This window comes from Leucopleurus acutus (assembly GCF_964270905.1).
Source record: "Leucopleurus acutus genome assembly, chromosome: 21".
NCBI lineage: Eukaryota > Metazoa > Chordata > Mammalia > Artiodactyla > Delphinidae > Leucopleurus > Leucopleurus acutus.
Window position 1 is genome coordinate 25715625 of NC_139163.1, and position 129674 is coordinate 25845298.

The 129674-nt window shown below is 42.1% G+C and overlaps 1 protein-coding gene and 1 pseudogene across 2 annotated transcripts; one reads left to right on the forward strand and one right to left on the reverse strand.

Annotated features, from left to right (window-relative positions):
- Positions 1 to 45350: 45350 nt before the first annotated feature.
- FUT10 (fucosyltransferase 10) lies at positions 45351 to 109202 on the reverse strand. The gene is made up of 4 exons (XM_082863634.1): positions 109015 to 109202; positions 105386 to 105680; positions 54807 to 55642; positions 45351 to 45793 (listed from the first exon to the last, which is right to left on the reverse strand). The coding sequence occupies exons 1-4, from the start codon at positions 109093 to 109095 to the stop codon at positions 45569 to 45571; spliced, it is 1437 nt and encodes a 478-aa protein (XP_082719760.1). The 5' UTR covers positions 109096 to 109202; the 3' UTR covers positions 45351 to 45568.
- Positions 100377 to 102710, forward strand: LOC309977596 (nuclear receptor coactivator 6-like; annotated as a pseudogene). Its single transcript has one exon. The product of its transcript is annotated as a nuclear receptor coactivator 6-like (transcript).
- Positions 109203 to 129674: the final 20472 nt, after the last annotated feature.

Consider the following 129674-nt stretch of genomic DNA (forward strand, 5'->3'; position numbering starts at 1 on the left):
GGTTTCAGTTTTTCACCATTGAGAATGATGTTGGCTGTGGGTTTGTCATATATGGCTTTTTTATGTTGAGGTAAGTTCTCTCTATGCCTACTTTCTGAAGAGTGTTTATCATAAATTGGTGTTGAATTTTGTCAAAAGCTTTTTCTGCATCTACTGAGATTATCATATGGTTTTTATCCTTCAGTTTGTTAATATGGTGTATCGCATTGATTGATTTGTGTATATTGAAGAATCCTTGCATTCCTGGGATAAACCTCACTTGATCATGGTGTATGATCCTTTTAATATGCTGTTGGATGCTGTTTGCTGGTATTTTGTTCAGGATTTTTGCATCTATGTTCATCAGTGATATTGGCCTGTAGTTTTCTTTTTTTGTGACATCTTTGTCTTTTGGTATAAGAGTGATGGGGGCCTCGTAGAATGAGTTTGGGAGTGTTCCTCCCTTGCTATATTTTGGAAGAGTTTGAGAAGGATAGATGTTAGCTCTTCTCTAAATGTCTGATAGAATTCGCCTGTGAAGCCATCTGGTCCTGGGCTTTTGTTTGTTGGAAGACTTTTTTTTTTTTTTTTTTTTTTTTTGCAGTACGCGGGTCTCTCACTGTTGTGGCCTCTCCCGTTGCGGAGCACAGGCTCCGGACGCGCAGGCTCAGCGGCCATGGCTCACGGGCCCAGCCGCTCCGCGGCATGTGGGATCTTCCCGGACCGGGGCACGAACCCGTGTCCCCTGCATCGGCAGGTGGACTCTCAACCACTGTGCCACCAGGGAAGCCAATATCAGACCATTTTAATCACTGTTGCCGAGCTCTGGCTCAGCTTTTGAAAAACCATCTCCTTCCTTCTCCTTTGCCAACAGCCCCACCTGACCAGCATTTGACTCATTTCAAACAAATAGATGGCAAATTTCATTCCATTAAAAAAATTAAAAAAGGAAACAGTCACTTATTGTCCTTAAAGCTTCTGGCTTTGCTGCCTATGAAATCCCATCAGTGTCTAGAATCCATTTTCTTTCCATGCTCCTAGATTATTCCAAATCTTCTCTTATCTACTGAAATCCACAACTCTGCCACCATCCTTACTCCCAGCTGATGACATTACTTCCTACTTCACTCAGAAGTGACCTTCCACAGATTCTCACAGCATATCTCCTGCCTTCCCACCTGTTAGTGGATCAACTTGTCATGTTCCTATTTAAAGACATGCCCTCCACATGGGTACCAGGTCCCATGTCCTCCACCTGCTCCAGAACTTCACTCCTGAATTCTCCTTTCTCTTCTATGTCATCTATTTTTAGTCTCTACTGTATTATTCCCATCAGCATACTAATGTGCAAGTCCTCTCATCTTGGAAAAGAAAAGGAAAAGGAAGGTTGACTCTACTTACCCCACCAACTTATACCTAATTCCTTTGCTCCCCTTGGTAGCAAATCTCTTTGAAAGAGTTACCTATACTTTCTGTCTCTCATTCCTCTCTTCTTATTATCTCTTAAACCCACTCCAGTCAACTCCGTATGAGATACTGAAGCAGTTCTCAACTCAACACCAAGAGGTAGGGCAATGGGGTGAAAGAATGTAAGCTCTGGAGCTGGCCTGGCTGAGTTCGAATCCCCACTCTGCCACAGTTCAATCGTGTGAATTTAGAAAAGTTACTTAATTCCTCCGTTCTTTGGTTTCTTTATTTGTAAAAAGGGAACTATATTAGTATGTACCCCTAAATTTGTTGTGAAGGTTAAAATTAGAAGTTGCATGTAACCTGCTTAGAACAGTGTCTGGAACACACTGCGTCCTCAGTAAGTGCCAGTTACTATTATAATCTAGAGCAGTGCTATCCAAAAGAAACATAATGAGAGCTACATATATCATGTAAAATTTTTAGTTGTCATGCTTAAAAATGGTAAATGGGAATTGGTGAAGTTACTTTTAATAATTTCTTTTATCCCAATACCCAAAATATCATTTCAACATATAATCTATATAAACATCATTAACAAGATATTTTAAGTTCTTGTTTTTGCATCAAGTCATCAAATCCAGTGAGTATTTTACACTGACAGTATATCTCAAATCCAGACTGTGCATATTATTAAGTGCTTAGGAACCACATGTAACCAGTTGATACAACAGAAGAAACCCATGGGGAAGTGCCCCCTCTTTGGCTTGCTAGAACCTAAATTCTAGGTTATAATGCCTTCTTACAATACATGTCATTTGCCTTAAAGCTAAGGTAGAAGTCCCAAGATTCAGTCCACCATCAGTGTCAGAACCAGAAAATTAATGGGGACTTTAGTTTATAAGATCCTACACCTAATCTCCCCAAGTGGACCAGGTTAATCCATCCTTTTGCTAAGACATCATCCATTTCCTCTTTGAATGGGCGCATTGATGCTGGCATTCTGCCATCTGCCATTTTTCCAAAACATTTCTTTCCTTTCATTTGATTCATGTTCTAATTCATGTATTGATTTGTACTTTCTGTCTCTTTCTCTTGCTTTTCTCATCATCATCATTTTCTGGAAATGAGACATGGAATCAGACGACAGCTGGGTAAGGGAGAGGTCGGAAGGAGAGCTAAAGGAATGATTTCCATGATACCAAAGTCAGGAGCTAGATGAAACATCAGTATTGGAAGTATTGCAAGTGGATGTGTGGGGTACCAGAGGGTGAGAGGAGGGATGTAAAAGCCTCCCATTTCTCTCCATCTTCACTGACACTGTTTCATCGGGTCACCCCACATACACACTGGACCAGAGCAATAGCCTCCTGACCAGAGAGTTGGAAACACCACGGTTAAATTTCTATCTCTTTTGTTTAGCTCAGGAATGGAAGTCCTAACCGCTGGAGGCAATGGAATTCCCCATTTCTCATTTCTTAGGGGTCACTGTCCTTCACTACCTGATGTCCAATGCCTTAAAAACCATTGTTTTATATATATTGTCTGGGTGGTTGTTGTTGTTGTTTCTGGTAGGAGGATACATTTTGTTCCTGTTACTCCATCTTGGCTCAAGGCAGAAGTCTGGGATGGTACAAGTGTAACCTTAGTGAATCTGGAGGCTTCCCCCTGCTCTAGGATTTTATCCAGTATCAGCACACCTCCTATAGTGCGGAGACATGGGCTGATGTGAACCTATCGGGTCCTCGACCACTGGTCCATGCAGGTGCTGCTGAGACAGCCTTTGTCTCCGTGACCCTTCAGCTCTGGCAGCTCGTTACTGCTTCTGGGCTGTGTTGGACGTCTAGGAGCCTTTGTGAGTCTCTTTAGCCCCATTACCCCCTAGACGCAGTACCATGTAGCCATGCTCTATCTTTCTGTGATCTGTTCATCTCTCCAGGCCTTTGCTGGAGAGGATGTGCAGGTTTCTCTCCTAGGATCATACTGATTTCTTCGCTCTTATCCTCCCCATCGCTCTTACACCCTCCTTAGCCTTGGAGGAATTGTTTTCTTATCTTGGATGGGAGTGGATTTTGGAGACTGGTTTATAAGTGAATCCTTAAATTCCCCCAAGGGCTGGGGCTTTGGGAACACAGAACACAACCTCTCAAGCCTTTCATGCTTTCTGCCTGTCACATCCTTCCCCGTAGGCCACATAGAGAAAGCTGATTATTTGCCTGAAGAGAGGAGGTAGGAAAAGAGAAAATACCATAATAAAAAAATTATGCCAAAGTGATAACAAATGCTCTTTATTTTGTTGGGACATTTACCTTTTGAACTTACTCCATTTATAGCTATTTTAAAAGTAGCAACGTATTTTTTAGAGAGAGTGCACTGAGCAGAGGCTTAACTTAAAAATTCTTTTTAGTACCACTATATTTGTACGGCAGGTGTAAGCTAGATTGAGGATATATAATAACTTGGCTGTGTTCGACAGTAATGTTCAACATGGCGTACAAAGCTGTTGTTTTTAGCATCCTGAATAAAGATGTTTTCCCTTCTTAGACTCCAGTCTTCCCTGCCACATCCACCCAAGTTAACCTTGATACGTTATTGATGTATCCTCCATATTGTTTCTATACATCATTTTTAACCAATAAAAAGTTTAAAATATTTAAGATGCATCATCTCATCACTGGATTCTGATGTATTTAGCACGGTCTGGCTTCCAGCCTCTGTAATCCTTCTTTCCTACATGGCTATGGCCACAGGACCCCAAGAAAGCCAGACGCTGGTCTCTAGGATGAATTCTGGCCTCAAAATAGGTGAAATTATGATTTTTGTGCCCCCATTGTGAGACGAATTTCCAAGTGGCTTCTAGGTTGCCCCTAGCCTTTGTTTTTTTTTTTTGATATTGAGCTATATAAGCTCAATATCAAAATTTGTATACTTTGGAAATGAATCCCTTGTTGTTCCCATCATTTGCAAATGTAATGCTCTTGAAAAAATGAGTTATTATAATCGTTGTTTTTGTGATGGCCCTAAGAGGCAAATATTTAGTGACTGAATACGAGGGTGGTAATATCTCTTCATTACCTCCCTGTTAGAATATCCATGCGATGCCTTATTCTATGATTCAGTGGCTTCTCCTTTAAGCAGATTCCTTGTTAGCCTTAAAGACACAATTCTCTCTGAACAATGTCTGTTTGGTCTTCGAGGTGCCCTGTTTTGGGGATTGAGTCCTGCTACTGGAAATTTTCCCCGCATCCAGTGAAACATCACACCAGAGTCAGACTGTGGCCTGCTGAACCATCTGGCAGGAGATATTCCAACAGTGGTACTCCTCCTGGGCAAGTGGGATATCCAGATGCCACCTCTTTAGCATGTGCTCCACATTTTCAGAAGGGTTCACGCTGAAAGTTAAAGGACATGATAAAGTAAGCTAGTTCAGAGAAGGAATATATAAGCCAGGGAACGGTCTCATACATCCAGCTCTTCTGGGTTGAGAATTTAATATGTACCAGACACTGTATTGGGTGTTGGGTGTACAGAGATGAAATAGATGTGAATGAAATAGACATGGTGCCTACACTTTGTGGAGCTCACTCTGGTGTGGGTGTGGGGAACAGGGGCAGGTGAGCTCATAAGTAGGTAAACAAATGCATAAATCCATAATTATAAAATGAGAACATCCAACAAAAGGAAACAAGCAGCCAGCGATCATAAAGAACAATGAGTAAGGATCAGAGAAGGCCTGCTTTAATCAGTAATATTTAAGATGCAACTTCAAGGAGAAGAAAGATATTAAAATTCATTCCCAACAGAGAAGATGACAGAACAATGGCTCTAAGGCAGTGATAATCGCAGCAATGGGTTCAATCCCTGGTCGGGGAACCAAGATCCTGCATGTTGTGTGGCGTGGCCAAATAAATAAATAAAAGAAGTGAGAAACATTAAGAGATGAGCCCTAAGGTTGTCCCAGCTGACTGCCTTGAGAGCGCTTCCAGGCTGCAGCTTGAGGAGGGGGGACCCAGGAGAAGCCCAGTCGATTCCCTGAGTTGAAGAGACAAATCTGAGTGACTGGAGTGACCGAGACAGCTAGAGTTTGTTAATCTACAATTTAAATCTAGCAGAAATATCTTTCACAAAATGAAGATGAAAGAAAGACTTTTTCTGACTTATAAAAGCTGAAAAAGTGTATCACCAAAGGGAAATGATACCAGATGGAAACAAGGATCTACAGCAAGTGAGGAAGAGCACAGGAAATGGTAAGCACTTGAGTAAATATGTAAGTCTTTTCTCTTCTTAATTAATCTCTTTAAAATATACCTGACTATTCAAACGAAAATAATAGCAATGTATTTTGGGGTTCATAGCATCTGTGTAAGTAAAATGCATGGTAACAATAGCATAAAAGCTAGGAAGAGAGAAAAGAAAGGTTCTTATGCCATAAGTGAAGTCATGGTATATCGCTTGAACATAGACTGTGAAAAGATAAAGACGCAAACTATAAACCTTAAATAAATGACTAAATAAATAACAAAACAACACAAAGTTATAGCTAATAAGCCAACAAAGGAGACAAATGGAATCGTAAGGATTACTCAATGCAAAAGAAGTCAGGAAAGAGAGGGCTAAGTTCCACCAGGAGACCTGGGTTCCAGCCCCAGCTCTGTCTCTGGCTGATAGTAGGAACTTAGTTTCTCTCTGGATCCCAGTTTTCCTCTCTGTAGAGTTAGGTGTTTGGACTAGAGTCTAGTCTAGTCACTAGGTGATCTACAAGGCTCCGTCGAGCCCTAACATTCTAGAGCATATGCTCTTTTTGTCAGAATGTCACCTGAGATCTTAGACATGAGGGCTGGTTGAAGAGGCAAGAGAAACTCTAGCAGAACTTCCTTCTGGAAGGATGACTGGACTGGGAGTCAGGACACCTGAAATCAGTTCTACTCTTCTGCTTCCCATTCAACACCTGCAGACCTAGATTTCAGAATCCTCCTCAGTGAAGTGAGCTGACTGATGAATTCTCAGGTCCTGTCTCCTCCAACATTTCAATTTCTGATTCTAAGTATCATCCTCTATTGTGCCCAGGCTCTTAGTCAGTACCCAGGAGAAATAAATAAAAATATGTCTCATGATCTCTGATCACAGTTTGAAATTAGACAGTAAGTCCCCTACACATGAACCTTCAAATTGTGAACTTTCAAAGATGCGAATGTGCGTTCACATGTCCAATCACGCAAGTTAGTTCACGTGTCTGGCGTACACTGTCACACGCGTGCATCCTCTACAGGTGGTTATGCTTTTGTGTACTTTACTGTACAGTACTGTATAGAGTACAGTATCTTTATTTCAAGCCCAGGATGTCCGGAAGCAAGCGTAAAAGCAGCAGTGATGTAGCTGGTACTGCTAAGAAGCACCAGGAATTGGAGGCTCAGAGAAAGGACAAAGAGAGACAAGAGGAAGAAGAAGTAACTGAAGAACTGAAGAGATGCATGATGCAGGAAACGGCAGGGGATTTTCTTTATTTGAGGAGGCACTGTTAGATTTTGAGGCACAGGAACCAAACGAATGTAGAACGGTACACAAAGGTTGCAGCAGCCGTTCAGAATGCAACCCAGTGCTACCGCATCATCTATGATGAGAAAAAAAGAGCTACTACTCTGACATCACTGGATTGTTTTTTCAAGAGGGCAGATAGGCTTGAATCCAGCAAGGAGCCAGAACCTGTGCCATCAGCGTCAGGCGTGAGTGAAATTGCAGCCTGCCCTCCATCACCTATTGCTGACGATCCTTCAGCTCTACCGTCTCCCACCTGCTCTCCCTCCTCCAGTCAGGAACTCTTCCTGCCTGTTCACTTGATGCCAGCCCCTGTATACCAGTTGTTGTACTGTACTACTGTAGTTTTCAAGGTACTGTAAGATTAAATGTGTTTTATTTTTTCTGTTTTTTTATGTATTATTTGTGTGAAAAGTATTATAAACCTATTACAGTACATATAGCCGACTGTGTTAGTTGGGTACCTAGGCTAACATTGTTGGACTTAATGAACATGCTCTCAGAACAGAACTCATTCGTATGGAGGGGATTTACTGTATTATCCTTTAGATGATTATGGATACAAAAAAAATTTTCAGCCAAGTCCTGGTTACAAATAAAGCCAACCAGCTACTTGGCAGAGGAAAACCGAAGTACATGGTCATCCAAGGCAATGCTTCCTTCTTTAAGTCACCATGGTTTCAAGCAATTCTACTACTGAGGGAAGTCTTCAAGACCCAATTCTCCTGCTTAATTACCAATCCCCACTCTGCATATGATTTATCCTTTTATCTTTAATGCCTTTTCTATGCCTGAGTGGATTAAAAATAGGAAGGGATGGGAGGGTTTTATTCCAAAACTATAATTCTGTGACCACTTGAGAAACACTGCTTTCATGTGGATCTGTTGACTGGGTTCATGACTTGAACTGAGTTCTATTTCTGACAAATAGAGCCTTAGAATTCTAGAGTTTGATGACCCCTAATAGATCCCTGATGTATTGCTAACATGCAGAGAAAAAAAATCACAATATGCAGCATTGTTTGGGTCCCCGTAGAAGACTGGTCATGTGGCCAATCACAAGATACCTGTTATGGGTTGAATTGTGTCCACCCCCCCCCCTGCCGCGAAAAGAGGTTGATATCTAACCCCCAGAACCTGTGAATGTGACTGAATTTGGAAATAGGGTCTCTGCAGATGACCAAGTAAAGATGAGGTCATTAGGCTGAACCCAAATCCAATGTAATTGATGTCCTTATAAAAAGAGGAAATTTGGACAGACGTGCGCCCAGGGAGAGCACCACGTGAAGATGAGGGCAGAGATGAGGGTGACGTATTACAGGCCAAAGAACAGCAAAGATTTCCAGCAAAGCTTGCAGGAGCAGGGAGAGAGTCATGGGACAGATTCTCCTGTTCCATGAGGAAATCAACCCTGCAACATCTTGATCTTAAGCTTCTAGCCTCCAGAACTGTGGAACAATAAATTTTTGTTATTTAAGCCACCCAGTTTATGGTACTTTGTTACTGCAGTCCTAGCAAGCTAATGGAATAGCCAAATGTGTTAAGAAAGCATTTTGGTAAAAGAAGACATAGGATGAAATCTGGAAGAACAACAACAAAATCTGAAGCAAGAATAAAAAGCAACAAAACACTGGAGGAAACACAAAGAATAAAGATTTGAAAAAGAATAAACAAATACATAAATAAAAGCAGCCTCCCCCCAACCCCCATCATTTCTTTCTTTGTTACAATAATCAAGGCTGTTGAGACTTTACTGAGTTTGAAGGTAACTGAAAAGGTTTACTATAAGAGAAGGGGGTCGGGCTTCCCTGGTGGCGCAGTGGTTAAGAGTCCGCCTGCCGATGCAGGGGACACGGGTTCGTGCCCCGGTCCGGGAGGATCCCACATGCCGCAGAGCAGCTGGGCCCGTGAGCCATGGCTGCTGAGCCTGCGCGTCCGGAGCCTGTGCTCCGCAACAGGAGAGGCCACAACGGTGAGAGGCCCGCATACAGAAAAAAAAAAATCTCTCCTGGCGCCAAAGACCACCCAAACTAAGAAAGCTCGTGACAGCTCCTTTTCCACCCTGATTGTTAGCTCCTCCGCAATGGAAAACCTTTATGTTTCATCTTAGACTTCATTTTGTTCAGTTTGCGGCAACAGCTCAGAGCCATACCTTATATCAAATCCTCAGAAAGCGATTCTATCCTTTCTCTTCATCTCCCTGAAGTTTCATAAAATTACTGGTCTAGAGACAATCATCTGATACAACCTCCACCTGATGAGACATTCACACTCTTCCATGGTCAGAGTCATCTGTGCTTCTAGCATCCAGGCAGTGAAACACGTGTACCACCCTCCTCCATATCTCACTATTTCTGCTGCTGGTGTCTCTTCATTCATTCATTCATCCATTAACATCTGCTGTTAATTAATATCTACTGAGAACCTACTCTGTTTCAGGTACAATTCTAGGCTCTGGGAATACAGTGGGAGGAAAAGGCACAATGAACGCCCTTGTGAGTGTAATTTCTAACAGGTGAAGATCATAAATAAATAAAGGAATAAAGCATGCCCAGCATTGATAAAGACTACTGAGGAGATTTAAGTAGGGAGATGGGATGGAGAAAGGGGTCAGGTGGGAGTGCACTTTTAAAAGCGTAGTCAGGGAAAACCAACTTCTGGTTATAAGAGCAAAATGTAACTACCAAGAGTACTTGATTGTACAAACTTTGTATGTTGCTCTGAATGGCAGTAGGTTTTTCCTTCTGATTTTCTAGGAAAGTGTCATCCCCCCGGTGCCCAAGATCCATACCTTTTCTGTCACCTCTTTGGGAAAGCTTCTTTTCCAACCTTAGCCCCTCCCCAGTCATACTCCTCCCCTCTTTTGGGGGCTAATAGTTGCAAGTATTCTGGTGGCTCTGCCCCAGCTGTACTCTCTCTGAATATGGTGCCTAGAACTGATACCCTATTCTGGGTGGGCTCTGACCAACCCAGAATAAAACGGGACCATCACCTCTGACATTCTTTATTCTGTGTACTTTATATCTGATGGTGCAAACACAACTGTGCCCACTTCTTTGGGAGGGAGACGCAAGAGGGAAGAGATATGGGAACATATGTATATGTATAACTGATTCACTTTGTTATAAAGCAGAAACTAACACATCATTGTAAAGCAATTATACTCCAATAAAGATGTTAAAAATAAATACATAAATAACCATATTGCACAGTTGATTCATACAGAACCTAGAATCAGTAAGACTGTGCTTAGAAGTTGTTATGTCTTCTAACTCTTCAGCCCCACTCCACTCTGTGGAGTCTCCTCCCTCTCGATTTATTGGCTTTGGGGAAAATTAAGCTAGTTAGGGCAGTAGCTGTGGCAGTCAGAACACACAGCATGTGATGACCTCTAGGTATCCTCTTCTGCGCATCTAACTCTGCCTGTCTTATCCTGGAGATGTGATTAACACCATCACAATCTGCACAGCTTTACAGTGCTGAGTTATCATCTGCCTATTTTTCCCCCTCTAATGTTTAAAAAGAAATCAGCTGATGGCAGCTTATGTTTCTGTCCTTTGCCTCCCTTGTCAGAGCTGAATCCCACTGTTTCCGCGTGAGAATGGGCTGTGTGCCTGCCCTGCAGCCTCTCCAGCTGAGGGCGGGACCACAGAGAAAATCCATGTTCCCTTCTCACTGCCATGCTCCCCCTTGGGAAGATTAAGCCATGTGGTGTGGAGGCGAAACCTTTTTCACATCCAATCTTTTATTGGTTTTACTGGTGTTCTTTTTCACTCTTTACGTTCCAAAATCAACAGAGAAAAATCCTCAAAAGAGGCACTAAGATACAGTTGATTATCGATGTCATGAGGGTTGAAATCCAATTACTGGCTGTAGAATCTTGGAAAAGCCACTCAACTGTTCTGTGACTCTTTCCCATCTGAAAAATGGACTTAATAATAGTAGCTGTGTCCAAAGCACATTGTAAGCATTAAATGAGGTCACATGTGGAAAGCGCTGGGGCACATGGTGTAAGGGTTAGCGTCCATTTGGAGTTAAAATTAAATACATAAATTCATAGTTCACTCCCAATTATTTGGAAGCAGATTATCTGCTCTGTGTTTTACCTGGGAGGGGAGAAACAGCATGATATAATAGGTCCTGGAATCAGACAGACAAAAAAAATAGTATCTGACCTCAATTGCATGACCTTGGGAACATTATTTAACCTAGGTAAGCCTCAACTTTCTCATCTGCCAAATGGCGATAATAACACCTCCTGCACAGAGGTGAGGGGGTGGATCCTGGTGATTCAAGTGGTCACAGTGCCCCATACAATGCCTGTGGAATTTACAGCTTCAAATGCACAAATGCACAAAACGCGCACCCTTGGTTGCAGAAGCTTGTTCTTTGAGGAAGAGAAATTAATCCCACAAAGAGACCCTAACTCCTGACTTGCCTTTTCTAACAAGGGCCCTTTCCTTTGTCCTGGCCATCCAGGTATCACTGTAACTAGGCACAAAGGCCTCAGTGCCCGCTTTCCCTTCCAGCCCCTGTGAACGTCCCGAAGGCTTCTTTGCCAATAGCCCATCCATTATTCAGAAACTTCTTCCAAATCTGGCATCCATGAAATAAACCCTTCCCAACAACTGTGAGCTTATTGGTTATCCTTTCTGATTTGTTCGTAGGAAGGGCTTTCTATGGACAAGACCAGGAAGAGCAGCAGGCGGGTGGGCACATCAGGCACTGAGACAGGGTTGGCAAGAGTGGGAAGCATGGTATCTCCCAGGCAACTCACTCAGTCATGAAAACAGGTTGCCAAGTAGCCCATGTGACTGGTGTGTGCAGAATTCTTCGACTGCCTCAGAAAAAGAAGAGCATTACACCGGTACCACATCATATTTCTGACTGCATCAGATTTTCTCTAGATGACTTGATGATAATAGTCTGAGGCTATACTTGCAAAATGACAGAGCTGGGATTGCCTTTGGGATCGCTTCTTCCACATGTCTCATTTTACACACGAATAAACTTAGAAGTGAAGTGGCTTGTCCATGGTCACAAAGGTAAGAAATGACACATCTGGTCTAGTGCCCTGGTCTCAACTTTTGATCTACTATACTTTCCACTGCATCACACAATTTCATATTCCTGCTGAACTTTAAATATCTCAACAACAGTGATACAGATATTTTGCTCATTTCTTGACTTTAGCCCTTTAGGATACACTTAAAAGAATGTTTACAGAGCGCTCCTCTGTATGTAACATCAAGGGCAAAATGCTTCAACGAGCTAACCCGGAAGCTAGTCTTGCCCAAGAAATGCTTTCACTATACTGTCATCCTTGAATCCCTCAAAATGAATCTGTGCCCTTGTTCATCTAATTTTCCAAGTAAATATCATCAGTCACCTTGAAGCAGGTCATTTCCTGCTGATAAAAACAGTCTTTGTCAAGGCTGTAAGCAGTCAGGTTTTACCACCTGGTCATTAATCCCTAGAAGTGCCCTATACCCAAATTCTTAATTGCTTAAACAAATGGTTTCCACGGGTGATTAAACATCAGAGCAAATCTGCAGCACTTGCACAGTAGTTTTTTGGGCGACTACTCCCAGGGAACTCGGAATGAGAAGTTGAGAGAACAATGGTGGTCAGAGAGAGGAGGTCTGAAGGTGAGGGGGGACTGTGTTCTCACACCCTTCTCAGATGTCACTCTGAGAGCAGGTGAAACTATGAAATATGGGCATGTAAGACAGGAAGGTCTGGTGGCGAAACACTGGAGTCTCAGCCATGATTTAACAAACTTCTGTTGGGAAGCTTTAAATAAAAGCATACTTAACCAGGATTGGGGGTCACAGTTCTTGGAGAAACGGTCTCATAGCTGTCATGTTATGGCCATATCACTCTTCTATATTGGCTACATTGGCATCTCACTCAACCTCTAAGACATCTTCACATGACTTTGGCTTCTCATAGCAGGGTGGTCTCAGGATAGCTGGACTTCTTACTTGGTCACTGGATTTCCCCAAAGATACTGACGCAGAACATCACTTCTGCTGCATTATATTGTCAAACCAAGTCACTAATACCAGCCCAAAGTCAGGGAGAAGGAAATAGACTCCACTGCTCAATGGGGGAATGGCATACCTGTGCGCAAGGGAAAAAGTTAATGGTGGCCACATTGGAGACAAGCTACTGAGTATTCCTTATTATCTACCAAAAACTCAGAGCTCTCCTAGGGAAATAGCTCTTCTACCACTCTGCCACACCTCAGCCCAAATGGCACTTCCTCCAGGCAGTCTTCCTTGATTCCCCAAGAATATGTTAGAGGCCCCTTCTGAATGTTCACATGCTAAGTGCACATATCATAGCAATTGCCAGTACTCTTTACAAAGATTACTTGTTCACATACTAAGTGCATATATCATAGCAATTGCTAGCACTCTTTACAAAGATTACTTGTTCAACTCTACACCCCCTTGCCTAGCTGCTGCTGAGAACACTGGTCATGTTCACCATTGCCTCCCCACTACCTAACATGGTACATCGTGCATGGTGGACCCTCAGCAAATGTTTAGCCAATCATGGAAGCCTACTGGAGTTATCCTTCGGCTTCAAGAGTCAGGATTGAATCCTTGGTCTTTGTGTCTCTCTTTGCTTGTTTCCCCTTAACTTTTCTTCAGCCATACAAGAGCATCTGTTTTCACATTAACAGCACCATCAAAACCTGTCCTGAACTCGTATTTTTTTTCTGCTGCAGCTCCTGTGGGCTGGAGTGGTGATTATCACGCACAAGAAAGATGCAGGGTCGGGGCGTAAGCTGCTCCAGAAAATGAGTCTGCCATGATCGCCAGCCAGGAGCTTAATAGGGAGCGTGATCTCCAATTTGCTGAGCGTAGCTCGACAAGGAGCCCTGAGGTGGGCTCATGATATGCCATTCCTCAGAGGGTTTCAGCTGCGGCTGTGCTACAGAGAAGGATTGATGACTCTGCTAAGAGATTTGAACACAGTCCTCTTACAAAACAGAAGGGCTGGGGTTGCTGGGCTAATTGGAGTTGCAGGCGTGTGTATGTGCACGTCATACATAATCATGCATGTATCTTATACACGTAAAACAGAAGGGTAGAATATTTGAGGATAAAACAAAAGCCAAAAGGACAAAGGCAACAGGCAGTCTAATCCACTTAATGGGTCAAGGAGCTCGGAGCTGAGCCGCAAATGCATCATTTGATAACAGTAATGAAAAAGACAGCAATCTATATCTACAAATAGCATTACGGCAGATTTGGTTTAGAGGCCAAACTAAGTTGATGTGAAATTTACGAGACTGGCTGTCTCTCGGATATGACTGAGGAGGGAAGGCACACTCAATTCCTTCTTTCTTCCTTTGGCACTCAGTGCGAATTAGATCTTATTTCCAAGGTAGGCTTTCCTGCTATGTGGGACTTTGTTCTCTTTAAATAACAGTTAAGTGTTTTGCCACCCAAGTTTATCTTAATACGGAGGATGCCAATTTTACAAGTGGGTGAGGACTCTGTCCAGCCTCTGTAGGTCTCTTGCACACACACGCCACATACACATGTCCTCGCGTGCACACGCGCACGCGCGTGCACACACACACACACGGTTCAAAGTTGCAGGTGGCTTGAACTGGAATTTGCAGGAAAGCCTGTGTCTGAATCATGACTTAGCAGCTGGTCCTAGAAAATGTCTGAAATGTGTCCTGATGATTTGGACAGTATGTTTTGCGTCTGCAAAACTCATTACAACATTCCTGTGCAAAATGCTGTTGGAAAGGCGCTTCATTTTCAACCAAAGTTCTGATACATCCTCCATGGTAATCACAATACATTGCACTGCAAAATACGCAGGATGCATTAAGCTTTTTTCTCCTTACGATGCCTCAGTCAGTATCAGGTAGCACTTACAAAGGGTAAGGAAGTCTTCCTTCAACACAGCAATGTTCTTACAGTTGTGTGCTGATTGACCTTAACTTTGTGCTGTGCTTGCAAAGAAAGGGGACTCTGACAGATTGTACAGAGCAGAGCATGTACAAGTCAAGTGGTTGAAAGGAAGCAATAAGCTTGTTCCTGCTGCGTGTGAAGTGAGTTTCACCCTAGACTTGCTCCTACTTCAACAGTGACAGCAGACTCAATCAGAAGTTTGGGGAGGGATTTTGAGAAAACAGTTTTTTAAAAAAGTCACCCCTGGATTTAGGTCTTCACCTGTTTTGTGAGAAATTTTATAATAAGGGAAGTCACTTGACTGACTGATTTCACACATCAAACCTAAGCAAATTCTCCCTTGTGAAGGAAATATGAATTCTGCATAAGATGCAACTACAGAGATAAATTCTCTTCCCTCTTTAATTTTCTTAATGCCTTTTGCAGGTCTCTCTCCTTTGGTCAGGGTAGGTAACTACCGTAAAGTAGACTCAGAAATACATAATGATTCAAGAACAATAGACAATGTATTTTTTGCTCACCTAACAGCCCAGCGCAGTTTCAAGTCATCGTGGTTGGTGGTGAGGGTGTGGAATGCTTTGCTTTACGCATCACTCAGAGACCCAGGCTGATGGAGGATTCATCAACTACATATGATGGTCTCCCTGGAGGTCTCCATCCCAGTCAGCTGGAAGGGAAAGGAACATGGAAAAGCCCACGTGAAAGGTTGCATGGAGTATGGCCACATCACTTCTGCTCACACATTCTTCTGGCTAGAAATCTGCCACACCAAGCTGCAAGGGAGGCTGGGTAATGTGCCCAGGAAGGAGAGGATGTGGATTATGGTGAGAGCTGGCCGTCCCTGCCACACTCCTCTCTTCCCTGTTCTTTCAATGGTGGAGTTCCCAGTTTCCCAGGGTCTCTCTCAGTCTTATAATAGGACATGCTCCCCCCAGACACTTTCAGGATGCAACGATTACTATCTATGGAATACTCTCCAGTGTCCAGCCGAAACACACCTCCTAAATTCAAGACTGCAATTTCCAAAACCCTGCTGTACATCTATCTGACGATCAAACGAGCACCTCAAATTCGACACACGTTATACCAAATTTGTTATCTAGCCTCATCTGTAAGATGGAGATGATAACAGTATCTATTCATAAAGTTGTGATGAGGATAAAATGAATTAATATGTGTAAACCACACAGAAAAGTGATGGTACACAGCGGGGGCTCAATAAATGCTGGTCATTATTATTTTTTTCCCCTCCTTCCTTCTTCTCTGGCAAATCTGTTCCCCTTCCCGTGTTTCATAGCCTTCATCACCTACTTAATAGACCAAGTTAGAAGCCCTACTGGACTCCTTTGCAGCTCTTAGCACCATCCAGTGACTCCCACTAACTCTCAGAGCTGCTGCCTCATCTTCATTCTCATTGTCATGCTCTGACTCAGACACTCATTACTTCTCAACTGAACTGTTGCAAAATCCTGCTCAGTGCCCATCTGTTCTCTGCTGTCTTCTCCCTCTAGCTCTTGTTTGCCAGAGTAATATCTTTAAAATGTTCTAAACTGTGTTCTCAAATACTCCAATGGCTTTTTATTGTCAATACATATAAAGTCCACAATTCTTAGAGCTGGAAAAGCGAGTTAAGCCAAGTTGGAACAGCCTTGAATTCTATCCTGGTTTTTCCCTCCCTCCATTAACTTCAGGACAAATCATAATTGGTAAGTGATAGAGGTATGAATAAAATGTTGGCGGGGGGTAGAGGCAGACTAGATGGATTCTGATTGGAGGTGGATGGCTGCTCTGAAGACATGACATCTGAGCTGGAAATGAGAAATTTGAAAGAAGGAAAAAAAGGGTGGGCTTTTTTCCAAATTTGGTTTCACGTGTGTCGAATTCGAGGTGCTCGTTTGATCGTCAGATAGATGTACAGCAGGGTTTTGGAAATTGCAGTCTTGAATTTAGGAGGTGTGTTTCGGCTGGACACTGGAGAGTATTCCATAGATAGTAATCGTTGCATCCTGAAAGTGTCTGTGGAGAGCATGTCCTCCCTTCCTGTTCCAACCATAGCAGATTACTTACGCTCTTTGCTCTCTGTGCCTTTTTGACTCTGATCCTTGTACCGTGAGAGCCCACCATTTTTCCTTCTTTCAAATTTCTCATTTCCAGCTCAGATGTCACGTCTTCAGAGCAACCGTCCACCTCCAATCAGAATCCATTTAGTCTGCCTCCATCCCCCCCCCCAGCATTTTATTCATACCTCTATCACTTATCAATTATGATTTGCCCTAATGTTAATGGAGCCTGTCTCCTCTACTCAACTGAGTCCTTGAGTGTCCCCAAGCAGAGTTAGTCTCGCCACCATGATACTTTAACTTAATGTTCCAATTTTCTCGGCTTACTGGTGTATAAATATGGAACAGGAACTACCTGCAACCGGGCTACGTGGATTCCCTCTTCCTCACTGGGCAGTAGCTCCCTTAACAACGTGGAGCAGACTCCGTTAATTTCCAGTACCTGTTAAATACCAGAAGGGCTCGTGATCTGGTTGAGACCCCTCCTCCTTCTCCTTTCCTAGCCTTACAACCCTCAAGTGTTGAAAAGAGAGAGGAGGCATGGTGGACCAGAATCTCCTTGCGTGGTAAGGGGCTCTCCCCAAACTCACTTTGATAGTCTAGTTCCACCCGCAGCTGGTGGCTGCCAAGTAGGTGGGGTGATGATGTTCTTAGAAAAAGATTAGCTTTAACCAAGCACCCTCCACAACTGAGGGCCTCTCCCAGAAGGATGCCACCATCTCTTGTGCTCACTAGGCAGGCTCACTGCTACTTCTCGGTTAAACCTGGTATTCTTCACAGAGAGCGGCCAGGACTGCTGGAGTCCTCTCCTACACCCTCTAAGGCCGATGAAGAACTTGAATGAGGTGCAAACTGTCCCATCTTCTCCCCAAACACCTTATATTACAACCCATCAAGCCTGCTAGCCTGGCCTCCTGCAATGGGTCCTTCATCCTCAGAAATCTCTAGATCTGAACTCTGCTGGTCCAAGGATGTCCCCAGACTTCAGGGAACTTGTGAGATTCTGAGACCCAAAAGGACAATGTAAGCTCTGCCCTAGAATTCCAGCACGCTCCACCAATAACCCTGAAAGCATTCACAGCGCACGGGAACATCAGAGTGCCCCTGGGAGGCCGACAGCTCAGCACACAGCTAGTCAAGAAGCAAGCTGCCAATCTCCACATACTGAAGTTCCCTCCAGTCTTTAAGAAAAATTCTATTAGAAGCCCTCTTGTTTGGCTTTAGGAATGGGAGGCAATGGTCTCTCACCTGGGGCACTGCGCTGTAAGACGCCCCTGCCCTCCCAACACTCTCGCCTGACAGTGGATGGTGGGGCTGGGGCCAGCACGACTCTGGTCCCTCCCAGTGAGCCCTAAGGAGGCAGCGCCGGCTTGTGTGCTCAGGGGTGTCTTTGGAATGTGGCATACGTGGAACCTTCCTCCAGCTACAATTCTGGGGCAGAGAAAAACCCATTTTGAGGGCTTCCCTGGTGGCGCAGTGGTTAAGAATCCGCCTGCCAATGCAGGGGACACGGGTTCAAGCCCTGGTCCGGGAAGATCCCATGTGCCGTGGAGCAGCTAAGCCCGTGCCTCACAACTACTGAGCCTGTGCTCTAGAACCTGCGAGCCACAGCTACTGAGCCCGTGAGCCACAACTACTGAGCCTGCAAGCCACAACTACTGAGCCCGCGAGCCACAACTACTGAGCCCGCGTGCCTAGAGCCCGTGCTCTGCAACAAAAGAAGCCACCTCAGTGAGAAGCCCGAGCACTGCAACGAAGGGTAGTCCCCACTCGCTGCAACAATAAAAAGCCCGCGCCCAGCAACGAAGACCCAATGCAGCCAAAAAACAAATAAATAAAATTAAAATTTAAAAAAAAGATTTATTTAAAAAACCCATTTTGACACACTGTTAAATGTCTTCTAAGTACATACAGTCCTGTTGGCCTTATCACTGTTTTTTATAACACATTTTCTAAATGCACGTCTCCCCGCAGACACTGGAAACTCTTGAAAAGACTTTATCGTCAACATTTTGTTTCACCAAATGAGCACTTCACAGGTGGTCAATAAATGCCCGATACATTATTTTCTAATCTCCAAAAAAGTTAAAGTACCAGGATCATGAGATGCCAACCTCCTTATTTTTCAGAAGTCGAAACTCAGGTCCCAAAAGATGAGGTCGTTTATCCGAAGGCACACAGCTAGTTGGGACTGCATTTCACATACAAATTTGTACACTTAATGGTATAGCAGAAGCAGAAGCCAGCCAAGCAGATCTGATGACTGGCCTTTGGAGAAAAGAAAGTGGGTAATGGAAAACACTGTACAAATTCCAAAAGGTAATTTTTGCAGATGAGGCACATTTTTCATTCCCTGGTCTGTAAGGTTTGCCAGTGTGCGCCATGACTAATTCCTGCTGGCCCAGCCTAGGAGCCTTGTTTGCAGGGCAGCATGACAGATTTGCTGGTAGAAGCTGGCTTTAATTCATTTCAGGCCAGTCCTGGAAACCAGAGGCTCTGTCATGTCTTCATTGCAACATTAACTCCATTTTTCTTTCTTCACTCCTTCTATTAATCAGCAGAGGCCACTCAAGAGGGCAATCATAACTGCCCGCTGAAGGTGGCAGCGAGAAGTATAAAATAATTCTTCTCACGGACCCTTTTCTTCTTTTCCGGGAAGAGTAGTTGTTTTGTTCTCGGGCAGGCTTCCCAAGAAGGCGCAAGTCCTCCAGTGCCATCTGATGAACTCCCCGGGATTTGGAGTGGCTATAAGAATTCCCTCTAAGCCCCAGTTGTGTCCACACTTAACTCCATCCAGGAAAGCGTGGAGTGGTTGGAACCTGAGATATTATCCAGGGGAGGTTTTTCCCCTGCTTTGTCTACAAACACAAGAAAGCAGCTGACTTATTGAGAAATCTCAGAATAGGGGTGGAGAGGAAGAAAGGTGAAAAGCGAAGCCTGCAGCTGTGGCCAGAGTCCTCCACGTGTGGGTGGATCCACAGGGGCACTCGGGACAGTCTGCAAGGGAGGGCGGTCTCTGGGCACAGACCCTTCGGAGGCAGCAATGCATGAGTCAGCAGCCCCCAGCAGAGGCACCTGTCTGTCTTGTTCATCTTCATGCACTGGGAAAGGCCTCATCTAAATCTACCCAAGTCCAAAGCCATCCTTGGCAGAGAAACAGAAGCCAAACACTTTGTTCACTGGTGCGTCCCTTGCCTCACCATGAACTAATCAGCTCAGCCAGGGCAATGTGGAGCCCCAGCTGGGCACTGTGTGCCGTGTGCCCACACCCAGCTCTGTGAAGGGAAAAGAGCACCCAGTGAATAGCAGAGGGGCACCCACAAGACATGGGGGGCAAGGCAGAGGGTATTCCGCTGAGAAGAGTGCTGGGCAGACGTCTATACATCAGCACAAACCCCTATACACTTTTCAATTTATATTCTTTTTTTTTTTTCTTTTGCGGTACGCGGGCCTCTCACTGCTGTGGTCTCTCCCGTTGCGCAGCACAGGCTCCGGACGCGCAGGCTCAGCGGCCACGGCCCACGGGCCCAGCCGCTCCGCGGCATGTGGGATCCTCCTGGACCGGGGCACGAACCCGCGTCCCCTGCATCGGCAGGCGGACTCTCAACCACTGCACCACCAGGGAAGCCCTCAATTTATATTCTTAAACTCACTCATGAACGCATTACCTAAGATAACTGTGATGTTTCCCTTAACATTTAGGTATTTATGTAAGGCCTAGTGAATCTATTGGACATAATATTAAAATGTATTGTACTCTTCCAGAGACTGTTAGGCTGTGTACACAACACCCAGGAACTGTATAGCCTGCCTACATTCTGTGCTTTTCCAGCAATGTACCGTATGTCAAATTTCTGTGTCAAGTGTCCTATCATTCCCAATCAATTTCTTTCCTTTCCCACCTCTAAGAATCACATGGCACAGTTTTAGAAATACGCAAGTATTTCAGAATGGAAAAGATGGGAAAGGCATATTGCTATCGATACGTCATATTTATCTACGGGAAAAGCTGAAATATAGAACATCTAGAGGGTCTAAGAATAGTAACTGATTATGTTCAAGTATGTTTTCAGAAAGCAAAGCAACAGTAGAATCTTCTTAGACAAAACCTAATTCTCACAGACTCACAACTTAGAGAACGAACTTATGGGTACCAGTGGGGAGGGGTGGGGGGAGGGATAGATTGGGAATATGGGATTGACATGTACACACTGCTATATTTAAAATATACAACCAACAAGGACCTACTGTACAGCACAGGGAACTCTGCTCAACACTCTGTAATAACCTAAATGGGAAAAGAATTTGAAAAAGAATGGATACATTTATATGCCTAACTGAATCACTTGGCTGTACACCTGAAACTAACACAACACTGTTAACTCTACATTTTTTATTTATTAAAAAAAATAAATAATCAAACAACTTCCCATGAGCACTACTTCCCAGGAGGCCCTTAATAAAAGCTTCATAACGATGGCGGAAAAAAAACCAAACTAACTAATTCTCACAAGGTCTATTAAAAGAGAGGCTGATATCTCTCCATAGGATCTGGAAAGTTGGGAGTTCCCTTTTCCTTAATACTTCTCCTTTTTCATTCTGCTGCTGGACCCGTGACCATTACTTCCATGACACAACTTCTTGGTACTGCAAAGGTAACACTAGGCTGATTGCCCCATTCAACACATGAGGTGACCAGGTCCCGTCATTTTCATTTCACTCTAAAGTAAATGCGGGCAGCCAAGAATTGTGAGTGTTTGTCATGGGGTGTTCTTGTAAGGTTTCATACGCTTCTCGTCTGCCATCAGCATAACACTAGACTTTGGTATTTCTTAAAAATGGGTCTTTCCTCTTCAAAGAACATCTTAGCTGCTCTCTGTCCAAAGATTCACTTAAGAAAAAGCATGACCTAAGGGAAAATAAAAGAATGACAATCCCTTTTACCTTCTAAATCTTCTCACCAGCTCTAAAGGGAAGAGATGAGAAGATGCTGGGGTTATTGATTAGAGGAAGCTCTAATCCTTAGGTAGAAGGGCATTGCTCTAAGCAAGGCAAGGATGGAAGAAGGGAGAAGGAACGATAATTCCTTATAATGGTTGCTTCACTCCAAGCACTCCCTTAGTTATGAGGTTGACAAAGATAAATAGAAAAAGATTTCCATCCCTCAGAGAAATCAAACTCATAGGGAAGACAGACATGCATATTAGCTAGAAAAGTGTTTCATGCATAGATGGGGTCCATTCAATGCTTGTTGGCCTGATGATTTACCTATATAAAATTCAAATTCTCATACTGCACCATACCTGGGACAAACTCTGGCTCCACCACCAACAAGCTGTGTGGTATTACACAGGTTACTCAACATCTCTGTGCTATTGTGAACTACTTTGCTCAGTGCCTGGCAAATAAATGTAGTAGTAGTTAATATTAATATTTTTATTGTTACTGCCTGCCTCATCCTTCATCTCTCACTATGCTCCCCCATCATCCCTTCCTTATAACCTACACTCCGGTCATACCAAGCCAGGGGCTGCTTTCTGGACACACCATGCTACTTCACGTTTCTGAGTTTGAGATTTTCGTTCTGTCTCGTCCATCGAGAGTGGGCTTCTCAAACTGGCTGCAAACGCTTGGAGGGAGGCACTATGCTTTTTCACATTCATCATTCCAGCACCTGGCACATTTCCTGGAACAGGGTAGACACTTAACAAATATTTGTTGAATTAACTACGTGTTAAACTAAATCATGTGAATAAAACTGTACACATCAAGGTAGGGAAAAAGTGAGGAATTCTTCATAGGGAATAAATCAGAGAAAGGTTTCCCATAGGAACAGTTTAACTTGCAAGGCTTTGAAGGATAAATTCATCAGGGGCTGGAGGTTTGGTGTGTGTAAGTGTTGCAGTCAGCGTAAGAAAACGCAAGACGTTGCATAGGGTGGGTGCTCTCTAAGCAGGGAGCTGAATGAAGGAAAGAATGGAGACACACGTTTGTTCTCAAAACAACAGCTTTTCTTTTCACGCCAAGAAAAAGCCCAACTTGGATTGTTGGGCTTCATTTTAGTCTCTTCCCTGCATCAATAATATTATTTTTGTAAACTTGTGAGTAATGAGGAAGGAAAAGGTCTTAGACATTTCTCAGACTTTAATAGATAAACCAAATAACAATAAACAATCCTCACTGCTATTCAGTCCCCTCATCTTCCAAGTCTCCTTTGCCCCAGCTCTTTACTCCCCAAAGGCAATGGCAACCTCTTCTCCATTCTCTTCTACATCATCTTCATCTGAGCCTGTGGAGAAGCAGACCTCAGCAACCTGATGTTCGTGGGGAAAGGGAATTTTGCTCCGAGCCACACCTTTATAAAATGTATACAATACAGACCAGTTACTTCCTGTTTATCCGTGGACAGCAAGCAATCCAACAAAAGGCAAATGTGCTACAAGACCTAAACCAAGGCATATCACCACACCTCCCATGAAGGCTGCCTCTAGATACTCTGCTAGGGTTGGGTGGAAAGACATAAAAGGCTAAAGAAAATGAGGAAGGGGCCACACAGAAGATCGGCGAGGACCAAGACCTGTGGCAAGAGGTACTTGGTATGTTTGGGGAAGAGCAGGGAGAACAAGGGAAGCGGGGAGGCACGAGTGGCAGGAGGTGGTGAAAGGAGAAAGATCGAGGACCAGACAGGTACGGTGTTGGTGGCCACGGGAGACTCTTTGGATGCACAAGCAGACATACTCCCATCCTTTATACACAAGTGGTCTACCAGGGAAAAGATACATCTAAGAAACAGTCAAAATCTAAGAAACACTATGAAATGAAAATGCAAGTATTAGAGGGTCATCGGATGAAGGACACTCATGCACCTAAGGGATTTGCAAAAGGCTCCCCAAGTTCTTTAAGGAAAGTATCAGTCAAGCAATAGATGAGTTGGGGTAGCAGGTAGAGCATTCCAGGGAGAGGAAACAGAATGGACCAAGTCTCAGGATAGAGAGAGGTAGAGAGAGCACTTGAGGCTAAACAGTGAGTCTAAGGAGGAGAGAGGCGCTGAGGAGGGAGACCACAGAGCGTGACAGGGCTGGATCTTAGGAGCCCTTGTAAAACATGGCAGAGATTTTGCTCTCTATCCTAAGAGCTACAGGAAGCCACCTGAAGCGTGGAGAAATTTATCAGATGGGAGTTTTAAGAAGGTCACACTGGCAGGTAATTTAGTGTGGCTGAAATACAGAGTGTGGAAGGGAGGTGGCGAGAGATAACACTGGGGAAGTTAGCCGAGGCCAGGTTGTGCAGAAAAAAATCCAGAAAGGTCCTTCTGTCCAAAAATTTTTTAAAAAGAAAGAAAAAGGATAGGCAATCTAACACGCACGAAGGAAAGTATCAGACGTCTCTCTTGGGAAATATTGCTCTCTTGCCCACTAACTTTATTTTCTTGACCAATGAAGCTGAAAGTTATGTTTCCACCTTGTTCTTATCTTAGCTTCACAGTAACTGTCAACGTAAGGGTCATTTACACTAGTGCTTTTCACACTCACTGGAATGTGCATTAGGAGCCCTGGTGACATTAATAAAATGCAGATTCTTGTTCAGTAGGTCTGGGGCAGGGCCTGAGACGCGGCATTTCTAACATGCTCCCAGGTAATGCTTGGGATGCTGGTCCGTGAACCACACTTTGAACAGCAAGCCATATACAGCTCTAGAGCTAAACAGAAGGTATCTGGGGCTTTCTGAACATATATGTAATAGCAGTGTTAAAAACGCAAAACAAGGGCTTCCCTGGTGGCGCAGTGGTTGAGAGTCCGCCTGCCGATGCAGGGGACGCGGGTTCGTGCCCCGGTCTGGGAGGATCCCACATGCTGTGGAGCGGCTGGGCCCATGAGCCATGGCCGCTGGGCCTGCATGTCCGGAGCTTGTGCTCCACAATGGGAGAGGCCACAACAGTGAGAGGCCCCCATACCGAAAAAAAAAAAAAAAAAAAAATGCAAAACAAGTAAGCAAACAGAACCAGCAGATTATGCCTCAGTTACTGTGCTGCCTGCTTTCGGAGAACATGGGTGTGACATGTCTTTCTATAAAGAGACTTGAGGAGATGTTCAGTGTGTAACTTAATTGGAAGCAGCTCAACTCCAACAATACTTCTCTAGGAAGCTCAAAACTGGAGTCCTTCTGACTGTGACCCTACACCACAGTGACACCTGCTGGTGGATTGGTGGATTACATGTTAAGGCTTTGAGAATAATTGAGTCAAGTGAGCAAAACTTTTTCACACACAGCTTTAACGGAAGTGCAACTTCTGGTTGTGAAAGGACCCTTTAAAATAAAATGTCAGAAATACCTTGATAAGGATTAAGGTCTGCACCGTAGTATGCTGATAAAAGTTCAACAACTGGCTCTCCAGGAAAAAAATATGTGAGTAAACACATATATTATAAATTTTACTCATATAAAGGATATGTAGCACATGATTTATCAATAACAATAACAGGTTTTGGTGTCAATTCTGAATAGAAATTTATTCTCACAGAATACTTTCTCTTATTTTGCCAAACTCGTATCGGTTGTTAATCCGTAATTGCAATTCGACAATGTTTTGACAAAAATAGTCTCTGAAAAAATGCTTGTTGAGTATGCAATTTAGCAAAACTCCATTCATGTCACTGATGGCATGAATGTAGTTCTGACATGAACGTTGGTTGGTATTTTTGTTTACGTTAATCAATAAAACAATGAAACAGCACAAACATACGTTAGGACACCACTCATTACTCAAGGACATGAGAACGACTTCTTTGTGAAACTGGACGACAGTTTTGAATACTGGAAGACTACTTCTTCAATTTGGGGACTATTTATAATGTAACAGGTAACGACATGACACAAAAGTTTAATCTGCATTAATAGCACTTCTCCATCATTTTCTTAAGTCTAGTTGATCAACAAAACAGTAACTCTCGACCTGATCTGTGGCATTTTCCAGCTTCCATGTTGTAAATACTCCCACCAAGACCAGTTTCAAGCTCCTGAGGAGGCATCACTGCCTGTGAAGTTGGGAAGATGTGCAGCAGCGCACAACTCTATAGTATTTCTACCACGCAGGTAAAATAGAAGTACATAACCTCAAGGGTACAGGTAATAGAAACCTGTAGCAAAATAATCAAGAAGCAATGAAGTTTTGAGTGTTTTTAACCTTTGTTTTTAAACAGTTTATCTAATTGTAATATTGTATAATTTAATTTTTAATAGTGACTGTTTTTAACAACCAGCTCACAACATTCCTAAAAATTTGACAGCTGGTTCTCATGAGCCAGTAAGAGGCAGCTCTAGCAACACCACTGGGTCTTTGGGATGGGGAAGTTTGAGGATAACATAGAAAAGGATTCAGGGAGCTTGGAGGCTACTCTGGGACTTGAGACCTAAGAAAGGTCTATGCCAGCTCTTAACCAGGTCAAAACAAAATGGCAAATGAAGTCATGGAAATCACAGTGGAATATAGAACTACTCCTGATGTGGGGCAAGAACTAAGACAAGTTGCTCTACTCAACAGTGGACTTTAGCAGGGACATGGAAGGGACAAGGCAGGGGGCTGAGGCAACGACAAGGTTGCCAAAAGGGAAAGAAGGAGGAGAGGGCAGACCCCCGGGGCATAATCTCTTCCAGCAAATAGAAGAGGAGGAAATACTCCCTGATTCATTTTATGAAACAGGTATTACTCTGATACCAAACCAGACAAAGTACAAAAGAAAAAATTACAACTACAGCCAATATCCCTCATGAATGTAAACACAAAATCCCTTAATGAAATATTAGTATAGAGAATTCATAAATATATTTTTTAAATTAAATGTTATGACCAAGTGGAGTATAATCCAGGGATGCAAGAATAGTTCGATATTTTTAAAAAATCAACGTACTCCACCATACTAGCAGGCTAAAAAATATGACATGATCATATCAATCAATGCAGAAAAAGCATTTGATAAATTTCAATACCCATTCATGACTTTTAAATTTTTTTTAAATTCAGAAAAATAGGAAATAAGGTGAACTTCCTCAACTTGATAAAATGCACCTACAAAAAACCTACAGCTAATATTATACTTAATGGTTAAATATTGAATGTTTTCTCCCTGAGATCAGGAACAAACAAGAATATCCACTCTCATAGCTCTTATTCAACATAGTGCTGGAAGTTCTAATCAATGAAATCAGGCATGAAAAGGAAAAAAAAGACATAGAGATCAGAAAGGAAGAGATAAAATTGTCTCTGTTTACAGATGACATAATGATTGTCTACACAGAAAATCCCAAGGAACCCAAAATAAATTCTGGGAACTAATAAGTGAGTTCAGCAAGATAAATATACAAAAATCAATTGTATTTCTCTATAGTAGCAGTGAACATATGGACACCAAAAATTAAAAATACGATACCACTTATAAACAATACATAGGGGTAAATATAACAAAACATGTTCCAGACTCATATGCTATAAACTACACAAAACTGAAGAAAGAAATCAAACATCTTAATAAATGGAGAGAAATGCCATATTGATGGATTAGAAGACTGAACACAATAAAAATGTCCATTTTCTCCAAATTGATACACAGTTTTAATGCAATTCCTAGCAAAATGTCAGCAAGTTTTTAAAAAAATATAGACAAGATTATTCTAAAATTTATATGAAAATGCAAAGGAACTAGAGCTAAAACAATTTTGAAAAAGAGGAATAAAATGGGAAGAATCATTCTACTCATTTCAGGACTTACTATATAGCTACAGTACTAAAGACTGTATAGTACTAGTGGAGGAATAAACACATAGATCAATAAAACAGAACAGAGAATCCAGAAATAAACTCACACAAATATGCCCAACTGGTTTTTGACAAAGGTGCAAAGGAGGAAAGATAGCCTTTGTAACAAATGGCACTGGAGCAACACGATATCCACAGGCAAAAAAAAAAAAAAAAAAAAGAACCTCGAGCTAAGTCTTATACCTTACATAAAAATTAACTTAAAATAGATCACAAACTTAAATATCAAATGTAAAACTAAAAAATTGTTAGGAAAAAACAAGAGAAAATCTTTGAGATCTAGGGTCTAGGCAAAGAATTCTCAGACTTAACACCAAAACACAGATCCTAAAAGGAATTAATTATAATTAAAATTAAAGTCATAAAATGATAAATTCAAAATCAAAAACTTTTTGCTTTGCAAAAGATCCTGTTAAAAGGGTGAAAAGACAAGCTACAGAGTGGGAGAAAATGTTTGCAAACTACTTACCCAACAAAGGACTAGTATCTAGAATATATTTTAAAACTCTCAAAACTCAGCAACAAAAAAGGAAGCAATTCAATTAGAATATGGGCTAAAGACACGAAGAGATATTTCATAGAAAAAGATATAGAGGTGGCAAAGAAAGCCCATGAAAAGATGTTCAACATTATTAGCTATTAGGGGAATGCAAATTAAGACCACCATGAGATATCACTACACCCCTATCAAGATGGTAAAAATTAAAAAGAGTGGGAACACTAAATGCTGGTGAAGATGCAGAAAAACTGGATCACTCGTATGTATTTGATGGGAATGTTACAGCCCCTCTGAAAAAGTTTGCCAATTTCTTTAAAAACTAAATATGCAATTACCATATGACCCAAAAATTGCACTTCGGGGCATTTATCCCAGGGAAATAAAAACTTATTTTCACACAAAAACCTATATCAAATTTAATTTTAAAATATTTAATTGCCTTCTTGAAAGTTGCACAGATGTATAAAAGCAGACACAGGACAAAATCTCTGTCTAGTCCCCTGCCTTGTCACCACCTCTCTGTTCATTATATCTGGAATGGCATGTAAGTTTTGTCTTCATCAGATGGATAATAGATGCTTGCAATTCTGTGATGAAAAGGATTCTAAGGCCTTAGAATTCCAAGGTTGGCAGGAAAAGTTTTCACAATTAATTAGTGTTGTCTGCCATGAATATAACCAGTAAGAATGGCAATATACAAGCTTAATGTTTGCCAGTTGTAAATTGAAATATGTTGCCTCACCAATCATAGAATACTAAAACCAGAATAGGTATTAGCAATAACCAAGTAGATAACTCTTTTATTTTACTGATGTGGAAACCAAAGAAGTAAAATAAGAGAGAGCCAGACCCCAAGTTTATTATCTGACCTCCTCCATTTTACCAAGTCCAGCCTTGCTTCCAGTACTAACTGAGTAGATATTTCAAGTCCATGAGTTTTCTCTTTGTGTGGAAGGGATTTTACTTCTGTGGTTATTTCTCACAAACAGCTTCTTATGCTGGAATTGTCCTAGGAAAAAGGGGAGAGCATTCTAGAAAAGAAAATATCCAACTCCAAAAATTTGAAACAGAATCTCTTTCATATTCATCATCTTGCTAGTCAGGCAAAAGTGTTCAGAGACTATCTGGCCTTATTTTAAGAAGTACAAGTGTTCTTCTCTCATATTTGGGGAAGTGGTAGAGTAGAGAGATGTAAAAATGTGATGCTGGTACCTTCAAGCCCTTTGCCTGTGAAAACCATCACCGCATCATGCTGGGAATTTACAGAGGTCTTTTCAGGCTTCTAGAAATAGCAGGTCCCATCTTCCCTGTTAGTTCCTTTGCCTGCTAATACCAAAGAGATCACTAAACTAAACTCCATGAATAAATGCAATCAAGTTAAGATGTTCAGATTTTGACTTTTATGTTTTAAAAGAGGGAAAGAAGACGGCTACATAAACCCTTTGCCCCAGAGAACAAGCTGTGCTAAGAGATCTGAACTCATTACTGGCTGCTTTGGTTCCATGTGCCCTGAGACCTACAGAAACTGTCTGAAGCCTCGCTACAACCTCCCCAAGTAACTACGTAGTGACGGTTAATGAATATGCAAGAATTTGAGGATCAGGCTGGGGTGAGCAGGCCTGACATTTGATCTTTTGAGTGAAACTCAGGATAACAGCTCTCAGTGTGCTTTCTGAAAGCCTCCCATGGCCCTTCCTGCTGCCAGCCTCCCACCTTATCTGCAGGCACCGAAAGCTTCAAATTACAGCAGCTAATCAGATGAAAGCAGAAATGCATCCTTCTAATGGAGGGAGAGGTTAATGCCCTGACCTTTTTCCTTCACTGGCAGAGGCAAAACAAAAACACAGATGAAGGTTATGTTGCAGAAAAGCAGATGAGCTCCGCTTCAGAGCCCCCAGAGTGGATGTTCCAGCTAAAATCTAAGATGTTTTAGAGACTACAGACACACATCAAAAGGACAGAAAACAACCCAAGATAGCAGTTACCAAATTATCCCGGAGACAATATGCAAATCCCTTACTCAGTAAAAGTGATCAGTAGAATTTACTTCCATACATAGGTAAGTTACTTTGCACCTAAAATTAATTTCATTTATGGCCTGGTTTTATGATATTTTTATATCTTTGACACCCTATATGGACCCCAGGAATAAACAGAGCTGAAAAATAAGAAGCATCGAAATAAAGATTTAATGTGAAATGTGAAATTGTCTAATGCAATAGGGACTCATAATTTAGCCAAAAGAGTATATTTTTCTTGAGTATTCTGTTGCACCAACAGATTTCTTCTGGACTAACATAGTTTGTATTAAAAACATATTTGCCATTGATTCAGGAAAGAATACTCTTCTGACATCAACCTATTTGATCGAAAGAGGTGCAGTTAAAAATGTATGTGGGGTAATTTCATCTTTTTATTAAATTACTCTGGAAAGCAATGTTACCATAGGGTGATTGAGACACTAAAATTCAAAGGAACTTGAGAGTGAGATAAATTGGATTTATATCACTTGAAAGATAAGTCTGAGATCAAGGTTCTGGGTGATTTTCTTCTGACAATCACCATGTGTGGTATATTTTAATGTGTTTTTATACTCCATTTTTGAGGGAGGAAATATTTGAGTGCCTGAAGGAAGTGTCATCCTGATGGCAGGGGGAATAGTGGGGAGTGAAAAGAGGAAAGATGATAGTAATCAGGCAATTACAGAACTTGGTATTTAATACATTTTTAAATAATAGCCTACCACTCAGTGCGAGGGAAAGAAAAAGAGAAAACTCTGTGAGAGGCACTCAAAATGCCTAATAGTGAGCTAAATTTCCTCTCTGGAGTACTCACCTTATTGTTCTGGATAAACTTCTAGATCAATAGAGGCTCATCATGTTCTGTCATCTGAGAGTTTGGTTCACAGTGTCAAACCAACAAACCCATCTCTCTTAATCACCAATAAAAAGCGGAGCCTTGGATTATACACTGCACAAATGACCAACATGGAACAGACATAACATTCAGATGACATGAAGAATATACCAATTCCATGACCAAAAAAGTGCTGCTTGTCCATTTTATTTTGTCAGCTAAGGGATCTCTAAGTACATGCTTTGGAACAATTCTGTTTCTTTTAAAATTATATTGCAGGGTTTCCCTGGTGGCACAGTGGTTGAGAGTCCACCTGCCGATGCAGGGGACACGGGTTCGTGCCCTGGTCCAGGAGGATCCCATGTGCCGCGGAGCCGCTGGGCCCGTGAGTCCTGGCCGCTGGGCCTGCGCGTCCGGAGCCTGTGCTCCGCAACTGGAGAGGCCACAGCAGTGAGAGGCCCGCGTACCGCAAAAAAAAAAAAAAAAAAAAAAAAAAAGTACATTGCAGAATGGTCATGAACTTGGATCTATATCCGGACTCAGCTATTTACTTGCCGTAAATTTGGGTAAGTTATTCGACACACTGAATCTGTTTTCCCATCTGCAAAAATCAGAGTAATACCACTTTCACTCCCTCTGCCTGTGCTCCGCAGAGGGAGAGGCCACAACAGTGAGAGGCCCGCATACCGCAAAAACAACAAAAAAACACCGTCTGACCTTCAAGATACTTAGTCTGCAGGAGACAAACATGTAAACAGATCATTAAAGTGGCTATACAGTAAGTCCTCTTAGAGACATTGCAGGATCAGTTTTTCCCATCTCACTTTTCTCCTCCTGATCTCAGGTGCACACCAGACAAGGATGAGAGGAGGGAACAGGAGACACATCGTATTTTAGCAGGACAATCTATAGGACATGCCTATGGGATTGCAGATGCTACATCGTCCAGAATATCAGGGAAGCCTCCTTCCCTCCACCTGGGGCAGCATCCAGCAGAGGGCTTAGCAGTGCGAGGAGACTCACCTGCAGAGAGAAGCAGACCCTGAGTGGGCAACAAAAAGTAAACGTGCTAAGTCTCAGACCAGTTGAGACAGACCAGACAAGGAGAAGTTAATGAACTGTGGCAGGAGCGACTCCCAAAGCCTACCTCCTCATTGAAACTCTTAAATGAGCTAGAAGGTAGACCCCCAAATCAAAAACTCTTCAATGTTCTTCCTCGTTCCCTGTGGGTATGGGGCTGTGCACACATGTAAGTATGTACACGTGAGCTTATCCTGTCAACTGTCAAGACCATTTGGGGAATGGGTTGTCCTGTTCCCTCCTTCTCTACATTGGAGTATAATCTTGGTGATTACAAAGGAGAAATATACAATGTGTAATGAAGGAAAAGAAGAGAAAATAATAATAGTCTTTGAGGGTACTAGGGAAGGCTTCACTGAGGAAATCATTTGAGCTGAGTCTTGAAGCATAAATAGGGATTCATCAAACTGATATTCCGAGCAGAGGAAATAAAAGTGTATACAAAGATGCAGAGGTCTGAAGAAAGCATGGAGTGTTCAGGCAATGTACAGTTAGTTTGGTACAGCAGAGCACAGGGGCATGCTAATAAACAGGGAAGATGTAAGAGGTGAGCTTAGAAAGTCAGGGAAGGGATGTTTCAGAAGAGTCTTTATCCCAGAGGGAATGTGTCGCTATTAAAGGATATTAAGCTAGGGAGTGTCTGATTTACAAGAGGAAGGTTTTTGTTGAAAGAAAGGTCCCAAAGTGAGCAGACTACAAAGTTGACACCATGTAAATAAACTGGGGAAAGGCTATGCAAAGGTCTTTGAGCTGCAAGTTCGAAGGATGTGGGGCATTACCTTGGAAGAGACCCATGGAGCTCCTGAACTTGGTGGGACTAGACTGTGGTTGGTGAGGTCCTACACAAAACAGTGGCAGAAGGAAGGAACTGATGTGAATACGTTAAAAGAGTAGATTGCTAAATAGGATGGGTTAACATGGAGAGAGAGGATGGTCGGATGTGTAGTTTTAGAGATTTGACAGACCGATCTATGGAGAAAGATCTCAATTTCCATCTCGTTAAGGTCAAGGGGCCTGGGTTGAATCTAACTCAAGTTTCCCAGTGGGTAGTTGAACATAAACTTTGATCATGATTAGAAGCGTGGCTTTGAGGAGAAAAAAATGTTTGATGTCAGAAGACAGATCCCTGATTGTCTAGGGCCAGGAATGGGGGAGTATTGACTAGAAAGGGGAACAAGGGGTCTTACTGGGGTGATATACATGTTCTACGTCTTGACTGTGGCGGACGATACACAGCTGTATACATTTGAAAAAAACTTATTGAACTTGAGATGGGTACACTGTAGTTTATGTGATTATAATGCAGTAAAAGTTCATTTTTTAAGACGTTTTGTCTTAAGTATACGAATGATAGTTGAAAATGCGAAGTGGACAAGATAGATGAGAAAAGTTATGGAGTGAGATAAGAAGAGGACGGAGGCAAGAACTGTGTCACAGGGGTAGGAGAGGAAAACTCGCAAAATCACCAGCTAGTGTTTAGTGTTTAGCCATGAAACAGAATAGTACCATCTTACAGCTCTTTGCAGGGGACTTCCCTGGTGGCCTGGTGGCTAAGACTCCACGCTCCCAATGCAGGGAGCCCAAGTTCGATCCCTGGTCAGGGAACTAGATTCCGCATGCCGCAACTGAAGATCGTACACGCAGCAACGAAGGTCCCACGTGCCACAACTATGACCTGGCGCAGCCAAATAAATATTTAAAAAACAAAAAAGCTCTTTGGGGGCTTATATGTCATCTAGTTCTACTTCATTTTACATATGAAGGAACTGGGATTCGTACTGAGGTAAAATGCTTCGCTCAAGGTCACAAAGGTAGTTAATAGCAAAGGCAACACTAGTTCCAAGCCAGGACCCCTGAGCCTGGGATGGCTCTGGCCTGGACTACTTCATCAGTGGGACTCAAATGTAAAAGGACACCCTACACCACAAAAAAGAGGTCCCACTGGTGTCCCACTGGAGTCGAGCCATATATTTATTTCCTCCTCTTAGTTACTGCTTTCTTGTGCAGAGCTCATCAAAGAGCCACGTGACCCTAAGAGCTTGCAGAAAGCTTCAGAAGACAAACCCACCTTCCGCTATCTGAGGTTTTGGAAGTGAAAGGAATATGGTTAGATCTAGACGTGCACCACCATGACTGAAAACAGAGAAGGCATTTTTTTCATCACACAGATATCTACCTACAAAGCAGGAGTTTTGTTTTTGTTTTTGTTTTCCTGGGATGACACATCTCTGCACATTGCACAGGCACCTTCTGACAAATCAAATAAATGAACATGTCACGAGTCAGTGAAAATTAAGAAAGAGGAGGTGTAGAGAAGGTATTGAACAATTTATCAAGCCAAACACAACCTTTCCGTTTTTATTTTCTTTTATGTTTCTTCAAAAAATGAACTCACATAAGTGCACTTTTGTTTATAATGAGAAAAGAGACCAAATGTTGACTTCCTTGGTGAGTATTGAACAGATGGAGCCAGAAGCATCGAGGGGAGAGGAAATGGAGACAAATACGGTTGCCATGGTTTCTTTGAGATGCAGTAAACGAAGGGACCCAAATGGACAATGAAAGCCCCCACTGGGTAAAACCACGTCACTCCTTTCTTTTTAGGTAATTGCCAAGCTCTCTTGGAAGGACTGAAGTCCATGGGAGATGAGAAAACAGCAATGCTGTCACTCACCCCTGGCTATTCTCAAATCATTTACCCTGGCACCATCCTATCCTCCCATATAACAGACATCAAACAATTAATGACTACCTCAGATTAATCTGTTACCCCAGGGGGCAATGCCCTGCAGAAATATGTGACACATGTAAACACAAGATGTGAGGGAACCTGGGCACTGCCCGAGACCAAGTTCTCTGTTTCATTGTGAAGCAGCAAGTACATATGCGAAGAACAGCATTGTGAAAGATCCGTAAATCCTGGTGACACTTCAGGGTCCCTGTCTTGGTGTCACTTTCCAGTCCTCTCCAAATTAACCCAAATCCACCTCCACTGTATTCCAGGTAATATGTAGATTGGACGAGAGCTTGATATACCTGTATTGCCCAATCACGTCCCCATAATTTGATTATGGGGGTGTTGGAAAAGGAGAGAATGGGAGTAGAGAGGGACCCCTTCTCAACAGCTTTTTTGAGGGTCAGATTGAAGTCCAGCGCCATGAAGACTGTCTCTACGTGATGGAGAACAGGCGAACGTCGGAAACATTCAAACGTTTGGCTGAACTCACGTGTTTTGTCTGGAGGTTCTGATCAGGTTGATACAAGGTCTTTTCCAAGGTCACTGCAGAGGCTGCCAGCGCTGAGATCAGACTGTTTCAACCCCGATTTCTACAGCAGTCCCCGTCCGGTGCCTGCCAAAACGGATTCTTCCCAGTCCACACAAGATTAGGGGTTGTTTTCTCCTTGTTCTCCATGCCCTTCGTGAATGACCCTCTAGCTTGTTACAGACTAGTGCAACATGAGCAGAGAGGTCCTGTGTCGAGGGGAGGAATGTGGCTGTGTTTAGGAAACACTGGTTCTGGGGTGCCGGGTGGTGACACGCCGGGCACCCGAGCCAGCTGCAGACAGAAGGAGGAAGGGGGGCTCACCGTGGCTCAGCTGCATGTCCTCAGAAGCCAAGAAGAGCAATTTTTAGGCTGTTGAAATGTATCTCTCTCGTGAGTCTGTCCCCAAAGCCCAAAGCCTGCAACATCTCATTTCCTCTTTGGGGATTTCCTGAAATCAAAACGGAGATGTTGGCCTCTGTAAAGAAACCTGTAGGAAGACTCTTCTCTGGAACTAGGACCGTGTGTCTCAGCTTCAGTGTACAATTTGGCCTCACCAGCTTGAGGCTCTTTTTCCATCTCCTCTGGAAGTGCATGTCCCACACCTCTCCTTCATTGCCCATACCCTCTGCTCCTGGTCACTGGCACTGCCCCTCAGTTTTTGAAAACGCAAAAGCCTCTTATTATGAAGTTTATTTGGAGGTATTGCTTTTCTAAAAGAGGGGGGCAGAATAGGAATTTGGGGGAACCACATTATCCCCTATAATTGCAAAACTGAAGGAAATTTTGGATAAGCATCAAATTCGAAAGAACACAGCCTTGATGAATGGTATCTTTGTTTCTTAGATCTGGGACCTGTGTGGGGAGGGTGGAAATGGGCATAATAAGTAGGCCATAGGAAATGACATCACACACTCTTTTCTTTCTCCCTTAAAGCTGGTGCTCCATAACCGTGATCATGGTTTACTAGAGTGTCACTTCCAAGATCCAAACATTATTTTTTTCTGAGTTCTTGTTGTTCACACAAATACATCATCATTACTTCACAAGTCCTTTGTGAGCTTTGCTCTGCCAGCTCTCACAATGGGGAAGAAGGACTTGTGTCTACAGAATTGCATGAGCTTCTGCAAACAACAGGCGCAACACTAGCAAACTGAGACCTTCCCAAAGATGGGAGTATGTCTAAGGCCAATGTATGGGCTTTCCCAAGTGTTTCACTTCCCCATATATACAAACCAAATTACTTATAATTCCAATATCACGAGAAAGCTTCTGAAGAAGAAACAGGCTGACTTATAAGCATGACACAAACTCCCCTCCACTAGTACAGAATTTCATACCTATTTTAAAGGCTGTAAGGGTAGTACTAGATTTTTCCGTATCAGTGGGGATAGGGACATGTTTTTTTCAGAGGTGCTGTAAAGAACTGCAGCCACCTCTTTCTCTCCCCACGGGAGAAAACAGAGTGTGGCGGAAAGAATGTGAACAAACAAAACAATCTTGGGTTTGAAATTTGGACCTGTCATTTATGAGTGATATGGTACTGCATAAGCTATGTATATAATTACTGTGTCCTGCTTCCCCATCTTAGGTGAAGTAAAATACAGTTCTTTTAATATGAGCTTCCACATTCCCTATCTCAAAAAGGATTTTTTCTCAAGGGAAGCCTCCTACACTGTTGGTGCAGCCACTATGGAAAACAGTATGGAGGTTCCTCAAAAAACTAAAAACAGAGCTACCATATGATCCAGCACTCCCACTCCTGGGCATATATCTAGAGAAAACCATAATTCGAAAAGATATGTGCACCCCAATGTTCACAGCAGCACTACTCACGATAGCAAGACATGGAAGCAACCTAAACGTCAATCGACAGGTGAATGGATAAAGAAGATGTGGTACATATATACAACGGAATACTACTCAGTCATAAAAAAGAATGAAATAATGCCATTTGCAGCAACAGGGATGGACCTACAGATTATCATACTAAGTGAAGTAAATCAGACAGAGAAAGACAAATACCATATGATACCACTTATATGTGGAATCTCAAATATGACACAAATGAACCTATCTACAAAACAGAAACAGACTCACAGACGTACAGAACCGACTTGTGGTTGCCAAGGAGGAGGGAGTGGGGGAGAGATGGATTGGGAATCTGGGATAAGCAGATGCAAACTATTATATATAGAATGGATAAACAAAAAGGTCCTACTGTATAGCACAGGGAACTATATTCAATATCCTGTGATAAACCATAATGGAAAAGAATATGAAAAAGAATATATATATGTATAACTGAATCACTTTGCTGTACAGCAGAAATTAACACAACATTGCAAACCAACTGTACTTCAATTTAAAAAAAAAGATTATAAAAATTCATTTTCAATGGCATCCCTAGAGTTACTGCAAAAATAAACAAATTATGGAGGGGGCGTCAGAGCAGATGTGTTTCATTTTCTTATTTCTGCTTCATCACCTCCAGGCTAAAGACATACACTGAAGTTGGGATTTTAGACCATGAAAACAGGAAGTAGAAGACATCTGGGATTATACTTTACTACCTAAAGATGTTCATCTAAGTGACCTGCATTCTCTCAGACTAGCAGATAATATTATTTCACTGGTGAAATGAGTCTTCTTATTAATGGTGTGTGAGCTATATACACGATGACTGAATGCGGCTTGTAAGATAAAACTTTTTCAGGTGCTGCAACTAAGTGAATATTGACTTGCCCCAGCCCCTGTACTGAAGGTGAACAGATGGAGTTTAGCCACACAGCAGGACGGCTTGCCCGGTGAGCGCACCGTTGTTATTGCCGTTCCCAAGTCAGTTCTTATTCTTGCCGGAAATCACATGACGTTGACAGGAGAAATGTCTCCTCTTCTGGGGAACAGGAATAAAACAGTGGAGTAAAAAATGAAAAGAACAGAGAAAGGATTTGCTTTCAGACTTCCCAACTCACTCTGAATCTGAACTTTCAGTACTTTTAACCATCTTGTCAATATAGCACATTTAATACACTCTATCAATATAATCCACTTATATCATATCTCATGCTTCAAATAGAGTAGTAGAAATTCAGGAAGTAAATTCCATCTCAAGGGGCTCTTACAGAATAAAGAAACAAAACCTTCCTGGAAGTGGGTCTGTATTTTGCTAAGGCGTTTCCATATTCATTCCCCTACCAGAATTAACACGGAAGCTCTATGGTGGCAGGGGTTTTGTCAGTTTCACTCACTACTATAGCCTCTTGGCCCAGAATAATTCCTGGCACATATTAAGTGCTCAATAAAAAATTATTGAGTAAATTAATAAATTCCAGGCAGCCTGACATTCTGAGTGACCCAAATAATGATAATTTCCTTGATAATATTTTAAAAATAATTTTCTTGTTCTTGAATACATTTTTTCCTTGTTTCCCTAGTGAAAAAAACCAAAGGCTTCTTTTCCTTCATGGAAAGTTCTGATTACCTTTTACCTTACCCCAATTTTCAAGTGATCAATAATTTTAAAAATATCCACTAGAAACTCCATTTTCCCTTATGGAACACTTCAACCAAAAAAACTAATTTAAAACAAATACTCTCTCTCTCTAGTATATAACACTATTTCTTTCTTCCTTCAAATTATAAAAACAAACTAATAAACTAAAAACTCCTGGCCTTTCTCACCTTCTGAGATGGCCCACACTCTATCTGTGCAGTGTGTTTCTCTCTAAATAAATCCACTTCTTACCTAAAAAAATAAAAATAAAAATTCCTTTACACGTCATCACCTCTGTTTCCATTCAATGTCAAAAGTAACATTTGTTAGTCTCATCAGGAAAGTCTCAAGAATCAGGAAGTTGTCAAGTTCGAAGTGGTGGAAATTAGTTTTCCAAAATTTTAATTTTCATTTGAAAGCTGAAATTTTATCATTGGCAACAAAGTCTATTGGTTCTCTTAAAGTGGCAGGCTCACTACATTTCCATGAAGTTGACTGACAAAAACCCATCACTGAACAACCCACAGTTTGCCAGACACTCTTTTGAGCAAAAATGGTTTTCCACGGAAAAGTTTAGCTCACAACTCAAACAATCACACAGTGCTTTTCTTTGAGATTCCCATTGTGCTTTGGTGTGCAGCAGACATGCTTTATATATACGCCCCATTTTGTTACATAGAATATTAAAAAGACATGTACTCAAAGGTCAACGTTTTATAAAATTAGTCATTTTTATTACTTCATCAAGGACATCATTAAGTGGCTTTATTTTTCTGTGAGTGTGACTCATCAGATGAGTCTGCAGTCACGTTTACTCTGTATACATAAGAAGCAATCTATGTGAGGCTCATTCCAAAGGCTCCTGGGATACTGCCCTTGCCTTAAAACCATTAACGGCACCAGCTACCTACACTGACAGTCTCTAAAATCTTTAATTACCTACTCAATCAGTTTTTTTTTTAATTAAGGAGTTTGTGATAGTAAAATTCCAAGTATTCCTAATGGCCTATTGGGGCTGGTTGTATAACCTCCTCTGGTGAGCAAAGCTGGATGATGAAGTCAGTCATGGTTTGCAATGGGAAATAAAATAGGGAACAAATTTTTGACTTAATGTCCACAATTCTCCTGGAGACATTGATCAACGTTCAGTCCTGATTCATTTCAGAAGCTTCAAGAGACAAAGAGCTGAACGGCTCATGTCACTGGCTCCAGGGGGATACCACAGAGCAAGGGTAGTTATCAGGGAAGAAGCCCAGGAAGGTGAAAGGAGGTCTCGGTTGATCATGATAGGTCATACCCTCCTGGGGATACAGTCCACCTCTGACTGACCCCAGGCTTGGCTGTTAAGCCCAATGAGTTGAGAGGACAAAAATCATGGAGGGTCACTCCTGCCCCTTCTCACACCTTGCATCCTGCCCAAGTCCTTAATAATCCCCCTTCCACCAGCACCAACAGGGTCACTAATTTAATGGGTTGGGCCCAGGATATTGATGAGGTCACATTTACTAGTGAGAGAGGTTACTATGACTTAAAAGGGAGCTCTCATGCAACGCACCCCATATTCTTGCATCCACAGCAAGTGGAGAGCAAAGAGGGCTTGTCTCCTAAGAGGTTTTCCCCTCTTTAATTCCTGTTTTGATCCTTGGTTAATGAGTAAGCAGGGTGAGGACCTACAGACTTTCTCTCCTTTCTCTTGGCACATTGAACAGGCTGGTCCTAAGACTGAGAACTGAGAAACAGAAAGGCCATAGAAGATGCTCCTTAGGCTTCAAATCTAAATTATATGTTCAAATCCACCTTTTACCGGAGTTCATTGCACTGGGTTTATTTGGGTTTGCACAGCTACTATAAAGAGGTCGCTGAGTTTCATTATGCTCTTGGAAACTTTGTGTAAAACTCCATCAGAAATCCCATGGAAGGGAGAGACAGTTATAGCACAATTCAAGCTTTCCTCTGTCCCTGGTTTTAATACCATCCGCGTATCACAATGCCCCTCACACCTTTCTCCATTGTCCTGCTTGTATCTGCTACAGTGCCTACCACAATGCCCATCTCATAACAATAAATATGTTTGAAACAACTAAACGAAGAAAAAAAGCGTACCATCCCTGGTCCAATCATTAGTCATTCCCTTTTCCTGAACCAATTTCAACCCGGGTCTTCACAAACAGAAGGGTGATGGCCACAGATAGCTGGAACAACTACAGCTCGCATTTACTGAGAGAAGTATGAACACAAGCTTACTTAATCATCACAACAACCTCACAGGGAGCAAACATGACACATGAACAAGATACAGCTTTAAAAGGTCGAATAACTTGACCAAGGTAATAAAGATGGTACATCAAAGAGTAGGGACTAAAATCAGGTCTTTCTCATTCCAGTCACAGCTCATAATTCTATATTCCCTCTGAGTTCCTAAAGCATTTTCATTTCTGTAATCAAAAGGAAATAAAGATATATGTTGACATTAGAATTACACGGTAAAGATATTATTATCTAAGATATTACCTAACGACAACAACAACAAAAATGGAAACAAAGGAAAGAAATTTCTGAAGGAAGGGCGAAGAAATTCTTTGTAAAATATTCAAGATTGCAAAGGTACTTGAAACATAAACTGACTACCTTTATTTGTGGCCTGTGGGCTTCTATACTGTTTACTTTGAAGATTCTAAGAAAGACATATGTCATTTATGCAGAGTTATACCCTCCTGACTTTAGATAATCAACATTATTCATTGAAAATTAACTTTACACTGGATTCCCCTAAGGAACTGTTGTCTTTAGCAGGAATTATGTGCTACTAATAATTTTTAATGCACAATATTACAATGGGTATTTCAAATTTCAAGTTCAGGTCTGGACTGTGCTTAGATCCTTAAGGTGTTCTATTGATACTGAGCCATTCTCCTACGTGTAATACACAATGTATGACCCTGAAAGAACCATGCTCATTTTTGCCTTTGTCTTTATTTCTGAGAAGTGCATAGAACACTGTATGCATTCAATCTGTTACTAATAATGATAATAACCTCAACCGATATTTTAGTTGCTAGAATCCAGTCCTTAAGAGCAACAAAGAAGCCAGTCAGCATTCAGATTCTGAAACATTATATTTGCTACGTGACCAAAGGTCAAAGTTGCCTCCATTTTCAGGTGAAGAAGTAAAGACTATTAACTAACATTAGTAATCATTTTCTTCAATATTTCTGAAAAGGTTTCTGCCCATCTCGTCATATGCTTTGAAAATCAGTCTTTGAGAAAATCCAAGTAAAGCGTACTGAAGCACTAAACAGAAAGCTGCACTGCAGGAAGTCCTTCACAGTCATGAGCCGTTCCACACAACAGCCTGTGAGGTAGGACACTTGCTGAGTCATATTTCAGAAATGGAGTCACTGAGGTAAAGAGAAAGGTGTCTTATGATGGGGTCAACACAGCTAAAATACACGGAGGGCCTTCCATGGAACTCCAAAAGCAGAGCTCCCGTTTTGCAGATAAGAATCACTCCATGACAGCAATTATCACAGACGAGAGGGCATTATCTTATTAATGAAAACCCTACTGCAAAAGACACATATGTTAAGCAAAAAATAATAATAAAGTCTCAAATCTATGGGCACTCAAAGAGTTCCAAAGAATCCTTGGTTTATTTTCTTGAAATACACCTCATTTTTATTTTTAAATTTTTTACAATTTCTTTATTTTATTTTATTTATTTTTGGCTGCCTTGGGTCTTTGTTGCTGTGCACGGGCTTCCTCTAGTTGCGGCGAGCAGGGGCTACTCTTCATTGCAGTGAGCGGGCTTCTCATTGCGGTGGCTTCTCTTGTTGCGGAGCACGGGCTCTAGGCACATGGGCTTCAGTAGTTGTGGCATGCAGGCACAGTAGTTGTGGTTCGTGGGCTCTGGAGCACAGGTTCAGTAGTTGTGGCCCAAGGGCTTAGTTGCTCCGCAGCATGTGGGACCTTCCCGGACCAGGGCTCGAACCCGTGTCCCCTGCATTGGCAAGCGGATTCTTAATCACTGTGCCACCAGGGAAGGCCTTACACCTCATTTTTAATCCCATGAAATTCCCTCTCCTTTATCCTCTTCCTCCATAAAATTTTTATACCATATTAAATGAGCAATGATTTTATTTCACTAAATTTGCTCAGGGCTACATACTGCATACAGGTTTAGGGGGAATTTGATCGATGGACTCGTGAAGAAGAACCAAGCAGAACCAAAAAAACACATGAAATGTTGGGGTTTAAGACCTACATGCAGGGAATTCCCTGGTGGCGCAGTGGTTAAGAATCCGCCTTCCAATGCAGGGGACATGGGTTCGAGCCCTGGTCCGGGAAGATCCCACATGCTGCAGAGCAACTGAGCCCATGAGCCACAACTACTGAGCCTTCATGCCACAACTACTGAAGCCTGTGCTCCACAACAAGGGAAGCCACCGCAATGAGAAGCCCACACACCACAACGAAGAGTAGCCCCTGCTCGCCACAACTAGAGGAAGTCCACACGCAGCAATGAAGACCCAACGCAGCCAAAAATAAATAAATTAATTAAATAAGTTTTAAAAAAAAAAGACCTACATGCAGCACATAAGCACTGGGGGGTATCTGCTTAAGGCATTGTGAAGGAGAACTGAATCTACTCGATAATGTCTCATCAGAGGCACAAATCATATCCTGGGCTTTTTTTAAGAGTGGGGGAAAAAAGAAAGAGAAGAAAAGAAACAAACAAATGGGTTTCCCTGGTGGCGCAGTGGTTGAGAGTCCGCCTGCCGATGCAGGGGACACGCGTTTGTGTCCCGGTCCGGGAAGATCCCACATGCCGTGGAGCGGCTAGGCCTGTGAGCCGTGGCCACTGAGCCTGCGTGTCCAGAGCCTGTGCTCTGCAACGAGAGAGGCCACAACAGTGAGAGGCCAGCGTATCGCAAAACAAAAAGAAACAAACAAATAAACCCATTTAAAATACAACTTAAAATCTGGGCTTTCCAATCCTTTCCGTTTTGATATTATCAGATAAAAGAGCAGAGAGATAAATAAATTCCTTTCCATCCCCAACACTACCCAATAAGTATGCTTCCTCCTTTAAAGAAGAGTGTGCTTCCCTTGAAAAACACACAGTGGCTCTAACCTAGTTTGTTACTGTCCTAGTAAAAACACATACAAAATGAAGCTTCTTAAATTTTGATAATTAAAGAATGTCACACAGAAAAGAACTTCCAAGACCAGCCCAATCACTTCTTTTTAGGTACAAAAACTAAGGCCCAGGGAGGTTAAGAGATTTGTTTAAAATCATAGTTAGTTAATGGCAGAGCTGGGATGGAGAAGAACCCAGTCAGAGGGGAGAAACAATGTGACCCCTCTTGCTGCTAAAAGAACGTACTGGTTTCAGTCCTTATTTCTCTGGCACAGCCAGAAAGACAGCTACGTAAGGAAGAGATCACCCTTGGCAGGAACAGAAAGGCACTGGCCTGCGATACAAAGGCAGCTGGTGCCGAGAGTATGCTTTCCTCAGTTTCCCCTGATGCCACATCAGGGACATGAGCACCCAAGACTCGTCCTGTCCTCTGGAGCTTACGTCTTTCCACAATAAAGAACATCAAAGCCGTCACACATTGGGTGGCAGCAGGCTTTAGTGTGATCTAGAAGCCACCCCACGCTCACAAGGAAAGAGAACGAGAGCCAGTGTTTTCTCCTTGTCTTCCGAGAAGCTCCAGTAGAAGCTCCAGGTAAGACAGCTGAAACTGCTCTGTGACGGGATCAGAAATGACAGGGAATGCTCCCAAACTGGCAGGGCTGCCCTCCACTGCAGGCTGCGCGTCACCCTAAGACAAGACAAATCCACTTCCACACCACTGGAGTTCCCCAGGGCACTCAGCTTCATGCTCACAGCGATCAAAACGCACAGGCTGTCCAGCCTGAACCACAGGACTCTCTGTGCTATTCTGCTCAGTGGGATAAGGGAACATAAGGAACTACTCACCACTCAAAACACACAAGGAAGAGGCACGTCTTCCCAAGACGTTCGCTCCAGGGAGGAACGGGGGAGGACGCAGGGCAAGGTGGTGATAAGAAAGGCGGGAGAGGTGGCTGCAAGTATGGAAGAGGCAGAGATGTGCTATGTTCTTTAGATTTGGGGAGACAGCAGATCAACCCCACGCAGCCTTCACTACTCACTCACATCCCTGGAAACCAACAGATGGCATCCCTCATTGCCAAGTTCTAACGCATTTCATGTTCCTGCTCAGCGTCGGGACACTGGGCTTGCCAAATACCAATAAACACAGCCAGTGAGGTGAGTGTAAGAACCCACAGCTACACCCGCTGCCCTCCTTGCAAGGACTCTTTCCTTGCAGCAAGGAAAACACTCATTCTACAGGAGGTGAATTTCCACACAAGGCGGCAGGCATGCGGGTCCAGACATGTACACTGAAAGTGACCAGTGTTCATATGAAATATTTCTTTTTTACTATAAAAAACAGAGAAGTGACCCCTAGGGGTAACTCATATCTATTATTCAATAGAGCTCACTATGAGTACTGCACCCATTAATTCTCATCCTAGTGGGTTGTCCACAGAGCAGCTATTATATTCAGATATCAAGGCAACCTAGAAAATAGAACTCTGACACTTTTTGATATTAGTCCTTGAATACTAGGGCCCAAAACTCTTGAGTTGAAAAGTTTTGATTCCTATCAACCAGCCACCTTAGCGCTTGGGCTTCTTTCTTGGATTGTTGGAAGCTCGGTATCCACATCTCTCGCAAAGAGCTCCGACGTGGGGCGAGGGGTGAGAAAGCAAACGCTGTAGGCTCTGGACAGCTCAGGTGGGTAATGTCTGCCTTCCATCGTTTGAGTGGTAAGCCCTGCATTGAGAGAAGGGGCGGGGGGGGGGGAGAATTAAAAACATAAGATAAGTTAACACAAGTCTCATGTTCCCTGAAGCAAGTACCTTCACTCCATAGAGTTCACAAAGTTACACGCTGAACAGTTGAAGGAGAAAGAATCTAACATTGAGAGTATTCTGTGCACTAGATACTTTGCTAGGCGTGTTACATAGCTTGTCTCATTCAGTCCTTCAATCCATTCAACATAAACAGTCTCGTGCCAAAGTACATTCTTATGGAATTTTATTTTTAATATTTATTTATTTATTTGGCTGCGCCAGTTCTTAGTTGCGGCATACGGGCTCTTAGTTGCGGCATGTGGGATCTAGTTCCCTGACTAGGGATCAAACCCAGGCCCCCTGCATTGAGAACGAGGAGTCTTGGCCGCTGGGCCACCAGGGAAGTCCCATTTATGGAATTTTAGAACACAGGGAAAAAGGAAGAGATTCTACAACATTCCTAAGAGGAAAAGACCAATTCTGAGGGTCAGAAGTTAGGATGGTTTTGGATTTCTGGACAGGAACACTGGAAGTTAAAAAGCAGTGGTGAAATTCATTGATGAATATTAACATTAGTTAGTACAACTTTAAGGAGAAGAAGGGTATTTGCATAGCCTCAAAATACCTCCCCCCCAGATATTTATTAATTACTGTGGTGGTTTTAACATATGTCCACAAATTATTTTATATTCCTCCCTCAAGGAGGTGAAGCTTAATTCTCCTCCCTTTGAGGGTGGGCTGGACTTAGTGACTCGCTTCGTGGAAAGAGAAAATTAGCAACTTCACAGAGGAAAAATCTAGCAGACACCACCTTAACCAAGTGATCAAAGTTAGCATCACCAGTAACATGTCATGTTGATATCATTTATCCTCTGAAATGATACGATGAGAAGACCTTTTTCACCTCTGTGGTATTATTCTCCCAAATCCAAAACCCAAGTCTTAACATGAGAAAACATCAGAGAAACCCTACGGAGGGACATTCTACAAAGTATTGACCAGTCCTCTTCAAAAATGTCAAAGTTATTAAAAATAAGGAAAGACTGCACAACTGTCACAGACTTAAAGAGTCTAAGGCGACATGAGGAGTGATTACAGTCTGGTATCCTGGATCTGATCCTGGAACAGACAAAGGATATGAGTGGAGAAGCTGGTGAAATAGGACTGAAGTCTGTAGTTCAGTTCCTAGTAGTATTAACAGTCAATATTAGTTTCTCAGTGTTGACAAATGTGCCATGGTTATGTAAAATGTTAACATTAGAGGAAGCCAGGTGAAGAGAATTCAGGAACTTTGTACTATCTTTGTAACTCTTCTGTCAATCTAAAATCATTTCAAAATTTAAAGTTTTTTTTAATCCAATAACAAAATGCCTTCAAAATTCTGAGAAAAACTGATGACCATTGTAATAGTTTACATTCAGCTAAACTATAGCTTAAATATTAAAATAAAATGAAGACATTTCAGGCAACCCCCATACACCAGGAAGCTATATGAGGATACAATCAACCCACAAAAGAGGGAAAGCTAAGAAAAAAGGAAGAAAACATACAGGAAACACAAGTGTCAACACAACAGAAAAAGACAAGGAGATTCCCAAAATGCTGGGGAAGGGAGATCTCAGGCTGATGTTCTACACAGTGTAGAGGGCAGCCAGACGTATTGATGTATGTCAGAAGGCTCCGGGAGAGATTTACTCAGCAAGATGAAATGAACTGGATGCCTGGTATAGCTGAATGTCTTCAAAGGAGATTTAAACAATCAAGAAGGATTGAATTAGTGATTAAAATTTTAAAATAAACAAGTAAGAAATAAGACAAGTATTAACTAGAAGGAAACCAAAAGCTGTACAAAGGGAAACAAATCATAGTATACTACATTGCTCGTATCTATAATCAGAGAAACACTGAATATCAAAAAATTAGTGTGTAAGAGCATGTTATTTAGAAACATTGAGTAATAACCAAAATAATTAGCTAACTATGGTGATTAGTGGCTGCTTCTAGGGAAGGAGAAAAGGGAAAAGAAGTAGAAGACTTTTTTTAAAACTAACTTTGCAGAACTATTTGATACTTTAACCTATGCACATATACATCTTTTTCAAAAAAAAATTTTTTTTTAATGTGAAGATAGTAGGGTTTCGGGGGTGGAGTCAAGATTGCGGACTAGGAGGATGCGGAATTCACATCCTTGCACAACCAGGGCACCTACCAGGCACCAGTGGGCGACCACGGACACCTAAGGGGACGGGAGGAACCCCCAGCGACCAGGTAGTACATGGAATGTTGGGGGGAATGAGGGGGGAAGAGAAGTGGAGGCGGGACGGTACTGGAGCCCCTGAGGGGTGGCTGGGGGAGGGGAAGGGATCCGACACTGAAGGGGTAAATTGGGGGACCATTGGGAGGGCAGAGGATCAGAAGGGAGCATGGACAGCTCTCCCCCGCCCACTTGGGCCCCCGGGAGCCTGCTGAGATCCTGGGCCTGATCTTCTGCCCACAGGCCTCCTCCAGCCGCATGGGTCCTGAGGGAGTGGGAGGGAGGGAAGGGGGAGCAAAAGTAAAGGCCAGACCTCAGGGACCTGGCACCCCTGGGGGGTGGCTGGGGGAGGGGAGGAGTTCCTACACCCAGCGAGATCCACCCACAGTTAGGGGTCCAGTGGGGACAGGGGAGATGCTGGCGGACACCCCTGAGGTGTGGCGTGGAGGAACAGAAGGGAACGTGGCCAGCGCTTTCCCTGTCCACTTAGGCACCGGGGAGCCTCTTGGGCTACCGGGCCTAATCCTCTGCCCGCAGAGCCTTCCTGCTGCCTGCAGAGCCCAAGCCCCACCAGCCCCCCGCCACCCAGGGCGTTAACTCCAAACTCCGAACTCCACACTTCCGAGGTCCCGCTTTGGATCTGCTGCGTCTCCCCTTCCGCACAGGTCCTAGGCAGGGGCCCCACCCTATGCTTGAATGTTGTCCCGCCCAGGCTCAAATGTCACCACCCTAGACTAGGTCCCACCCCTACCTAACTTCCACCCCTGCCTAAATTCCACCCCCAATAGCCAAGGCTTTTTTTTTCTTTTTTCCTCTTTTAGATTGGGGTTCTGTTTTACCTTGCTGTTGATTCATTTATATTTTTATGTTTTCTAATAAATCTTTTATTTTTCTAATTTTATTTTATTCTTTATACTTTGTTATCGTTCTGCTCCTTTAGGCTTGTTTCCCCCCCTTTTTTTTTTCTTTTTTCTGTTGTGGTTTTGTTTTACCTTGTTGCAGTTGTTTAAATTATATTCTTATTATTCCTAATATATTTTTTATCTTTTAAATTTTATTTTGTTTTTTATTCTTTGTAAATTATACTGCTTTTGACTGTGCCATGCAGCTTGCAAGATCTTGGTTCCCATGCTGGAGGTCAGGCCCGAGCTCCTGTGGTAGGAGCTCTGAGTCCAAACCACTGGACTAACAGAGAACCTCAGACCCCAGGGAATATTAATCAGAGTGAGGCCTCCCGGAGGTGCTCATATCAGCACCAAGACCTGGCTCTATCCAACTGCCTGCAAACTCCAGTGCTGGACGCCTCAGGCCAAACAACCAGCAAGACAGGAATAAAAAAAAAAAAAAGATACAACAAAAAAATATGTTACAGACGAAGAAGCAAGGTAAAAACCTAAAAGACCAAATAAATGAAGACGAAATAGGCCACCTACCTGAAAAAGAAATCAGAGTAATGATAGTAAAGATGATCTAAAATCTCAGAAACAGAATGGAGAAAATACAAGAAACATTTCACAAGGATCTAGAAGAACTAAAGAGCAAACAAACAGTGATGAACAACACAATAACTGAAATTAAAAACACTCTAGAGGAATCAATAACAGGATAAATGAGGCAGAAGAACGGATAAGTGAGCTGGAAGATAAAAAGGTGGAAATAACTGCCAAGGAGCAGAATAAAGAAAAAAGAATGAAAAGAATTGAAGACAGTCTCAGAGAGCTCTGGGACAACACTAAATGCACCAACATTCGAATTATAGGGGTCCCAGAAGGAGAAGAGAAAAAGAAAGTGTCTGAGAAAATATTTGAAGAGATTACAGTTGAAAACGTACTGTTTAAAGAAATTAAAGACCTAAGTAAATGAGCAGGCAGATCACGCTTATTGATTAAATGTCTCTATATTGTTGCCAATCTCCCCAAACTGACCGATAGATTCAACAAAATCCCAATGAAAGTCCCATCAAGCATTTCTGTAGAAACTGACAAAATGAATCTAAAATTTATGTGGAAAAGCAAAAGACCGAAAATAGTGAAAATAATTTTGAAAAAGAACAAAGTTGGAAGATTAACACTACCTCATTTCAAGACTTATTATAAAGCAACAGTACTCAAATATAGGTATACTGATCAGCACAGAAACTGACCCATGCATATATGGCCAATTGAGTTTTTTAAAAAGAAGCCAAGGTAATTCAATCAGGAAAGAATAATCTTTCCAGAAAATGAGGCTGATACAATTGGATATCCAAATAAACAAACCTCAACTCTTACATTATACCACAACACAAAAATGAACTCTAAGTGGATCACAGACCTAAATGTAAAAGTTAAAACAACAAAACTTCTAGAAGAAAACAGAAGCAAATCTTAGAGATCCTGGGTTAGACAAAGATTTTTTTAAACAAGCCACAAAAAGCACAAGCTATAAAAGAAAAAATTTATGAGCTGGACTCATCAAAATTAAAAACTCTACATTTCTGTAGACACTATTAAGAAAATGAAAAGACAACCCACAGACTGGAAGAAAACATTTGTTAATTTTATAATTGACAAATGACTTGTATTCACAGTATATAAAGAATTCTTACAAGTCAAGAATAACAAGTCAAACAACCCAGTTTTTAAAAAGTGAGTAAAAGACTTAAAGAGATATATCACAAAAGAAGATATTGACAGCAAATAAGCCATTAAAAGATATTCAACATCATTAGTTATTAAGAAAATGTAAATTAAACCACAGTGAGATACACTATACACCCAATAGAAAGGCAAAAATTAGAAGAATGACCACACACCAACTGTTAATGAATGAACTCTCATACAATGCTGGCAGGAATGTAAGATGGAGAAACTCTAGAAAATAAATTAGTCGTTTCTCAAAATATTAAACGTACATCTACCATATGACCTAGCCAATCCACTCCTAGGTATTTACGGAAGAGAAGTGAAAGCATATATCCATACAAAGATCTGTACATGAATGTTCACAGCAGCTTTATTTGTAACAGCCAAAAACTGGAAACAGGCGTGTGGATAAGCAAATTTTGGTATATCCAAACTTCAGCAATATAGAGAAATGGACTCTTGATACACACAGAATTGTGGATAAACGTCAACATTATCATGCAGGATGAAAGAAGCCAGACACAAAAGAATGCACACTACATGATTCCATTTATACAAAATTCTAGAAAACTGCCTTGGCTTCTTTGTCAAAAGTGACAAAAAGCAGATGAGTGGTTGCCTGAAGAAGCGGGTGGAAAAGGGATAGATTACAAACAGACATGAGGAAACGTTTAGGGGAGAATAGAAATGTCTGTCATCTTGACTGAAGTGATGGTTTCACAGGCGTTTGCACATGTAATAACTAATCCAACTGTAAACTTTAAATATATGCAGTTTATTGTACATCAATTATACCTCAATAAAGCTAATTGTTTTAAGTTTATCCCAATTCTGTAAAGTTATATTCCTGGTTATTCCATGTTGTCTCCCCTATTATAGCCTCTTTGAGGACAGGATAATGTATCAATAAATGTTCTTTAACTAACATTAACTCCTGGGTTGGTCTCTTCAATACTGAAAGACTTTCCCCTACATAAATCAAGCAAACGACACCGAGAATAAGCCCACTCAGATTCGCTAGGTGTGAGGAACAGATTCAAGATGGCCCCATGATATCCACACCTCCTGGCATTCATGCCCTTATGTTATCCCCTCCCCTCGACTGTGGGTGTTACTTGTCACTTGCCTCTAGCCAATAGAATATGACAAAGGTGAGAGGATGTATGTGATTACATGTATGTGGTTACACTCATGAGACTGTAGCACTGGTCTTGGCATCTCCCCCTCCCTTGCTGGCTTTAAGGAAGCAAGCAGCCATGTGGGGGAAGCACAGGACAGGGAACTGTGGGTGGCCTCTAGGAGCTGAGGGCAACCTAAAGCCTACAGCCAGCAGGAAACTGAAGCCCTCAGTCCTACAACCTCAAGAAACTGCATCTGCCAACAAGCATGTGAGTTTGAAAGCAGACCTGTCCCCAGTTAAGCCTCTAGATGAGAACCCAGCCCTGACTGACACTTTGATTGCAGCCTTACAGAGAACCCAGGTAAGCCATGACCAGAATCCTAACCCACAGAGACTGTGAAATAACAAAAGTTTGTTGTTTTAAGCCGCTAAGTTTGTGGCACTACTGTTTAAACAGCAGTAGATAACTAATATACTAGGTTTGTACGTTTATGACAGGAGGAAGCAGAATAGAGGAAGGGGAAATGCATTGAATATTCTAATAGTGTTTCGTACATCTAAATACCATGACTTAAACTACTATCAATTGTAAGATAAAAAATAACCGAGTTGAGGAGATCAAATTATTTCTTTCAGCTTTTATTTGTCTGAAAGAGAAAAAGTGAAGAAACATTTACATAGCTTACTTTAAGGCATACCATATATATAAGCTGTAACAAATCTTATAAACACAAATGAAAACAGCTGGCCTAATACCCTTTAATTTACTTTCATGGTATGTTTTGTTCTGCTTTTCAATAATGAGCACATTTGCGTTTGAGAATTGTACCAAGTTCTCTGAAATGCAAGCAAAGCCTTCCAGTCACCTCCACTGACCACCTCTCTGGGAGGAATGAGAGCATGCTGGAGGACAGCTTACTTTTTTTCTCCTCAAAGACTCCAGAGAGAAGGGCATTCAACTACACCACCTTCCGGCACTCTGAAATACCACAACCAGAGAGCTGGTTCCGTGGGAAATGCACGAATGTATGTATCCTCCTATATCTTTGAAAAAGCTATTCCCCAATGTCACTATACTCTCTTTTCCAGTCCCCAGTAATCACCCCAATAGGGTTTCTGTGAGATGCGGGAGCAGTTAGGGTTTGTGTGCTTCTTTCAGTTTTCTGTGAATATAATCTCCAACATGGAAAAGGATCGTGAAAATGAGCCCAGGCAAACCTTCATCCTCAGAAGTTCTGTTTTCTGCCTTGATATATTTTCCGAGTCAATCATTGGTATAGCGTGGGCAATTAATGTGGTCTCTACCTTCTCATGTGTTTTTTGCAGTGGCATGTGTATGTGTGTGTGTGTGTGTGTGTGTGTGTGTGTGTGTGTCTTTTGGTTTTTGCTGTAAGGTGGCCCTACAAATTAGGTCATAAAGGAAGTCACTGGAAATCAGGATGCATTCCCTGAGAAGAATGATGTAATATTTAGTGTTCCTGTTGCTGACCAAGACGCTCAGCTTAAAATAAAGATTTTATGAATAAAACTTTGTTATAAGAAACCAGATAAAATAATTTAAATTCTCATCATTATTAAAATTAGGAAAATAATGTTTCACATATTTTAAATTTGTCTAAGCATATACATATTTAGCACATGAAAGCCTCATACAGTATGTATTCAATACATTAAAATAATTCCACACACTATTTAGGTTTATGTTTGCCCTGAAATTTCTATGCTAGCTAAAATAAACATTTAAATATTTAACAAAATTGTCTGCCTTCAGAGAATTTAGATAAAACGTTATGTGTATATGGGAGTCAAGGAAATGATGGGTGACAGCCAAGTAGGGCCATCTCATTTTTTTTTAGATTTCAAAGATAGTTGAAAGTAATCTTTTTCTTTCAACAAGTTTCATTTTAATGAATTCGCTTCTCTATAAAGTGGAACCATTCCTGTCATAAATAATAAAGTAAGCAAATAAACATTAAGAGCATCTAGAGGGCTTCCCTGGCGGTGCAGTGGTTAAGAAACCGCCTGCCAATGCAGGGGACACGGATTCGAGCCCTGGTCTGGGAAGATCCCACATGCCGCGGAGCAACTAAGCCCGTGCGCCACAACTACCAAGCCTGCACTCTAGAGCTCGCGAGCCACAACTACTGAGCCCACGTGCCACAACTACTGAGCCCACGTGTCTAGAGCCCGTGCTCCGCAACAAGAGAAGCCGCCACAATGAGAAGCCCATGCACTGCCACGAAGAGTAGCTCCTGCTCCCTGCAACTAGAGGAAGCCTGCACACAGCAACGAAGACCCAATGTAGCCAAAAAATAAATTAATTAATTTAAAAAAAAAGAGCATCTACAATTTGAAGATGTTACTAAGAACTTTAATTTTAATAATTTAAGAAAAAGAAGTCTTTTAAGGGTTATCTCCAACATTATTTGAATATTCTCTTTATATTAATAAGCATGTGTGTGTACCACACACAGAAAGAGCAACAATCAGGGAGTGACGGGAAGTGAGAGAGAGAGAGACAGAAAGAGACAGAGAGAGAGAGGTTAATTGAGTGTGTATATGAAATGAAAATAAGTTTCAAAATGGCAGTCCATGGGGCATGAGCATAAGGGGTCTGGCATAAACCACAGCCTTGATGGAGAGGTTAGAGGACTGACCATGTGGATGAGATTCAGAACTTTCCATATTTTAAATTTTTTGGCCTTCTCCTTCCCCTGCAGCTTCCTTGTATTACTGCCCAGCACCTGCAGTATATTATCCTCCAGAAGAAACAATAAAGGAGAATTTAAGGCCTTCAGGAAGAGGGACAGGACTGGTAAACTTCATGACAGTCCTCAAAGAATAGAAATGAAATAGTCATCCTTGCCTCAGAGCCTGGCCTCTCTGATAGAAGTGAGGACCAGTGATGGGGCAGCTGCAACAGAATAATGCAGAGCAGCAGAGAACATCAAGACGGCCATCCCAGCACCTCTCTGCCAAACCTGGATTTGCTTACCTTTTCCTGGAGCCTAATGTTATCCCACACCTTGGTGCACACCATACACTCAAATGCGTCGATGTAGTTGTCCTGCTTGATGTCCTGCACCCCCCATTTCCGTTCCCTGAGAGCAGTGAGAAGTCGCTGATTCGAGATCTCACCCTTCAGCTTCCATTCTATGTAGGCCTGGTACAGTCTGTCGTCGTGATCCAGCTGTCTGATGTAACTTGCCAGTTCTCTAGGGTGAGAAAATTCTGATACCAGGATAGCACTTCTATTACTTGGAAGCCAGTCTGCGATGCTGGGTGATCCGTAATACACAGGGACGACCCCCAGTTTCAGAGGTCTCCAGAACTTCTCAGTGATGTAGTCATCGCAAACCGCGTTCTCGAAAGCAAGGATAAACTTATACTGGGCAAGGATCCTATAAAAGTCACCAGCGTCCATAGAGGCTGGACCGTTCAGCTGCTGAGGGAGAGCTTTGTTTCGCAAACACTCGCCGTAAGAATCGACCTCGATGTATGTCATCAGCTCTCGAACGTAGCTGTCTCTGTCTGAGGGTGGGTCACAGTCGGACTGTACGTACACCAGAGGAGCGAGGCTTTTCCGAAGGTGGTTTTTGGACTGCAAGGGGACCAGGTATCGGAGTGACTTCAGGACTTCTGTGCCCTCCAGGTACTGGGTAGTTAGTGGCAGGTGGGAATGCCGGCTGAAGGTGGCCGTGTAGTTGAACAAGGTGATGACTGGCTGGTGAAAGAGCTTATAATTGTTTTTCGGAGACTCTTCGTGAAAAAGGGCCCAGTCGTGATGGGATTTCCGAGGCAGAGGTAAGCTATCTATGTTAAAGTCAGTACCTAGGAGAAGAAAAGACAATGTAGTGTGTCCAAAGAACTCTGGGGTTTAAGTTTGAGTCCACCTGGTAAGATTAGTATACAGAGGAGTTTGAGGCTATAAATAAGTAGCATATTACGGTGTCTGCAAAATGCCTGGCAGTCAGTCATGAAGCTTTCACCCTAGAAACTGCTCAGGGAGAGAATCATCAAGGAAAGGGACCCCCTCTCTCATTTTATGAAAAGGGAAATGGGAGAAGTGTCTATCCTGATTCTAAAGAATTTATTCCACTGCCTCCTGGCTTTTCTTCCAGAGGCATTGCCTAAGAGAGGGAAGGAGAAATGAAGAGATAGAGAGTTCTTAAAAAAGAAAAAGCGGGCTTCCCTGGTGGCGCAGGGGTTGAGAGTCCGCCTGCCGATACAGGGGACATGGGTTCGTGCCCCGGTCCGGGAAGATCCCACATGCAGCGGAGCGGCTAGGCCCGTGAGCCATGCCGCTGAGCCTGCACGTCCGGAGCCTGTGCTCCACAACGGGAGAGGCCACAACAGTGGGAGGCAGGCGTACCGCAAAAAAAAAAAAAAGAGAGAGAGAAAGGAAGCCAAAAAGGGAAAAGCAACCAGCTTGGCAGATTGATTAACTGAAAAAAAGTGAAATCATGCAAAAGTAGCCAGAACAAATATACAGGAAAATAATATTTAAATCCAAAATGATCAATTTCAACAAAGCGCAGCGAATCAACCTTAGTAAAAATGGTAGACAAGAGGCTTTTAAGGACTTAAGAGCTGATAATAGCGCTATGTTACAGACTGCTACAGGATGGCCATGAATTAACAAGCACATCGAGAAATAAAGAAGGCGTAACAGGATTATAGTTATGAGTGATTCCAGCTTCCACAAGATTAATTGGGGAAATCTCTGAAACATGATAATGTGCAGACAGAAATGATGGATATGATAAGCCATTGTTTCCTGACTGTGTGCGTGGAGACCCAATCAGGAAAAAGTTATTTCTATAACTGAGAAAGAAGAATTAAGACAATTATCACAATACGTAATACAGAATTTCTAAGGTGTTCCAGACACTGATGATTTTTTGGCCCTGTGATTTGATTTTTTAAATATAAGAAAATGGCACACACACAAAAATCCATCTCCTAGCATCCACTAGGGAAAAACACACCAAATAAATTCTTCCAGCATAATAAAACATATTCTCTGGTAGGATTCATAAAGATTAATTATTTAATGCCAGTGCACACTCTCTCTAATAAATATATACTCTTTAATGCCAACAGTACATCAGTGAGGAATCAGTTAATCAAGAAAGGTTTGGAGAACAGTATGGAGGTTCCTTAAAAAACGAAAAATAGAACTACCATATGACCCAGCAATCCCACTACTGGGCATATACCCTGAGAAAACCATAATTCAAAAAGAGTCATGTACCACAATGTTCACTGCAGCTCTATTTACAATAGCCAGGACATGGAAGCAACCTGAGTGCCCATCATCGGATGAATGGATAAAGAAGATGTGGTACATATATACAATGGAGTATTACTCAGCAAAGAAACGAAATTGAGATATTTGTAGTGAGGTGGATGGACCTAGAGTCTGTCATACAGAGTGAAGTAAGTCAGAAAGAGAAAAATAAATACCGTATGCTAACACATATATATGGAATCTAAGAATAATAATTAAAAAAAAGGTCATGAAGAACCTAGGGGTAAGACGGGAATAAAGACACAGACCTACTAGAGAATGGACTTGAGGATGTGGGGAGGGGGAAGGGTAAGCTGGGACGAAGTGAGAGAGTGGCATGGACATACATACACTACCAAACGTAAAACCGATAGCTAGTGGGAAGCAGCCACATAGCACAGGGAGATCAGCTCGGTGCTTTGTGACCACCTAGAGGGGTGGGATAGGGAGGGTGGGAGGGAGGGAGACGGAAGAGGGAGGAGATATGGGAACATATGTATATGTATAACTGATTCACTTTGTTATAAAGCAGAAACTAACACACCATTGTAAAGCAATCATACTCCAATAAAGATGTTAAAAAGAAACCAAATAAAATTATGCTGGAAGACATATACTGAGCCCATAGAAACTGCTGAAGAAAGTACATACTACCGTCTTGATAACAGGCTTTCATTTCTCGGTGATCAGGAATGAAAGACTAACATCTAAAAATGGTCACATATTTGTTTACTTGGCATTTGCTACATTGGACCTTTAGCATCAAAAAAGAATTTCATCCACACACCTGAAATGTAATGGCATGCAGAGCTGGATGGTCAGTAATGGTTAATAGCCAAACATGGAGACATGAAAGAGAACTTGAGAGGAAAAGCAATTTATCACATTGAACTAGCTGCTGCTCATAAAGGTTCTAGGCTGGTCAAGTGGCCAACAATGGGAACTGAACCCATAAATTTGAGTTAGAACATAAAGCTTCCACCAAAGGCAGAGCAGAGAATCAAGGCCATCTGCCTGGGACAGGAAGAACCAGAGTCCAACCCATAGGAGTCAGAGGCAGGGATCCAGATGTAAGATTAGAGACTGCAGGGAATACGGTTAAAACTAATGTGGGTCTAGAATTAATGGGGGATCCAGCACAGGTGTCTTGAGACGGCCACACGAGTGGCTGTCTGCCGCTGTTATCTGGCACATGGGTGATTCTTAAGCTGCCTTACCCTGTGGTTGCCACGGCAAAGATCCAAAATGCAGAGCAGAAAGACACAAAGCCTACCTCCAGTGCTTCAGAGAATGGAGAGGGCCTGCCTTTCATCAGTGTTTGGCTACATCAGTGAAGCATTATAAGAGGAACTAAAAATGGCTGTCGAGACCTTTTCAGGGCCAATATCTAGGTCTGTGTGTTGGTAATAGGAATGAGACTTGAAACTGGTACCAGTTATAATGAGCTTTTCGTTCATTGTAACTAGAGGCGAGGCTTCCAGGCTCTTTCAGCCAAGTTGCTCCTGGAACTTTGATGTTGGGAAGAAGGAGAGAAGAGCATAAGGTCCCTCAAATGTGCAATCTGTAGTAGAAAAAAAAGCCTGCAGAATCTAAGCAAGAAACATTTATTTATATTTGTGCCCTAAAAACAAACACAGTTTTTTAAAAATGAGAGCTTGAGGTTCTCATACACCTGAATTCTGTTTCGTTTGTAGGAGTGGGACTATCTTTAATAGTGGGGGAATGCCTCTTTAATAGAGAGGAAAGTTTAAGGGACCTAACTTTCCAGAAACACTTCCCATTATTTGCTACTTTAAAAAGTATTTCCTAGTTACTTCCCTAAGACACACACACACACACACACACACACACACACACACACACACACACACACACACGATCACATTAAAACAGGTTTTTCTTCCAAACTAAAATTCCCTGAGGAAGATTAAAAAACGTATGTCATTTTGCCCAGCAAGCTCCTCTCCTAAACTTAGAGCTTCAGATGGTAAACACTTCAGAATTCTAAAATTAGAACCATAACAGACCTAAAATACTTCTTTGAGGATATCACGACCTAGAATGTGAGTGGTGATATTGAGCAGTTTCTGAAAGGTATCAGATGTGGCTCAGGAACCAGCTGAGTTATCTAGCTCTGACTCCAGGGCAATGCCCACTTAACAAGAGTTGGAACTGGGGTCTTTAAAGAAATGAAAATCAGTTAAACTATGATAAATCCATAAAAATGTGACTAACTTGCGTATGATTGGTTCAGTAGTTTTATACAGCCATCTTCACTGGCTCTTACATTTAACAACTTCAGGTTTAAACTTTCGTTTCTCTGGGTTATTTTGTGTTTACTGAATACTGACAAATTCATTCGTTCCTTTAACAGCTGACAGAGAGATCTTAAGCACTAAAGTGCACTGTAAAGGGAATTGCAACTTGGAGCACAAATGGAATAAAATTAATGCTGGCGAACGATGTCAGATTGCTGACGATGGGGACTGAATCTGAAATGGCAGAGAAGCAGAGGAGCGACCATCCTTTATGATATGTTTATGTGCTCCCTTTCTTCTACAGGGGCATATACTCTTCTTTTACGGTTCCCACACAAACTGGTAGAAGCAGAAGGCAACACATATTATTAACCCCACTCTATGAAGAAAATTGAGTTTGAGTCATGTACCTGGAGTTAAAGATCCCTGGTGGGGGCCGGAGTTTTCAGACTGGCTAATGGTAAAGGACCAGAGAGATCACTGGCCCCACTACAATGCTGGTTCTGTTGAATAACTTACTCTTGGCACTCCCAAGACACTCACGGAAATATTACCCAGCTTAAACCCAGCCCACTTGGGAAGAGGCACACCTTCACTCAGAAAAAAGAAATGCTCCCACACAACGTCCCCCAGAGGTCACCTGTTTCTAAAAAGAACCTCTACTGTAAAATGGTGTTTTCCCATAAAATGTGATCCCACAAAAATACCCCGGTAGAGGAATCTAAAACTTTGGAGGAAAAACAATCTAGGCCAAGGGACTGCCTCATGATATTATCATTTGCATAATTCATTGCTACTTTTAAAGCCATTTCATGTGACTTTCCTTAACCAACCCACACAGCCCCATCAGGTCATCTATTTTCTCTAAGGTTCTGAGGGTTAACTAAAAATGCCACACAGGCACCTCTGCAGACAGCCTGGCTCTAGCCAATTCAGAGGGGCTTTGGCAGGAGTCCTAACTTCCAGACCCATATTCTTCCCTCTTCTCCCATCTTCTCTGTTCATGAGTCCTTTTACTTGCCGCTTAATCAATTCTACGTCATGTAGTCCTGTCTCAAGTATACGTGTTCAACTAGGTATCTGTCCATTCTACCCCTAGGTGTGGAAATTTCTCAAGCCCCCTTATTGAACCCATGCTGAGGGCCAGTCAATAACTTTGTAGTCCCCTTCCTAACAGAGCAGGGCCAGAGGCAGGAGTACAAAGAGAGTCCCGCCCACCATAGGCCTGAACATTTGAAGGCTATAAATCAATCTAACACGCCGCTAAATGTTTTACCCTTCTACCTTTACATACATATAGATTCATGACGCTTTTAAATGTGCAAAGCAATGGTTCACACCAAATGTGGATAACATCTATTCAAAATTAACATCATTCTCTGCCACAAGCCATGATTCTCTTTGGGGCCTGGCATGGGGTGAGAAGAGGAGGGAGAGGATTCTTCCTCACTTGTTGGCTCACCCGCACCTAATCCCTCAAACCTTCCCCTCCATTCGCTCAAGACACCACAGGGGAAACACCCACTTGCTCTCCCTCCTCTGGGTCTTGCCCTGTCTGTCCCCACTGTCCAGCTGCCTCCTGAAGCTCTTCGGTGTGTTGTCTCTAAGGTTTCTCCACCACTGAAACAGTCCCCACCAGACAACCTCCGCCCCACCTTTCAAGGCCCTCAAAGGAATCTGCAGCTGAAGGGCAGGTTCCATTCAGAACTCTCAGACCCCTCCAAGTTCCACGCTAGAATGCAGGTGTGCCTGTCCCCCATTCCTTCCACCCCTGGCTCTGTCCCACACCGTGTGGACCCTGCGCACATGGACGCAGACACCTCGTTCTGTGAGTCCAAGTTCTGTCCTGCGCCCTCTGCTCACTACGCCGCAAGCTCGGCTGGCCACCTCCCTGGCCTGCAGAGCCCAGTTTCAGCAGGGAATCCGGCTATGTTGGTCTAGGGAGAATGCCCCACCTTGACGTCTGACCAAGCTCCTCACCCCTGACACTCGACGGCTCAGTCCCCCGGCTGCCTTTAGCAAGAATCCTGTGGCCTTCCCTGGTGGCGCAGTGGTTAAGAATCCGCCTGCCAATGCAGGGGACGCGGGTTCAAGCCCAGGTCCGGGAAGATCCCACATGCTGCAGAGCAGCTGAGCTCGTGCACCACAACTACTGAGCCTGCGCTCTAGAGCCCACGAGCCACAACTACTGAGCCCATGTGCCACAACTACTGAAGCCCACGCACCTAGAGCCCGTGCTGCACAACAAGAGAAGCCACCACAATGAGAAGCCCGTGCACTGCAATGAAGAGTAACCCCCACTCACCGCAACTAGAGAAAGCCCGCACGCAGCAACGAAGACCCAACGCAGCCAAAAATAAATAAATATATATATATAATTTAAAAAAAGAAAAAAAAAAGAATCCTGTTAAGCCAGTTTAGCAAGAATCATCCTGCCCTTGATATCCTCTTAGTAATTTTCCCTCTGCTGACCCCCTCACTGCTTGCTGGTCCCCAGCTGTCTTTGCTGGACTTGGAGTTGAGCTCAGTTCTATATGAAGTCTCTCTCCTCTATTACAGAAACTTGAATAAAATCTATCTTGCTGTTTTTAACAAGTGTCTGGCGCAAAATTTTTCTTTTACATGCCACACGTTTGCAGTCACCCCCTTGGCCATCCTTCAAGCCCAGGGGTGCATACTGACAGCCCAGTTTGCTCTTGGGAGGATAAACCAGAGAAGTGGCCAGTGCAGGATCTGGAAGTGGGCTCCACCTTGGCATTGGGGGCAGGGAATTCTGGGATCCTGGTGCATGAAGTGTGATGCCTAAGTGCAGAGGCATGGGCTCCATGGCCACAGGTGAGCAAGTGACTTGGTCTGTGGGCTCTTCGCCCTGTATGCAGGGGCACGGCTGAAGGAAGGCCAGAGCAGACTCCTCTTGAACCAGTGTAAAGGAGCCATTATGCAAATTTAAGTTGCCAATCATCCTCCCCAAGCATGGTTACTGCGAGGTTGAAATTCATGCTCTGAACTAAACAGGGGCCTGATGTACCTTTTCTGATTCCTTAAACCAAGCACACAAATTCAGATTTAAAACCTCTGAATAAATACACCCAATACAGTTGGGCAGGAAGAGGGGTGACCGGGGGTGATTACTTCCTTTAGCACATTCCCTCAAAATGACCCCTTTTCAATGATTTATTCTAAAACAGGCCTACATAACTACTGTTCTTCCATCCCCACTGAGGTTTTATGGAAGGGAGTCACCTTTAATTGAATCTAGGAAAAATAAATTATAAGATGTGCCATTATTTTTAGTGTCATTAAGAAAAATATTTCTGGGAGACTTCCCTGGTGGCACAGTGGTTAAGAATCCACCTGCCGGAAAAAAAAAAAAAAAAAAAAAGAATCCACCTGCCGGGCATCCCTGGTGGCGCAGTGGTTGACAGTCCGCCTGCCGATGCAGGGGACACGGGTTTGTGCCCTGGTCCGGGAGGATCCCACATGCCGCGGAGCGGCTGGGCCCGTGAGCCATGGCCGCTGAGCCTGCGCGTCCGGAGCCTGTGCTCCGCAACGGGAGAGGCCACAACAGTGAGAGGCCCGTGTACCGCAAAAAAAAAAAAAAAAAAAAAAAGAATCCACCTGCCAATGCAGGGGACATGGGTTTGAGCCCTGGTCCGGGAAGATCCCATGTGCTGCGGAGCAACTAAGCCCATGCACCACAACTTCTGAGCCTGCGCTCTAGAGCCCACGAGCCACAACTACTGAGCCCGTGTGCCACAACTACTGAAGTCCGCGTGACTAGAGCCTGTGTTCCCCAGCAAGAGAAGCTACTGCAATGAGAAGCTCACACAGCACAACAACGAATAGCCCCCTGCTGGCCACAACTAGAGAAAGCCCGCACACAGCAACGAAGATTCAACGTGGCCAAAAACAAATAAATAAAATTAATTTATTTTTAAAAAAAGAAAAAAGACTGCTAGCAATACAGCACTGCTTAAAAGAGTGCTCCACTATCATCTCTGAGATTTTTCTCCCAAACCACTGACACCCATTCCCAAGTTTTGATGCCGATGCTTTCTTGGCGTGACCAGAAGATGTCAAAGAAAGGTTTCCGACACCAACTTGACCCATATTTTCCTCAAATGGCCCTTCACTGGTTTGTGGATGGAAACATCCAAGGGCTGCAGCGGTCCCATCGTGCCAGGTGGAAGGACAGCCCAGTTCGTGCCCACACAGGCAATCGCAACTACATTACTGCCGATGCTCAGGGGAAGGCTAGAAATGCAAAATACATGCTGACTTCAGAGATATTAAATTTGAAAAAGAACAATGCTTTTTAGAATTAAGGAAATTTTGTTTACCTAAATGAATACAGGCTGTCCACACTGTTGTGAACCTGGCACTGTCCATGAAACTACCATGGAGATATGTCCATGTCAGGGCAGAGACGGCTGCCCTAGTCTTTTTAACAGTCGTGTAGTATTATTCCATCGAGAATACATAGTCATTTCAATATTTATTCTCCCAATTTTTCCACTTTGTGGGACAAAAATCTAAACTCTGAACTAGCAACTAGAACTTCAGAGCAGGCCATCCATGCATCTGCCTTAGACGCTTGGCTGGAGGGACATTTTACAGAAGTCAATCCCGTATACAGCAAACTATCTCCAAGCTAATGACATCCTCTGAAACCAAGGATCAAGACAACAACTGAGGCACTTCCCAGGGGGCACAGTGGTTAAGACTCCACGCTCCCAATGCAGATGGTCCGGGTTCAATCCCTGGTCAGGGAACTAGATCCCACACATGCCGCAACTAAAAAGCCTACCAACCACAACTAAGGAGCACATGTGCCGCAACTAAGGAGCTGGCAAGTCACAACTAAGGAGCTGGCAAGCCACAACTAAGGAGCACGCCTGCTGCAACTAATACCTGGTGCAACCAAATAAATAAATAAATAACAACTGACTGCTTTTTCCAAAGCAAGTCTACCCACCAGGTAGATACAGAACTGCCAAATCATTCCATCCCACTTAGCCTTTGAGCCACTTTTTGACCCTAGTTGGAAGCTATGACCTGGAAAAATAAACTTTCCTTAGAGTCTCTCTCTACCCAAGAGAGAACAGTGCAGAATAAAGCACTGTCCTCCAGGGGATTTCCTGACAGTCCAGTGGTTAGGACTTGGTGCTTTCACTGCCAGGGCCTGGGTTCGATCTCTGGTTGGGGAACTAAGATCCTGCAAGCCATGCGATGAGGAAGGAAGGAAGGAAGGAAGAAGGGAGGGAGGGAGGGAGGGAGGAAGAAAGAAAGGGAGAAAGGGAGAAAGAAGGGAAGGAAGGAAGGAAGGAAGGAAGAAAGAAAGAAAGAAAGAAAAAGAAAGAAAGGAAGAAAGAAAGAAAGAAAGAACTGTCCTCCAAAGTTAATCATGTCTAGGATACTCTCAGCTTGATTTTCTAATATACACAGAAAATCTAATCTTGACCAAGGATTTTAGGTCCACATTAAGGATCCTTAGTAACATAATGAATAAATTATATTTTATAGGCCCAAGTTTAATACCATAAACAAATAAAATGCACCCCTCCTATGGCAGTCCAAAAGAGACAGTAAACGCATAAAGCAAAGAACATAAATACTTTCCTATAATTGTTATTTTATTTAAATTTTTTCATCCAATTCCTCGTATAATAAATGCTCGATACAAGAAATTTTATTGCACTAAAAAAGCATAAAAGAACCACCAGAGGGTAGAGGGGACTGGGAGGAGAAGAAAGATCAACCATATTCCCAAAGGAAAGCAATGTTTCACATCGGGGTGTAGGAGTGTCTGAGTGTGCATGAGTGTGCCAGTGTGTCAGTATGTGAGCCTGTGTAGGTAAGATTCAAATAAGAACATATTTACTACAACTCTTCAGTAGAGTCACAGCTCATATGGCTTGAAAAAAATTCACAGTGATAATAGTTCATGCTGTAATTGTTCATACTCAGAGAAAGATAAAAGTTGTCCCAAAACACACCCTATCCTATAGAGACCGTGGGCCCCAAAATCAGAAATGAAAATCCCCTCATACACTCTCATCCTGACGCGGGAAGCCTAACAGGTGAGATGTCTTGCTTCGTGGCTCAGTATATCCCCACCTGCCCTCCAAAGCTGCAGTGCCAACAAGTGAGCAGGTGTTTGGGAGCAAAAGTACAAGACATGGAGTGAGAAAATGAGGCTGCTCGGAGAGGGAGGTCATCACACACAGTCTGGGGGTTGATGGACGTGCTCAGGTAGCTGAGGTCAGAGGTTTCAGCAGCCACAGCCGTTAGATGACCATGTGCAGAAATGGCAGAGCAGAAGGATGCTTCTGTGACATGGTGAACTGCTGAACAAACAGGGTATCCTACCCCAGATTTCTGGCTGATTTAAGAAATAAATGCCTTGATTACTAAGCCACTTTTTTTTTAAATAAATTTATTTATTTATTTATTTTTGGCTGCGTTGGGTGTTCCTTGCAGTGCATGGGCTTCTCATTGCGGTGGCTTCTCTTGTTGCGGAGCACAGGCTCTACGTGCGGGCTCAGTAGTTGTGGCTCACGGGCTCTAGAGCGCAGGCTCAGTAGTTGTGGCGCACAGGCTTAGGTGCTCCGCGGCATGTGGGATCTTGTGCGCCAAAACTACTGAGCCTGTGCTCTAGAGCCCACGAGCCATAACTACTGAAGCCCACATGCCTACAGCCTGTGCTCTGCAACAAGAGAAGCCACTGCAATGAGAAGCCCACGCACCGCAACGAACAGTAGCCCCCGCTCGCTGCAACTAGAGAAAGCCCGTGTGCAGCAATGAAGACCCAACACAGCCAAAAATAAAAACAAGTAAAATAAATAAATTTATTTAAAAAAAAACATAAAAGGATATATTAAGTTAGGGAGAAAGAGGTGAAATGAATTGATGAGAAAATCACTACATCATCTTAGGACCTTTCTCCTGCCTCATTTACTCTGACAAATATAGCAATTTTATTGCTATAGTACTTAATGGTAGTACTTAATGGTAGACTAGTGATACTACCACCCCATAAAAAAATAATGAAGCCTTAGCAACACTTTGACATCCAGTTATTAATTCTTTGCAAAAAAAAATTTGACAGAGTCAATGATTTGAGAAAGAATTAGTGAGTTATAAAAATTAAAAAATGAGATAGTAAGGAAAAGTTAAAGAACTAGACTCTTAACTGATCTTTGGTATGGAAGATCTTCTAGGCGGAGGTCATTTCTGGACTATTCTATGCTGACCACAGTTTCATTAGTGTTTATTCTATGGAAACATCTTAGCAGTCAGTCATGGAAAATCATTAAAATTCATTCTAATCCTGAGCTCATGCAAAGTCCATGAAATTATAACTGGCAAGTTAAATCAATAAGCCAAGTGTCTTGTCCTTTCTGAGCTTTATAGGAATCAAATGTATAAGTAAGCAACAAATAAGATTTTATTAAAAGCAGAGCAAATTCCCAATTTGCTGTTTGAGCTTGCAAAATTTAATTATCCATTTTCATTTTTTTTAACATCTTTATTGGAGTATAATTGCTTCACAATGGTGTGTTAGTTTCTGCTGTATAACAAAGTGAATCAGCTATACACATACATACCATTTTCATTTTGTTTCAAATTTTTCACATGTTAAAAGAATTCAGACTTTGAGGGGAAATTGGTACAGCCTTGTCGAGACCCACCTGGCACTATGTACCAAAGTTTAACTTAATTTATCCATTAACACAGCAACTCTATTCTCAAATATCTAGAGAAATAAGAGTATATATGGGCAAAGACATAGAAGTATGTTCATGGTAATGTAACAGAAAAACTGCAACCTAAATAACCATTGACAGGGGAATAGTTAACTAAACTTAGGTGCCTCTATACCAATAAATCAACATAACTTTAAAAATAATGAAGTAAATTGATATAGTCTAACATGACAAAATTCTTTAAAACATATGTTTAAATGGAAAAACCAATATATATCTACAGTATGATTCAGTTTAAGAAAAAAATAGACAAAACTACAGGCTGGGGGCTTCTCTGGTGGCGCAGTGGTTGAGAGTCTGCCTGCCAATGCAGGGGACACGGGTTCGTGCCCCGGTCCGGGAAGATCCCACATGCTGCGGAGCGGCTGGGCCCGTGAGCCATGGCCGCTGAGCCTGCGCATCCGGAGCCTGTGCTCCGCTACGGGAGAGGCCACAACAGTGAGAGGCCCGTGTACCGTATAAAAAAAAACAAAAACAAAAAACCACAGGCTGAATTCAATTATACATAAAAATTCTGAAGGATCACCAACAATCTAACTGGGATGGGGATTAAGGAAGTAAGGTTGAACTTTCCTTCTTTGCTTGGTAGATTTCTTTGTTGTTTAAATTGCGTTAGTGATATATTTATGCCTTAATTGTGTAAATTTTAAACATCCAAAAATTAGAGGAAAAAACGAGACACCTCTCTGAAGAGAAGCATTAAAAAAGTCTCACAAACTTTGTATAACACGCAAAGGCTCACAGATACAGCACCAAACTGCCACATCACCCCAGTGCTACTTAGGAAAGATTGCCCTTGGAGTCTTGCATGCTTGTAAGGGTATCATATTTCAGAATTTATGTGGAAAATTATGTGGCACAGCTAACTGCCAGGAACTTCATCCGCCCCCAGAAGGAGAGCAGGCAGATTACAGCTTCCTTGAACATCAGCAGGTGAATGTGTTCGGCTAACATCCAGTGAATGAATTATTTCAGATATAAACGAGAGATTAGCACACATCCTCAGAGAAGCCACGTCAGGGCAACGCCTTGTAATTCAGTTGAAAAAGTGGTTGGAGTTTTAAGATTAAACATATCAAAATAATCAAGCTGGAGCCCATCAAACCAAGCACCTTGAAATAATAATTATTATTTTAATTTGTTAATCTTGGTGCTTTCCCAATTTTTTTGATCACAAAAGTATTAACTGTTGGCAATGTCAGAGCTCTTAAAATAGTATTCTGGAAAGCAGAAAAGTAAGGAAGCATAGTATGTCCTTAATAGGGAACCAAACTATAAAAAATATTTTTTAAAAAAATCAGTTGAAATCAGGTAAGTGATACAAAACCAGTCCTCCAGCTGCATGGCTTATAGCTGCATGGCTTCCAGAGGGATTCTCCCAGAGTTGGGTCCCTTGTAGCTGAGCCTTAAGGCGAAGAAACATAAAATGTCCATTTTTCTTGCCTTTCCTCTATTGTTTAGATGCTCATTCCCCTGGTGCCCTAATGTTCTCTACGGTATCTAGTAGAGGGGGCTAGGGCAACCAACTCATCCCAACTTGCCTGGGACTTCTCCAGTTTTATCAGTGAGAATCCTGTATCCGAGGAACCACGTGAGTCCTGGGCAACTCCAGACCGTTAGTCACCCCCAGGCCACACTCCCACAAAAGAAAAAATCATCCAGGCAGAAGGGGCATGAGTTTTATTGCCTGTCAGTGTGGGCTACAAATCAGAGTTTCATCTCTTTTTGACTGGAAAATAGAGTAATCTCAAATATACGCTGCGAGACAGAAGCCAGACAAAAGAGAGTCCACAGTGTGCAATTCAATTTATACAAAGTCTCTAAACGAGCAAAACTAACCTATAGTGATAGAAATCAGATCAAAGGGAGAGCAGGGAGTGGGGAGTAGGGGCAGACTGGCTTACAGAGGGGCACAGGGGAAATGTCTTAACTGATAAATTGTCACCAACTGCTGACTTAGAATGTGTGCATTTGTTATATGTAAACTTCACCTTTCAAGAGTTGACTTCTAAAAGAAGAGTGAGATCTTCCATCACCCAAAAGATTCAGGACAGACTGGGGCAACATCTTTTAGGGATGCTCTTGGAGGGATCCCTGAGGCTTGGGGAACGTCAAAGATCTATGGTCACTCCCAGCTCTACGGGAGCATCACATTACCCTGGTCCCTATATAAAATAAATTCAAAATTCACTCAGAGCTTGTGCAGTCCTTGATCACAGGAAATTGTACAGATTCCTTCTCTGGAAATATCGAAAGAAAAGCATAGCTACTGTTCTTCCATTCTACGTTGTTGTGTTGTTGTTATAACTATAAGCTCATCGAAAGACTAGAAGACCAGAGGTACAATAGAAAGGGAGGTGAGGTAGATTTCAGTGCCTCTAATAATGCACTAGAGCAGCCCAACACAAACAGCTTTTAGTACAGAGATAATCCCAGCTGTGGGAACCTAATCTAATAAAAACGTGTGAAGTGGCTTTTGTTCAGGAGGTGGTCTCCATTCTGACCTTGAGGCCCTATTTACTCAATTTGAGGAAACATCTGAGAGTTGGCTAGATACTAGGGGATGGAGGAAAAGACTTCCAGGATGAAAGGATGGGGTACCTGAGAGGGGAACAGAGGATTCAAACCGATGCCTTTCAGTGAATCGTTAAGTGACCCTACCCTTCAAGGGAAACAGACCTTGAGTATTTGATTTTTTAGGATGTTAACCTTACCCTGATGCAAGGAAACCATCACTTTTCAGTTCTCTGCCTCTTCCTTGATTCTAATACTACCCAGAGAACTGGTAGGCACTGAAAATAATTGGCATCTGAGGTTGGAACGGATGGAATCTGCTTTGTTGCTAGGCAGTCCGGCGATAGCTGTGATCCTGCACCACCCACAGGAGGGGAGGTTCTGCATGCTGGTGGTGACTGTGGGAGAAGAAAGCAGTCCAGCCTTTAAAAGGCCCGTGGGGAAGCTTCCATGGACTTGCACTGGAAATTTCTCAAGTGAAAAGCCAGAAGTCTCCCACTTGTTACATATCTGGTGAGGGCTAAGACTCATGGGCCTCGGGCGTTTGCCTGCGTGTAAATTTCCATGTGCCAAATGTCTGCGGGTTCCTGTTGGCCAGGAAAGCGGCTCTTTGCGCTGCGCCGACAGAGCCAAACATCTTCCCAGAATTAGTTCCCAACTGGGAAATGGAAAGTTATTGGGTTGACTCTCCCATCTGCTGGTACGTAATGAAGTCCAGTCCATAGCTGAGATCCTGGCCCAGGGAAACATCAGAGCCAATTCCCTCCTCTGCAACTGTCGAGCTGAGCTGGCATGCAGGGGCCCCAGAGCAGTGCCATCTGCCCAGCCAGACCCTTCAGGCCAGCCACCTGTTACCGATGACCACCCTGAACAGCCATTTCACTCAGGTTTCCTACCACACTGTCAGCTCCCCTCCATCTAATAATGAGCAGTGGATAGCGGCCGGGTGTTCTGGTCCAGGCCATTCAGATACCACGCCTTGAAAATGAATCCTCCCCCAGGAACTCGGAGCTAGTGCTCAGGGAAAATAATGGCACCGCAGAGATATCTTTGAGCTTGCAGAAAAGGAGTGAGAGGATTAGAATTGGTGAACGACGTTATGAGGAAAATAGCACATTCACTGATCCAAGGTACATAAGAAAATTAAGATAGAATAACACAAAATCAGGATGAAGGAGACAGACAGGGAAACGCTGAAGTAGTTTTAATCTCGAGCTCAGCTGGAATGAGGCCAAAAGGAACCACGGAGCAGCATTTCTATCAATCTGCTCCCTAGCAGATGTGCTGAAGAGGAGGTCCTGGTTTCCACCTTACTGAATGGCTCCATCTCGAATGAAAAACTGCCTAGTACCATTAGTTAATTAGAAAAGGAATCTTTAGAAAAATCTTCATTTGGGGTTTAGAACAACAACATGCCAATCTAAGAGGGGTAATCTGGAAGACCATTTCAGGACCAGCTCTAAATAAAGCACATGTGAACCTCACTGAGCAGCATCAGAGAGTTTGTTTTTTTTTTTTTTGCGGTACGCGGGCCTCTCACCACTGCGGCCCCTCCCGTTGCGGAGCACAAGCTCCGGACGCACAGGCCCAGCGCCCACGGCCCACGGGTCCAGCCGCCCCGCAGCATGCGGGATCTTCCCGGACCGGGGCACGAACCCGCGTCCTCCGCATCGGCAGGCGGACCCCCAACCACTGCGCCACCAGGGAAGCCCATCAGACAGTTTTGAAACTCAAAACTCTTAACTGTACTTGCCAAGCATTCACCATTCACAGCTCAGAACAGGCATGTGACCACTACCAACCAATTCTGGTTGAACACCAAGTCACACCTCCTCGTGGACATTATACAGGCCACTCAAACCACTTCGACAGAGTTAACATATGAGCAGTGATTAAATAACAATGCACCATATTTAAAACCCATCCTTACTAACTACACATTTTCATTGTCTTTAAGTCTAAAGACCTGGGACAGTAAAGCCCTCAATAGCAGTGAAACCCTCGACCTTCGAAATCAACATCACCAAGCTACTTTTTTGAAGAAGTCCTCAAAATATCTTCAAAGACATAAATACAGAGCCAAGGAAAGCAAAAGCGAAGCCCTGGGAATAAATAGTGAACCAGTGAGAAGCTAAAAAGGCCTCAAAAACACTCAGCAATGACTATACCATTGGAACTGCAATTCGATCCAGTCAATTCACTCTTTAATCTCAGAGCCATGCAAGGCAAGACAGAAAATACTGGCCATGTCATTCACAGGCCTAAGTGTCCATCGCAATGGGAAAAAAAGACCCACACCAAGCCACAACACCATGAATTTTTAGAAAACTGGTTATTTACAAAGGAATGGGAAGCAAAATACTACCAGATACAAAGAGGTATGTATACAAAGAGGTATATATAAAGGTGAACCCAATTCCAGCTACCAGTATTCTAAGTTAGTACTTATGGTGCCTTTCCTTCAAAGACCGAAAGCTGTACCAAAATCAGAAATCTAAGGCCCCTTCATTAAATTAGCCTCTGTGACTGACTGGTCACAAAGTTCACTTACAAAGGAAGAAGAATCAGAATGACATCGGACTTCTGGAATCCAACGGAGCAAATCTTTCAAAATTCTGAAGGAGGATAAACTTGCCTTATACTCTTCTTAGGAAACAGTTAGAAGGGGCTGCAGCCACTCAAGGAAGTAAGTCAAGAAAGCGGGGGAAATAGACCCAGGAAATAAGGCATCCAACACAAAGCAGCAAAGAAAAAAAAAACCCTCAGGATATTTGAAATTCCAGGATGAGAATATTCAGCAGAATTAGCAAGTAACAAGTCTAAACTGAGCAGGAGGGGTGTGCAAACAAATGTTCCCTGGAGGAGAAATAAAATGAATAGATTATCTAATACGTCAGACCACTTATTTTTTAAACTTTATGTACCTAAAATTTATTTGTTTTATATACACAAAAATTCTACCTACATAGATAGGCATTTCATATATTGGATGGAAAACTGTTAAAATAAAATTAATGATAATGAATTAATAAAAACTACGTAATTTTTTAAAGGCAATTATTAGCTCTAAGTTAAAAAGTATCAAAAAAGGAAATGTAAGATGATATATTGTTTAGAAATTGTTTAAAATAATTAAGAGGGCAAGGAGGAATGTAGGGATAATCAAACACAAATAAGAGAAGATTGATGCTTGTTGAAGCTGGGTAAAAAGTACCAAGATGAAAACGTAAAATTCTAACAATTATATAGTAAACAATGATTTCTGATGTCATTAAAAATAAACCAGATAACTGTCTCAAGAAATACAAGTATGCACATACTATTTAGATATATGAACACAAATTCCAGGAAAGCTACAGGAAACAGGATAGGAGAGAGGAAAAGAGAACTTTTTTTCATTTAAGAAAAAACCTTTTAGAAGATGTGGTACATATATACAATGGAATATTTACTCAGCCATAAAAAAAGAATGAAATAATGCCATTTGCAGCAACATGGATGGACCTAGAGATTGTCATACTGAGTGAAGTAAGTCAGACAGAGAAAGACAAATATGATATCACTTATAATGTGGAACCTAAAAAGAAGGTAAACCTTCTTTTTAGGAACCTAAAATGAACTTATCTACAAAACAGAAATAGAGTTACAGATGTAGAAAACAAACTTATGGTTACCAGGGGGTCGGGGGGGGGGTAATAAATTGGGTGATTGGGATTGACACATACACACTACTATATATAAAATAGAAAACTAATAAGGACTTACTGTGTAGCAAAGGGAACTCTACTCAATACTCTGCAATGGCCTAAATGGGAAAAGAATCTAAAAAAGAGTGGATATATGTATATGTATAACTGATTCACTTTGCTGTCCACCTGAAACTAACACAACAGTGTAAATCAAATATACTCCAATAAAATTTTTTTAAAAAACCTTTTAATACCATTTCATTTTTTAAATTGCTTATGTGTTACTTTCGTAAAATTTAACAAAATTCTTTATCCTCATAAGATATTTCTTGTTATGGCTGTATATAATTTCAATGTCTTTTCCCCTTTATTTATTTAATGAAACAAAAAGAATTAAGGGGTGACATTGAACATAAAAAAGCATAACTGGAAATGATAAGAATTCAATAGCCGGTTCCATTACGAGGTTTGACTGTATATACTGCCCTCTAGTGTCATGTCAAGGGAAAGCATCTCAAATTTTATAAACTATAAATTTACTTAAACCTTCAAATGTCACACGCTCTCTTTCTCTTGGATCGTCTCTCCTCTCCATGTAGTAATTCTCCTACTTCTAGGACCCAAAACTCAGGTTTGGACTATTAGTTTTATGGTCTGGCTTCATTACGGATTCAAAAGGTTTTGACGGGAGGGTCTTGGAACCTGATCATGATTAATGGGGAAGTGTTCTGAGTTCTTAATAACTGTTTATTCAGTTGGGGAAAAGAATGCATTTGCTTGCCATTTCTTCAATCCCTTGAAGGTATATTCCTACAGAATCAAATACAGTGCTGGACAGAAGTCCAACATGTAGATGCTCCAAAAAGATTGAGTGAGCCTGGCAAGTGACTGATTTCAGAACTCATTTTGCTATTTGTGGGCAGTCAGGAGGGATGAAGGGTCCATAGGAAAGTGGTCATTGTTGTCATTAATAACTGCTTAAACCAAATATTTAAGGAATACGGACAAGGCAACACGGACAATATAATCTAAATCATTCCTGGGGAGAAAATGGAGAGATTAAATGACAGAAGGTTCCCCTTGACACCCTCCATCCCCTCCCAAGAGAAAAAACAAAATCAAAAAACACCCGCTTTTCACCACACTTTTGCAATGAAAAGAATGCATTTTCTTCCTCAGCTTTATTAACTATTAGATAAAATCACACATCTCTCTCTGCCAAAAGGCTGACACATGTTCAGTTCCAAGATGTGTTCAACTGCTCTTCGATAAGGGGGGAGCCCTGTGCTGTCCCCCGCCCACCACCCCAACTTCAACCATTTTCCTTTTCCAGAATGGTTGCTCCTCCTCCTGTCCCACCCTTGCTTTGCTGATCACAAAGAGATGCATTTGGACCTGCGTGTTCAAATCATGCTGTGTCAACAGCTACAACAGCGTGGGCTGAGTTCTCTGGAGAAGCATTCCCTTGCAGGGCTTCACACAAATCTTCCTCCTCCAACAGTTCTAGTCAAGGTCGGAAATTCTTTAACTAGCTCAAGGTCATTCTAATGTTGGCTCTTGATCTACGAGCAGAGATCCTATTTCCTACATCCGTATTCCCTTGATTAACACTTTGGCCAAGAAAACAGTACAGTGAGTTTGTATCCATCCATATAAAACCAGGATGATAATTCCTGCAACGTTTGACCCTCATAAACATGCACACAGACCTTGGACATTTCAGATCCTGAGTCTCTGTTCGGAGATTATAAACTGTCAGTTACACAGATGTAGAGAATGGACATGAGGATGTAGGAAATAGGAGGGGATATGGGGATATGTGTATACATATAGCTGATTCACTTTGTTATACAGCAGAAACTAACACAACATTGTAAGGCAATTATACTCCAATAAAGATGTTAAAAATTAATTAATTTTAAAAAAACTCTCAGGGACTTCCCTGGTGGCACAGTGGTTAAGAATCCGCCTGCCAATTCAGGGGACACGGGTTTGAGCCCTGGTCCGGGAAGATGCCATGTGCCGCGGAGCAACTAAGCCTGTGCAGCACAACTACTGAGCCTGCGCTCTAGAGCCCACGAGTCACAACTACTGAAGCCCGTGCACCATGACTACTGAGCCTGTGCTCTAGAGCCCATGTGCCACAACTACTGAAGCCCACACGCCTAGAGCCCGCGCTCCACAACAACAGAAGCCACTGCAATGAGAAGCCCGCACACCACAAAGAACAGTAGCCCCTGCTCACCGCAACTAGAGAAAGCCCACGCACAGCAACAAAGACCCAACATAGCCAAAAATAAATAAATTTATAATAATAATAAAACAAATTGTCAGTTAAATTGCAATTTTGGGGGGGTTCTTTTTTCTTTTTCTTCTTCCAGATTTAATGAGACACAATTGACATACCGCACTGTATAAGTTTACAGCATAATGATTTGACTTACATACATCATGAAATAATTACCACTAGTTTAGTGAACCTCCATCATCTCATAGAGATTAAATTGCAATATTTTGTATTTATGGTACACTTGCTTTCCCAAGAGCCAACAAGTCCGTAAACAGGGATAATAATTTCTCGTGTCAATGTTGAATCTACCAACATGGGACAAAACTGAATAGGGCCTGTTTCTCTTTAGGCATAATAAGTTTTAAAAGGCCATTGCCAAAATCTTTCAGAAGTTACCAGAGTATCTAAGAAAGAGCATGGGTTTTTGAGCCAAGGGAGTCAGGGCTAGAAGCTCAGTTTAGCCACACGAATATGTCTTGGAGCATACTATTATACTCTGAGTCACAGCACCCTCATCATTCAAGTGAGGATAATACTGACCTTCCAGGACTACTTTGTGCCTGTAACGCAGAGGGTACCTGAGAAATACTAGTTTCCTCCCCTTCCTCTTCTCCTGTCCCAGCACCCCGAACTCCCTCCACCCTCCCCAACCCCTCATCAGTCCCGTCCCCCATGCAAGGGGTAGAACTCCCACCATGTGTCATAAGCTCCCAAACAAAGCTGTGGCTGGCAAGAAAAGAGTGGCTCCTCCCCTTTCTTTACATCTCCATCTGCATCATACGGCTTCTCGGTTTATTGGGGCAGGAATCTTTCCAACCCTAGAGAGGCCTCCTGAGAAGCAATAAGCCACAAACTTGACCACCTCACATCTAAGCAGCCCCCTTCACTTCTGCCACCCCAGGCTCCTCTACCAAACTCCAGCTACAGGTTTCTCCCTCTGGTTCCCTTTCTCTTCTGGATAATCTGTTCTTTTGCTTCTCAGTTTTCACTCGTGTGTTCTCCCCTCCTCTTCCCCTCACTCCTGATTAAACAGCCTGACAAACTGCATTTTCTAACCTAAAAGACAAACCAGAGGCCTCTCCTCTGGAAGCTCTCTGCTGCCCCCTCTTGTCACAAAACGGAACTGGTCGCCACTCCGGCCGCAAAAATCTCATTTCAAGCTTCAGGAACACTCAGCATTTATTGAGGGCCTACTGTGTGCCAGGCACTATGGCAAGTATTGGAAATACAGTAGTGAGCAAAACCAGAAACGCCCCTGTTTTCATGGAGCTTACAGTATACAGTGGAAAAGGCAGGCATTAATCAACTGATCACATAAGTAAACGTAAGGCCAGAACTCTAACGTGTTATGAAATGCTAAGAGAACCTATAATAGAGAGGTCAGAGAGGTCAAGGAGGGCTTCATGGAGGCAGTGACCCAGGCTGAGACTGAAAGACGAGTGGAATAAACAAATGAAGAGGGAGGAGGTACATGGGGGGGGGGAGGCAGCATGTGTTCTAAGGTCTATGGGAGGAGGGAACAATAGGAACTACAAGGGACCACAGGAAAATCAGTGCATCCAGAGGAAGCGGGAGAGTGCAACTGGGTGAGCTGGAGGCCACAGTGGTGGCCCAGCTATGGTGGATTAGAGTAAAGCTGTAAAGGTAGAGCCTGAGAAAATGAAGAGATTAGAAAAAACATTTAGAAACTATATGCTGTATTTAGGAAATACAATCAAAAGAATTTTATGATGGACTGGATACCCATGGAGGGTAAGGGGGAGGAGGGCGCCAAGGATGACCCCTACTTTCCTGATCTGCATAAATGGACGCACACTGCAGCCATTACCTGAGTTTCGAGGTGACTTTGTGACCCATGAAATGCATACAAGCAGACAGTTATTCAGATACGGAGGCAGAAGAGGGGTCTGGAGTGAAGACTTAAGCGTGGGTGTTGTCTGCTTTTGGGCCGCAGCCCCTGCCCAGGAGGAGACGGCCCAGGGCAGTAGTTCTAAACTACTGCGCAGGACCCCCAGGGGGTATGCGAATTTTCTGGGGGTAGGGAGATGGGGGCGGCTATCTCACAGTGACTGGGGATTGCTACTGCCATTCACAGGAGGGGACCCAGGGTGCCAGACACTTTGCAAAACGCAGTGCAGTTCACAGAGAAGAAATGTCTCATGCCCCACATGCCACGGAGGTTAAAAACCTGTTTTTAATTATCTGAGCCTGGAATCTAACTTTATCTACCATATAAACACCAAAGCTTGTATTTCTTGCCTCGTTTCAAGTTACACTGAATTTTCAAGGAATGTAGGAACCATGTAAATTAAGGGAAAAGCGGACTACTGTTTGGTATTTACCCAGACCTACTCACCATTTCAGAAAATCGCATCACTGTCTGAGGTAACTGAGTGCCAGTTCAACACCTCTCTGTCTGTCTACAAGGTAGAGTCTCCGTAAACAACACCCACATTCACAACCAATGATTCTACACAGAGGCACAGCACTTAGCACTTAGCTACATCATTATGAGTTCATATGGCCAAGCACACACATACTGAAATGCCTATTACATATAAACTACTTTTCTTTATATTACAGAGAAAGCATGATATTTTTTAAATTACATATTGTTATAAGAAGCAGGCATTTAGGCTGATGGGATTGGAGACCACCAGCCAAGGGAGAAAGTCTAGAGTAAGAAACAGAGAGGAACGTGGATGAGTCTTGATGGCTAACATTCAATAGCCAGCTACAAAAGGGTCTTGCGAGGGCAGAGGGCAGACAAAGAAGAAGAAAAACCAGAAATGCTGGGTTGGAAAAGCATAGGAAAGAGGATATTTCAGGAAGGAAGACCTAGATACCGATGTCAAATATTGCTGAGAAGTCAAGTACGTTGAGGACTAGAAAATGCCTCCAATTCAGTTAGGAATCTGGAGGATCTGACAACAGGGATGTCACTGATAATTTAGCAAGAGCTGTTTCAGTGGAACAGTGGGGCTGGAGCAGAGAACTGAGAAGCAAGTAAGAGGTAGAGTGAGAAGATGGAGATGATTAGGATATGCTTCTTGGAGAATTTAGGTTGTACAGGGAGAATGATAAAAGGTGATAAAAGGTGAGTAGGGGATTGTGTTTTTGTTTAAGGGAATGATTTGCCTACATGTATTTGCTAACATGACCTTTGTTTCCCTAGTGGAAAATGATGACGTGGGCTCCCTCTACTCAGGGGAGCTTAGGTTGGCTGGAGTGGGCAAGAGAGGAAAGGGAAGAAGGTGGGCCCACGGGCTGCACCCGGAGCTGGGACCTGAGTTCAGACTGGCCCCCCTCTCACAATATGCAACATTTTAAAGAGCCCATAAAATTCACCTATTGGAGTTTATGAAATTAAGTTCAACTCTGTAAGTTTTGAATTAATCCTTCACATTCAAGCTTCCTATAAGCAGGAGAACAGGTAAGGAAAGAGCAGGTAAGAAAGGAGGTCATTAATAACGAAATTCACTGACTCATTAAACTAATCAATAATCTTAAGCATGTGGTTTAAGATTTCATGAAATTTAGGAACGCTATGTCTCAATTTAAAAGTTTGGGGCTTCCCTGGTGGCACAGTGGTTGAGAATCTGCCTGCTAATGCAGGGGACATGGGTTTGAGCCCTGGTCTGGGAGGATCCCACATGCCGCAGAGCAACTATGCCTGTGAGCCACAACTACTGAGCCTGCGTGTCTGGAGCCTGTGCTCTGCAACAAGAGAGGCCGCGATAGTGAGAGGCCTGTGCACCGCGATGAAGAGTGGGCCCCGCTTGCCACAGCTAGAGAAAGCCCTCGCACAGAAACGAAGACCCAACACAGCAAAAATAAATTAATTATTAAATTTGTGTTTTTTAAAATTTATTTATTTAATTTATTTATTTTTGGCTGCATTGGGTCTTTGTTGCTGCATGCGGGCTTTCTCCCCCTGCGGCGAGTGGGGGCAGTACAACAGGCTTCTCACTGCAGTGGCTTCTCTTGCTGCAGAGCGCAGGGTCTAGGTGCACGGGCTCAGTAGTTGTGGCTCACGGGCTCAGTAGTTGTGGCTAACGGGCTCAGTAGTTGTGGCTCGCAGGCTCTAGAGCGCAGGCTCAGTAGTTGTGGCTCACGGGCATAGTTGCTCCGCGGCATGTGGGATCTTCCCGGACCAGGGCTCAAACCCATGTCCCCTGCACTTGCAGGCGGATTCTTAACCACTACGCCACCAGGGAAGCCCAAAAGTTTTTTTTTAAACACTATCTATAAGCATTTCCCAACTTCAGATACAATGTGTCCCTGGAGATCGCATCTTTTTTTAAAATTTATTTTATTGAAGTGTAGTTGATTTACAAGGTTGTGTTAATTTCTGCTGCACAGCAAAGTGATTCAGATATATATATACATATATATATATATATTCTTTTTCATATTCTTTTCCATTATGGTTTATCACAGGATATTGAATATAGTTCCCTGTGCTATTCAGTAGGACCTTGGTGCTTATCCATTCTATATCATTTTCTATATAACACTTTGCATCTGCTAACCCCAAACTCCCAATCCATCCCTCTCTTGCCCCCTCCTTGGCAACCACAAGTCTGTTCTCTATGTCTGTGAGTCTGTTTCTTTTTCATAGATAAGTTCATTTGTGTCATATTTTAGATTCCACATATAAGTGATATCATATGGTATTTGTCTTTCTTGTTCTGATTTACTTCACTTAGTATGATAATCTCTAGGTCCATCCATGTTGCTGCAAATGGCATTATTTCATTCTTTCTTATGGCTGAGTAGTATTCCATTGTGTATATATATGACATTCTCTTTATCCATTCCTCTGTCGATGGACATTCAGGTTGTTTCCATGTCTTGGCTACTGTGAATAGTGCTGCTATGAACACTGGGGTGCATGTTGAAGGTCACTTCTTAAAGGGATTGCAGATATAAGGTGAATTCCAATCACACAGGAAGCACTGCCAACGTCTGTGGACAGTATTGAATTGAATGAGCATTGAATGTGAAGTAGTGAAAAATAGGGACTGTGTCTATTCCATTTTGGTGCTAAATTATTTTTAGAAAAGTTCAACCACTGGCTACAAGGCTTACAGTGATCTTGTCTAAAGAGCTTTAGAGACCTTGGGAAAGAAAGCACGGCAAGGATGCAAAGAAGCTGTAGGAAAGGCAATTAATTGTACATGATCAGGCTGCAAAATTTGCTCACACACTGCAATTCAGACACGGAAGAGGAAATGGAGTGTTTCTCCTGTATAACTCATCCATTTTTGCTCCTAAATCCCCATCCACTGGGCATAAGGGAAAAGCAATGGATTCAGTCCAATCTAATGGAGAACCTTAAAACAATCCTCCTAGGTACTATCCATTCTCTCCAGGTAAAAAGGTCTGTCAGCCTTCTCAGATCCTACCTCCCTCTCTACCTCCTCTCCATGGCCATGTCTGCCAGGGGAAAAGAGTCCTGGAACCTGTGTGGTGTCCTCTGATTTCTCTGAGCTTGAAGTGGACATCCTGCTGCTTTGACAGCTGACGTCGGCACCTGGTGTAACTCGTGATCTGGTCTCCTGAGAAGCCCTGCCAGGGCTGGGGATGCCCTGCTGATGACACAGCTCCCCCTTACTGCTCTCTGGGGACACACCTCTCTGAGGATAAGCACATCATTTATGGTACAATTAGGACACTTTTAAACAGAAGGCACTGACTGGAGAGGATGCTGGCACTGCAGTTGAAAACAGGACTGTCCCGGGCAAACTGAGGCATCCAGTCACACTGCACCTGAGTCTCTGCTACACACTCTACCGGGCATTAGCCAGGTATCCACCCACAGCCTTTGCTGGTGGGCACTTCCCCATTAGGAGACATACAACACAAGAACACAGATGCCCCCTGCCTGGCCGGGCTGCTCTGACCAATGAACCATCACTGGACCCCACAAAAACCTGCCTGTCTTTGTGGTTTCTTCACCTGATCAAGATATTTCTAAAGGCTCCTCTTCACAATCTGAGCCCGAGGCAAGATCTGGGATTGATAAGGACAAATGTAAACCTGCCTCCACCTTCCTCCTCTTCTCTGTCTTGGGTCTTTTCCCCCCAACACCTAGGACCAGAGAGGATGAGCTTTCTCCCTTCCTTATACCAAGGAGCAGCGAGGCATGTGACCAAGCTGTCATAGCTGGAAGAATGATCTCAACAGGAGAAACCTATGAGCCAAGTACTCTAGTCTTAGTTCCTGTTATGCTAAAGTGGGAGCTAAAATAATTTAGAAAATCCCCTCAGGAGAACAGTCTGACTTTAGAAGGCTGTTATTATCTTACAGAAAATATCTTATCATGAAATTCAATGCTGAATATGAATTTCAAGCTTTCCTTCTGTAACAGTCCTATCTTCCCCCCAAACAGAGAGAGGATGTGGATCAGCAAGAAAGACAGTAACCTACTCAGAAGGAAAGAAATCTTCTTTACCCAAAAAATCATCTCTATTAGTTCAGTTTTTAAATCTATTACAATCCTATTAACAGCACTCTTTATATTAGGTCACCTAAATATAAACATGATAACAATCTTAAATGTGTATACACGTATCAACAGACCGTCAAACTACATGAGGCAAAAACTGATAGAAATGCAAGGAGAAATAGACAAATCCACTATTAGAGGTGGAGACTTCAGCACCCCTCTATCGGAAATGGACAGATCCAGCAGGCAGAAAATCGGTAAAGACATAGTTGAATTCAACAGTCAGCTGGATATAATGGAGGTCTATACACAACTTCATCCAACAACAACAAAATACACACTCTTCTCAAGCTCACATGGAATATTCATCAAGAAAGACTAAATTCTGGCCATAAAACATACCTTAACAAATTTAAAAGAATAGAAATTAAACAATATCTGCCCTCAGACAATGATGGAATTAAATTAGAAATCAAACACAGAAAAATAACTGGAAAATCCCCAAATATGTGCAGATTAAACATCACACGTCTAAGTAACACGTGAGTCAAAGAAGAAACCTTAAAATTAAGAAAAAATTAAACTACATGAAAATGAAAACACAACTTACCAAAATTTGTGGGATACAGAGAAGGCAGTGCTTAGAGGTAAATTTACAACATTAAATGTATATAATAGAAAAGAAGAAACATCTAAAATCAATAACGTTGTCTCCACCTTAGGAAAGTACAAAAAAGAAGAGCAGATTAGATCCAAAGTAAGCAGAAACAAAGAAATAATAAAAATTAGAGCAGAAATCAATGAACTTGAAACCAGAAAATCAAATGAGAAAAATCAATAAAATCAAAAGCTAGATCTTTGAAAACATCAATAACACCAATAAACTCTAGCCAGGCTAAAAAAAATGAGAGGACACAAATTAGTAATATCAGAATTGAAAAGGGGGACATCACCGCAGATCCCATGGATATCAAAAGGATAATAAAGGAATACTATGAGCATAAACATTATGGTAACTCTCAGGTTATATTAATAATTCTGTCATTATTTATTGAGCGTCTACCATGCCCCAGGCAACACAATGTGCATTTTACATGAATTATCTTAAAACTTCACAAAAATCTTAAAGAAACTGGATTTATCCTCATATTACAAACAAGAAAAGAAGCTTAAAGAGTTTCAGTAACAGTGCTAACGTCACAGATCTAACAAGTAGTAGAGATGAATCCAGACCAGCTCTTACTGACTCTCAAGACACCAGGTCTTTGCATTCCACCATAGAGTTCCTCAGCAATTGGGGGTATATAGTTTGGTTATGGTATAGCTCACCCTACCCTCTTGCTGCCAAAAAAAAAAAGCCACCATTATCCCTGAAAAGTATGGAAATATCAATACATAAAATTGACCTGCCTTTGGTCATGAAGAGAGAAGTTCTTCTTGTCAGCCTGAGTATTTAATAGTACTCTGGCTAGTGTAAAACAACTTTCAGCTTCTTTCTCCCAAGTAATAATGTGATATAAAAAGGAGCATGACAGCAAAGGAAACCGTAAACAAGACGAAAAGACAACCCTCAGAATGGGAGAAAATATTTGCAAACGAAGCAACTGACAAAGGATTAATCTCCAAAACATACAAGCAGCTCATGCAGCTCAATATCAAAAAAAACAAACAACCCAACCCAACCCAAAAATGGGCAGAAGACCTAAATAGACATTTCTCCAAAGAAGATAAACAGATTGCCAACAAACACATGAAAGGATGCTCAACATCACTAATCATTAGAGAAATGCAAATCAAAACTACAATGAGGTATCACCTCATACCAGTTAGAATGAGCATCATCAGAAAATCCACAAACAACAAATGCTGGAGAGGGTGTGGAGAAAGGGGAGCCCTCTTGCACTGTTGGTGGGAATGTAAATTGATACAGCCACTCTGGAGACAGTATGGAGGTTCCTTAAAAAACTAAAAATAGAGTTACTATACGAGCCAGCAATCCCACTACTGGGCATATATCCTGAGAAAACCATAATTCAAAGAGAGTCATGTACCACAATGTTCATTGCAGCACTGTTTACAATAACCAGGACATGGAAGCAACCTAAGTGTCCACCAACAGATGAATGGATAAAGAAGATGTGGCACATATATACAATGGAATATTACTCAGCCATAAAAAGAAATGAAACTGAGTTATTTGTAGTGAGGTGGATGGACTCAGAGTCTGTCATACAGAGTGAAGTAAGTCAGAAAGAGAAAAACAAATACCGTATGCTGACACATATATATGGAATCTAAAAAAAAAAAAAAGTTCTGATGAACCTAGCGGCAGGACACGAATAAAGACGCAGACGTAGAGAATGGACCTGAGGACGCGGGGAGGGGGAAAGGTAAGCTGGGACGAAATGAGACAGTAGCATTGACATATATACACTACCAAATGTAAAACAGATAGCTAGGGGGCTTCCCTGGTGGCGCAGTGGTTGAGAGTCCATCTGCCGATGCAGGGGACACGGGTTCGTGCCCCGGTCCGGGAAGATCCCACATGCCGCGGAGCGGCTGGGCCCGTGAGCCATGGCCGCTGAGCCTTGGCATCCGGAGCCTGCGCTCCGCAATAGGAGAGGCCACAACAGTGAGAGGCACGCGTACCGCAAAAAAAAAAAAAAAAGATAGCTAGTGGGAAGCAACTGCATCGCACGGGGAGATCAGTTCGGTGCTTTGTGACCACCTAGAAGGGTGGGATAGGGAGGGTGGGAGGGAGATGCAAGAGGGAGGGGATATGGGGACATATGTATATGTATAGCTGATTCACTTTGTTATACAGCAGAAATGAACACAACCTTGTAAAGCAATTATACTCCAATAAAGATGTCCAAAAACATAATAAATAAATAAATATCATGTTAAAAAAAAAAAGGAGCATGACGGGGTGTTACAAAGAGAAACTTTCTATAGTTAATGACAGAAATGCATGAAGCAACTGGGGAGGAAGAGGAGACAAGGGCAAAAATCCTGGTCAGTAAATAAGGCAGATGAGGTATGAGTGCAGGGGAAAAGGAGGAGAAACACTTGATCTTAACTAAAACAAAAAGAAATAATCTAGGGACTTCCCTGGCGGTCCAGCGGTTAAGACTCTGCACTTCCACTGCAGGGGGCACGGGTTCCAACACTAGTTGGGTAACTGAAATCCTGCATGCCGCGAGGCCAAAAAAAAAAAAGAAAGAATCTAGTTCATATTTAAGCCTAGCAAACCTCTCCCATGTGCTGAAACTCACCACCAACACCATTACCAACCACCATCTCATATGCCGAAACTGGGACTGAGAAAATCAACTACTTGTATGAGCACAATGGTGCTCTGGTACCAAACGTCAATTGAGACAGAGCATTGGCTAAGGGGATCAAAGTTATAGGATAAGCAAAAACCAAGCAGTCACTTGGTTACCATGAAAAACAAAAATGCTCATTTCTTCTTTATGCTTTCAACTCCTCTCCAGATACTGGCAACCCAACCAGGGAGTGTTTGGAAAACTGAATTTAGAGGCTGAAAGTAGGCAACTTGAGAAACTGGAGTGAGTACTCACCTTCCCTTCAAATTACGAGACAACTTAACTAGGAAGGTTGCAAGCTGCTTGATGTCAGATATAAAAATAAAAACTAGAGTTTAAAAAAAAAACAAAAAAACTAGAGTTTAGTTGCCTGGAGAATAAAGAAAAAAAAAGGGCCGCGCTAGCCGGTCATGTAGCAAAGACTCGAATCTCTGAAATTAGGAGCTTTACAGTCATTGATCAATGGGGAATTTAAAGGGATTGTTTTGCAGGAATCCATGAACGTGTGCACTGCAACAGACACCTGAGTCAAATGACCTTGAACCCCTGGCCCCCTTCCCCAGCCAGCCTCACTCAATAATTTTACAGTTTTACAGCAACACACAGAATCCTCTCTGCCCTCCCCAAAGGATGTGCATTCTGGGTCTGTGCACCACTGGGTTGAGACAATCAAGAAAAACTTGTATCTCATCCCTCCTGGATCCATGCTTTTGCTCAGCATCAGCTCAATAATAAGAATTGATTCTAAGCAGAGGCCCCTGGTTCTGATGTTTTCAGGCATCATCGGATGCTGCACTCGTCCAATAACTAAGTGCTCCCGAAAGACTAAATTGTGCCCAGGTGGCTAAAAGAATACCCTAATTGCATAATTCCTTTGAAAGAATCATCAAAATCCACATTTTCAATTACAAAGTTTTCCAGTCTCAACATAAAACATTCTTGGAAACTTTGCCACAAGGCAGATGTCTTTAAAGGGGATTTTATTTTCCCAAAGGCATGAAGTTATAATTGGATATTCTGTTACCAAACACTAAGCATCAAATAAATCACAGGCATACAGAAGTGACAACAGGATATGAAAGCAAAGACTCATCTACAAACTCCCATGATGGAACTTAGAGATTTTATATTGTCATAAAATATTAGGGTGGAAGTCACCTAAGAGATCATCTAAAAGCTGGTCCCAATACCCCTGCCAGACTGGCCTCAACGTGACTTCCTGGGGAGCTTGGTAAAGAGCACAGATTCCCAGACCTCATCTCCAGAGATGCTGATTTGATATGAAGCGGAAAACAAAATGCTGTATTTTCCTCTTAATTTTTCCAGGCGATTCAAGACTCTTGGAAGGGGGGGCATGACCCCTATATATGACACTGCATGTTTTTCTCCTAACTTACTAATTAAATGCTAATGGCTTCATCAGTAAATGAATGAGCCTGATGAATTTGTATTTACATTTCTAGACCTTAAATTTTTTGGTGGTGAATTATATGAATACCCTTGCACACACAGATTTTAATCACTGCTCCTCATATGCAGCTGAAATATATAGTCACCAATGATTTGGATGTCAAATTTAGATGTCTGTACTCAGGAAAGTAAAATATGCAGGTGTCAATAACCTTAAGGACTAAATATTTACATATCTATGAAAGCAAAATATTTAGTGATCAATAATTTACTGACTTATTATTTTCACCTGTCAGGAAGGAAATGAATAGCATTTTTTATCCATCACAGTTGTGGTAAGTTGGTAACAAAAGGTGGAACTAAGTATCTGAGAGGCCAAGGAGTTAAATGAATATGCATAGTGAATTTTTCTCCTTGGACACCTGCATAAATGAAAACAGATACCACTAAGACAGCAGGACATCAATTCTATCTTGAAATCACATCTCAAATATACCCATTTCTTTCTCCACTGCATCCCACCCTAGTCCAGAGCAACATCACTTCCACTTATTTAATAGGAACTGTGTCTTGCTTCCACTTTCACATTCCAATCCATTCTCCGAGGAGAAGCCACAGGGACCTTTTTACAGCATAAATGAGAACAGAGCAAAACAGAAGTCAGAGCATAGCACCCCTGCTTAAAACCTTCTGCTATTTCTCCATTGCCCTTAGAACACATCCAACTCTCTCACCCTGTCTTGGGGAGCCCTTTATCACCTGGCCCCTGTCTCCCATTCGAATCTCATCTCATTCTATCCTCCTTCACACCCAGTCTGTACCCAGCACAGTGACCTTCTTTCTGACCCTCCATCACATCAAACTCCTTTCCACTCTCATTTGCATCTGCAGCTCCCTATACCTGATATTAATTCCCTCCATCTTCACAGGACTGTCTTCTCCCACCTTTCAAGACTCAGCCTCAAATGTTACATCCTCAGAGAGGCCTCCCTGATCACTCCATCTCAAACCAAAATGCTTATCCCTGCCTGGTAGCATCCTATTTACCTATTTCATAAGCTCCATGAGGACAGAGCCCGTTGTAGACAGGCTTATAGAACCAGGTAATAGAACCACTATAACCCCAGCACCTAACACAGGGCCACACATATAATAAATGTTTCTTCCATGTCAGTTGTACTAATGAATGAAGAACAGATCTCCAACATCAGGAAGGGATACATCCTGAGACATTCTCAAACTCTCCCAAATCATGAACACTGGTAGCACGTGATTTCCTCAAAAAAACGGAGTTATGTGGTCTATTTCATACAGATCCAAACCTTAAGTTAGCCCAATATTCTACTCTTTAACCTATTTAAATAGAACTTCTGCCTGATAACCACTGTTTCTTAAAATACTTCTCTTGGTCCTCATTTCCATTATCAGCATTAGTAGTTTACTTTCTTCAAAGAGGTTATTTTTTCACTAATAAAGAAAGTATTTAATATTTCAGGAGATTTCCAGCATACACAACATTATAACACAAAGCCAGTTGAGAGATGGACAGATGCTGGCTGTTCTTTTTTTTCTTCTTCTCTTTTCTTTTTTTTAAATTTTTATTTTATATTGGAGTATAGTTGATTTACAATGTTGTGTTAGTTTCAGGTGTACAGCAAAGTGATTCAGTTTTACATATACATATGTCCATTCTTTTTCAGACACTTTTCCCATATAGGTTACTACAGAGTACTGAGTAGAGTTCCCTGCGCTGTACAGTAGGTCCTTGCCGATTATCTATTTTATATATAGTAGTGGCACGTGAGTCTCCAAGTATCCCCCCTCCAAGGTCAGGAGACTCGAATCTGTGCCCTAGAACTTATTGAGGTGGTGTGGGTCAAACTGTGAATGTAAACTCTGCAAAAAGAAATTTTCTGCTGTACTTACTCTTTAGTTGAAGTTGTTTTAGGTTTGTTTTGTTTTTTAATTTTTAAGAGCAAGAAAACGTATTCATTAAAGCTTGCTGGTTTTTTTTTTTTTTTAAGAGACAGGAAGCAAGCTCTCTTGCCCCTCTTTTTTTTTTCATTAATTAATTTTTTATTTATTTATTTTTGGCTGCGTTGGGTCTTCGTTGTTGCACGCAGGCTTTCTCTAGTTGTGGCGAGCAGGGGCTACTCTTCGTTGCGGTGCGCAGGCTTCTCATTGCAGTGGCTTCTCTTGTTGCAGAGCGTGGGCTCTAGGCATGCAGGCTTCAGTACTTGTGGCTCGTGGGCTCTAGAGCGCACGCTCAGTGGTTTTGCCGCACGGGCTTCATTGCTCCGTGGCATGTGGGAACTTCCCGGACCAGGGCTCAAACCCGTGTCCCCTGCATTGGCAGGCGGATTTTTAACCACTGCGACACCAGGGAAGCCCAAGCTGGCTGGTTTTATTTTGAGTGCCTGGGAGAGAGGGGCACCTATGAGAGATGTGCGCCTATGTTGTCTGCTCTGAAGAACAAGCTGCCAGCTGGTCTCAGAGGATCTCTGAGAATCTGCCTAGAACTGGATGGGCGCCAGCATATCCATTGGCCCAAATGGCTGAAACTACAGTAATGAAATCTGTCCGCTGGCTCCAGCAGGAAAGCGCCTGACTCTTGGCCCTTGTCACTACTGTGCTTCCTTTCAGATTTTTTTTTTTTTTTTGCGGTATGCGGACCTCTCACTGTTGTGGCCTCTCCCGCTGCAGAGCACAGGCTCTGGACGCGCAGGCTCAGCGGCCATGGCTCACGGGCCCAGCCGCTCCGCGGCATGTGGGATCCTCCCGGACCGGGGCACGAACCCGTGTCCCCTGCATCAGCAGGCGGACTCTCAACCACTGCGCCACCAGGGAAGCGCATTCCTTTCAGATTTTTAAGCCCAACCTGAAAAGCGCTTTCCGATTTTCAGTCACTTCTGCTCTTCCTTTGATCTTTACACTACCACAGGCGCTGGAAGACCAGAGAGGGTCAAAAAGGCTGAGTCAGAAACAAGGGGAAGAGAACTCCCAGTCCTGACCAGAAAACCCTTAAAACTAAACATTATGAGACTCACTACAACCTATGTCCTTATATCAAAGTAAATCTAGCAAAACTCAGCTGATTTATTTTTTTAGCTGGAAAGATTGAAAATCAGATAATATTAATAGGCAATTATTTTCATGGAAGGAAATGAGTACCTTAGCTGTAAAATATTAATGTATTTGCATAATTAACACTCTTCCTAAAATGTATCGATAAGCAAAAAAGCCTAGGAATTGGATAATTTATTAATAACTGTTCTTACTGTCTTTGTGCTTAACTATCTCCTAGGACAAAATGTCTCTGTTAATTCACTTTTTATTTATATCAAATTAATACCTGCATATAGCTTTAAATGCAAAACAGTTTTATCAAGACGATAACACAAGACAGTAGGGTTCTGCCCTACTCCACTCCTTATTTCTACATGCCAGAGGTCACCACCCCAATTTTTTCAGGCATTCCTTCTGTATTTGCACTTCAAAAATATCTAAATAACAGGGTTAACGTGGTATTTCTTGATTTTTCGGTTTTAGGTAATACCTATTGTCTTGTTGCTATGGAAGGTGTAGATTTAATTCTCCCTTCCCCCCACATACCTGTATTCCCTCCTCATCCATTTTTGATTCAGGGTATACCCAGTACTTTAATTATTACAAGTATAAATATTGTTTACAGCTGCACCAAACCAGTGCATTACCGTTGTTTTCTTTCTTGAAAATTTGTTTTGTTTTGTTTTGATTTGGTTTGGTTTCAAATCTCTGGCCAACACTTCCCACACCTTTCAAAAGCCCTGTGAAATGCTTCTCAAGCCAATGTCCCACGTGGGCAAACTGACATATATCTGACAGATTATGAGTCTTCAACACTAGAGATTCTGAGTAAGTTTGGAGTGCAGCCCAGAGACTTGGGGGTTGGTTTGTTTGTTCATCTATGATCTTGGAATGAGCTTGGTCTGGGAACCACTCACCCACAGCAAAACAAGTATGATCAAAAACTCTCAAGTTTTAGAAATTTAAGTGGCAGAGAATTTTGGTTCGGCTCTCCACCATTCTCGCATCACTTGCAGAAACTCTCTAGAGGTGGAAATGAATGTGAAAGAATGACCCACACCTTCTATTGCATGAATGATTAACAAAACTATCACAACTCCTATCAAAAGGGCCAAAGTTGGGCTTCCCTGGTGGCACAGTGAACTCCCTTCCTCCTTTTCCAAGTAATAGAGGGTTCATTCGTACTTTCTTGGCTCTCTTTTTGTCAGACAAATCATGAATAAACCTTGGTTCAGAGTTAGAGACAACAATAAAAAATTTTAATAATTAAAAAAGATAAAAATAATAGTCAAGAGGTTTTTTTTTAGGGCATAATCTCAAAGAGGCAAAGAGAGATAATTAAATAGCAATCATGATGGAAAGCAGCGTGAAGAGAGTCACTGACTTAGACTCCAGAAGGATTAATCTAAAGCCCGCAGGGGAAGGCCAGTGAGCCACCTAATTTACCCATAAGCCCACAGAATGTTCAAGAATTTGGCAGCATTAGGTGCAGCTTGTAAACAAAGAGAGTTGCTCACCACCCAGTTCTAGAAGGATTAAGTCATAACCCACTGCAGTTGCTGACAGACAGAACATTCTGAGAGGAAATTAAGATGATAACAGGACGCTCTGTGCTTTGGACAAGCAGGTCCTTGGATAGTTAGATGTGTATCTTAGGAAGAATTTCAATGCACCAGATTCCTCCGTCTTTCCATACATCGACAAGCACTAAAATCATTAACTTGAGATATCCATTCCTTGTGACTAGCAGTAATCTTCCACCAAGACGTGTGCTGGACCACGCATACCCCCAGCCAAAAATTACGTATAACTGGCTCCTCCCTGACCTCTTCGGAGCAGTTTCCTCAGAGCTAGCTGAGAGGCTGTCTCCTGCGTTATAGTCCCCAGTAAGACCCTGAATACAACTTAAACTCACAGCTCTTATGTGTGTGTTTTTCTTTAAGTCAACAATCCAAAAGTAGAGGTGAATATGGGACTAAGCATAGAGGACTGTTTAAAAGTTAGCTTAAGGGACAGTTAAAAGCCCATATCCCTTTATTCTGTGCAACTGAGCAACTGTCCCTTCCCCACCCTGAAAGAGTCCTGGAGGTTTCTACTCTCAAGAGTTCAAAAGAAAGGGTCTTTGGGCAGGGGGTACACGGTCTAGTTGAGGTCAGGGGCATCACACTGAAAAAAGAATTAAGTGATAGTTTACAGACTGAGCTGAGCAGTAAGAAGCTCCCAGAAGATGACCACCCCTGTTATACCCTCCAGGTAGAGAACTGAAAGGATCCTCTCTAGGAAATGTGACCAGCCCAAGAGAAAACGCCTAAAAATACTGACACGAAGGGTAATTATACTACATAGCTGAGCTGTGAATTGCAATTATGTGAGTTATAATAACGTAAACGCTGAATAACAATCTAACTGAAATCCCCATGTTCCCTTAAGGGAAGTCAATGGATAATGCCTCAAATTACAAATTACAAAATTGCAAAATTAGGAAGTAAAAATATAAGCATGTTATTAAGAAAACAGAGAGCTGAAAGAGCAGAAAGTGATTGCTTCCAGGGACTGGAAAAGAAGGGCAGATTCTGCTGTTTCTTTGAAATAAGCCTTGTACCAGAGTGTTTAATTCAACTAGGTACACAAATAAATTTGATAAAATGTAATTTAAATAAACCAGAGTTTTAATCATAGGGTCTAATGCACTCATTCAAGAAGAATGCCAGGCACAACCTGGGTAAATTATATAACATCTTAAGACCCAGTGAAGATGATAATACCAATGTTCTCATTTCCTCCCCGACTCCATGTGAGGATCAAGGCCGGCTTCACTTACTGAGTCATCCATTCGACAACATTGCCTGAAGCCTGGCTACGTGTCAGGCACTGTTCCAAGCAGTGTGGTAACAGCAGTGAACCCAACGAAGTCGTCTTTCTCCTGACTTAGATTCCAACATGGGGCACAACAGGTAACCAGTCCCAAAATAGTAAGAGAACTTCTGGTGGGGGGGGGGGTATTAAGTGCTATGAAAATAAATAAAGCCGGGCAAGGGTCCACGCCATCAGAGAGTCATGTGGGACGAGAGCCCTATTTTGGAAAGAAGGTGAGGAAACAGGTCTCTCTCAGAAAACATCACTTCTGCAGAGACTCAATCGGTGGGGAGGAATAACACGGGGCAGCACGTTCCAGGAGGAGGAAGAACAAACGAAAGGTTCTGAGGCTAGAACAGGCTTTCCCTGTTTGAGGGACAGCAAGCAGCCCGGAGGAGAGAGAAGTGAGCCAGGGAGACAGACCAAGGGTAAGAGACAGACCGGGAGTAGGGCAGAGCCTGCAGAGTCGGAGGCCACGCTGAGGACCTGGAATTTTAACGCGATGGGCAGTCACTGCGGAGTCTGAGCAGAGTTCTGAGAATGGCTTTACCTTCTGTAAAGTATTACGTGATAATTATTTGCTTAAACAGAAATAAAGGCTATTTTTTTGCAATTTTTAAATTGAGATATAGTTGGTATACAACATAGTGATTCACAAATTTGTAGATTATATTCCATTTGTTGTTATTATAAAATATTGGCTATATTCTCTGTGCCGTACAATATAGCCTTGTCGCTTATTTTATACATAGCAGTTTGTACCTCTTATTTAAAGTAAGGGGTTTGATTACAGCAAAGATGTATATATGTAGACAGATAGATAAATACACATTTACATCTCTATACATTTATTGTATATCATATATGATCTATCACTTAGTTATGACCTTCTTTTTCACGTTCAACTTTGTTGCTGTCCACACAGTTCAAGTAAGTCCATTTTCTTGCCATCTCCCAAGTAAGTCTTAACCTGGCAAAAGCAATTACCTACTATCTGCATTCAATGCACAGGGCCCAGGAAAGTCAACCTCCAGAAAAAAAGTACTAGTAAGAATCAACTCATAATGGGTGAGACTGGCAGAAATTACCCCAAGAACAGTTCACAGATGTGTCACTCATGAAGTGTCAAGGACACTCAGTACAGTCAAGATGACCAGGGGCAGCCTATAAGGAAGTCTATCAAGGTTGCTACCGTATCAACTGTGATACAATCTTACCAAACTGTACTTGTTTGTTTTCTGTGCTTCTCCAACACGTGGCAAGGGACCTGGCAAACTGTGACTCTGCAGAGACGTTGTATCACTGAATGTTGGGATGCAACTGACAGGACAGATATCAAGATTCAAAGTAATTGTGAGACAGAAGCCCCCACTTGCAGAATTCACAGAAGGAATGAAGGAGAGCTTGTCCTACGACTCTTGAATTCCTCAGCAAGGTCAAGAATACAGAAAGGGGTGAGACAGAGTGGGGAGTCTTGGGTCCTCCTAATAAAAAGAGCCCCAGGCAGACATAGAGAGCTCAGCAGAAAGAAGCTGGATGTGTTGCGGGTACCAGGAGCTGGAAAGCTGTCCCACGTGACTATCTGGAACAGAGAGGCGGCTCACTGGGAAAGGACACTGGAAAAGCCAGGGTTCCATCAGGGAAACTCCAAATGCCATGAAAATGCCCCAAAATAGAAAACGTACACTTTAATCATCCACCAGACCACTCAAGGCCATCAGATCGAACCATCTGCTGAGTTCACAGGACATAAAGCCACACGGGTCAACTAAGAAATGTCCAGCCTCCTTAATTCTCCTCCCTTTCCTCACAGCAACTCTGCTAGTCTCCAGAAAGCAGCAGATGAGGGAGGAAGAAGGAGGCAAGCAGAGTGTAGAGAGAGGAAAGACCTGTACTGCAGAAGAAGGACCGCAGGCCTGCAGTGGCGTGAGAGAGGTCCAAGCTGGGGATGCAAAAATATGTAACCCTAGGCATGGCATGTGGCTGAACGCTCCATTTACTAAGCTTGAAAGTGTGTTTGCAACTTAAAAGTGACCATAAAACTGTCCATTCCCTGAGAATGAGCACAAAAGCCGGGGCTCAGCCAAAGCTTTCAGTTAGAGGACGGTGAAAATTAACCCCCTGAGTGAGGTCTTAAAGGGACAGTAAGAAACATAAGTAAAGAATGTGTGTTTACAAAAATAAACTCAAAGTGGCTTAAAGACTTAAATATAAGACATGACACCATAAAACTCCTAGAAGAGAACATAGGCAAAACGTTCTCTGACATAAATCGTAGCAATGTTTTCTTAGGTCCATCTCCCAAGGCAATAAAATAAAAGCAAAAATAAACAAATGGGACCTAACCAAACTTATAAGCTTTTGCACAGCAAAGGAAACCATAAGCAAAATGAAAAGACAACCTATGGAATGGGAGAAAATATTTGCAAGTGATGTGACTGACAAGGGCTTAATTTCCAAAACATACAAACAGCTCATACAACTCAGTAACAAAAAAACAAACAACCCAATCAAAAAATGGGCAAAAGACCTAAATAGACATTTCTCCAAAGAAGACATAAAGATGGCCAACAGGCACATGAAAAGATGCTCAACTTCGCTAATTATTAGAGAAATGCAAATCAAAACTACAATGAGGTACCACCTCGCACCGGTGAGAATGGCCATCATTAAAAAGTCTACAAATAATAAATGCTGGAGAAGGTGTGGAGAAAAGGGAACCCTCCTACACTGTGGGTGGGAATGTAAATTGGTGCAGCCACTGTGGAAAACAGTATGGAGGTTCCTTAAAAAACTAAAAATAGAGCTACCATATGATCCTGCAATCCCACTCCTGGGCATATATCCAGAGAAAACTCTAATTCAAAAAGATACCTGCACCCCAATGTTCACAGCAGCACTATTTACAATAGCCACGTCATGGAAAGAACCTGAATGTCCATCTACAGAGGAATGGATAAGGAAGAGGTGGTACATATATACAGTGGAATACTACTCAGCCATTAAATGCCATTTGCAGCAAAACACGGATGGACCTAGAGATTATCATACTATCGATAAGTGAAGTAAGGTCAGAAAAAGAAAAATATCATATGATATCACTTATATGTGGAATCTGAAATATGATACAAATGAACTTATTTACAAAACAGAAACAGACTCACAGACACAGAAACAAACTTATGATTACCAAAGGGGAAGGGGTTGGGGGAGGGATAAATTAGAAGTTTGGGATTAGCAGATACACACTACTACATACAAAATACATAAACAACAAGGTCCCACTGTCTAGCACAGGGAACTATTATATTCAATATCCTGTAATACACCATAATGGAAAAGAACATGAAAAAGAATAGATACAAATATTTTGAAATCCATGGATGGGGGGAGCAAGAAGCCTGCACCTGGAATGAAGGTCCGGGGCCCCACCGACCACTCAGGGTCCAGTCCTGGAGAGATGGATTGTAGTCTTCCTTTGAGGAAGACCAGTCCCACATTCTTCCTGTGTGTAACCTCCAGACTTCAACAAGGCGTGCTAATATCCACTTTCCGGAGAAGTTAAACATTTCAGTAGCCTACTTTTCTCTTTCTGTCCATGTACCTGTATTTACTAAAACTCACCCAAAACAAAAGCAGTTCCCGACCCTAACTACCCTCATTCTCATCAAAGGCACTCCAACCCCTCTCTCATGACAGACAGGTTTCAAGAGAACTGTTTTAAAATGCAGAGTTGTGTTTTGAAATCACTACAGTGATGGTTTCTAAGACTAAATTCTCTAACTCTAAGGACTTTTGTTTTTAAAAAAATTATTCACTTGTGACTGCTTAATTTTTGTTTCAGAGAATTGCTGATGTAGCTGAAGCCTCATGTCTCAAATGACTCAAACCAGACACAGAATTCACTGTATTTCACCGTGAAAGTCTTTAACTATTACTTCCAGAAATGTGTTTATATTAAGTAAATGAATCATCTCTAGAAAGAAAAAAGAGAAAGGAAGCTATAAAGGAAGCAAACAAAGTCAAAAATATTCCTGGTTCTGGATAAACAACAAGGTACTACTCTATAGCACAGGGAACTATGTTCAATAGCCTGTAACAAACCATAACGGAAAAGAATATGAAAAGAATATCTATATAACTGAGTCACTTTGCTGTACAGAAGAAAATAACACAATGTTGTAAATCCACTATACTTCAATAAAATCTAAAAAAAATAAATTCTGGTTCACAGAAGCCTCAAGGTCACATAATCCTTTGAGTTTCCATTCCTGTTAATTAGGTCAGCCTTTGACACCTGAATCATTTTCCTGCCTTTTCTTTTTCAATCCTGCTGTACCAGAGTACCATTTGCAGTTGTAAGTGACCTACTTAATTAGAATATGGAACCCTCAGACAGAAAAGTGTATTGTATTCACTCTATTTCGCTCAATAGACCTTATTAAAGAACTGAATTTCTAATTTGGTTTGCTACAAACCATACACTGTAAGCAATTCCAAAATCCAAATATCCAGGTTTTATTATAGTCAGGAGTGTACATTCAAATACAGTTGCGGAGGAGGAGCACAGGATCAGGTGTCGGTGCATCTTGGTTCTCTGTCCAGCTCTGCCACTAACCCCTGTGTAATTGGGGGCACATCCTTAACATTCCTGAGCCTCAGACTCCTCGCCTCGACAAAGAGAAGGTTAGATTCCCAGGTCCTTTAGGGCTCTACGTATCTGTGACTATTTCCTGAGTGCCTAGCATGTACAAGGTACTATGCTCGTTATAGGGGAGAGGGGAAGTACAAAGGTGAAGTGTTGCCCTGTCATCAAGAACTTTGCACTCTAATATGGAAGAGAAGATGATATAGGACAAAACCAAATGCCATAGTTACCTTATTTATCTTCTTCATTCCTCATCATTGGCACTGTGCCTGGCATATTGTATTAATAGATGCTCAATTAAATGACATAAAAGAGATATAAAATGCCTCTGGACATTTAGAGAAGAGAGGCTACATTCAATGGAAGGGAATCAGAAAGCATTCATAGGTGTTATATTTGAGTTGGTTTTTAAAAGGCCATTCAACTTTCACTTGCTCCCTCACACCATCCTCTAATTTGATGCAAAATCTTAAGCCAAAGTTCAAGATTCTCCATGCTCTGGTTCCAATGTATCCTTCGATCTTAGTCTCTCTCTTACATAAAATCATGCTGTAGCCAACCAATCTCCTTGCTGCAACCTCAGATATTACCCGTAATTTTCTACCTCCATGCCCCCATTCATGCTGTTCTTCATACTGAAATGTCCTCCAATCCCAACATAATCCAATTCCATTATCCTTCAAGGCCTACTTCAGATTTCCCCTATTTTATGAAGGAGATCTTATGAAGCCTTTCCTGACCCCTCCAATCATGTGTGCTCTCTCCCTTCTCTGAAATCCCACAAAACTTGTCGACATTTCTCTTATGGTATATACACCCTTCAGCACTGCATGACAGTTCGGTAATATCTGTGTCTCAAGATTATACTATTTGACATCAAAAACTGTATTATTCCTCCACACTGCCAAACAAACGGTAGCGTTCAGTAGATTATTTTGACAGGACAAATTAAAAAAACGCTCCAGGACATAGAAATTGAATGAACAATGGTGCTAAGTCAGGAACATCTGTGGCATATGCCTAAAATGCTGACTATTCCAGTTTGATTTTTGAACGTAAGTTTAGCTGATATAATCACAGGAGTTAAGCTCAGAAGGCAGGCCTGAGTCTTTACACAGAGCCTTAAGTGGCAGGGCAATAAAAATGGCATATATTCAGTTCTCAGTGGAGTCACTGACAGTTTTGGGAGCTGGACAGTGACAAAATCCGAGATATGAAAAGCAAACCAGAAGCATCCTGGTTGACACATCAGTCTCCTGGGAGTTTGGTTGGAGGCAAGTCCATCCCTGAGAGAAGAATCGGGTCTTAAGTGTGCAGATAAAATTAAGTGCATGCTCTGCAAGTCTGTGAGTCCAAAAAACTCACTAAGTAAATACTGCTTTGTAGGCTTCCCGGCAACCAGATATTTGAGTGCGCATCTCAGTAGAAGGAAAGAGACAAACACGAAAGCAATCATTACTGAATTTCCAACCTGGTGAAAAAGCGAAGGTTCTCCGCAGAAGGGAGAAGGGAACAAAAAAGCACAGCACACACAAAGGACAGGAAATCAAAATAGCTCTGAATTCCTCAGCAATAACACTGGAAGCTAGAATACAGTGGGAAAATGTCTTAAAAATTCAGAAAGAAAAGAATTTCCAACTTAGAATTCTATGCTGAGCCAAACCTTCAGTGAAAGTAAAGGTAAAATAAGCACATGTTCACACATACAAAGTTTCTGAAAACTTACCTTCCGTGAACCTTTCTCAGGACACACTGAAATAAAGACACAAACCGGGACTTCCTTGGCGGTCCAGTCGTTAAGACTCTGCACTTCCACTGCAGGGGGCGTGGGTTCTACCCCTGATCAGGGAACTAAGATCCCACATAGCCAAAAAAAGAAAAAGAAGAAGACACAAACCAAGAAAGAGGAAGATAAGGCATAAGAGAAACAGAAAATCCAACACACAAGCGAAGTACAAGGAATCCCCAGACTGATGGGCAGCCAGGACAGCACCTGGGCACCAGGCAGAAAGGATGACAGCTCTAACTGGACATGTCAGGAATCTCTGGGAGACATTTCTTTAAGAATATCTGGGGGCTTCCCTGGTGGCACAGTGGTTAATAATCTGTCTGCCAATGCAGGGGACATGGGTTGGAGCCCTGGTCCGTAAAGATCCCACATGCCACGGAGCAACAAAGCCCGTGCACCACAACTACTGAGCCTGCGCTCTAGAGCCTGCGAACTACGACTATTGAGCCCGCGAGCCACAACTACTGAAGCCTGTGCACCTAGAGCCCGTGCTCTGCAACAAGAGAAGCCACCACAATGAGAAGCCTGCGCACCACGACGAAGAGAGTAGCCCCCACTCGCCACAACTAGAGAAAGCCTACACACAGCAATGAAGACCCAACGCAGCCAAAAAATAATTAATTAAATTAATTAATTAAAAAAAAAAAGAATATCTGGTGCCACTACAGGGAAAACAATTTGTACAGGAAAAGAAATCTTAGTATCTTAAATCATGGCTCACTGTGACTACATGATGATGTAAAAACTGGATGCTAATCTATCTAAAATGATGATGATATAACTTCTGGGGAAGAATATGGGGCTGAGAAATGAGTGGGAGGAGCAAGGGTGAGGGAGGAGAGTTAAATACTCATCTTCCGTAGTAAGAATCAATATATAATGCCTAAGAGTGAAAAACCAAGAAGTCACAATCAAAGTGTTACTTGAAAACACAGGAGCTCTATGTGCATGTATAACATGTTAAAACGTTTTAAATGTTTAGCCCCGGCCCGGTCCGGCCCATCCCCCTCTCCGCTGGGTCCTTGAGGCCCAGCCTGGTCGGGCTGCTGGCGGCTGGGAGCCGATGGCCAGACTGGCCGGACAGACAGGAGCACGTGAGGACGGACGGAGGGATACACGGAGGGCCGCGGGGACGCTCGGCCCGGGCCGGTGCTCAGAGGCCCGCCCAGGAGGGCTGGGGCAGCACTCAGAATTTTTATTTGGCTGCTACCTTAAAATACAGGCCCTAAAAATGCCAGCTTGTTTGGACTTAGAAGATGACCTGGATAAATGATAAAAATTAAGAAAGACATTTTGGTTTTTTTATTGTCCACTTGGCATATGCTTCTGGAATAATATTCACCATGGTTATGGATGACCTTCCAAACTTAGAAGACATCTATACTCCCTTGTGTTCATCAACAGTGGAGGACTCAGAGATGGACTTTGACTCTGAACTAGAAGGTGATGACTCAAAAAGTGATAGTATTTTGGAGGATTCCACAATCTTTGTGGCCTTCAAAGGAAATACAGATGATAAAGACTTCAAATGGAAATTGGACACAATATTGAAGAAAAGTACCCGATTTGTTACACATGGAATCCAGCAAGCTAAAGGTACAGAGGTAGAGGCCTGGAACAGTGTGCACGTGACATTCAACATCTCCCGGGAAGCAGCGGAGCGGCTACAGATCCTGGCTCAGAGCAACAACCAGCAGCTTCGGGATCTGGGAATTCTCTCCGTTCAGACTGAAGGGGAAGGTGCTATCAATCTGGCTTTGGCTCAGAACGAAAGCCGAAATGTGAGAATGAATGGACCCATGGGAGCTGGAAATTCAGTTAGGATGGAGGCGGGCTCTCCCATGGCAGGTGGTCCAGGAATGCCTAAACACCTCCCACCTGGCTTCGCAACAGGACAGGCCAATCCGAACTTTATGCAAGGTCAGGTGCCTTCGACCACAGCAACTACCCCTGGAAATTCAGGAGCCCCTCAGCTTCAAGCAAATCAAAATGTCCAGCATGCAGGTGGTCAAGGAGCTGGTCCTCCTCAAAACCAGATGCAGGTGTCCCATGGGCCACCAAATATGATGCAGCCCAGCCTCAGGGCAATTCATGGCAACACGAACAGCCAACAGACTGGTAGTTCTGGGGTTCCTCAGGTGAACCTGGGCAACATGCAAGGCCAGCCCCAGCAGGGCCCACCATCTCAGGTGATGAGCATGCACCAGCAGATCTTGCCCTCCCAGAGCCAGAAGGCCCAGCAACAAGGTACCTTGAACCCTCAGAACCCTATGATCCTTTCAAGGGCCCAGCTTATTATGCAGCAGGGTCAGATGACAGTGGATCCTCAGAGCCAAAATCCTGGGCTCTCGTCCCAGAGGATGACCCCACCCAAGCAGATGCTTCCCCAGCAGGGCCCATAAACGAGGGTACCACATAACCAGATGATGGGGCCTCAGGGGCAAGTTTTGCTTCAACAGGACCCAATGATAGAGCAGATTATGACCAATCAGATGCAGGGGAATAAGCAACAGTTTTAACACTCAGAACCAATCTAATGTCATGTAGGGACCAGCACTGATAACGAGGAGACCAACTCCAAACATGCAAGGAAACATGGTGCAGTTTACGGGACAGATGTCAGGACAGATGCTGCCCCAGCAAGGGCCCATGAACTACAGTCCATCTCAGGCTCAGGGACAGGTCTTGAGGCCACCAGAACCCAGCCCACATATGGCCCAGCAGCATGGCAATCCTGCTACTACAGCAAATAATGATGTCAGCTTGTCTCAGATGATGCCTGATGTCAGCACGCAACAAAGCAACATGGTGCCCCCCCCTCTGCCGACGTGCAGGCCGTGCTGGGAAACAGTGCCTCGGGAAACCACTTCTCAGGCCATGGCATGCCTTTCAACAGAACTTTCAGTGGAGCACCCAATGGAAATCAGATGTCCTGTGGTCAGAATGAGGCCTCCCGGTCAGTAAGGAGGTCACGCTAACAAGCCCATTGTTGGTCGACTTATTGCAGAGCAATATCTCTGCAGGCCATTTTGGGGTAAAAAATAAGCAAAATAATACCAATGCAAATAAACTGAAGAAGAAGAAACCCCCTCGGAAGAAGAAAAATAGTCAGCAGGATCTAAACACCCCAGGTACTCGCCCACCTGGTCTGGAGGAGGCTGATGAGCGCCATTGCCTAGAGAACAAGGAATTAACCTGGACAACTCAGGCCCTAAACTGCCCGAATTTTCAAAGCGACCACCAGCCCCTTCACAGAGTTTAGTCCCGAATGAAACTCCAGCCACGGCACTGCAGGGGTCTCTTCCCAGACCAGAACTTGAGGCAAATGCTGCCACAGTCTCTAGACAAAGCAGTGAGCCTAAAGAGATAACTGAAAGGTCCAAAACTCCAAGCCGAAGAAACTCCCGAACTGAAGAGCCAGCTGTGGCTTCTGAAAGTGTGGAAAATGGACATCATAAGCCATCCTCTCGGCCTGCTCCAGCCTTCAGCCCAACTGAAGACATAACCAGTGCAGTGCAATCTGAGTGAAGAAAATCCAAGTAAACAAGCTGGACGATGACTTGATATTTGTAAATGTGTGTGAAGCTTACAAAAAGCAATTTTGAGCTGTGGCTTTTTAAAGTCCATTTTAATAATGTGGTCCTTTTCCTGGTCCCTGCAACCTGTTTCATAAAGTGCAATGGGGAAAGCAGAGTTGTTGAACCCTTTTGGTGTTGCAAGATGAAGTTCAAGGTTTCTATACTGTTGCCACGTATTGAGAGGAGCTAATGCGATTATGTTATTAGTTTTCACATTTCCTAAGCAGCCTAGAGTACAGGGTGAGCATTTTTAGATCTTCTAATAATGTATGGTGCTGTGGAAGTACTGTGTCTGAATAGCAGTAGTGGGGCAAAAGGAATCTTCTCATTTGGAAATGTAAATAATTTTATTATATAGTGTTTTGGATGTATTTGTTGTAGAAATGGACCAGTGAATAAAGAGAATCTTAGGGTTTGTACAATGTGGGAAAAAAAAAAGTTTTAAACGTTTAAGAGATAGTGACTGTGATACAACCACTCTGGATATTGGTCTGGAAATTCATAAATGTAAATTCATAACAAATAATTCCACTGCTAGGTATGAATCCTCATGAAAGCTCACACATGTACATGGATTGTTTATTGTAGCATTTTTTGTCATAATAAAGTTTTTTTAAAACAACCTAAATGTCCAACAATAGGAAAATGGTTAAATGAAGTGTGATATATAAATACAATGGAATCCTATACAACAGTAAAATGGGTGAACTGGAGCTATAAGGATCCAACATTAACAAACCTCAAAAACCATGTAAGAGAAAAAGTAAGTTACAGAGAGAGAAAGTTAACATATCATACTATTTACGTAACTTTTAAAACATACAAAAAACATTATATGTTGTTTAAACACACACACAGACACACACACACACACACACCAACTTCAGGATCATGATCCCCTCCAGGTAGGAGGAAGGAAACAGGATGGGGTCAGTGAGGGGCTCAGAGAGGCTTTCAATTTTACTTGTAATATTTTATTTCTTAAGCTATGTAGTAAGTACGTAAGTACCCATTACATTATCTATATATTTTTGTGTCTAACTGAAGTATGTCTAGGGGCTCCTGGTAAAATTTGGGAAATTAAACTCATACATTTAATGTTGCTTCATCTCAAAACACCCCTAGAGGATTATAGTCCATTTTCCAAACTCTCAGAGATTTATGTGTTTCAGAATTCAGAATTCTTTGGATTTTAGAAAAAGGTATCAGGATGCAATCCCATATGTTACATTACACCTTCAGTGGGACCTGAAATCAAGTGATGCTCAAAATAAGCATCTGACACCATTCAGATGGTTGTTTGCCCCTCAGAAAAAATCAGCCACCAGCCTGGCCCTGTACAAACAGCCCTCACTCCTCAGACCTACACTGATTCCCCTCTAAGAGCAGAGGAGGAAAGCAAGTGCATGGGGACACCTGCAGGCCTTTGGAGGCTCTGGACTCCACCACATCTGATGCGTAAGTGCCTGGAATTCCCTGCCTCCTCACCTCTACCAGGCATGAGTGCCCATTGCTCTGCAGCCCTGACCAACTGTGGGGCACATACACCACCTGATTCCTGCCGAGCCCATTTTCTGCTTTACTTAAGTTGTTGTTGGGCAGATCACTGAGGATGACTCAGCCCTACAGCCCAGTCTCAGTCCTGCCACTCCAAAGCCAGCACTACACACACACACACACACACACACACACACACACACATTCATACCACACTCTAAAGCAGATGTCCTTTCACTGACTTCCTAACTTTAGTGATTAACCTTGCCTATCTTTGGTCGAGCTTGCTAATCTGTATTCCCCCGTGCCCCTATCACTCAGCACCCAGGAGCTCCATATTTCTAACAGTTGTTGGCATCTTGCTACCTCCAACTGGCTGGGTCTGGCTGCCCTTCAATGCCAGCATGACATATAATCAGCCTCGGGAAGTGATGAATACCAACTTGCTCTTGAAAGCTGATGTTGAACAATCTTTTTATTTTTATTTCTGAGTAATGGAATCATACTGTGCTGAGCTTATGTCCAATTAAACATCTGTTATGGTCATCAAAATCTCCTGGCCATAAGGGCTTCCCTGGTGGCGCAGTGGTTGAGAGTCCGCCTGCCGATGCAGGGGACACGGGTTCGTGCCCCGGTCCGGGAGGATCCCACGTGCCGCGGAGCGGCTGGGCCCGTGAGCCATGGCCGCTGAGCCTGCGCGTCCGGAGCCTGTTGCTCCGCAACGGGAGAGGCCACAACAGTGAGAGGCCTGCGTACCGCAAAAAAAAAAAAAAAAAAAAAAAAATCTCCTGGCCATTATCACAGATGACATTCTGAATTGATATCAGCAGTATAATCAATAGCCAATTCCTGAATAACAAGTTCAGTAAGCACAACACCCAAGCGTGAAAAGGTGAAAAGAACTAGGTCTTCTCCCCCATAAATACCAAGTGGCCCAGCCAACCACCCCTCTGTTGGTCCAGCTCACTGATTTACTGTATTTGCTCAATGCTCTGGCCTTCCACAGAGCAAGTGCAGAGGAAATCGGGCGTGCCAAGTGCTTTCAAGGGGAGCCCACCATCTCTTCCTTGGGAGAAAGGCAGTAACTCAGCGTTGAAGTAGGATGTCAGCAAGCTAAGGGAGAAAGGCAAAAGCCCTACTTACCATAGAAGAGGAAGGCTTTGGTCCTGTGATGATGGAGGTAGGTCCGGTTGATGGTGAAGAAACAAGTGTCTGCCCCGCACTGGCCTAGCCTTCCAGTTTCACCAGTCAGTGGGGACCACCAGAGCATGATGGGGTAGCTATCAGCTGCCAGTGTTTTTTTCCGATTCAGGGTCAGTCCTTCTCTCTTAAGGAATGGATGGAGACGTATAGGCTCTTCTTCCATTTGTGCATGTCCGTCGTTCAAATTAGAATTTTTAAACTTCTTCCTTTCAAATTTTCCCAGCTCAACCACTACCTAAAAGAGATGACGATTATTACCAGTGTCAGACTGTTTAATTTCCTTCTGTACATCTCCCATTCATCTTGATGATTTAGCTTCTTATTAGTTTTCTATTGCTACCATAACAAATTATCACAAACTGAGCAACTTAAAATGATGCAAGTTTATTATCATACGATTCTGGGGGTCAGAAGTCTGAAATGGTCTCACTGGGCTAAAATCAAGGTGTTGGCAGGGCTATGCCATTTTTCAGGAAACTCTGGTGGGGAATTCGTTTTCTTGCTTTTCTTTTAGAGGCACCCACAGTTCTTGGCTCATGGCCCCCTTCCTCCATCTTCAAAACCAGCAACGTTGCACGTCTCTGACCCTTCTGTTATCGTGTCCCTCTCTGAACACAGCCAGGGAAGAGTCTTCTCTTTTATGGACTCATGTGATTACACTGGGCCTGCACAGATAATTCAGGGTTATCTCCTCACCTCAAGGTGTGTCACTATAATCCTATCTATTTACAAAGTTCCTTTTGCCAAGTAAAGTAACATATCACAGTTTCCAGGGATTAGGGTAGGGACATAGCCTCCAAAATATCTACCAACAAGGATGCTTCATTCCACTGAACACATAACAGATACATCTCTCCTCCATTTCACAGGCAAGTATAGAATCCAGAAGTGGTTGTGTCTCTTAATGAAACCTGTGAGAGTCAGGGTTATTCTCTGGCTATTGCTGGGGATTACACTCTGGGGAAAATAAGTTATAAATTGCCAATTGGTTTCTTTTCAGTACAATTAAAGGAATCATAACATGGATTTTATATTTCTAATAATATCCACTATGGCATAGAGATGGCATAGGTACTGGGCTCCTTCTCACTTAAAACCTTGTTTTTTAATTTATTTCAAGAGAGTCTGGGTCCTGGAGAGCTACGTCATCAATCACAGTAATCTGAAGGGCAGGGTGGACTGAGTGAAATCAGAGGGGCAGTAGTTCTCCCAAAGCGCTGCCTTTTCATCAAACTTTAAGGTTTGATATTGACATGGCATTACAAAAATATGTTAGAGAGAGCAGTATAAAGTAGGGGCTGGTCTGTTTCATATATAACAAAACATTAGTAGTCACACTATACAATAAATAAAGCCGGTAAAAGAAGGCATATTTTCACGTATTAACTGGCCCACTTGTCAACAAAGGACACTACCTGTGTGGCCCGCAGACCCCACTCTCAGCAGCCAGTGGTGGTGCCTTCTTTATGTATTTGCTACCTTTAGTGTCAGAAAAGGGCCCCGCCCACTGAGGTGATACAGAGTCTGTAACTCACTGGGGAGGGTCTATAACGTTCACTGGATTCTCTGAGGGATTCAAGGCCAAAAAAGCTATTAAGAGCCACTCAGCAAACGCCACATAGTATTCCAAACGGAAGAAAGAATTCTATTATTTTTTTTTAAAAAAAGCACAGATTACTTGTGACACCAAAGTCATCATTAGAACAGTAAGACCATCACTGAAAACTAAAAACCCTTGCCAATAGCTTTCTAAGCCTCTTTATGATAACATAATAATGTGGCTATTCCCCAGTACCTTGATGGAATGGAGTTGACTTGTAGCTACAAACACTCTTTTTCACCCAAACTTTCCCTGCAAATATACAACCAGGAACTTGAAAGAAACACGTTTAGAAAGCCATGTTTATAACTTCAAAAACAAATTTTGCTCCACATTTCTGGTCAAAGTCTACTATGTGAGGTATAAGGTCACATCCAAATAATAGGGACTGGGACCTCCCTGGCGGTCCAGTGGCTAAGACCCCACGCTCCCAATGCAGGGGGCACGGGGAACTAAGATCCTACACGCCACAGGGCGTGGCCTAAAAATTTTTTTTTAATAAAAAAAAAACATCAAATAATAGGGATTGCTTTACGGAGAGAGATTTCTAAAGCAGAAAACTCCAGCCCCTCCAGTTCAAGCAGGTCCTGGATACCCACCTCCAAGACAGACAAGCAGGGAGCCAGGGGTTTCCTCTGACCAGAATCCCAACCTGGCCGTGGAAGGTGGTGGAAGTACAGTGCAGTACTATCTGCCGAAGTCCTTTTATAAGCATAAGCTCATTCAGTCCTAAGCGAGGAGAAGGGAAGCCCTCCAGAATAACACGCCCAGAGAACACTTCTGTCTCCATCAGCTCCACGTCTGAAATACTCACATCCACAAATAATCTTTAAAAGTCCTTTTGGATTTTGAAATGGACAGCTGGTCCTTGAGTGGGTGCTAAAATATCTCAACTCATATTTCTACTTTTAATATCACTGTGAAACTTTTATTTTACTTTGAATTCAGCAAATGAAGTTGAGAATAACCAACTAAATGAAATAAACGGGGGGGACTCAGGAAACGTTTCAGGTCACTCACCCCACTACAGACAAATCTATTAATGCAGATGTGTGTGTTCTGCAGAACTACTAGCTTGTCCTCAGAATAGTCACTACTTCTTCAAGAATGGCATCTTTCGGGGACTTCCCTGGTGGCGCAGTGGTTAAGAATCCACCTTCCAATGCAGGGGACACGGGTTCGATCCCTGGTCCGGGAAGATCCCAGATGCTGCGGAGCAGCTAAGCCCGCACATCACAACTACTGAGCCCGCGCACCACAACTGCTGAGCCCGCGTGCTGCAACTACTGAAGCCTGTGCGCCTAGAGCCCGTGCTCTGCCATGCGAGAAGCCACCGCAATGAGAAGCCCGTACACCGCAATGAAGAGTAGCCCTCGCTCGCCGCAACTAGAGAAAAGCCCGCACATAGCAACAAAGACCCAACACAGCCAAAATAATTAATTAATTAATTAATTAAAATTATTTTTAAAAAAACAGAAGGGAGTTTCCTGGCGGTCCAGTGTTTAGGACTCTGTGTTTTTGCTGCCGAGGGCAGGGGTTCAATCCCTGGTCAGAAAACTAAGATCCTGCAAGCCACACAGCAGGGCCAAAATAAGAAAACAAAACAAAACAAAACAAAAACGAATGGTATCTTTCAGAAGGGATCATGACTTGGAGGAAGCCATCCAATTCTGACCCAGTAAGATGGACAGAACTCTACCTTCTGTTACTGTAAAACCAGTACCCTGCAAGAGTCACAAACTGATCCCCTAACCCACTGATTTTCTTTCTACCTGACACATCCACTCACTAAACCTGACACATCCGCTCACTGAACCTCAGTTTCGTCTGTTAAAAAAGAAAGTATTTTCCTTGCTTTACAAAGAAAATCCTGATCCTGAGAGATGATGCAAAAAGTAAAGTACTTGGAGAGAATGGGGTGGTGGCAAAGGCCCAGGAATCAACACTGCACAACCCAAATTCTTGGTACCTGGAGTGTGACGAGCAGAAAGACAGTAGCTGTGACGCACAGGCAAGATGCCAGAAGCTTCCTCCTCTGAATCCGCACCATGCTGCCCTGCCCTGGGTGACTGACAGAGGGCTAGCCTGGTTACCAGGTGTTCTCGAGTCGGCCCGCAGCCCAAGACACCTTCACGCGGAGGAACCATCTGGGTGCCAATTTCCTCCACTGCCATTCCTGCTGGGACCTGGTCTCCATGGAGGACTGAGAACTGAGGTTCTGAGTGGGCCTGGCTTGGCATTGAAAGGGAACAGCATGCAGTCTTCTTAAGCGATCATAAGAACAGCTGGAGTTTCTTTAAACCAGAAGGCATCAAAAAAAATCTGTAACAAATGAGCAATATTTTAGCCATAGTGCAGAGGATTTCATAAATGTAGTCTTGCAGGGTTACCATGTAGAAACCCAAAGCTTTAAAAGTAAAAGGAGCCTTTGAGATCATTTAGACCTAATACCTCACTCACAGATGAGGAAACCAGGACCAGAGAGATGAAGTGACTTGCCCAAGGTCAGAAAGTCCATTACAGGAGAGTGAGAGATCGACAATCAGGTCCTGAGACTAAAATGATGCTTCCACTTAATTTTCCCTGCCATCAGACTTGAATTCCAAAAGTCATTGACATGTAGTCATTTCCTTCTTTCTGAGTTTCAAAAGAGCAGAGAAGTGGAGCAGAAATAACCAGGACTGTCCATCCACTCCTGTAAAAATTAGGGAACAAACAAATCAAAGTTTCAGGCATTGATTAGAAATGGAAAATGATCAACTGACCCCAGTTCCCCCCAAGGAAAACAACTTCAGCTACAACATAAGGAATTCAGATTACTGATTTATTTGTTTAGTCTTTTATGGCAAATGCACTAAAGTAGTGGGTTACATGGGCAGTACGGTTCTCTGGACATCTTGAAATAAGATTTCCATCCATCTGAAATGGATGATCTTTTCCAAAAGTTTTTTAAATGCACTAAATAGTCCCATAGAATGCCTCTTATTCCCGGGGTTCTCTGAAGTCAAATGTCTTGAGCAAATGACCCTGTGGAGTTCAGAGGAAAGCAAGGATCAACATTCCAGAGGAAAGGAGTGCTCCAAGGGTTGATCTAAGATCTGACTGTACACCTCTCAGATACAGAATTGAAGATACAATGAGAAATATAAAAATGATGTAGAATTCTGGCTAAATGCCTTGGTCTTAAAGGTATGCTCCCCTCTCATGCATCTACCTTAATTAACTTTTAAGTCTAGGCTATTTCTTCTCCTCAGAAACAAAATAACTCTTGGTCTCAGAAACAGCCAAAAGCGCAGTCTTCTTCTTTCATCCACAGAAGTCTCGCAATCCACAGCGCCTAAGAGAACGGGCTCTAGGGTCAGCCTGCCAGGATTCAAATCTCAACTCCCCAGCCTCTCCTTGATTCAATTCCCAAAATGTAGAAAATAAGGTGCCTAATCAGAGAGTTACTGTGACAATTCTATGAGATAAAACTGGCAAAACACTTATTTCAGAGCCTGACACATAATAAATATCCAAGAAATGTTTGCTATCCTCATGTTTAAATATTATTATAATTTTTATCATAGCTTTAAGTGGAAAATGAAGTTGAATTCATATAAAGTATGATACTGACAGATCAACTGGAACTTCACAAGGAGGAAATACTTTGCCAAAGAAAAAGAGATCATGAATATTTGTTGAGTGACCTATTACGTCCTTTCTTAAGTACTCAGCATGCATGAGCTCATTCAGTTCTCCCAACAACTCATGAAGTAGCAATTTTTAGCCTCATTTTTAAGGGTAAGAAAACTGAATTTGAAGGAAGTAAAGTAACTTGCCCAAGACTATAACTTTGATGAGTAATACAACCAGAAACTAGTCAGACTCTGAAGTTCATACATTTTTTTTTTGCAGTACACACGCCTCTCACCGTTGTGCCCTCTCCCGCTGCGGAGCAGAGGCTCCGGAGGCGCAGGCTCAGCGGCCATGGCTCACGGGCCCAGCCGCTCTGCGGCATGTGGGATCCTCCCAGACTGGGGCACGAACCCCGTGTCCCCTGCATCGGCAGGCGGACTCTCAACCACTGCGCCACCAGGGAAGTCCCACACATTCTTTTTATATTTTGTTAACACAAAGGCTATAAAATTCCCACCAGATAATACTAACACTCACAGTTTATCTGCCTAAATCACAGAAAAAAACCTCTGTACAATAGCTCTCTGTCAGATGATGTACCAGGGAAAAAAGTATCAAAAGTCCAAAAGAACCTGAAAAGCACCTTTCCTTCTACTCAGTAAATGCTAGTAGCTATTAATCACATAAAATGGGGAGCTAGCACATTCGGGCACCAATCCTAGCTGTCATTTATATGTAATATACATTTGGACAAGTTGCTAAATCTTTCTAAGCCCCAGTTTCTTCACAGTAAAGAATAAATGTTAACTCTCATTATTTCTTTCCCTTTTATAACAGAAAGGTTATCTCTTTTTTGTTTTATATGCAAAAGCAATTTATTATAACTACAATTAATGTAACCCAGATTAGGTAATGAAATAATATTACCACTTTAAATAGATATAAAGCTAAATCATTTTCAAAAGATTTTTCAATATATCACTCCGCTCAATCTTATCCATTAACCACTTTGTAATGTAGGTATGGCCATTATTATTATTCTTGGTTCCCACAAATAAGGAAACAGATCCTTGTAAGTTTAAGTGATTTACCCACAATCATAGTTTTTAAAGATGACGTGGGTCTAGAAATCAGGTCACCTGACTCCAAGATCAGTGGAAAAGAAAGAGAAGGGGAAAATAGTGACAGCTTGTTAAGAGTACAAAAGAGTCAGGAATAAAGGAAAACAAAAGATGGAGAGAGTGTGTGAGGACACAGTTTGGGATATTTTTACAGCTAGTACATGGCTCAGACCTGTCCTCGGGCCTTTTTAAGTCTTTACATGGCTGTACAAATTACGACAGAAGAATTTCAGGTTACAAATTCCCTTCCATCCAAAGAATCTCAATTTAGGTTATATTCCCCAAACTAGAAGTACATAGTGTGGTCTCAAGGACTGAGCTGTGGGTAAATACCCACCACTAAAGGAGAGAATCAGCTAGTGTAGATGGTATTATGATTTAGAGCAGGCAGCAATCAACCAGGCCTTGGGGCACATCAACCGAATATACCTATGGCATTAATTACTTGGGAGTTTTTCATCAAGTAAGCAGTTCCCCGGCTGGTGGGACAGATGGGCTTGCAGAGAGCACCGTGAAGGCCAACAAGCTCCAATACAATGGGACTCCAATGGGTCCCCAAGAAGAAAGCTCCCTTCTGTTTCATCGTTGCCCCCAGGGTGAATCTCAGAGTCCTCCAAGAGAGTGCCCCAGAACAGTCCTTCCCAGGCTGGAGTAGTGTGTGTTTGTTCAGACAACCATGCAGATAACATCTGAAATGGACTTACTAACCGACCCTCTTGACCCAAGCACTGAGCCCTGAAATGCATCGTACGGCTGTGTGCACGGCCTGGGGCCGGCCATCTGCTGCCCAGAGAGGGGTCTGGAGCTGAGCGTGACCATCTCACACTCCTGCAAATGCTATTCCATCAAAACCAGCAACACTTTCACTCCAAAATAATTTCAGCGTTGTCCGCTTTAAGTTGAATTAAAATGGACAGAAGAGAGACTGAACATCTTAAAGTGAATTAGCAGCCTGAGGATGCCAGCTTCAAATGTCAGCCACACAGGGCCGGCCCAAGGTGCAGGTTAAGGGCCTCAGAAATGGGACTAAGAAGACTTCCGCCCTGTGTCTCTGAGTGTAAAATGAGAAGCCAACCCTAGGTGACACACACCGGGGAGCTCTGGGAAGCCTCCTTGGATCATCTCTTCTCTAGTGATTGGTGAGTCATTTGGGTTAATGAGCGACTGTCTTAACTGAGTTTAAGGGTATATCAGGGAGAGCCTTTCAAAGGAATGTATCTAATTACCAAACAAATTATTCACACCAAAGTGTCGTTTTCAAATAAGTTGACTCTCCCAACCTGTTTTCATTTTATGACGGGTAAACCCTCAGAGCGTCCCTTTAAGTGGGGTGCTGTCCTGGGAAAGGCTGATGACAAGGCAGGCAGATGGGAAGGTCTAAGGGCCTCCGGACAACTCTCCAGGCAATTTTTAACTAACTCTCTTCAATTCTACTTGTCCTCACGGACACTCCTCATCCACTCCTACTTGGTGACTTCAAAAGCTTGATAACTGGGATTTCTACCAGTCTGACCCACTAGCATCCTCCATTCAGCTGTAGAGATGTTGTTGGAATGTAGACTGGATATCTCTCCTCTGATGAAAATCCATCAATGGCTTCCCAAAGAGTTCAAGATAAAGACCAAATTCATCAGTTTAGAAAACAAGACTCCCTGGACCCCGCCCTACTTCTCTAGCTTCTACCACACATACCCTTTGTTCTGGCTGTTCCTGGGATACAGCTTCCTGTTCTGTGCTCTGGTCCCTACCTACAACACCCATACCTCTTTCACTACCATAGCCATTCTCCTGGACGTTCAAGGCTACCTGCTTTGGGAAGGGTTACTCCTCCCTAGTACCAAGTCAGGAGATCTAGATCCATACCTTGTGCTTGTTTCTATCACAGCAGTGGAGAGAATGCTGGGGGGTTTTAGGAAACTCTTTAAAGCTGCTTTATTGGGTACATATAAAACAACTGTCGAACATTAAAAAGTTGACTAATGTAAACAACAAAAAAAGTTGACCAATGTTGTTAATTATCAGAAGACTGTCCCTTGGCCTGATGAGCATGGTGTGATGGTTCCACAGTTTCCACTTTCATCCAGTTTTCTTTATTAACATTTATTTGTGTTAATGTGTTCCTCAACCTTTTTTAATAGACTTCAGATTTTGCTGAGTATTTATTTTTAAGTAGAGTGCTCTGGCTTGCAGATTTCTATCTGGGAAGGTGATCCTCTTGGCCAAGCACACATTGCAGGAGAAACAAAGAGAATAATGAGAGAGAAAGGGATACTGACAGCCTCCTGAATCAAGACTGGTGATTAACAGGGGTGATTAACTGGGGGAAGGAAGTTGCAGCACGAGCACCTTTACTTTTCTATTGCAAAACTGAAGGTGATGTCATTCTTAAATTCCAGACACATACTGAAGCACTCAAATTATACAGTATTTATACTATCTCACTTAGTGGGTCTACTTAATGTAGAAACTAGACAAAAACAAACCCAGACAGACAACTAAATAAAAAGACTCAAATAAAAGCATTCCAAAAAAATAGGTTTTTTAAGTGGAGGAGAGGGTCCAAGACTGGGAAAACTCTGTGTCACACTAAGAGCTGAACCAGCGCCTCGAGAATACGACTCTTTCTTTCTCGTCTTTTTCCTTGGAAGGTGTTCTTTGTAACTGTTCTTTCTCCAACAAGGGCTAATTGGTTACTCAGTAACAATTTTCCTTCCTGGCAAAAGGTTGTGAATTAAAGGCCCTCACCGCTTTGATCATTCATGTAATCATGAGTGAGGAACCGATTAACAATGACAAAATCTGGCTAATACTTCAGATGCCTAAAGACGAAGGGCTGGACCAGATGATCTTCTGAGGTTGCATCCCAAAATTGAGCTCTCTGATCCCATGAATAGTGCCCAAGAGCACCACATAGAAGAAAAATTAATCAAGTAAAGAGACAGTGATCAAGACAATCTGAGTCATCACAAACTAAAGATTTCTGGAAATATATAAAACAAGAAATATTTCTATATGACAAGTTTTAGGATTACTTGATCTTTATTCTCCTTTTGACTAATTCAACATTAACTTCTGAAAACTCAAATTTTATTCTCAAGTAAATGTCTGAAAAATACTGTAAATAAAGATAAACTTATTCTTTTTTAATGTTTAAAAACTCATGGTCAAGAACCCTATTACAAATGTTTATTGTAGAATGCTGGTAATTGAATTAGGTACTAGATTTCTTACTGACATCAACTCTTTACATTCCAAATTTAGAGAGCATTTAAATATGGGTTGGAAACGTCTGCAAACTGAGCAATAATTACACATATATGAATCACATCATTGTTTGTCCAAATAATACGTTCATTTTCTTTATTTCCTAACTTTAACCCTAGTGTGAATTTTTTTCAGAAATGTTGTTTTAAGATAAAACTTGAAAACTACTTTTTTTTTTTAGTTGAAGAATTTAAGATGAGCCATAGAACAGTAACAGCTGAGACTGTATATTTAAATTCACTGTTACACACTGCCATCTAGCAGGAAGGCAGCAAATGAAGAGTCAGGACAGCAATTTCAAAAATGGGGCAGACCTACATGATCCTCGGATGCTAGGACATTGCCTCTGGCTCACAGGCAGGAGAGGGGGAAAGTTCTAACATTGAGGCTAGATGGGTGGCTCTGCCCCTTTATTGTGCAAATACCTGGGCCGCTTATTCAATGCAGATAGTAGCCAGGACCCACTTAAGAGTCCCCCTTGGGAGACCACGTGGACCAGGCAGGAGAAACAATGCCCTAGTTGTAGAGTGACATCACTAACAAGCCCACTAGTGGTCATGAGTTTCTAGGGTGTCTCATCTTCAGAGAAGGAAGATTGTATAAGGAGATTGAGGTCCTGAAGACCAACTTGCCAGATTCAAAATTACAGGCAGCCCTCAAATGAAATGAACAATCCAGGTCACGACATGCATACTACTCTACCCGACTATCGCAGGGCTCTGTGACAGTTGGGGCCTGCTGGAGCAAAACAGTCATTTTGCGTGGCATTTGCTGTATATTAAAGAAGCGTTAAAAGATCTCCCCAAAATGTCTTAAAATCACACCAATGTTCTTTTTATACATTACACTAGCTGAGTTCTGAGGGCACTAATCAGGTGCAAAAATACCTAAGAAATGGCTTGCATATGATAAGCAAAGCCTGCAGTGCCGGGGACTCTCGCGGAGCATCTTCTCCGTTAAACACGCAATGCTCTCTACAGCTCGACAGCCAGAATCGCTTCTACTTCAGCACACAAAATTAGCAACAAGTGATTCTCAGTCAAGACACGGGGAAGAAGGAAGCCGTTCACAAAGCACAGAGGCGGAGTTAGGTTCTGGAATTGGTGGGGCTGGGAAGATCGTGGCAGAGCGGGAGGTACGCGAAAACCTTCCTTGGGAGGGGGGTAGGGGTGGAGGCGACGGGAACCCGCGCGCTTCCCGGGGCTCCCGCCGAGGCCCCTGCTCATCACTGCCTCCCACCTGTGCTTTTCAGCAGCCAGATGGGTTTGCATCTCAGGCAGTGTCCCTGGAAAGCACTGCCCAAGGTTTCCCAAAGCAGACTTGGATTCTTTCTCAGCATACTACCCCGCCTTCCTCGACACACACTCCCGTCTGGGCACAAAGAGGTTTCCTACGGCTGTGAGTCCGGTGGGCAGCGTCCTAGCTCCCGCGCGCGTCAGCCAAGTCTCTTTTCGTTTCTCGGCACCGAGACTCTGCTCCCACCAAGCCACTGCTCAAGCCAGGAAAGACCCAGAGGTTCACACTCACCTCGTCATGGAGAAGTAGGCTCCCCACGGCCGGCTGCAGTCCCGCGGTTTTTCACTTTCAGTTTGCGCCCGGCCGGAGTTCAGGCGAAGACTCGGAGAGGAGATTTGGGAAAGGGGATAACCCTCGGCGCGTCCAGGCCCAGCGATCCTGGATCCGGGTTTTCATGGATGCCCCGTTTAAAAGCCTGCGGCGCCTCGGTTCTGGAGAAACACACGCCCGCCCCTCACTTGCCAGTCCGGGGCGCGCAACCCTCTCAAGTTCCTGGGAGGCTCCTGAGACCCTCCTTCTTCTGCTTCTCAAACTCTAACAGTGGAGCTCCTTCAAAGTCACCTATTCAGGAAAACTGAGAACCTTTTAAGCAAATCAGAGGCCTGGGTACCTTTAATCAGCTGCCAGTGTTTGGTAGCCTGAGCAGGATCATTTAGCTCTATTTTACTGACTTTTAGCTACTGAATTCCAAACTCAGAGAACCCAATTAAAATTATTTTGGCCTAGTCTAGACAGGAAGTGATAAACCTAGGGAGGTCTTTCAAGACCTTGGGAGGGCCAGGACTGAGGTGAGGCGTCTAGGGATCAACATTTGAGGAGGGATTGACCCTCAGAGTCATGCACATGTTGGGCACGCTTGCAGGAACCTGACAGTGATTGCTGCCAGAGGCCTGCCTCACTCTCCTCCAGGTCCTGAGAGCTCCAGTGCCAAGCACCTCAATTAACTTCTCTGTAAAAGCAGGTTGATAGTAACGATATCAACTTCTAGAAAACACCAAACACAAAGGGAAAGACTGATAAACTGGATGTCATTAAAAGTAAGAAATACTGTTCATCAAAAGACACTATTAAAAGAATTGGAAACAATCCAGGGAGTAGGTGAAGAAATCTGCAATCGATTTATCAAACAAAGAATTCATATTCAGAATAAAGCAAGAACATCTACAGTGCAATAAGGAAAACACAATCCAGCAGAAAGGGGGAGGGAAGGGACCAAAGACACACAGCACTGCACCAAAGAGGAATCCAAATAGCCAATGAGTACGTGAAAAGATGCTTAACTTCGTTAACCATTCAGGGAAATGCAACTTAACACAACAATGATATACTATTTACACACCCACCAAAATGGCTACAGATTTTAAAACTGATAATACTGAGCAAAGGCAAAGCTGTGAAACACATGGAACTCTTGTGCACTCTTAGTGGGGGTATAATTGTTACAGCCACTTTGGAAAACTTGTCTATCAGTATTTACTAGAGTCAAATAATTTTACTCCAAGGTACATGCCTAGAAAACATGCATACATATGTACATCAAAAGACAGGTATATAACGGGGCCACAAAACACACCTTAACATATTTCAAAGAATAGACATCATACAAAATATGGTCTTAGACCACAGAAGAATTAAACCAATTAAATCAGTAACAGAAATATTCTAAAATACTTGGCAATATTTTGGAACATCCCCAGATATTTGAAGATTAAACGACACACTTCTAAATAACACATGAGTCAAAGAAAAATTCTCCAGAGAAATCAAAATATTTCGAACCAAATGAAAATGAAAATATAACCTATCAAAATTTGTGGGATGCAGTGGAAGCAGAGCTTAGAGGGAAAATTGTAACACTGAATTATATCATTGAATGTTAGAAAAGAAAACATCTAAAATCAATATGCTAAGCTTCCATTGTAGGAAACTAAAGAAAGGGGAGCAAATTAAATTCAAAGTAAGCAGAAGAGAAGAAATAATAAAAATTAGAGCAGAAATCAATGAAACTGAAAGCAGGGAATTGACAGAAAATCAATGAAACCAAAAGTTGGTTCTTTGAAAAGATCAATAAAATTGACAAACCCTTACCTAGGCTAACCAGTAAAAAAGCGAGAAGACACAAATTACTAATATCAGAAATAAAAGAGGGGCCATTGGACATTAAAGATAATAAAGGTCAAGAGAATGAGACAAGTCCAGACTAGGAGAAAATATTTGCCAAAGTTATATATGATAGAGTCCGGTTATCCAAAATATACAAAGAACTCTTAACACTCAACAATAAGAAAGCAAACAACCCAATTAAAAAATGGGCAAAAGACCTGGACACATCACCAAGGAAAATATATAGATGGCAGATCAGCATATGAAAAGATGGTCAACATCATGTCATCTTGACTACTATAATACCTTCCCAACAGCTCCCTGCTTTCACACTTGCCTCCACATGACAGCCAGAGTGATCCTTTCAAATCACAAATCAGATCATGTCCATATTCCACTCAAAAACAGCCATGTAAAATAAAGTCACGAACTATAAGGTCTTATACAATCTGGCTTTTGGCTACTTCTCCAATTTTCTTTCCCAGTATTCTCCAGCTCACTCACTGCTTTCCACCCACACTGCCCCCTTGCTGTTTCTCAGACACACCAAGCCTGCCCAAACTCAGCCCCTTTGGATTTGCTTGTTCATATGCTTAGAATGGTCGTTCCCCAGGCATTTGCATGGCTCACTTTTTACTGTTTCATATTCAGGAAATCGTGGTAGTTTGTGTTTTTCAAGGGATTGTTTCATTTCATCACAATTGTCAGATGTATGTGTGTAAATTTGTTCATAGTATTCCCTTATTATCCATTCGATATTTTTAGTGATATCCCCTGTTCCATTCCTGATATTGGAAATTTATGTCTTTTCTCTTTTTAAATTTGTCAGTCTCTACAAGTTTGTCGATTAATCTTTTCAAAGCACCAGCTCTTTGTTTCACTGATTTTCTCTATTGTTTTCCTGTTTTCAATTTCAATGGTTTCTGTCCCTATCTTTATTATTCCTCCCTTCTGCTTGCTTGCGGTTGATTTTGCTCTTCTTTCTCTTGGTTCTTGAGTCAGAAGCTTAGATTATTGGTACTTTTCCTCCTTCCTAATGTATTTGCATTTAATGCCATAAATTTTTCTCTCAGCACTGCATTAGCTGTGTCCCACAAATTTTGAGATGTTGTATTTTTAATTTTCATTCAGTTCAATGTATGCATTGATTTCCCTTGGGACTACATTGATTATTTATAAATATATTATTTACTTTCCACATGTCTGGAAAATTTCCTATTATTCTTCCAGTTATTAATTTCTAGTCTGATTCCATTGTAGGCAGATAACATACTCTGTATGATTTCAATTCTTTTTAAATTTATTGAGGTTTGTTTTATGGCTCAGGATATGGTCTATCTTGGTATATGTTCCATGTACACTTGAAAAGAATGCATTCTATTGTTGAATGGAGTAATTTATAAATGTTGATTAGATCCCATTGATTCATGGTGTTGTTGAGGTCTTCTATATGCTTGCTGCTTTTCTGTCTAGTTGTTCTATCAATTGTTGAAGTGTTCAGCTAAAATTGTGCGTTTGTCTATTTCTTCTTTCAGTTCTATCAGTTTTTGCCTTATATATTGAGCAGCTCTTTTGTTTGGTGCATACACATTTAGGTTTGCTTTATTTCCCTTTACATTTCTTTACCCTTCACCATTTATAACATAATTGTCTTAAGTACTTCCTCTACATACATTTAGAACCACATTAAACAATGTTATAACTTTTGCTTTAACTGTCAAACATAATTTAGAACATTCAAGAAGAGAAGCAAAACCTACTGTATTTATCCATAATTTTTCTTACCACGTTCTTTCTTCCCTCCTGATACTCCAATGTTGATCATTTCTGTTTAGAGAACTTCCTTTACCCATTCTTTTAGGATACATCTACCAGCGACAAATTCTCTTAGTTTTTCATCTAAGCATGTCTTGATTTCTCCTTCATTCCATATTTTTACTGGTTATAGGATTCTAGGTTGGGGTTCTGTCCCATTTCAGAGTTGGGACCAAAATCTTAGGGGCATTTTCCTCTTTTGTCATCTCTGTCATAGTATCTGACCCAGACCTTGTGGATTCACAGACACATCTAACTCAAATGTAGTCCTGCTTGGGAGATGTCCAGAGCTTTAATCTGTTTTACTAGTATTTTTTATTTTTTAAAGGTGGCTTACTGCTCTGACCCCCAGTTGCACACATGTCCTTTTTTTTTACCAGGTGGCATAAGGGTTGGAGGCATTGTGGCAGGCGGGGAATAAAAGTTCTCTAAAACCGTGTTGGGGATAACTTGCATCTTATCTGACCAAATGACTTTCAGAACCTTATATGGTGTCTGGAGCTTTAATTTTCCCTGGATTCACTGTCCATCTTTTGTTTTTTCTTTTTTTCCCATATGTTTCAGCAAAACCTACAAAGTGTCCTGCAACAGAGGCAAGTCTTCACATGTTAATATTATATCATTAATGTAACTGGCCCGTTTTACTAATGTGAGGAAGGAGACCAGGGACAGGTCTTGGGTTACCATCCCATGACATATGCGTAACCTGTGTAGGTAACCTGGGGGAAGCACTTGAAAGGTTTATTATTGTCTTTCCCACATGAAGGCAAGTTGATCTTAGTTATCAGAAATGTGTACTTGTTGGAGCTTTTTTTTTTTTTATAAATCTCTTTGAAGGTGAAGCACCTTTGTAGAAACACCTTTCTAAAAGCATCACAGTAAAACAGTAACTGTCTGTAAATGATAGAAGACTTTAAAATAGCCATGGTTAAAGAGCTGATAAAAATTTTTTAGACACAAAATCTTTGTATTCTAGGCAGACTATATTAAAGGTAAAGAAAAACCTTTGTTCACAATTTTTTAAAAAGCAGAGTAATAATCTAAGAAAAATTTATTCTTTTAACAGAGAGAAAACCAAATTTTAATTTTGTACCATGTACTTTTGACATTAATTTTTTCTTAAATTTAAATAATTTAGTTTAACCTTAGCTTGACCACAAATAAATTTTTTAAAGGTTTTTCCTTCACAAATCTTTTGACTTTTACAAAACTTGTGATTTTACAAATCTTTTGTGATTTCCATAAACATTTTGTAACTTTTTATATCTCATTAGGTTTTATCTTTTTAAATTTTGAAATAATAATTTTATTTCAGGACAAAATTATTATCTTTTTAATTTAAAACATGTCCTTTATATCTGTGGACAAAAAGATGTCTGACATTCCAGTAAACAACAAATGTTCCCCACCATCAGTCCATCAGCTACCACAGTCACCCCTGATGGTGTACCCTGTGGAGACTTCAGAATGGAAAAAAACAGGATACTGCCCCTAGATAGTTAAGTGCATATCAGTGGAAAAATTTCAGTGAACCCAGATGCTTGCATCTTCCCATACACAGAAAAGCACTAAAATCATTAACTTGAGATGTCTGTTTTTGTGATTAGCAGTAATCTTTTGAGGTTAGACTACATAGTTTTTGTGTGTTTGTTTTGGTTTGTTTGTTGCAAAAACTCCTATATTTAGGCTCCTCCCTTACCTCTTTGCAACAGTTCCTCACTAATGTCCTCCAATAAAGCATAATTCTCAGCTTTTACGTTGTGCAACATTTTTTATCTAAAAACAAAACAAAACACATTTTATTTTCTTTACCAGAAGTGCATCTCACCCTTCTTTTACCAGAAACACACATTCTACTTTTTATATACACTGATTTTTTTTCATCCTTATTATTTCTACTAGCTTTGTAAAGCAAAACAAAACCTTAGTTCTTTTACAAATCGATTTTGGCAAGAGAACTTTTATGAAAAAGCCCTCCATCCACTCACCCACCCCCTTTTTTTTAGTATCTATGGGCAATGTTTTGTTTAACTCCTGGAGTGTTTACGTTTTAAAAACACAGTAAGATTTACAACCACAAGGGACAGAGAACAAATGTAAGTTTTCTCCTAGGCTTTGGGGTAATTGTTATTTAAAGTTTCCCTTTGTATTAGGAGTCAGATGGCAAGAGGCTTTTTGTTCTTTTCTCATCAATCACTTCAACATCCTCCTCTTTTTCTTCTTCTTCCTAGAAACTCCACCTCTTGGTATCCTAACCAGGTTTTGTCACAAGCTCAGGTCTCTAAACTTACCAACCTGCTCTCCCACCCTGTGTGTCAGCCCAGAGCTAGCAGAGCAGTGGATACTGCACATCCTTCCGTACCTCAGCTCTTCCTTTAACGTTTTAACTTTCATTTCAGCCTCTAGTTGGGCATCGATGCCCAGCGCGAACTGCCCCCAGTAGAGGCCAGCCCCCCGTGGCAGCCACAAGGTTCCCTTCTTTGTCACAGGGCGCTCTGCACAGTTCCTTAAACAGCGCATGGCAGCAGCCGGCGTTCTCAGGGCGCCCCTGTACTCATGCATTGGCCCACAGGCATCCCACACATCAGCCACGCCTGCCCACGGAGAGGTGGAGGGCCCACCTGAGATCTCCCCCTGTGGATCCCTCTTTCCTACAGCCCATTTCTTTGGTCTCCTGGCTCACTCTTCCGCTGTTGGTTTGCAGCCTCCCAGGGAGCTTCCTGGGTGAAACGTGAAATCACCACCCTACCGCAGCACCACCGCCACCATAAGCAGGGAAGGGAGAAACCAAAGAGGCAGACCGCTCCAGACGGGTGGGCAGCAGGTTCAATAAGCAAAGGAACTTACATCGGAGGCTGTAAGACAAGTAGATTTCCGTACCCACCCACCAAATCTTACAAGTTTACCCAGAAGTTTAACTGGGCTTGGTCATGTACACAGTCCATGTGGTCTCAACATTGCATGACTGTCTCCAGGCTGTGTCCCTGGGCAGCTTCTAGATTGGGGAAGGCAAGCAGAGGGCACATTTCAAGGACAGGGAGGGAGTGAGCAGCCGCTGAACGCCCGGGTCCAGCTTGAAGGCCAAACCTGGGGTCACGTCTTTCTGATGACCTTTCCCAACACATGGCTATGATGTCATCCAACATATTCCTACATCCCTCCTATTTCACGCAGAATGATATTTAAATAATGAAACTTAATCAGATTCAAAATCAAATTGGTTTTTGGTGAGGATACTTCATAAGTGGAGTTGTGTATATTGTATATATCATATCAGAATAAGAATTTTGGTTTATCCTCTCCATCTGTGATTTTATGATTGATGGGGTGTACTTTGGACATTCTGCTGATGTAAAATGGTATCTAGTTATATTTGTAATTCACGTTTCACAATTATAGGTTAGAATGAGCACATCGTTTCCTGTGTTTGTTGACCATCTGTTTCTTTTTCTGTGATGTACCTATTCACATATTTTGCCCACTTTCTGTTGAAGTTTCTCTCTTTTTTATTGATTAGTAGAAATTCATCATGTGTTCAGGATTCTAATTCTTCTTCAATAATATACATTTCAAATTGCTTATAGTCCTTGTTTTTTCTTTTCATTTTATTTTGACTTTTAAAAAATTAATTAATTAATTAATTTTTATTTTTGGCTGTGTTGGGTCTTTGTTGCTGCACGTGGGCTTTCTCTAGTTGCGGCGAGCGGGCGCTACTCTTCGTTGTGGTGCACAGGCTTCTCATTGCAGTGGCTTCTCTTGTTGCAGAGCATGTGCTATAGGTGCGCAGGCTTCAGTAGTTGTGTCGCATGGGCTCAGTAGTTGTGTCGCTCAGTCTCAGTAGTTGTGGCGCACAGGCTTAGTTGCTCCACGGCATGTGGGATCTTCCCGGACCAGGGATCGAACCCATGTCCCCTGCATTGGCAGGCGGATTCTTAACCACTGCACCACCAGGGAAGTCCCTTTATTATGACTTTTAATGCCCACAAGCCTTTCATTTTTGTGAAAGGTTATAATTACTAATCTTTTCCTTTATGGCCTGTGCTATTTGTATCCTAATTAAGAAATCTTTTTCTACATTGAGATCATAATGATATCCTCCTCTATTTTCTTTTTAACATTTTGTTTTCACATTTAGGTCTTTATTCTTCTATGAAATAAATTTTTATAATATAATATCCAATTTTATCTTTTTCCACATGAATGACCCATTGTCCCAACACAACTTATTCATAATTCATCCAGTCTGCACTAATCAGCAATGCCACCTCTGTCATATATTGGCTTTCCTTCTATGAGTAGAAATGTTTCTGGTTCTCTGTTCTGTTCCACTATTCTCGTTCTAAAACTTGGTGCCATTGCACATTGCTGCAAATACTATATCTTTAAAATAAAAAATTTTTTTAGATGTTGGGGGTAGCTTATTGATTTATTTATTTATTTTTGCTGTGTTGGGTCTTTGTTTCTGTGCGAGGGCTTTCTCTAGCTGTGGCAAGCGGGGCCGCGGTGCGCGGGCCTCTCTTGTTGCGGAGCACAGGCTCCAGACGCGGAGGCTCAAGCAGTTGTGGCTCACGGGCCTAGTTGCTCCGCGGCATGTGGGATCCTCCTAGACCAGCGCTCGAACCCGTGTCCCCTGCGTTAGCAGGCAGATTCTCAACCACTGCGCCACCAGGGAAGCCCTAAAATAAATTTTAATATCTTGTCAGGAAATGGTATTCACCTTGTTCATCTGTTCCGTGCCTCACAATTAGGTGTTTTGTAGCAGGACAGCTATCTCCCTTGAAGGTGGTTTATATTACCATTGTTAAAAATTATCAAGAAAGGCTCCAAAGTAGTCTAACTTATTTCTGACCCACCCTACTACCAAGAACAATTGTTAAAGCTGACAGAATATGATGAAAAGATGACAAAATATGAACACTTGCCAGGCTTACATCCTGAAGGGAAGGGAAAGCCAGAGCGGTGAGCCCACTTATGCCTTCAAGGAACCTACATTTTGAAGGTGGCAGTCCAAAGACCTAGAAGGGGAGCAGAAATATGTAGCTGAAAGGATGTTGAGATGCTGAGCAGAGCTTTCAACAGTTTCACAGGGCTGTGGGGAGGAAAAATGGTCTAGGAACCATTAAAAAGGAGGGCAATATATAACTGACTATAGTAAAACTTAAGAGACATATGAGACATGTTGAAAAGTTCTAACAGAAGTGTCTTAGTCAATTTTCTACTGATAATAATCACAACGATAACTCATTCCATAACGTTTTTTTCTTAATACATAGAGCTTTAAGATTACAGGATATTTTTTAAAAACTATTTCAATTTATAACAATATTTCTGGTAGGGAATATGATAGGATAATCAATAAAGCACTTCTCAAGATTAAAAATATATTACATTAGGATAAAATTCTGTTGAGGAAATAGAATATATTTTTGTTCAAGAAGAAGGGGAACTATATAATATTTCTGACTGTTAGGGTTTATTCCATTTTTTTAAACTAAAGATTTTTGTTTTCAAATCTCTATGATATTTAGGTTCCAAGAATCCAAATGTAATCTTCTAACATGTCCATGTTTATAATATACCATAAATTACATAATTTTAACTATTTAAATTTACGATGAAAATTCCTAGGTATCAGTTTAATAATGTGTGATGGAGCACACAGTTTTCCAAAATTATTTTAGGGAGCACCCCAGAAAAAAATGTCAGCATTACAGCTCTAAGGTGATCTCACCAGGTTCATGGTTTTAATGAGCTCCAAATGTATATCTATAGTGTTATTTCTCCTCTGAATCCAGAGTTGTATACTAACTGCCTTTTCAGCATTTTCACTTGTATATCTAATTTGGCATTTTGAACTTAACAAGTCCAAAACTGACCACCCACCAAATTTGCACACTTCCCAGCACATTCTGGTCACCTAGCTAGCTGCTCAGACCCTAAATGGCAGAGTCATCATTGACTCTTTGCTTTCTCTCACATTCCACATCCAATCCATCTGCAAATCTTCTGAACCATACCTTAAAAATATATCCTACTACCTTCTAACTACCTAAATTCAACCACTGTTAACATTTGGTGCCACTTGCTTGGCCATTCTTTCTCTGTTGGTCTATGTGTGTGTTTGTGCGTATGTCTGTATACACACACACACACACACACACACCTACACATACATATTTTTTTCTATTTCTTTTAGATCCTTTGCATTTCCATATACACTTCACGATCAGCTTGTCAAATTCTATAAGCATCTTATTGGAATTATGATTTAGAAGGCACCGGATCTATAGATCAAACAGTGGAGAACAGATTTCTTAATGACAGTGAAACATTCAAGTCTTGAACATAATATATCTCTCCACTAAAAAAATTGTCTCTACAAAGTTTTTGAAGTAGAAATCTGGTGTCAGGATTTTTGAAAGCCTCCAGTTTGTTTTACTGTGAAGGCGAGGCTGACTACACTTGTGCCTAATTTGGCCCCAGTCTGCTCCCCAGTCTCATGTCCTTTCTCTCTCCCCTTTTCTCACCACCCTCTGGCCCACACGTTCCCCGTGCTACTCCTTGATCACTCCAAGCATCTTATCTCTGGGACTCTGCATTTGCTCTTTATTTGCCTTAACAGATACTCATACGTTTTCATATGACTTATTCCCTCACTTCACTGAGGTTCCCTAGAAATCATTTCCTCTGAATCCTTCTCTGATTACCCATTCTAAAAGAGCATCATCCTTTCCATCTCTGTTCACTGACCTAGCTTTATTATTTTTTTTATAACATCACCACTGCCTGACATCATGTCATATAATTTGTTTATTTGCTTACTATCTGTCTCCTCGCTACCAAGTAAGCTCCATGAGAGCATAGATCCTTTTTTTTTTCACTGCTGCATCTCCAGCACCTAGAACTGTATCTGGCACATAGCAGGTACTCCAAATTATTTGATGAATTAACTAAAGGCTTTTGGAAGGAGAGGAGTGAAAGAAAACATTTACTTCTTACTTAATAGGCTTTAGAAAATAAACTAGCCTGCATTCTTGTATTACTTGTAATTATTTTTAAAAAAATATGTCTCACTTTGAGGATGTTTCTACATTCTGCATTTCCATTTGAAGTCCTCACTCTTTAGGAGGAAAACTTGTTAAGAGCCATTTCAAAGGTGGTTGCAAGTCAAGTTTATTTACCAAAAAACCGTTACAACTAAAAAACGAACTCAGTAAGTTGCAGAATACAAAATCAATATACAAAAACCTATTGCATTTCTATACACTAATAATGAACTATCAAAAAGAGAAATTAAGAAAACAATCCCATCTACAATTGCATCAAAAAGAATAAAATACCTAGGAATAAATTTAACCAAGGAAGTGAAAGATCTGTACACTAAAACTGTAAGACATTAATGAATGAAACTGAAGAAAATGCAAATAAATGCAAAGATATTCTGTGCTTATGTATTAGAATTAATATTGTTTCAGTGTCCATACTACTCAAAGCAATCTACAAATTCAGTGCAATCCCTATCAAAATTCCAGTGGTATTTTTCAGAGAAATAGAACAATCCTAAAATTTGTACAGAACCACAAAGACCCCAAATAGCCAAAACAATCTTGAGAAAGAAGAACAATGCTGGAGGCATCATGCTCCCTGATTTCAAACTACATTATGAAGTTATAGTAATAAAAAAACAGTATGTTATTGGCATGAAAACAAACACACTGATCACTGGAAAAGAATACAAAGCCCAGAAATAATCCATGCTTATATGGTCAATTAACATACAACAAAGAGCGAACAACATACAGTGAAAGAAGGACTATCTCTTCAATAAACAGTGCTGGGAAAACAGGACAGCCACATTCAAAAGAGTAAAACTGGAGGACTATCTTACACCATACACAAAAATCAACCCCAAATGAATTAAAGACTTGAATGTAAGACCTAAAACCATAAAGCTCCAAGAAGAAAACGTAGGTGGTAAGCTCCTTGTCATCAGTCTTGGCGATGATTTTTCAGATCTGACACCAAAAGGAAAGGTAACAGGAGCAAAAACAAACAAGTGAGACTACACTAAACTAAAAAGATTCTGCACAGCAAAGGAAACCATCAACAAAATGAAGAGGCGGCCTACTAAATGGGAAAACATACTTGCAAATCATGTTTGATAGGGGGTTAAAATCCAAAATATATTTTAAAAACTCATACAACTCAATAGCAAATAACACCCACAAACAATCTGATTAAAAAATGAGCAGAAGATCTGAATAGACATTTTTCCAAAGAAGACACACAAGATGGGCAACAGGTACATGAAAAGATGCTCAACATCACTAATCATCAGGGAAATGGAAATCAAAGACACAATGAAATACCCTCTCACCCACACAAGTGTTGGTGAAAATGTGGAGAAAAGGGAACCCTCTTGCACTGTTGGTGGGAATGTAAATTGGTGCAGCCACTGTGGGGAACAATATGGAGGTTCCTCCAAAAATTAAAAATAGAACCACCATGTGATCCAGTAATTCCACTTCTGGGTATTTATCCAAAGAAAATGAATACACTAACTCAAAAAGATGTATGCACTCCCATATTCATCGTAGTATTATTTACCATAGCCAAGATACGGAAACAACCGAAGTGTCTATCGATGGATGAATTTAAAAAGATAATGTAGTATATATGTACAATGGAGTATTACTCAGCCATAAAAAATGAAACCCTACCATTTGCAACAACATGGATGGACCTTAAGAGCATTACGCTAAGTTAAATAAGTCAGAGAAAGACAAATACCCTACGATCTTACTTACATATGGAACCTCAAAACAAAACCAAACAACAGAGCTCATACAGAGAACAGATTGGTGGTGGCCAGAGGCGAGGGGTGGGATGGGGGCAAAATGCTCCAAGGGGGACAAAAGGCACAAACTTTCAGTTGGTGACTGTAATTAATCATACTGTTGCAAACTTGAAAGTTGCTGAGAGTAGATTTTTTTTAAAAAATCAGAATTAGTCTGTATTCTAAAACACACACACACAATTTGTACCAATTAAATACAATAAAGTTGAAAGGGGATATAAGTTTTCTTTTTTTAAACAGACAATTGTAAAATACTACAGCCAACTCACTATACACAAAAATCATGAACGGCAGCTTTGCATTACAATCTCCAATATCTTACTCATAACATTTCATGTAATATGTCAATTACACGTCAATTTAAAAAAATTATTTACGGGACTCACCTGTTGGTGGTGAGCAGGGACGGAGTGTTATAGTAAATCATACTGAAAACACACACTATTTCCCCTACTTAATTCGGGGAGTGTGCTGTAGTCCAGGTGGTGAGTCTCATCCAGCTTTTGAGTTCTTCCACATTTTCCAAACTTCCAATCCAGTTTTAAACTTGATTTT

Excerpts from the sequence above, each read along its gene's own strand:
- FUT10 (XM_082863634.1), bottom strand. The coding sequence starts at position 109,095 with ATGGTGCGGATTCAGAGGAGGAAGCTTCTGGCATCTTGCCTGTGCGTC. Across the intron at positions 105,681-109,014 it reads TTCTGCTCGTCACACTCCAG|GTAGTGGTTGAGCTGGGAAA; the intron begins GTACCAAGAATT and ends CATCTCTTTTAG. Across the intron at positions 55,643-105,385 it reads CAAAGCCTTCCTCTTCTATG|GTACTGACTTTAACATAGAT; the intron begins GTAAGTAGGGCT and ends TTCTTCTCCTAG.